General features: G+C 39.3%; 1 protein-coding gene across 4 annotated transcripts; it reads right to left on the reverse strand.

Moving 5' to 3' along the window:
- Positions 1-15,258: 15,258 nt before the first annotated feature.
- On the reverse strand, positions 15,259-66,695 carry ITGB8 (integrin subunit beta 8). 4 transcript variants are annotated; one of them, XM_050891887.1, is made up of 15 exons: positions 66,566-66,695; positions 52,006-52,091; positions 49,137-49,311; positions 46,125-46,371; positions 44,202-44,367; positions 41,301-41,459; positions 36,139-36,234; positions 35,955-36,044; positions 33,184-33,318; positions 29,800-30,205; positions 27,307-27,532; positions 24,967-25,070; positions 23,703-23,866; positions 15,574-15,699; positions 15,259-15,334 (listed from the first exon to the last, which is right to left on the reverse strand). In XM_050891887.1, exons 1-15 carry the CDS (start codon positions 66,693-66,695, stop codon positions 15,281-15,283), a joined length of 2,364 nt encoding a protein of 787 aa, XP_050747844.1. In that variant the 3' UTR covers positions 15,259-15,280. The 4 variants fall into 4 exon arrangements, with proteins under 4 accessions (XP_050747844.1, XP_050747846.1, XP_050747845.1 ...); XM_050891891.1 differs by lacking the exons at positions 15,259-15,334; positions 15,574-15,699 and adding an exon at positions 23,329-23,609 and having other exon boundaries at positions 66,566-66,686; XM_050891888.1 differs by lacking the exons at positions 15,259-15,334; positions 15,574-15,699; positions 66,566-66,695 and adding an exon at positions 18,103-18,992 and having other exon boundaries at positions 52,006-52,062.
- Between the last annotated feature and the right edge of the window lie 49,494 nt (positions 66,696-116,189).

A 116,189-nucleotide genomic window follows, 5' to 3' on the forward strand; every position in this document is an offset into this window, starting at 1 on the left:
ATTGGCTGCTGCACCTGGAGTGGGGTGCTTTGCGTGGGGTCACAACGTGTGTTTATGCAGCTCCTGGAAGGACTCCACAGCTGGACTGCGTGCAGAGCCCAAGAAGCTGAAAAGCTGCAATTAAACCCAAGTGAAAATAAACAGACAGTCTATCTGTTAGGAGAGAGCCAGCTGGGCATTCCCCTCCCCTTCACTGCCAGGGTCACGGGAGTGCAGGGCTCTTGTACGAGCACCAAGCTGTAACTGTATGCTGGGACTGTGAGATTTCCCTTCATGAGCCGAACCCACAGCATGAGGCCCCCACTCTATTTTAATGATGCACTTTTTCTCCACGTGACAGTCCCTGGGATGTGCAATTTTGTCTGCGCAAGGTTATTGTTTCAGGGCAATGGAAGGTCTCAAAACACAGGAGCAGGAAAAGGAGCCGGAATAGTCCATCAGAATCCATTTCCCTTCTTCAACACTGTAGCAACTATGTAGCATTATACATGTTTGAGCCTCTTCCCTTGCATTTCCCCTCCACTCAGCACCTTCTGCTTGTTTTTTTCTTTCCCACGTGTTGCTTTTGTCCAAACTGGAGGAGGCTTCACATGGATGCCAGAAAGTTAATGTGTGAGTCTTTCTCCCCAAACAGGCTTGCGGTTCACCAACAAAACACTGCAATCAGGAAGGTCCTTCTTCCTCAGAAGTGATCACAGTAGACTTTGGTTTGGAAAGGAGGAGACCTTTTCAAGTCATGACTCATGGCCACATTTCCCATTCTACTCAGTACAGATTCAGTCAACAAAGATCTCACCTTGTGCTCCAGAGAATTGCTTTAGAAATTATGGTGGTGAAATGAGTGAGACTGATCATACACGAATGTAATCATGCTGTAGGATTATTTTCTCATATTGTCTGCCCCCTCTGACTCTTTCTTTCAGAAAGTCACAGAGATGTTTCATGAACCAATTTATAAACTCAATTACGGTTGTTATTACAAAAAGTTATCTTGGGAACCTTCATCAAAGGTTCTGCCATGGTCCATGGGCACAGTAGACAAGCTGAGTCAAGAGCTATGTTTTCCTTGGCTCACTGTTGTCAATGGTCCATGGCATTTGATGATAGGATGTGGTGTAACCTGTAACTTATCTCTAATTGATACAGAAGGATATATGGCACATCTTTCTTCTCTTTTGGGCCTTCAGTTTGAGTAGGATATTAGAAAAAAAGTGTGAATAGAATTAACATTTTTATTACTTATATTAATGGGATGCAGCAATGGAACGAACATTGTACATTACAATAATTACATATTTTTTGAATAAGAAACAAGAAATACCAAATGATCATGTGGAAGGAGAAGAAATGAGTTAACCTAGCTAGCCACTGGATGGCACAATTGCTCTATTTAACTATTGCAAAACTGGGTTGTTTTTTTCTTCAGATGCAAGTGAATAAACAAATCAAACCAGATGCAAGGTAGTTATTTACAGTGCAATAAACCAAACTAGAAAACCAAAGTCATACACCAAGTAGGAAGTACAGTTTGTCATTGCGCAATGTATGATATCCCGCAAACACTACTACTTTAATGGATCAGTCAAGCAAAACAACTATTTGAGCAATTGTCACAACAGTGAACTTTGCTTTCCCTCCTGTTTATGCAGCTCCACTGTCTTCAAATTCATAAAAAAAAGAAAAAAAGAAGAATGGCTGAAAATGTAGAATTATAAAGGTCTAACAAAATGAAATTAGGCTTCCTGATCAAATACTTATTGTTTTAAAAATAAATTACAATAAATAGATCTAAACATTGAAATTACGGAAGTGTCCCTAATTTCCCAGTTGAGTTTTTTGGAACCTCATTGCCTATTTTGTTTCAAGGCCTCTGTTCCATGGTGTCGAGGGTACTGTAATTCCTTAATTTTTTTTCTTGCTGACATTCTTTGGATCCACACCTTTTTTCCTTCCTTGAGGAAAAGTGGGGAAGATTTCTATAAGTCATATTACGGAAGGCTATAACATATGATTTTTGCCTCCAGTGAGATACGTTACTAGTTACCCAAGTAGTATTTCAAGAAAAAAGCAGTCATATAAGGCTGATATTCAACCTTGGTGGTACAATAATAATACACAGCAACAGCAGCAGTGTCCTTTTGATAGGATTTACTGGCAGCCTATTTCTCATATAGGACCTCTCCTCCCCAACTCCATTTTCAGCTGTGATTTTGACTTTTTTTTCATGGGGAGATATAAACCCAGTGACAACTGCAGAGTGGGTGGGCACCATTGTTTGCCCAAATCAACCACAGAAAAAAGCTTAAGAACTGCTGATCTAACTTTCATTGTGGTTTTCTAAAAAATAACAATTAAAAAAAGGCAGGAGAAAGAGAGATTTGCACGATCACATAGTTTTTCAGTTGGCCACTTGCCTTTAATAACTTCTGAAAGATGACAGCAGCCTAGAGTTCTTAAATGTAGAAATTTCTCCCAGTTTGAGGTGGAATAAAATGGTACCTGAGGACACAAGACATGGCAACAGCAGTGTCCTCTTACCCTTTCCGAAAGCTGGCTGTTGCTGGCCTGTCAGCACACCAGCCTGCTGATCGGCGCATGCATTGCTTCAACCTCTGGTCTGCCAACCAAATAAACAGGGACATGAGAGAGGGTGCTGGGGTTATCAGGGAAAGATGAGGAGGCTTCTAGTGGATAGAGAGCAACCAGACTTCATTGGATCCACAACTCATGTTTTTTTTACCTGTTTTAAAGTCTGAAAGGCACAATCAGATGCCTAGTTTCAGACGCACATCAAAAAAAGAGGAAATAAATAAGTAACGATACCCGTGAAGGCTGTAGAAGCACAAAGCCACGATGGAAAAGCTGAGAGTAGCTCCAAGGGTTTGCATGGGGAAATGGTGGCACGTGGCCAGTTCCAAATCCCAGGGACGCCGCTCTTGCAGCAAAGCCAATTCTTCAATAGGCATAATTCAAAAACAGAAGAATAAACAGTATTTGTATGAATAGCTGACCAGTTCATGTGTGGAGGAGGGATCCCCTTGACGGGGAAAAGGAGTAGTACCCCTGAGACCTAAAACCACTGGATGAAACTGAAAAAAAGCTTGTACTTAGTATTACCAAATACTCCTACACAAATCCGAGGCATAAGCATAAGGAAGAGCTCGCTGTTCTGTAAGGAGAAGTCCTGGCACACCACCAGTCTCCAGCACACAAGTCAGCTCTCCTATAGAAGGCATATGAGTTAGGGATCCTAATTCTTTCTCCTCAGAGCATTTAAAATGCTGAAAAAAGAGGTGAAGAGGAGTACAATACACTAATAGAGAGGGCAGCGGCTGACTTGTGTGGGCGCCGCTGCTGCTGAGCAGAGGGGCCGTGATGATGGGGCGCTGGTCGCAGCGCTCAAATCCTGAGCTGGGGCTGGAATTCCCCTGCGGGGCTCCTCCTGAGCTGGCCCTCGCTGGCCCCGGCCCTCCGGCACTGCTATGCTGCTCTCATCCCCCTCCTGGTTTATAAATCAGCTGCTACAGAAAGTGGGGGGGAAAGCATGATAGGTCATAGAGGTCCAATGGGGGGGGGTTTGGCTGGGTTGGTCCTACCCAGCCCTCTACCCTCCTGCCCCCCTGCTGCTCTGCACACATCTGTGCCCATCTGCGTGGCCCTACCCAAATGATGGAGAGCAGGTTCCCACCCTGTCACTCTGGGGTGCCCACCCAATGCCCCCAAACCAATGCTCCTCCTGTCCACAGCAGCCCAAACGGATCATCCTGACTTCGATGGAAGCCCGGGGCGGGGAGCGTCTTTTTGTTTGGGGCTTGTGTTGCCCACGGCACAATGGGTGAGTAACCAGGATCTTGGCTGCTCCTGCAGTATAACTAATAACCCCACTTTGAATGGAGTTAAAGGTACATGCAGAGATATTTGGACCTACTGAATCCACAGGCAATATCAGCAGTTTTTTGGTGTCTCTGAAATTAAAGCTTTGTAGATAAAAGCCTTCCATTCTGTACATTCAGTGCTTATTTCTCATAAAGAATTTAAAGCAATTGTCAAGAGAATAGAGCCCATAGAATAAATACACTGTAGGCCCCTAATTTATTCTCAGAGCAACCCACAAACAGCAACAGATCCCTTCGTGTGAATTAAAGCTCATATTTGGTTACAACCATCTGTTTACAGTGCGCAGCTTTGAGGCCTGATTCATTATGGCATAACTCCAGTTTTATAAATGGCATTTAGAGTAACATTAGAATGATGCTTGGATGAATCGGGCTTTTTAATGTTTTAATAGTTTGTTTTTCCTTAGCTATCAAACAGAGTTATTACCTGTTGAAAAAGTAACAGTTGAATGTAACTTTCATGGCCATGAGTCCACTAGAAGAAATGCACCACAGATCTCCTACCACTGCCTAAGAAAAAGACTGTGACTATGGACTAAGAATTGGAATATGTTATAAAACAGAAGTGTTGGGCAATATATTTGGGATGGTTAATATTTTTCATGGTGTGCTAATCTGTCACGCGAAGACTTAAACGTGTGATGGCTTTGTGGGATGTAAATACGGCATCCATAGGAAGTTTATGAGTGCATCTGTACTGGCAAGCTGGTGTCTTTCATGTTTTGCTCTAAAGCCATCTTCTCCTGGTCACCCAAACGGCACGTGTCCACCTGAAACAAGCCAAGTGGCTCCCCAGGAGGAGAGACAGCCTTACTCACAGCACACCGCTGTCGCCTTTCCTGCAATGCCAAAATGACAGGTCTGTGCTACACAGTTTACGTGTGAACAACCCATATGTCCTGGCTGGAGGCTCTTCTGACACTGGTGACAAAGTAGGGCAAAGGAAGCCGGTATGAGCTGTCCTTAAGGTGGCTGCTTTCCTGGGTTGCAACATTGAGTTTCTTGTAAACCTGATGAGAGCACAGTGTTATTGACATAAGAGATCTGCTATCGATTTAAGTCCTGCCAGATTTCACCCTTCCCTTTTACTATCCTGATGCAAAGTGAACAATGCAAACACCAGAACCTGCACCTTGCCAGTATGGAGAACACTGGTCTCAGGAGTGGTTTGTGTCCATTGTTCCCAGGTTAGTACATAACCTATTGCAGGATTAAGCTATAAGAAAAAAAAAGTTAAAAGTGTTGTTTTTCTTTTTTCTTTTTTTTTTTTTTAAGAAATACCGTCCCACCTCCAGGTATCTTCTGGGATCTTAAACTCTCTCATATTCATTAAAAAAAGGAAATATCAAGGACTGCAGACATGTGGTTTGCCATCATCATGACCTGCTGATAAAGATGTGGGTCACTGGTCATCTCTCTAAGTCTCGCCCTTGCAGACCCTGCGTAAGGAAGTAAACATTGACCCATTAGCCAGGAGTACCTGCAAAGAGACCAAGTTTTGTCAGATGTAGCCGTTGCACTCATGCTTGAAAATGTGGGATAATATAAGACAGTAAATTGATGACATGTGTTTCTATAAATACAGAAACTTCCTAAAGTTTTTGTGAGTGGCATTACATTTTGCCTTGTTTATAGAATCTCCCTGTTATATTCCACTTTTTAATATTTAGAATAGCTTGGAGCCTGCAATTTGATTCTGAAATGCAATAAAATATTTGACAGTAGATTAAGCTTTCTCATAATCATACTTTTCCCTGCCAAACTCTATTTTTTTTATAAACTATCAGTCAGCAGTTAAGGGCTTAAGTCTCTCCCTCAGTTACAGCCATCCCTGCAGTTGTTTTCACCTCAAATATTTATGAGAAGAGTTTTCCCCTTAGGATCCCAGTTTAATAAGAAAAATGTTACTGCTGCATCCCAATAGTTCAGGCAATATTATAGATGTCCAGAGGGTGAAAACAAACAAACAAAAAAGAAAAAACATTTCTGTATGACCTTGAGCAACACACATACCCGTTTTATGGTTTCTATTGTATCGGTTTAAGGTTTTTACATGGAAAACTCAACCCTTTTTTCCTAGTCTGTTCAGTGTGTGTTAGTAATGACTTGTGGCCATACAACCCTGGGCTACAATCTCCTAATATCTTAATAGGGTCACACCCGCTTGGTGCCTCAGTGAGAAACCTCCAAGGAAAGTGAGGGTTTGGGAGGAGGTGGCCCTGGGCTCCCCGTCCCCAGCAGAGCCGTGGGGACAGTGCTGAGGAGACATGAACCAAACACTTGCCACCAGCACCGAGGTGCCTTGCTCTCTGCTCAGCTGCTGGACTGTTAAAGCCAGTGTGTCACCGAGATTTCATCTTGTGGCATTACAATCTCTTTAGTTAAATTCTTGGAGCAATTCAGCCAGGAGAGCCTTTCTTTATAGCAACCCCTCCTCAAGCGCAGCAGTGTTAGGCTGTGTTAGCTGGCTGTCGTGTTTCAAGATGAACATGGCTGAGCTCAGCCCATGGAGACAGTCATGTCTCGGGACAAGCATGACACAAGCTTCGCTGCCATTATTCCACTGAAGACAGAATATAGCTTAACAGTAAGTTAGTAAGAGTAAATTTTAACTTAGAGTTTGTAAATACATTTCAAGATCTTCTGGGCTGAAAATGTTGCAGTTGTAAACAAGATGTTGCTGTAGTGTAAAAGCAGTCCATGCTGCATTCCCTTCTGTGCTGCAAAGCAGAGGCACTTGCTTGTTGGGCATGAGGGAAGTGATGAGATGCTAGAAGATGGGATACAGCGTCCCTCCCCGTTCCCCAGCACTTCCCAGTGCATCTTGTGAGGGGCCACCTGAGTAAAGCACAGGCATGTGCGTGTGTAATCTCATCCCCTCCTCTCCCTGCCCTCTGCCCCTGCCTCCAAAGGCAAATCAGAGCTGATTTCACACCCACCACAAACACCGTGGCAGACGGACAAGGCCAGGACTGGCTGTAAGGTTCAATTTTCAAGTTTTTATAGTCATATGTGAATAATTCTGCATAATCACTTATGCATATCTAGAAAAAGGGCACAGATGTTAGCTGCGTTTATTTTATAATATTTTATCTTGCTAGCTCTATGGATGCAGTCTGTACCTGGCCTTGGACACTGCAGTCGGATCAGATCTCATGTACACACGAGGCTTTCCTTGGGAAAGTCACAGGAGCTATCCTGTCCGTGGAGCTGGCCCAGGTGAGATAAGGCCTAAGCGCATTTTGTCCTGTGTTGTTAATTTCTTATGCCTTGTGGCAGTCTCCACTTCTGGCCAATGTTGACACTGTACAGAAAATTTTCTAGGCTGGTACTCCGTGCTTTGCCAACATATGGTGGATGTCAGTCTGTTGTGAAGTTTCTCGTACACGTGCAGTATATCCCCTTTAAATTCCCTATAAATTAACAATACCCTTCACAGTATTTCTAAATTGCAGTGAACCAAGTTGCACTTTGCAGCTTCGTGGACGTGGATGATGTTACCCTGGTGTAACGGACAAACTTCAGCTTAATGTGGGAAGGGGAATATTGTGAGAAGGGACATTTTCCGTAGGAAATGTGAGAATGGACTACATGAGGAATATTTGGCACTTCTCTGACATGTCATATATATTCCACAAGCTTTTCAAATCCAACTCATGAGTGGGAAGAGAGCATGAATTACAGAACAATTGCATAATATTTGGTCTAATATTGCTGCGTGACACGTTTGGCCTGAAGAAATCTTGTGAATTTGTATTGCAGATTACCCATGGTCTTTCTCAAGAAATCTAATTAGACTTCAAAGATGTTCCCACTAAATTGAACTCTATAACTGCAGCAATAGGAATGACATCAGAACCTTTGGAAAGGAAAAAGATGAATACTGCAAGAAAAAAAATGTAGGAAAAAAGCTTTTAGGAGGCTATTGACCATGGGCCAAACCATGCCCTCAGCTATGTATATGCTATTCCCATTGAAGCTAAGGGGATTTGTATATGCCTCAGAGCAGAATATGGTCCCTTGCTTTAGATGGCAAAACTCTTCCATGGCCAGACGAGAAATACACATTCAAAAATCAACATATGCTATAAATTTCACTGTATTGAGTTTCCTTATATAGCTGTTTCTTCAATGAAGATCTGTCTGCTTTGTACAGGAGTTTGAAAATCGCAGCTTTTCCTTCCCAGCAGATTCATAGTAAACCGTTGCTAGCAGTACCGCTTACCACGTGCATACAGCAAGGCTCTTGAAGTAAATGCAGGTAATACGGAAGGGAACAACAATGACTTCTTGGGAGTTAACCAGGCCCCACATTTATCACAGACTCACAGACCTATTCAGGTTGGAAGGGACCTTGTGAGGTCTCTAGTCCAACCTCCTGCTCAAAGGAGAGTCGACACTGCATCAGACCAATTTGCTCAGGACTTTGTCCAGCTAGGTTTTGAAAACACTGAAGGACAGAGACCCCACAGCTTCTCTGAGCAACCTCTTCCAATACTTAATTACCCTCAGAATGAACATTTTTCCTTATATCCAGTCTCAATCTCCTGTTTCAACTTATGTCCATTATCGCACCATCGACCTTGGTGAAGAGGCTGGCTCCATCTTCTTGATAACCTCCCCACAGGCCCTGGCAGGCTGCTCTTTGGTCCCCTGAAGCCATCTCTTCTCCAGGCTGAACAAGGCTAGCTCCCTTGGCCTCTTCTCACTGGGAAAGTGCTGCAACCCCAACCATCTCAGTGGCCCTCCACTGAACTTGCTCAAGGTTCTCAACGTCTTTCTTGTACTGAGGCCCCAAAAAGTGGATGCAATATCTAGATGTGGTCTAACGAGTGCTAAGTAAAGGGAGACAATCGCTTCCATCATTTTACTTGCTACACTGCTGTTAATACAGCCCAGATGCTGTGCTTTGGTGCCAGGGCTCCCTGCTGTCTCACGTTCAGCTTGTGTCCACCAGGACTCCCAGATCCTTTCCAGCAGAGCTGCTCCCCAACCAGGCAGACCCTGGCCTGGATCGGGCAAGGGGTTAGTCTGCCCCAGGTGCAGGACTTGGCATTTGTCCTTGCTGAATTTCATGACGCTCCTGTCGGCCCATTCCTCCAGCCTGTCAAAATGTCTACCTTAATCTAAATACTTACCCCATGTGGAAAAGCCTTAGAGATTCATACTGTGGAAAATATCTTAATAGATTTCCGCTGAGCTGACTCTTACTTTCAGAGTTATCCCAGTAGTCTTTTCTTGTCTTTTAATTTTCCACTTCTTGGGATTCAACAAATGTAGGAGTGCACTTGGGCCTGTGCTGTGCCAAAAGTTGGAGGAATCTCTGCCAAAATTTTTAAGTTCAGAACTTTAGACTTTGAACAAAGCCTAGGAGTGAAATAATGATTTCCCAACCCCAAAAGACCATTTTTAAGGTGACAGTCACTATAGTAGAGGACAAGATAATCCTTGTTTTAACTGTTTTCAGATGCACCCTTGTTTCTGTCTCATTTTAATTTTTGTCTTAGAAACAATCCTTCCCATTGCCATAGTTGTGTCTAATTAAAAATTCAGTTTATAATTCAGGGAGCCTTACTTACCAAATGACCTGGTTATCACATGATATCATTTACAGCAGGACAGTTTAGGGCCCATATATAAAAACTTCATCTTCTATGTGACTCAGGCATAATCCCTTAACTCTGGCCCCCAAACCTTGAAACCTCCTCAGATTTCTAGACCCTTTCTCTAAGATCTACCGAGTTTGAATCCAAGTTACCCAACCACAGATTAAGGTTGGGTTTTTTGGCTCTCCCCCCCTCCAGAATACTTTTGCAGAAGTTCTGAAGATAGGAAGGGATAGATCCCAAAGGATGCAGAATCAATACAGAGGAAACCAGGCTTAGACACTGAAGGAGCTGTGCTACGAAGCATGGGGAATGGACAGAGAAATTTAGCCAGGAGGTAGCAGATTTGCTGAGTAATTGTTGTGATGTTATAGGTGCTTTCCCCATTGTGGGAAGTTGTGGACTGGCTAGTAGGTAGAAAAGCTAAAAAGAAGTAATAGGCTGAGCTAGGAGCTAAAGAACTTAGTTCTGCTACAGGAAAATTGCAAGTATTGCAATCCTTTCAGTTGTAAATCTTATCATCTCTTTAAATAAAATTTGTTTCCACATCCCTCTTACAACTCTGCAGGTTGTAGGACTAATTCAATATCACATTCAAGAAATTTTCCCTTTTCTTGAACCCTCTGTATAGAGCCAAGGTGCTAATTAGCCAATCAAGTAGCCAACCAAGGGTATTCAAGGACAGTAACCCAGTCTGGGAAGAGTTTGGAGGGGGTGAGTGGGAGGAGGCCAGCCAGCCACAGGTATAAAGCCCGAGGCAAGGCGAGGATGCCTTCCTCTTTTAAGGCCAGCTCTAGCACAGAGTGTGTAGGAGTCTAGAAGTGGCTGGACAAGATTTTTCACTCTTGTAGAGAGATAGGAGCAGAAGAGGTTGGTGGCTCTCTGGTTTTTGTGCTATGGGAGATTAATGGAAGAAGGAGCAGCTGGCAAAAGAGACTGCTTTAGGAATTGTTCTTGCACCTATTCAGAAAGGTGAAAGGAAGGAAGAACACTAGAAGTACTTTTCCTGCAGGGAGAGAGGGAGACTTATATGAGTGCTTCCCTTGTGGGGAAGCCAGCATACGTGTGTATGGATATCAGGGTAGGATAGCTGACCCAGAGGAAAGTGGGCTAATGGAGATGTTCATTGAGGACACATTGAGGTTGCTGAACAGTTTAGTCTTCAAAAAAGCAATTTACTTCTGCTGAGACCTAGGCTGACAGAGGAGATATCCAGGAATGTCATACTGGCAAGTGAAAGGAAACATGACTACAGTAACAGGTTCAGACATATAGACAAACATACAATTTGCCTACTTAGTGCAAAGCTGGTAAACCTCAGAGGCAGTGGGTTGCAGCTGGTAGTATTCAGGTGACCATCAACCACATAAAGAAGAGGGAAGGTAGGAAATTCTGGAGGCAAAAAATTTTGCTCTAAAAAAAAGCTGGAGACCAGGACTTTGGTGGGAACTTTCTCTGAAACATTCACTGTACCCTGTGCAGGACTGGAGAGAGAAGTAGAAAGGCAGAGCTGTAATTCTAGGAGGGTGATATCTGGAGGAGATTTCTACTTCACTAGGAATGGGGCTACTTGCAGACTAAGCAGAAGCTATGAAGAAGAGAGAGAGAGATTCTGCTTGAACCAAAGGGGAACCAAACTGCTAGCATTTGCATTCAAGATAGCTGTGAGCAACCAGCTTTCCTTCATTCAGTGGTTTCAGAGCTAAACATGGTAGGACGGTAATTCAGTATAAGACTTCTGTTAAGAAGAAAGACATGAAAATTCTGTATCAAATGAGTCATACTAATGTTAGGAAGTATTATAAAAGGAATAGGAAAAGACTCACATCAGTATGTCCCTATGTAAATAGGTGGTTCATCTACATTTTGAATCTTGAAAATAGCTCTACTCCCTCATCCTTAAGGAAGGAAAGGTGGATGCCAGTGATAGGACAGGATCAGAAAAGGTGATGATCAAAGATAAGGAAAGGCTTCCGTATAAAGAATGACCATGTATGCTTGGACTCTGCAGTCTGGGAAAGGTGACCTGGGGAGATGTGACAAGTTCTGCAGAAGAGAGCGGCTGGGGCTCAGTGTCCACTCTGTTTGAATGCAGAAGCTATGGGCCACCAAGCAAAGTGCTGGGTTCAAAACAAAAGGAAGCAGTTCTTCATGCAGCAGTTCCAAACTCGGTGGATTTTTTTTTTTTAAAGTAAGTTCAATGGCACACACCTGAAAGTGAGGGTTACTGATTAAACAAATTAATCAGATGTAGGAAATTCCCTAAGCTGAAAAATGATTGGAGGCTGGGGGAAACTCAGGGAAGTAATATACATTTGGAGTGTGCTTACGCTTCCCATGGCAGCTCGTCTCCATTGTTGGAGACAGCTACACTGGGCTAGATGGACTCTAGGTCTGAAAAAATCTGGCTATTCTCATGGGGGACTGGTATAAAAAGTAAGGACATGGATCTGGTGCTGTGAGAGCACTTGTCACTTCTGTATCCCTCAGATAAGGAAGGCACAGTGCCGCTCACCTTCCTTGTGAATACTGTAAATGAAATCCTATTTTAATGTCTTGTAGGGAGGCACTCTGGGGAAATGAAATATCTGAAAAATATCATTCCAAGGGACATCTCAAAAAGATTATAATTAAAAAAAAAAAAAAAAGATTCTTCAAGCAAGTCCCTCATACAATAATCCTTAGAATTAGCAAGATTTCAGATATGCTATACTGCTGACTTCAGGAGTAGCTGTGTACAAATCGACTATAAATTTTATATCCAATAAAACTTCAATAACCCAAGTGTTGTAATCATAGCAAAATTAGAATACTCTCTTCTTTGCCAAAGCTTGCTGAAGAATAACAGTTCCCCTATCTCGCTGATTCAAAGGACATTGCAGACTTCACTTTGTTGGCAAGCACCTGCATTGGCCTAGGGAAGCTGTAGTAACTGGGCACTGACCAAGTAGGGAGTAAAATTTGGCAAGGTAAAAGCACTTGAATTCCATAGGAAATAGGTCATCAAATGTATCAAATATAGCTTAAATGATAGCAATTAAACTCAGCAACACACTTCCCTTCAAGACATTTCAAGTGATGTTGACAGCCATTTGTTAAATTTTCCTCTCCCCCCCCCCCAAATGACCAAGTACATTAACACACTTGACAAAAAGCCAGCTAACTAGACAAGCAAAATTCCTGGGTAGTACAGGAATTTACAGTGAATTATACATTGCATTATCTTCAGGTAGTTCAAATCCAAACTATTTTTTAGTGAGTGAAAAGGGGATAAATAGAAAATGTAAGAATACTCCACAATAGTTGCTAGCATAAATTCTTTGTGATCCAAGAAGGAACATCAGCTAAGACAATAAATAAAGCTGCTTATGTTTTGGCTTGCCAAACAGGTTCTGTAAGATATAATTTTTTTTGAAGAAGGAATATAACACGTTACATTAATATTCCTAATCTGTTATATACCTGATCTCAAAGGGGACACTCTGGACTTGATATTCAAAGATGCTCAGCATGTTCACTCCTAACATAGTCTTCAGCTGAACTGCAAGGGCCCAGCAATTTCACAGAATTGAACCTTGGACAAAATTGTTGAAACCAAAGGTTTCTTTGGTTTTTTTGGTGTTTTTTTTTTTTTCCTTTTCCCCCCCCTGGAAATTAATCTACTTGGTTTTCATTTTACGCAGTACGAAACACTCTCAGTCTGTCATATGACAATAAATCTTCCTTCTGAGAATGCCACTTTTTTTGGTTTGCAAAATGATCTGTCTGACACATTATCTTTTCTTTCTGTTGACCTAACGATTCTTTCCTTTTTAAAAAGCAAGACCTCACTTTCAAAGGCATGAGGAATAAATTGGCTAAGGAAATATTCATTTATTATTTTTAACATCATGATTAGAACCTATTTGTGAACCAAGAATCCCTGTGTAAGGTGCTGTGTCTGTCTTCCATGCTTTAGGTTTAATGTGCAAGGCAGCAGCCAAAAAAGATAAAAGCGCAAAGACTCAAGGAGATGAACATTGGGGAACTCTTCAAGTCACAGTTTCAATGTGATAGCAACCTAGCCACTAACAGACACTGGGATACGTATAGGAATTTTTAAAGGAAGATCCTGCTATACATGAGAAATTAGGGGAGGAATCCCATTTTAAATATATACAAAAAAGGTATGTGAGACTATATCTGTATATATAGTACATGTATTTATATAATTTGGTCTGACAGGCTATTTAGCAATCAGAGATGGACTTCTTGATGCTGAGGAAAAGTTAATTTGGATGGAATATGCAGGCACACACACACATATATAAAGATATACATGAAGAAATATTTACGAATGATAAAAATTGCCATCAGAATGGTGGTACTGGAAGGGAAATGTGTCTCTGGGTTTTGTATGTTGCATACACCTTGCAGAAGCTGTGAGGGTATCAGATTTAAAGCTTACAGCAGGAGAATCCCTGTGGGTATCTGAGGACTGGCTAGTTCACCAAGAAATAGCCCTGACTTCTTAACATTGGAAAGGAGCAGAGGAATGTGACTGCATCTGACCAGGTTCAGAGATGCTCTGTTTAGCTTTGCACTACAGACTTTAACTTGTTCTTGTCTGCCCAAAAATAAAAAAGGGGGCAGACATTAATAAAATAAATAACAAGCTGTTCGTTGATGAAGTCCTCTGACTCAGTGTCTGCAATTTTCAAAGCAGGCACAGTGAGGAAAATTTTCTCTGATAGCCCAATTTAGATATGGAGAGATGCACAAGAAGGTGAGAAAGATGGGAATTATTTATTTTAGCTGGCTTTTTTTTTTTTTGCAGAGGAGCCTGGATGCAGCTGCAGAATGATTCAAGGACAGGAGCCAACCTTAAACACTTCTGAAGACAAGGATAATCTAGAGAGCGTCACGTTTAAGTTGTAGAAGTCTTTGAAATTCCTGCTTTGTCCAGAGCAGAGTAAAGCAAAGGTGTGCCTAAAAATTCTGTGGAAAACCCATCCACTGAATGTCCCCTGTCTCCTCAGCAGTTCAGCCACGTATCTTACAGCCTCGGCGATGCTTTCAGAATGGATGTGTTAAGGCTATGGTCAAAACTAAAGAGTCAGAAGGGGGTTTGTGGGAAAGGCTGGTCCTGTGAGCAGCTTTCAGAGCAGAGGAACCCCACTCAGGAACAGGTCCTAGGCTCTCCAGATTGCCAAGGCATAAACAAGAGGCTTAGGATGAGGCTTAGGGCCCCAAAAGGGGGACTTGGCAAGCTGCAAAGCTGAAAGAAATACATCACATGCACTGATTTCAATAAGCATATGTGACATAACTTGGCAATATTATGCTTTGTGGTTAATCATTTAGCTTTATCAGCTTGCATACACATCATCTTTATTAAACAGTAACTGTCCTTCATGAATCATGCAGCTCAAGGCCAAGAAAATAATCAGAGACCATATTATGCTCTGGGCTGAGTAGATGATAGAATGGTTTGCAAAAAGGAAGACACTGCTTTCTGCCACCCACCACAGTTCCCCTGGGATGAGGGGCCAGGAAATGATAATGTTGGGGCCTCTTTAGTGCTAATAAATCAGACTGGCAGCCTATGTCTAAGTAACATGAATTCTGTACAGTCCAACCCAACTTGGACCACCCCAAGACTCCCAAGAAGACGAGCAGCCAGAAGCCCCTGCACCACACTGACAGTACCTGTGCTCTAAACACAGCTTCAGACCATTTGGGTTTCTGTAAAACTAGATTTTTTATTTAATTCATACAATACGTTTAAAATGTTTGGTTTTAAACCCAGGGTAGCAGGAATGTATTTCCAAGGTTCTTGTCTTTGTTGTAGACCTGAAAGCAGAAGAAACCACCCACTTTTCAGATTAACTCCTTACTAGTTAAAATCAGTCTGTTAACAAAGTTTTTATTCTTAATTCTAATCATTGCCTTTTGGTTGTCATCATGCATATTCAGATCTTCACTCAAACCAACTGTCCCTAATGCCATCCTCTCTGTATATTGGATCAAATTCTGCACCTACCACAAAGGGAATCATGCAGGGGAGAAATTCTGTAACAGCGTGCACCTACATGACTGGTGTCAAAAAAGTGGCTGAAATCAGGATCTCTTTCCTCCTCCGGCTTTAGAGACTGTAACTTATGTTTCTTTCCTCTTTGGAGAGACTGAGCAGCAAGCCTTTTTCTTGTCAATGGTATCTGCAACAAAATAGCAGTTGCGTTACATTAGAGCCAAATTAGGGCACTGTTGTGCCCTCACTGACAACTTCGTGGATGTGAATAAAAATTAGTTAAATACAATGCCACTAGTGTCAAAAACCCTATCTGTCATTATCTGGACATTTTAAGGTATATAGGCATGATTTAATTGCTGGATTTCAGGACATAGGAAGAAAGAAAGACGTCGTACAGATCACTTACCATCATTCCACAACATACAGGGTATGCAACACAGCTTGGTGCCAGAATCACTGTCTATACGAGACTTAAGCGTTAACACTAACCTTAGTTTCAAGATTACTATCAAATGGCAAAATGAAACCCTACGTCTGTAGCTCAAGTTGTGTACTTAAATTACATGTCTGAAATTCAGATCTAGGTTTATGTTTACTCTGATTTGGTGACAACATTAATGTTCCCTCAATAAAAAGCTTTAAAGGAAAATGTGTAATTCTCAGTTTGTAGGACTGGTTGCACGTGCTGGCTCTGTGTGTCAGTGAAGGCTGATGACTCCTGCCTCTGTGAAAGGAAATTTCTCAGCCTCATTCTCATCAGGCATATATTGGGATTATGTTCCTTGCTTCGATAGAAGAAGCAACAAAGATGAACAGATTGTCCTTGTGATGATCCTTACTTATTTTTCTTTCTAGTATTGCTGTACACCTTTTCCCAGGCTTTTCTGTTGTATTGTTAAGTCCTGGACACTAAGTGACGTGATGACTGAGCATATATCAGTTGTCACTTGATTCTAGCTCGCTCTCTCATCCCCAGAGCAAAAACTGGATCATGTTAGAAGCATGAACTGCTAGTTTTACCAGTGATGTCTGTCAGGTGCCTTAGTGCCACAGCTGTTTCTTACTGAGGCATTATGGTCTTAGAGCACAAATTTTGAATGTCCTTTCACACAGCATGTCTGAAGTTCTTTTCATGAGAAATATTGTGGCATTGTGCAAAGCAAATGCTATTATTGATTCTGCTCAAGAGCAGAACGTGTGTCACCTTCCCAATCTAGTGATGCATTTTCACCAGTACTCATAAAGCAACCTAAGCCTGTAGTGAGTGGCATAGATGAGGCATCTGCAGATTTACCCATTCCCAGAAAACCAGCTCCTCTACCACCTAACAGCGCAAAGCAGAAGAAAGGCTATCGTAACCACCTATCAATCTATAGATTCTATTTCTACAAGAAGTATCTTCTTGTCCCCTACACAGTGCTAACACCTCCTGGTGCATTCATGTTTCAGTTGAGTCGGGCAAGGCAAATCAGCTGCACCTCCAAACTGCTATCGTGTTCCTTCCCGCCTTCTCAAAGTTCATCCTGAACATGCATTCATCTGTTTGCCTATATCTGATAAACACGGTATTCTTTGTATTTTATCTCTCCTGACACAGTATTATTCCATTTAAAAATGGCTGTAATCATATGCTTCCCTTTGCAGACATTTTTGCACCTTAATGAAAGTGCTTTATATTTTTAAAAGGAGGTGAGCATCCCTTCCTTAACTTATCATAGACAGATTAAACATTAAAAATATGAAAAATCCATATGGATTAAATATTGATTTTATTTTTTAGAGAGCAAGTACAATGATGTTGCATTAAAATAATGCTATGTCATATAGTTGTTACAGCTCTGATTGATAGAAAAATAAACATCTCAATATACTACAGTGTCAACTCATTAATAAATATCAAAACAGAAGTTAGTAGTCGACTGAAATTAATAAACAACTATAAAAGTATACTATTTTAAATAATAAAATATTCAGTATATTTCCAGACAAACAAAAGTAGTGATTTAAAAGTATCATTTAAAATGTAAAATGAACAGTAAAAGTTATAAATTTATTTAAAACCTCTTCCCTTACTAACATTTTCTATGCGTAAAATCTAGAGAAACATTATTTATCTGTATATACTTTTTTCCAAAAGGTAGTATATGTTAAATAGAAAGTTAAAAACTGTAGTATTATTAATAGCTGTCACACCATTGCTAAATAAGACACTTTAAAGTAGCTTTATTTTTTGAAGCAGTAGTAGGTAAAAGTGAAGAAGATGTTAGCACAGTGAATTCATCCAACACTAATGCCTTCCCAAAAGCATCTTTCATCTTTCAACATCTCCCTTCAAAATATAACTGAAACAGCCCAAACACAATATAGGTATCAGGATGAAATGTTAGGAAGCCATTATTTTAACAAATGCCAGACATTTTAATTTTTTTTTTTCTTAACAAGTACGTACCTTTTTTTTAAGAGTGTGTGCAGAAAAGGAAACAAAGAGAACATGCAATCCAGAGCAGCATTTCTAAAGCTTAAGAATCTACTAATTTTAGGTTTTTTCTTTTTCTTCCCCCCCCCCCCCCCCCCCAGAAAGGCCAACCACTCTGAGCTGGCTTGCACTCAGTGAAACCCCACTGATTTGGCTCGCTATAGAAATGCATTCACGCTGGCTAATTTTAACCTTTTTTCCCTCTCCATGAATTTCAATTCTCTTTAAGATCCATGAAATGTCTGTGCATCAGAGCAGTGTCAAGATCATCATTAAAAAGTAGTGTTCTTCTTAACTACTGCTCCATTTCTGCTTAGCAAATAAATCTTTCCCCCCTCTTGCAAATGGACAGCCAGAACACTGGCACTACACTCTTAGTCAGAGCAGAGTAAGTGTCACCCAGCACTGACTCAGCACGAATGCCTCTATGAGAAGTGCCCTTTCCCAGCTACAGCTTACATTCCTTAAGGCGGAGATCCCACGGCTGGTGGGAAGTCAATGGGCAGATGCCCAAAGACTTCCCAGAAGCTTTAACGGAGGTCTGCAGCATCCAGGTTTACAGTACGTACTGGCACAGGCGGTCCCTTGCTAGGTTACATGCAAGCATTTTTTGACGAGTAAAGATGCGAAAAGCCTGCAGCGCAGAGGGCTGCGGACTGCACGTAATGCAGTTCCAATGTGTGGCCAAGCGCCTAGGACACAAACCGTACCACCTCTGCCGAGCCAAACCTACTTTTGAAGAGGCTTCCTGCCCTGACAAATGGAGGCGTGTGGTCTCAGAGCACCATCTCTGTAGGGATGCTGTGGGGAATTGTAGGACGCATTGCACCTGCCGAGGATGCCGTCCTTCTTCAGGTCCCTGCATGGGCAGCAGCGCCCTTGCATCTCTCTGCCTTGGGCATCACTAGGCCTTATGGCTACTTTAGGAGTAAGGGTTGCTTGAAGCTGCTTCACATGTTCGCTCCCATGGTTTGCAACACATGTACATTTAGGTATGCACACTAAGCAGGAAACAAATATTATATATGATCAGACTGGGAAAATAATATTTTCCACTGCAGTCTGAAGAATATATAGCAGGTTTTCATGACACCATAGAGAGGAAAAAATAAATCCAGTTGAAAATAATGGATAAAATGTAAGCTATGCTTATACATATGTCCTTCCTTTTTAAGGTTCACTTTCAACGTTCCTTGTGAACATAAGGGAATTTCAGCTGGGCACAATGAAAATTCCTCACATACCATATGCACATTTTCTGGACGAAAAAGCTATTTTCCCACACACTTCTGTAGCAATGTTATTAACGTACTCATGATGCTTGGAAATAATCGATTCATAGTATTTCTTCATTTTAGAGTCTTTAAAAAAATTCTGAAGTAAAATGCATGCTTTTTAATTGCATGAACATGTAATTTCTGAAATGTTAGACAAATAACCAGTTAAAGGTAAAAAAAGTGGGATTAGAATTTGAAAATTATACATATGGACTTTAACATTAACAAATCTGCCGTGAAAAGTCATGCACAAGCTCTGTTTGTGGGAGCAAATCTAAAAACAACTCCCAAACCCAATGATGAGATGTCACAGTATCTGCCAGTATATTTTTGGGTACAGGCATGCAGTCAAATTATTTGACTTTTTTTTTTTCATTTTTTGAAGAAGCCCAGTATAAGAAGTTTTATTTAAGAAGTTTGGAACGCTCTATTCTGAGGCTAGATATTTTTTCCTCTATTTTTACGAGCATTTTTGACGCACAATACATTGAAAACCAGTATGAACTAATTCATCTTTAATATCTCCCATATTAAGCACTATAGGAAGCAGAGTCCTTCTGCAATCGCTGAGGAAATTCTTTGTGAATTACAGGCTGCTTTCTCATTTAAGGTCATGTGCTGAGGGAACACAGCTCCCTAAATAGTGAGGCTTTTGTTGGGCTATTCATCTCCTGCAGCAGCTCTTCTGAAAAACATGGTCAAAGGCAGAGGGAAACAAGTACCAAGCAAAGCCAGAGTTTCTCATGGACAGATTCCATCCCTAGAAACAAAGCCTCCTCCCAAGGATCCTGCTCTGTATAAGCTCCCCATGGGCCTTCTAAAAGCCTTGACCTGTCACATTAGCAGCAGCTTATTCTTTTTCACTAGCCTCCTCCACAATACAGCAAAACCATGAGGGAGATGCAAGAAAAGCTTTCTTCTCTTAGGGTTTTTTTTTTCCTCAAAAAACTTTTTTTTTAATATACTTTTTTTTAACCTCAGGACAGCAAGCAGCTTACAGTGTAATTTGTCCTGTGAGCGTGCTCTATTTGACCAGAGCATATTAAACATTCAGGCAGGTGTCTGATAAGGCAATACTGGCCGTGCCCCTTCAAAGGCAGCACTGCAATGCCAGCTAAGTGCTACAGAAGAAAAGTAGTAGCAGTGTGGTGTGTCTGGAGGATGGGTGTTACAGCTCAAATCTTTCTTCCACAAAGAACCCAGCTCTGTTGTCCCCTACGCACATAATTTAACTCCCTCTAACAGTGAAAAGTAATTTCTAAAGACAAAACATTAGCTACCACTTCAGTAAATGCTTTAAAGGCCATTATGGGAAACACATTCTGAGGAATCTTTTTTGTTAAAAAAAAAATTATCACACTGTTTAAAGAACATAATCACATCTTTTGTTATATACTCAGATATTCTCCACTGAGCTTTTAATTTTTTTTTGTTTGCTTTGTTAAGTGAAACAGATAACCAGAGACTTTGTTTCCTACTCACTTAAAAATACGAATGAATTGTGACAAGGGCAATAGCAGGTAAACCTTTATCAATCTTTTCTCTTTATCCCACTGAAACCAATTGTTTAGAATCTGTTAATTGACACAGGAGGAAAATGGTTCTACATGTTTTGAAAGAAAATAAAAGTTTAAGGTATACTTGTGTCCTGGTTTCGGCTAGGACAGAGTTAATTTTCTTCCTAGTAGCTGGTATAGTGCTGTGTTTTGGATTTAGTAGGAAAAGAATGTTGATAACACACTGATGTTTTTAGTTGTTGCTAAGTAGTGTTTATACTAAGTCAAGGATTTTTCAGCTTCTCGTGCCCAGCCAGCAAGAAGGCTGGAGGGGCACAAGAAGCTGGGAGGGGACACCATCAGGACAGCTGACCCAAACTGGCCAAAGAGCTATTCCATACCATATGACATCATGCCCAGTATATAAACTGGGGGGAGTTAACTGGGAGGGGGGATCGCGGCTCGGGAACTAACTGGGCATCGGTCAACGAGTGGTGAGCAATTGCATTGTGCACCACTTGCTTTGTATAGTTTAATTCTTTTAGTATTGCTATTGTCATATTATTATTATTATCATTATCATTGTTTTTCATTCCTTTCTGTCCTATTAAACTGTCTTTATCTCAACTCACGAGTTTTTTTTCCTGATTCTCTCCCCCATTCCAGGGGTGGGGCGGCAGTGGGTGAGCGGCTGCGTGGTGCTTAGCTGCCGGCTGGGGTTAAACCACGACAACTTGATAGATTACAGAATTAATCTATAATTATTACAATTAAGCTATCACTAAAATCAGGGTCAGTGTAAGGAAACCCCCTTTTGTTTAAATGAGACACTTCTACCTGTATGGTAGAAAGCTCAGGGACTACTTTGAAGACTGCTTTAGAGACATTTAATAGACCATTTTACATTTTTTTAAAAACAATCCCTAAAATCTAAAGCTTTTATGACAATTTAAGGGAAGGCCCATTGTCTCTATATTATTTTTCTTAATCCCACTTGATCCATGACCCCAGAAACTGTAAACACTCACATAACACCTATCATTTGTTCTGCATCCTGCCTTTCTTTCACATGTATATTCCTCAGATTTCAGTGGGAATTTACAGAAGAAATAGAGAATAGGAAATATGAATATATACTAATTTCTAAAAACTGCATCTAAAGACATCCTGCTTTGTTTCTGTAACTCTTATCTATGACAAGTACAGACCAATATTTAGTATCAGTAATTAATGTTGCTAAAATGATACACTGCATACTGTCTTCTGAGACGATTTTTCTTTTTGCTAGCAAAATTTTAGTGCATTAGAGGTTGATCAGATTTTCATAGGGTTTTGGCAGCATAAAGTTAGTAAATCAGACTGTTGGCTGACTCTCCCAACTAGCATATAACAATAACATGTCTTCTACCACTATAGCCAGTTTCAGGGGTAAGAAAATGCTTCTGCTTGACCTTGTAGCTCAAATTCTGCTCTCAGATAAGCTTATATTGGTCCCACTGTGTTTAGAAGAGTTTTGCCCATTTCTGAAGGCAGAATTTGATCCCACATTTATGAAGTCAGTTAATGTGTTCTCTTGAGAAAAAGACTCCTGTTTTCCTCACCTTCTTCCAAATTGCAGGTTCTTTTCCACATCACACTGGACACGTTTCTCAATGCACAGTCACAAAAATTGAAGTGGTTACGTAAGGATTCACAAAAACTAATCCTGTCAACTAATTTACATAGAAAAAAGAGCACATGTGTAAAATCGGACCTATGTCTGACATCATACAAAAAGAACAAAGCCCTTATATGGCAAAACACTGACATGTAGCTAGCAAACCAAACACAGCTCTGCTGTAATTTATCTACTTGCAATGGAGTTGATGCTGCTGACTCCACAGGTAAAGTCAGCCAGCAGTGATCATCATGTAGACTATGCTGTCAGACAGAGGAACTCTCATTTTCTGTAGCCACTCAGTTTCCAAATACCTTAAAATTTGTATAAAAGTTTTTATGTTGAAACAAGTAAAAAAGCTAAAAATTCTTCTTTATCAGATATAAATTATCTTTAAGTGACATCATACATATAAAAAACTATATATATAATTTACCTCTGTGTGTGTGCATGCATGCGTGTGTGTATACACACACAACTATACACCTACACCAGTAACTAAGCACTCATCTAATCCAGTCATTTTTATTAAGTAATGAGGAAAAGCTAAGAGGCTAAAGCAGACAAATCAGTGGAATTTGTCAACTGAGAGAACTATAAAAGTACCATTTACTCTATTTAAGAGTGTTTGAATAGTTTCATCTATTGCTATAATATACAGCAATGTTAATATTTCAGTCACAGCTTTTTTCTATTCCCACAGAGCACATCAGTACTAGCTACATGTAGAGTGAGATCAGTGCTTTGTCAGACCGGTTCATATCTACATTCTAGGCCATAACTAAATAAATTAGAATACGCTAAAGTGCTACATCGACACTAATGTTCCTGAACAGTAGTAACGCACATTTCTCTTTCAAAAAAAAAAAAAAAAAATACAGCAGCTATAGTTTCAAACATAGTCACATTACGTGAATATGCTTACATGTCACTTTGTTACAGTATTCAACAAAACGCATGACACAAAACCATACGGCAACAGTCAAGACTCCAACAGAGTACAAAAGGTAACTTTTAAAAAGTCGAGCATGATGGAAATAGACATTTGCAGAAAACACACTGTCTTCAGAATTCACACTTGAAAGTTTCATTTAATCGTAACTTGCTGATGTCGATATTTATTTCCTCTGGTTTGTCACGTCTGTATGTTACTGTTCTTGTACAAACAGTAGGCAAAAACATCTTATCCTTGAAGGAGAAGATACAATTTTTATCAACAATTAGCTAACTTTTATATGCAAGAAAAAGATTACTGAATATGATGGCTCTGAAATCGATTACCTTCTTTGTTGCAGATACTCTGTAATCAGCTGAAGATTTAACTTTATTGCTACTCCCCTGCAGAATTATCTGCCTGATGATCAGGACAACAAGCAACCCGATCAGAAAGGTAACTATAAAGATTATGGAAAAGACTCTAAAGTAGCTTCTTCCAGAGAAACATTCTGCAACGAAAGGAAAACACAAGTGTAAAGCCTAAGGTATGGAATAGGCACATCCCTCAAACACAGGTATACCTACCACTGCATAGTAATGTCGCATAAATGTAACACGAGCCTGATAAAAGTTAAGGGAAAATAACTTAAGGGAAGTTAAGGGGAAAAGTTGCCATATGCAAGCTTTTAAAGTGGGGCATATCAAGAAAGGCAATTCTGATTAAGATCCACTGTAGAAGAATGGTGAAACTATTATTCCTTTAATCTACAGAACTAAGACTCAGGCTTCATTGTGTTGGCCAGTGAGTTCATAGCTGAAATAGAGAGGATGAAGTGTTAGAGATATATGGGGCCAAGACAGCTTAATCTTCACAAAATTACAGTGCAGATCGTTGGCGAAATATGAAAGAAAATGTGGTTTATTGACTCCTTGTCCAGTGCTCTCCCCACTGGTAGACCTCTCTCACACAGTAAGCTTTCCTTAATTAATACTAAAGTTATGAGAAAAGTATTCACAGTTAGTTTCCTCATTTATGAACAACTGTAAGATACAAAGATGTACAAAAAAGTGAAGTGACAAAAGGTAACCATTTACTTGCATTTTTGTTGCAGCGTGGACTGATTAAGCTTTACAAGATTTGATTAAATTTTTTTATTCTTCCACAGCCCTCATAACTGTGTAGTTTTTTATGCTTGAATATTTAAACATTACTGAACGTGATGTAAGCATTCTACTTCATTCTTCCTCATTTCTGGTAATGTCAAATAATGTAAACATATCCAAAGTAATAAAACATACAGATGCTGTAACAGATTTTTATAAATATTTCTTTAAGCATTGCTCAGGCAGGATTCATTATTATTAAATGTGACTTCTCAAGGAGCTGGGAAATCTGATTTAGCAATGCTTGCCAATCACATTTCCTGTTATTATTTATCTTTTACTTTCCCTGAAGCTATGAGTGATTTTTCTCTTTTTTCTGCTTTCTTTCTTTGTTATTGTAATAATATGACACACTTTTGAAAGACATTGTAACAGTAGTGAATTCAATTATTAATCCCAACAGATTTTCATCTCTTGTTAAAATTACCTAGAAAATGTCACATACCTGAAGTTTGGTCCATATAATGCAGCAGGTAAGTGCATGAGGTTGTGCAATGGTCAAGTTTTGCTTGAGATGCATTGTTAGAATGATGGCACTGAACACAATTCCTGTGAAATAAAAATGTAATTAAAAACCTATGTCTTTCTCTGCACTTCCCTTAAAGAGATTGTATCAACAGGTTGACGGATCGCTTGCACATATTGCTTTCCTGTTGTTAGTAAAAAAATTGTGACTTTTTTTTTTTTTCCTGAAATGTGATGCCTCTCTCAGCATTTTATCCCTGTGATGCTTCTCAGAACCAACTAGTCAGAAGTCATAAAGTAAAACATGCCTTTGGCTTCGAGCCACCTTCATCCGGTCCCTGCTCTGCATTTTGTGATGTGAGTTTTTCAGGGGGTGTAGCTAAGGGTCCAGCACCCTTTCTTCAGCTATCAGCCTCCAGTTCAGTCCTAGTCTTTCCTTATCTATCAGTCTCATTGGGATGCACGCTGGAACTGAAGGGTAGAGATAGGTGTAGGAAACACAGCTTTGTTAATAATTTTTTGGATGCTATGTTAAGACAAAGCCATGTAAGTTCCCACTGCCGGGCAGTTCAGAGGGTCAGCAGCACAGTGGGAGGCAGCTCTGTCAGTCTTACCATCTTCACTGTATAGGCTTGCAGAAGATGGACTTCACAAGCGATCCTCAAAAAGCCGTGACTGAATTTTTAACGAAGCTATGCCATCTTCTGTATGGCATGCATTTCACAGCAACTTTGAACAAGTGTAAGCCAGCAAGACTAACTGCATTTTATCTAGTGAAGTCTTAGCAGTCACCTTTTCAGACATGGCCCAGCTTGGCTCTCCAGCATATTTACCAGATGAGCTATAATTCAAGTGAACACAAATAAACAACAATTCTGCTTTGATCACAATTCTCTTTCCAACGAAAGGCTGATCTCTCACCCTCTCAGCCACAGTGGGATGCAGAACATTACATGTACTGACAGGAGGGCATAGAAGAGCCATGCTCAAGGACAGGGCTTCATTGACTCTTTAAGCCAGCACAACTCTGTGCCAGTGAGAGCTTGGTCTAGCTTCTCTCCTCCTTGGGCTCCTCATTTTGACCTCCACACTGTCCCTTCCTTTACATGGTGTCCTGGTTTCAGCTGGGATAGAGTTAATTTTCTTCCTAGTAGCTGGTACAGTGTGTTTTGAATTTAATGTGAGAATAATGTTTATAACACGCTGATGATTTTAAGTTGTTGCTAAGTAGCGCTTATCCCAAGTTAAGGATTTTTCAGTTTCCCATGCTCTGCCAGCAAGCAGGTGTACAAGAAGCTGGAAGGGAGCATAGCCAGGACAGCTGATCTGAACTAGCCAAAGGGATATTCCATACCATAGAACATCAAGCTCAGTATATAAACTGGGGGGAGTTGGCTGGGAGGGGCAGATCGCTGCTCGGGCATCGGTCAGTGGGTGGTCAGCAATTGCATTGTGCATCGCTTCTCTTTTCTTGGGTCTGATTTCTCTCTTTTTGTTATATTCCTTTTCATTACATTTATTTTTTATTATTATACTTGTATTATTACTGTTATTATTATATTTTATTTTATTTTACTTTAGTTATTAAACTGTTCTTATCTCAACTCATGAGCTTTACTTTTTTTTCCCGATTCTCCTCCCCATCCCACTGGGAGGGGGAAGGAGTGAGTGAGTGGCTGCGTGGTGCTTAGTTGCTGGCTGGGGTTAAACCACGACACATGGGTAAGGAAAAATGACATGCTTTAAAACCAGCATGGCAAAGACTAAGTGGTTTAAAACTGAGTAATGGAGAATGTTGTTCTCTGCGTAAGACCAGTTCCGCTCTGCTGACCAATGGCAGTGATAAAGCGCAGGTAACACTCTTGTTCCACATCTCCTTCTTTCAGCTGAGAAGCACAAGGAGTGTACAAAAACAAATTTGGAGAATATTATTGAACTTGGTGGCATTCAAGAGTAGGATCTACTGTCCTTTTTTAAAGCTCCAAATTTATAGGCTTTATTTCCTACCCAGAAGATTTCATACGAAGAACCATCTTTTAATAAATGCATGAAAACCCAATACTCATAGGACACACCTCCTTTGACTTCAGAAAGCTGAAAGTTGGACACAGGCTGGTGAACAGAGATACGGACATGCAATTCTCTTAATTGCCAGTGTGAACCCCTCAGCTACAGAGAGAAAAGTCTCAAGTATGAATTGCTTCAATTTCCTGGAGTCTAAATATCTAAGAAATATAGCACACATCTAGCCAAGCAGAAATATTTCTCCTTGTTTCAACACTACAGAGTTAAAAAGTCAAGTCCAGCACAAGAAACATACCAGTTTTCTTCACAGGCTTTGTTACAAGTAGGGCAATATTCACACAAACGGCCAAAGCTTCTTGGATCTGTGCACTCGCACTTTCCACATACACATTTTCCTCTTCCACTGCAAATCTGGCCCTTTGAATTCAGGCAGTGCTTTGCTGATTGTAACGAGCACTGGCAACGGTCACCTTCCCAGCCAGCAAAGCATTTGCATTTACCAGCTTCACATTCACCATTACCTACAACATCAGATAGTCTTGAGTCATACGCTTTTAGGAAAACACAGAAAGTCAATTTTTAAATGCATACATTTGTATAGCTGGTGCTTTACGTTAAACAGAGCTAATTTAGACTCTGGCTTGCTAATTAGTTTTTAAGCTAACAATTTGGGCTGAAATTACCAGCATGATACATATTTATGGCTGCTGTTTGTTGTTAAGTTGAGCAAAAGCTGCTACCTTGATGTCATCCTAAAGCCTTTTACTAGAATTTTTCCCTGTTGCCTTGGATCAAAGCAGTGGGGATTAAAAATTACACAACGATCAGGAAACAGTCTTCAGGCAAACTAAACAAACTTCTCTTTAGCAAGAAAGCATTCAATTCAAATAAACAGCAAGATTCAGTGGAGGAAGGAGTATCAAGTTCATGTACACATGCCAGGTTGTTTTTTTTCTTTTCTTTTCAGAAGCACGCATGACAGCACTGCTTTTCTGCCTTTCTAAAGGACAGACGACTGAGCTGGACAGGTGGGTATGCTGTGCTTATGAACTGTAGGTTGTTTAATAAGAACATAAAATGCACAGCCTCAAGGATTCAAAAGCTATGAAGAACCTCTGGTGGCCTTTACAATTTTCCAGGCAAAGCAGTGGGAGCTGTAGGGCAAAATCCATATGTTTTCCATGTTGTAGCACATTTAGGCAGGTGTACAACTGACATGCTGATAATGTTTAGCCACATTTTTATAGCGTATGAGAGCACCTTTAGGAAATACAGAAATAGAGAGTGCATAAAGCACAGGCAGGTCTAGCAAATCTCATGAGGTCTCCTCAACTATGCCTCGGCAGTACCTAAGTTTCACACAAACTGCGATGGACCTTCTTGCGCTCCAGGGATCCACAAAGCAGCTGCAAGGAGACAGTCCCATCTAACAGACAGGATCCCCTAAATGGGAGTGAGGCCAAGGTATAGGCTGCCCCATTTTTTGCCTGGGCTGGTCAAAATGGAGGGGGGAAGGGGATCATAGGATGTATCAGAGCAAGGGTCTGCACTGGAAAACGTCCCACGAAGAGGCACGCTGCTCAGCCATGGCCCTGGGCAGCAGGTTCCCCTTGTGGTACTCTAGGGCAGGACTCCATCACAGGTGACAGTCTCTAACACCTCTTAGACAAAGATTTCCCTGTCTCCTCTGCCGACCAGGGCACCACATCTCAGGCTTTAGGAGCTTATAAGTTTGAAAGGTCTGCTTATGGTTAAGAAATAGTAAATTTGCAAAGTGGGTTGGGAAGAAGAGTGAGAAGATGAACAGTAATTCTTTGTGTTGGAATGAAATATTTAAAGGATTAGGTAACACTATTTCTCTTCATTTTACATAAAGTTCACAGTCACCAGCAGAGCAAAACCAAAATAACTTTACTAAAGTCCATAGTATTACTCTCAATTTATCTAACTGCGGTTGAAAAAATTGGTCCCTCAATTCACTCATTGGTCAGTATACAGTGAAATGAAAGGATGCAGGTCAGCAGTATGGATTTTAAAATATTTAATTACTTCTGAGGGGGAAAAAAAAATTCTGGTAGAGATACAGTAACGATACTGATTCAATCCCATTTTTCCTTAATAACACTAACTTAAAATACATGTTTTGTATTTTGTTCATATGTAATTTTGATTTGCATGCTTTCTTTAAAAAACATAAAGTAGGCCACACAAAGAGTAAGAATTTCTAACAACTCTCTCTGTGTTTCACTTACACTCTCCTTTTTGGAGCAGGTGTTCCAAACAGTGTTAGCATATATATCAGTATTTGAAATCAAGTGTCACTGTATCTCTCACAAGACTGATTTAGGGTGTTTGTTAGAAAATCAGAAGCTCATCTGGAACTTAAAATTCCTCCTAATCTCTTAGTATCTCATATTCCCATTAGACTGAAATGTAACAACTTACTTTCTGGAATAATGTTACTGTTTTATCTGAGATATCAGTATCATTACTTCTGAAGAAGTTTGAGATTTAAATCTTAAAGTAGCTAAACTTAGAAAAAACTCAACAAATCCCCTAAAAAGCAGTGCTGAAGTTTAGAAGACAGTGTGTACCTCTGTGGTGAAGAAAGCCCAGGAGCACGAATTCCTACCAGGCTGTTCAGGACATTTCACACACTAATTCTGCACACACAATTCTTGTACTTGACAGCCTTATATCATTGTTTTCAGCTGCATCATGTATATAAGCTTCAGAAAACAAAACAAAACCCAAACCCCAAAATACAGATATAAACTCTGCAGCTTACCAGAACATAAGTTTCCCTGGTGATATGGGCAGGAAAAATCATCCATTTCACAGTACTTGCCGTACACCTTGCCTAGCTTGTTTTTGTAGCAGAAACATTTTCCATCTATGCAATTTCCTTGACCACTGCAGATGGGCTGGTCCCGGTGTCGTCTGCACCTCTCAGAAGGAAGTGTATCTCTATTAGAGCTACAATTATTGTCACTGCAATGGGACTGCTTGCCATCAGAAAAATTTTCATCAGCCCATACTCTTTTGTGGCTTGCACTGTCTCCATACTGACAGCCACAGCTTTTCTGCACATTAACAACGGCGGTTTCATTGAAACCAATAGGCTTAAGTATTGCATATTTTCTTCCTCCAGTCGTATCACATCCTTTCATTGTAACGGATACGTTGAAAAGTACCTAAGAAGGCATAAAGACAGATTTTACATCATTACTATTTCCTAGAAATGGCTTAAAATTTTTAACACATAACTAAAGCAGGATCTTACATTGTATATGAATGTGTACTAGCTAATAATATCAAAATACACAGTGGCCATTTGTCAAATATGGTATATTAGTAACGGTAGGCATCACAAATACAGTTAAAATCCAAAAATAGAAGATTGATGCAGTCTATTTTTCATGTTAAGAAAGCATAGTTGCCAAAGACAAGTTTAATACAAGTTAATAGTAATAGAATTACCATCATCATCCTCCTGTTATTATTTAATGTGTATATTCTGTTGTATTATAGAAATACTCAGACGAGAATTGGGACCAGATTGAGCACGACAATACACAAACAGAAACAGAGATACTCTTCATAAAAAGAACCTATAATGAATGTTCTTGTTGCAGAAATGGTCTGTGCAAATGGAAACCACACAGGTTTTTTGGATGGCCCTATCTACTCCTACTAAAACACAGAAATGGCTCACACCTTAGTAGCAGCTTATTTTTCCCAATTCCTACAATGGGGATGCAGCAAGAGAGTCTTGCTGCTCTTGCTGTGGTCCTGGGCAGACCAAGTGCTGCTTCAGAGTGGACCCAGTGCCTAGCTCCTGGCCGTGTCATGGTCATCACCACCATGCCCCAGGTCCTCACCCTAGTAGTACCCACTGCAGGAGCAGCCCCCGCGGCTTTCCATAGTCCTGGCACAGGACCCTGGATCATTTTGGTGGTTAGGTGACTACCATAGTGTTTGCATCAATCACTACCAAAACTGTTTGACAGCTCTGATGTGTGATACTTTCACTGGATAGCAATCTTGTATTTTGTGATTGTTTTTTGGGTTTTTTTGACCAGTAGGCTTCTGACAGGGTATTCTCACTAACACTATTTAGCCTGCCGACGGAAAACAGCTCTTCCTCGCCTCCTCACAGAGAAAATATAACCAAGAGGAAAAGGCAAGAAAGGAGCCCAAGAGAAGCAAATACCTATACTCTTTAGCACCAAAGAACAAAGATTTCCAAATAAAAAAAAGAGAAAACCTAAGAAACTGATTACATACGAAGTTGAAACTACCCACAAAGACTAAGGCCATTCATTTCTCATCACTGTCTCCCCCTCCCGCTGCGCCCCCACACGATGACAGCCGAGCCCTTGGGGACAATGGTGGCTTTGTGGTGAGCGGGGCTGCGGCTGCCTACACGGACAACAGGAGAAGAATGCTGTGCAGAAGCATGCACTTAATGTCGTATCGAGGGGGCACACAGGCTCTGTCTCGCCCTTTGCTTTTCTTCTTCTTGTTTCTCAAATGCGCCACTACACACATAACCCCTCAGTTGCCTACACTCTCCATGCATGAGACTTCTTCCCTTTGGTTATGGGGCAAAGGTGTGGCTATGCAGTAATTAATTCATATGGCAGGTGTGTATCACGTGGGGAGGACAGGCTGCAGCTAGAGAATGTGCTTTTTATTCAACACAGAGCCCTGCTAGAGAACATCATCTTCACGTACAACACAGTACTGGAGGAATGGCAGGGAGATGGGAGGGAAGGGCAAATCATGTCTTGTGTATGAGTCATGAAATTTGATGGGTCCGAACACAGCAGCAGAAAGATGAAATATATTGTGACTAAATAATTACAACACCGTGAACACTGACACTCCCTAATAACCAAAGTTAGTTTTGCACCCTGAAGAGGCCATAGGATTCTTCCAGAATATAATACACTTTGTGTTTTGGTAAGAAAAGGAAGGAAGAAGGATTAGACAATGAAAGGAATGTGAGAATTAAGGAAAAGCATTTTGCCTGTAAACAAATACTGAAAGGATGATTTACGGTTAAAATAAATTAATCTCTTGAGGGTGGCTCATTTTCAACAGCAGTAGAGGTTTAGGACCACATGCAATCTTTTACAATCAACTGGCTTGGCTTTTTATTAAAAAGGAATAGATATAAATATTTTTCTTTTCATTAAACAGAACAAATTCCAGCCCTATTTCTTATGACATGCACAGGGAACAACACTGGAGAAGAGATGAGTTAAGAAGAAAAACATAGCAAATCTCCCTTAAACTGTAGAAGCTAATCAGCAGCAAATCATGCAGACAAAACTCAGAAGAGCATAAAATACATCTAAATGAACGTATTTAAAATTTACACATCTAATCTACTGATTTGTTTTGCTATTTCTACACACAGACACAAGTAAAATCATACCAGCTGAGACGTACGTACATGTCAAGAAGGAAAGAACTCCTTGACCCTGCTCTCCAGAAACACAGACCTCTTCCTGGCAAGCTAAATGAATTACTTTACTAGTCCAATTAAATAAATATATCAAGGCACAGAGAAGTTGTTCTGGGAAGAAAACCATGTTCTTTATATTAGCCAGACATCTTCCCCCGCATTTTCATGGTGCATGAAGCTCCAGTTTTACAATTAATTTCATCCATTAGGTGGCACTGATCCAAATGGGGATAAATAATTTTATTAATTTGATTTATAAAATAAAGTAATTATCCACAACCCTGATTGTGCATGAAGACTACTAGAGAAAGGAGAAGGAAAGGTGGCGTCTAGTACAGACCCAAGAAACACAAATTCCGGTGATTCTTTTCCACTGGGTGATTATCTTTCAACCTCTTTATGTACAGATTTCATCACAATGAACATGGCCATTGTGCCCAGTGGAGGACAAAGGGGGAGATTTTGAATGGATGTTAGCTTTCAGGAAAAGCTTTGAGCCTTAGTTCCACGAGATTAGTGAGATTTAAAATAAGAATCAGGAAAAATAAAACCAGAGAATAAGAGAGAGTCTGTGATCATTAATCACATAAATCCATTTTCAGATTAAGTAAATCCCTAGAAGATTTCACACCATTGAAATCCAACCAAACAGAAAAATAAGTATTCCAGTTCCTTGAAGAACGAGAACTATCAACATACTTCTTCATTATATCCCACATTTTTACATCCTTCCATGCCAGTTTTTTTACTTCCATCAGGACAGATTGCAGTGATATTGAAATGAAGACCTTGGATCTGGTTATCCACTTGAATTTTCACTTCAGAGATTAGTTTCTGTAACCAGAAAACAAGTTTTAGTCACATCGCATCTCAACATATAATGTGCATTAGTGACTAACACCAAGTACGGCTACTATGTCTGACTAAAAATGAAGAAGGCTTGTCTGTGTGAATAAAGGAATGAATTAAAGCATTGTTTCTCATATAAAGACCCGATTACATTCTAAATATACACAACCAGTGAACTGGTAATTCTGATAAAGAGGATTACGTTCTCCAGATAAAAATGTTTTCAGCTTTTCTAAAATGGTTTTGAGACTGTATTTTTCGCAATTTGAAAATCTATTCTAACACCCGTGTGCAACAAAAACTGCTTATTGTTTGAGAGACTACACTGTCTTTTAGCCACACATTTAAAATAAAACAGTATACTTACATACAACTATTGTTATCCAGCAGAAAAGGTTCCTAATTGACTTGACACTTCATAAATTTCTGATATTTTGCATCTGTCTTGGAAAAGTTCTCTCTGGACAAACCTTAGGGTGATCTAAAGGCTATTGGGATTATTCTTACTGATTTATTTGGGTCAGCTAGGACTATATAAGTCAACAACTGGTTGATTCCCATTAGGGCTTTTTGTAATATAAAATAATGAAAAAGCCAGCTACTTTGTAACTTGAATTTGCTGTATGCTCTAAAATCCTACTTCCTTCCAAGAAGGAATATTGCTTCTTGACCTTTTAAAAATATATTAAAGCTCTTTACAAACCTATGAGCTGAAAATTGCACAAAGAGATTATTAAAATTCCTGGCATATTACTATTTAAAAAAAATTAGTTTAGTAGGATATTTTTACTGCTACAAATGGAAATTTAATTACATGAATCTGAACACATGTTTATCTTAGTAACTTTTTGAAAATTAGTGACTCATCTTTGGCTTTTTAGCCAGGGATTTTCAGCCAGGGTTTTCCACAACTAAGCCTAAGGTTTCCCTGCCTAGAACAAGAGTGCAAGAGGCCCACTGTCATTGAACATCAACACTAAATTTATTTTCTTATCTAAGTACTTTTGCTTTCAAGAAAGCAAAACATTCAAGCCCTGTTCACCATGTGTTTGTATATTACAAGCCCCTAGAACTATGATAAAAATCTCAAAGTATCAAATCCAATAAAGTTTAGGATGGGAAGGATGATACTTTCTAAAAACTGAAAATAAGGCAAGAGCAAACTGGGGGTGGCTGGAGCAGGAAAGTCCCACAGAATCTTCCATTGAACTAAATCTTTGTTTTGTAAATTTTCGTTTCCTCTCCTTGAATGTTTGCCCTGCACTGTGCTCTAAAAACCAGGATACAATTTAGGATGGACAGTGTAAAAGTGGCATACAAAAGGACTATGATCTTCAAAATTTTTTGCCAGTAATTTCCCGCAAACCTCCATATTCAAAATGAGATTTCTCGATTTTATAAGAGAAAGTACAATATCAGTGAGAACTCTGCAGTTTGACTACACCTAACCTCCTCTGCTTTTGAATGTCTTTGCCTTCTGCACAATGTTTCCAACACAATAGTGAGAAAAGTGTGCACAAACCCACTCTATTGACGAGGGACAGACACGGGACTTGGCTCTTCATTATAGCCAATTTGCTGAAAGCAAATAGCCTGATTTAGATGGTTAACCCAGTACAATGGATAATTTCAGCTTCCCTTGTCCAACTAATTAAAAATATTGTGATACATGTTGATACCTTGCATATAGCTTTGTAACTGATTTTTCAACTTTTGAAACTTGCATGTTTGTGTAACTTATACACCTTAACAGCATTCAACCATCTAACCCATCATGCTCATTTTGATGCTGCTCTATGGGCTCCCTGTGCTCTAGTACATCAAATGTATACTACTTGGTTTCATTTTCGAAGCTGTTTATGCCCCCTCTTACCAGGCTATCTTTCATTCACTATCAAGATACCAATTTCCACTTTCAAGCTGCCATTCCCTGTCAAACATTTGTGTAAAACGACTTTATGCTCTTTCCCATACTATAACTTTCTCTTTCCCATACTATTACTTTCAGCTGAGAACTCCATGTGAGAGTTCACAAAGCCATTTCCATTGTTCTCTCCCAAATCCCTATCAAAACTCTTCTTCACTGCCATGCCTCAAAACCCCGAGTCATTACACTGCTTTGTGCAGTGTAAATCCTGCTTTCCACAATATCCACTGTTGTCAAACTACCTCCTTGTAAATGCCCATCTGTTGTCCATTTTCTAAGAATTATGCTGTAAAACCCTCTAGATACTGCACCATCTTTTTGCTCTGAATTTATATGGTGCCTAGACAGTGGTGTCTGGTCTGTAACTAAAGATCTGAGATGCCAAAATTCAAATAAGTCAGACATTTCATTTGAAGTTACATGGCAACAGGTGCAGACAATCAAACACCGTATTTAGGAGCATCCTTAGAAAAGAAAAAGTGCTAGCTCTTGGCTTTGAGACCCCGACAGCCTGGGAATTTGAGAGCTATCATGGCATAGTGTCACCCACCAACCTGGACATTCAGAAAAGAAGGGAACTTAGCCATGTGGACTTCAGAAAGGAGCCAAGATCTGGGAAATTCCAACTTTAGGCTACGAAAGGTGAAAAATCCCTGTACAAATATGGCATACAACATCATCACTCTGGTCATACCTGATAGGCTTCTACCACCAAATCATTGAGATTTGCTGCTTGTGATTCTATCTGTCTTGCAACAGTACCAGGCAACAGAGGTAACAGATCCTATAAAAAATACAATCATTTATGCACTGTTTTAATTTTTAATATAAATATTGTGCTTTAAAAATTGGAAAAAGAAATCAGGTTTCTAACCTACTTTATACCAATGGAACTGGCTTCCTTGAACTGCAAAAATAACATTGATGTTATTGTCGATCAATTTTTCAGAGAGCTGCCCAAGAGATGGATGCTCCTGCAAAATACAACAGAAAAGAGAAGACTGCAGATTAGTAGGGAAAAACCTTCTATTTCACATATGACACAATACAGGTTTCCAAAACCACCCCAATCCTTATTTCTAAATGTACAGAGAAATGCTAGGCCTACATCCAAAAGAAGGTGGGACCAACCAAATAAAGAGATCATGACAAAAAAAAAAATCATCAGGGCATTAGCCAGACTGTGACAGACTTCTGTTGCTAACTATGCAGCAGTGCTGCACAGTGGGAGGACTAACTCATACAGTACTATTTTGTTGGTTTGAGTCTGATGCTTAAGAAATATGGATATGATGTTGTCCATGGTCCATCTAGAATAATAACAAGATTCCTGAGAATGACAGGTGGGGTCTCATGCAAAAGTCAGGGAGAAAGTACAATATGAGGGCACTCAGATGAGCTGTGATTTTGGGAACAGCAAGGCGAGTAATTAAAAGTTTGTTTCTCAGAAACGTATTCTGGCACCAGGGATCAGACACATCAGCTAAATACAGCCACTGGGTCAGGTTCTAGTAATGTCAGTATTCTGTACATATCTTACTTACGGCTGACAGCTTTCTCCTTCTCTGTATGTCCAAGACCTGCCTTAGGAGTGATGCCTCCAGTCCTCACCATGATGACCTGCTACATTTTCTTAACCATGCTTGTACTTGAAGAAGGTAACATGAGTTTCACGTCTCTCCCCAGTAATGACATTGCTCTACTTGGCGAAGTACGTATGACGGCATGTCATGTGCCAGTGATCTGCCCTTCTACACTTCTCATTGAGAGATCTGACATGGATTCAAGAACAAGAGGTGCATTGCTATCCCTTCATCCAAGATCTGGGGAAGCATAAGGGTATCTGTGTGGTCCCAGTGGACTTTTTACACCTTAGCTATGTGAGATCCCTCCAGCTCCAGTACTCTAAAACAAACTGTATCTGAAAGTTACTGCTTATTTACCATACATCTGTGAATACTTCTCAAGAAGTAAATTCAACACTTAAAATTCATGACCAAACATAGAGACGTGACTGGGGCCTTGGCCTGTGTTTCCCCTTACAGAGATTTCATCTGGACACCTCCACTTATGTCAGGTCCTTCAAATTCTTTCCCCCATATACTTCTGCTGTCTTTCTCTTCCTGATATTTTTCACCATCTGCCCCATGTTGTCTCTCTCTTGCACAAACACACTCTGTTTCCCTGCATAATTCATTTCTCCTCATAGTGCCACTTGTTACTCAAGGCACCCTGCAAGTCAACTGCTCTCCTAACAGTAATATGAATGCCAAGACAGTTGAGACTAAGTTATGCAAGGGGACAAAATCCATTTTCCATCCTATTGCACCATTATAAAGAGCCTTGTATAGAAAGAACAAAAGAGTTTCTTGCTGCAGTTTGATCTTAGCCAGGGTCCACGCCTCTCTCAACTTTTCTACCCTTTGGTAAGAGATTCTGTTGCTTAAGATAAGCGATGAAAGGTAGGTAACACAGCAATAAATGGGCCTTCCTACAGCTCCGGCTGGGGAGTGTGCCATACACTAGGGTCCAGTGAGCATGCATTCCCACTACACAGCAGTTGTGGGTGAACTGCAGCAGCAGTGGCTTTGTTGCCATTTTCAGTAGCCTGCAACACAGTACTAAGCCCTCCTTCCTTCTCCGTGACCACAGAGCACAGTGGTGGGGCCTCCGTTGCACTGCACAACCCTGCAGGCCACATGTAACTGGCTGGCAGATCACAGACACACCAAGTGGTCCCGGGACACGGGTGAGTGAAGCCAGACATTCTGCAAATACCTCCTGCACTGTAAATACGTGAATGACAGGGGCAGTATTGAGGGATCATGAGATGGTGGTCAAACAAGTCAGTCTTCCTGCTTAACACGTGGCACAAGATATGTCTGAATTCCAGCAGAGTGGTCCCTCAACATCTCTGCAACTAATAGCAGAACTCTGGGATCAGTGGTATCAGAAATGGGTTTCCAAGCCCTCATGAAACAAAAACTTATTCAGATGGAGCTCACTGAAGTCAAGAGATGACACGCATAGATGTGCAAGGGTTGCAGGGACTGGATTCCCAAACTACCTAGTCTGCTTACAAGTAAAGCTGAACTTTCATCAACTTGTCAGCTCTAACTCATTAGAGTGTCCAGCTTGGTTAGTAGTATATTAAAGTCTCACCTCAGGTTAGAAAGAAAATTTTTATTTTTATTAGAAGGGAGTTTAAAAAAAAAAAGCATCAACAGACCCACACTATCTCTTTCATTTTAAGCATGTAAAGAGATGACATAAGGAACTGCCGGTTACTCGTGGAGCCTCACTTTCCTTGCTGTGAAAACCTTGCTGTACTTTATGTATTTTTATCTTCTCTCTTCCCACTACTGCTCAGGTGAATGTACTTTCATTTTAGATCATCTTTCTTGTTCCAATTACATCATTCATTTTATTATTTTAACCTACTATGTTAAGCTGAGAAGATAACTAAAACAGATGCTAAGTATTTCAGAAAGGGAGTTAACCAACCACAGATCTAATTAAAATGGACTAGATTTCTTTCCTGTCTTATGCTTTTTTGCTGACCTCTGTGTGACTCCTTAGCAAAAGTTAGAAAGGCAGAAAAGTGACTAACTGGAAACATTTCTGATGTAAAGGCTAAGCTTCTGCAAAAAAATAAAGCAAAGTCCTCTTAACTGGCACAAGGAGGAAATAAAAATATGCTAAAATGCAATCTTCTCAAGACTACCAGAAGCTAGGAATCAAAGTAGGAGAACAATATGATTACAGATGGCTCTTTAATTTAGCATAGCACAACAAAATTGCATTTATAAGGAACAAAAAAATAAAAAATATTTTTCATATGACGTATTTTTTAAAAAGCTGACAGCCTTTCATGACATTTCTTTTAAATATCAAATAGTCTTCCCCCCCCCCCCCGATTTTACTTGTTCATTTGAAGCTTCTTTATGGATCTTTATGACTAAAATAATCACATATACCACTGAGAAGAAAAAAAAGCAGGAAACCAGTACATCTACCCTTACAGACACTATTGTGTTATCCTGTCAAATCTACTCCAGAAGATGTCTAATACTGAGAAAGATTTCCATTCTACCCCTTTTCTATTACTAAGCGCATGCCCACTGTCACATGTAGGCATGCAAAAATTAGCCCCTGGTTGGAAAAAAAAAAGGGCTAGCAGCCAGAAAACACATGGGTCAAAATGTGCCACCACAGATCTAAGCATCTTTCAAGGTCATTTCATCTGGGTGGCTAAAAAGACTACCTCATTTCATAAAAGGCATCAATAGCAATAATCATGGAGATTTCTTATTCTGTATGGGACAGTAAAAACATGATCTTTCAGACCAGGATCCAGAATATCAGTTAAAACACTTTCTTCAGTCAGCCATCAATCTATCATAGTTGCTTAGAAAGAGATTAATTAATTTTGTCTGTATTTTATATTGGTGAGGTTTTCCAGCTGCAACAGAAGTTAATTTCTCAAGTTGGACAGAAAATAAATGTAGGGTTTTTTTTTTTTCTGAAACAGACAATATCTTTATTACTAAAGGAATCCTGAATACCAGAAAAAAGATTTGTACCTTCAGCAATTGTTTAATAAGCAGAGCAAAATTCCTCTCATTTATAGCACTGCAACTAGGGGGAAGAAAAAAAATGAAGAAAAATAGAGATAGGGACACCATAACCTGTAAGTATGCTCTGCTTTGGGAAAGGAAAGTTTCGGGATTATTTGCTTTAAGTAGAATAAAGGAAGGGGTTGTTTTTATCCCAAGGACACTGTAGAAATACTGAAACTGAACAGACTGGCTAGAAGAAAACAAATAATCCTGACATCTGTGAGGGAATATCCAAGAGGTGACAGAGGGAGTATATGAATGCAAGAACATCAGATAATCGGAAATCCAAACAACCTTCCTGTTAGCACACGCTCAGCTCCCTCCTCCGCTCAGCAAGGTCCCAAACACTCACCGATTCCCAGAAACCTCCCGTATTTCATGATCACACACCATACGGTGGCCGCTTCCTGCTGCCCCACTATCCTTGTAAACACCAGTTGCTGGGATTAAATTCAGGTCTAGCCTAACTTACACATAGCCCTCACTGACTTCACTAGCACATTGCTGGCTTGGGCTGAACACAGGCTATATACTTAAAGTGCAGCTAGCACTGCGAATAAAACTGTAATGTGCTCTAATGATACCACAGTTCATATTTCTGCTTTCTGGTGATTATATGGCAATTAAGTAGTGACTCACGTTTCTTAAACAAATGATTCATATTTATTTAAGGAAATAGCCAAAGCAATTAAAAACTCCAAATCTTAGAAAAAAAATCCCTTTCTTCAATCACTCATGACTACTTTATACATTCTTGAAGAAATTATTTTGAAAGCTAAAAATATCTGCTGAAGGCATGCTATTTTGCTATAGTGGATTTGATGCAACTTTTTAAACAGGTATGTATTACCACACATTAGCTTTATACTGTGAGATTCAAATGTATTTAATGCTACATTACCACACCAAATCTTTGTGGCACAAGAATATTTTCTAGTCCATCATGGTTGAATTAGCTCATTGCTGTTGTATGTCTTCTGTTTTATTCTTATCAAGCCTTTTCAATCAATGCAACTACGCATCTTCTGACCCTAAACCATGACCACTACCTTTGTCTTATTAGCAGGATTGTGCAATTCTTACATATTACCAGCTCCTTCTTGTGCAAAATATCACACCAGACACTTCCTACTTGTATTTTATACAAAATGTGTATGATTTTTATGAGATGGTAATAAAAAACCAGTAACATATCCTCCTCTGCTGTGTACTGTTGTCTCAGACTCCAAAATACTTTATCCCAGACAAAAAGAATGTCAGTAGTTCCAGGTGATTGATTCTTCATTTCACAACTTGCCTACCTGGAAAAATACTATTCTAGTAACTGAAATAAAAGCAGTGCTTTGACAGCAATCTAAAAACCTCATTTATGCAGTTTTACACCGCTTCTCTGAAGGCAGAATCTATGACATATACCTTACCATACTCGTAGCTTTGATGTACACATTATCTTTCAAATGACAGTTTCCATCATGGGGAATTACGATCCCCGCTAATTTACTATCAAGGGCCAGATGGGAAGTTTGGTCTGTCATCACAAGAAGTAGTCGCTTTGCTTCTTTACGCCATCCAATATGGCTCTAAAAAAAAAACAAAATTAAGCATAAGAAAGCAGTAACTACCTATTTTCTAAAATAATAAATTAAAAAATGAAAAATGAATGTGAAAGTCTACTTTCAGCTATTACACTGCTTAGCAGCACTGAGTTTAAACCAGGCTATTTAAAGCATTTTGTGTAAATATATATCATGTCCTATGTCTGAAAACTACCACTGTGAGTCAGAGATCCACTTACCACTTTCTTTGCTTTTTAAAGAAAGATGTCTCAAAATATATACAAGTTATATAGTGGGCTTGGGTAACAGCTGCCACATCACGTGTGTCACTATTACACACAAATGCAAATGCACAGCATTTGTAAAATTCTCTGGGATCCAAAAAGCATTACAAGCAATAAATATGCATTCATTCGTATTGGAACTTGGTGCCCTCTTCTATTTTTACTTTATAATTATTTACTTTATATTCTCATCATTCTATAATTTCCTTTTCCTACACAGCTTTCCAGAAAGGACATTGGCATATGATCAACAAATCAACAAACTAAAGTTTGAGTGTCTTCATGCACCTGCGAATTGAGAAATTCCTTATTATGCAGCAAAATACTAAATCTATCCACAATCTTAAGGGATTAATAGCAAAGTGGCATCCACAAGGCTGAATTTAATGTCTTTTAGGAATTCAGTGATGTGAAGGAGGTAGCACGGCAAGCTTATGTCTAAACTGGGTTAGGTGCCAATTTGTATTTCCATAACATTTATTTCCCTGCAAGGAACAAATGGCTGCTTTAAATCAAACTTTAGAGGAGCACATGAATCACCTCATATTCTTTTTCATTATTCCCCCTCCCAATTATTCCATCTTCTTCCTCGCTAATTCCACTTTTCCTCCTTTTTCCTCCTTCCTTGCTCCTCCTTCCTACAACACTGTCTCATCTCTACCATTTCCCTTAACACTGCCAGGTATCTTTCATCTCATGTGAAACATGTATCTGCGATACAGTCCATGTATTCAGCCAGGCTTCAGGACTTACTTATTCTCTACCTTCCTTTCTTGGCTTTGCAGAGAGAGATTTAGCTCCCGTCTCATTCTCATTCCCTGCTAGCTCTGAATGGGGATTAAGTATCTCATAACAGTAGGGATAATAAGTACAGAGGGGTATGGTGTCTTTTCCAGCTTACACGTTAGGCATCAGCCTCCCTCAGGTAATCCTAGACAGCATTCCCCTAAAGAAGGGGTATTTTAAGTTTTATTTATGAACAGGTTATATCTTAAATAATCCCAAATTCTCCTCCAGCACCACAGAAACTTCTTGCTCCTAAGACTCCATCATTTCACTTCGTCACCTCAAGACTCCTACTTATATACGTCACAGCAACCAAAACTTTACAGTAGCTTCATGTCCTAACCTGCTACCTCTTGCAACAGGGATGTATTGTTTAAAGCAAGATGGAGCAAGTTATGAAGTTCTATTGCAGGCAAAATGAGTGCACATTAATATAAATTATAGTTCATGATGGTTGTTATGAATTGCAAACTGTTCTCATCCATTTTGGTTCGCAATTCAGTTAGCAGGAAAGGCTCCCCATTCTCATGAATGTTTCCATTCTATTGTTTTTGGAAGCATATATTCTTCCAGAGCTCACATGTCATAAGTGTGGAATGTGTCCACTGAGAAACACTGAATTTTAAGGAATTCTTCCAAAGGTCCAGAATAATTTTTTATAACAGCTGTGATCACAGTGTCTATGAAGAGTGGCTCTTATTTACCTGTTTTACAGCTCACCAAAATTTGAAAATAAAATGGGGCCAAACTATTCTTTTTTAGTATAGTTCGGATTATTTTTTGTCCTTGACTCATTCTACTGCTCCAAAAAAAAGAATGTGAAGATGGACAAGAAAAAAGAATTGTCCTGACATCATCCCAAGAGATGAGAAACATACCAAGCCTGTGATTTGGACAGCAGTTGAATTACTTTCTTTAAGAGGACCAGAAAGAGTATCTTATAGAGCATTAGCAAACCCATGAATCGGCCAACTTTCAAAATTTCTATTGCAGTACTATGCATAGAAGAAAAATGATATGCAAAATAGCCCTTTAGAGCACACAAATTCTTATTAATTAATATGCTTATAGCTTGGGAACTACTGATGCAGATCTTTTCCATCCTCTTCTGCATGGGAGAGATGGCGATGAAATCTTTTTATCAATGTAAAAAAGTTAATTTTTACTTGATTTGTATTGTTTTTAAATATAAAATCTTTAAAAGCTGAGATAACATTGAAGTGCATTTGTTTTCCTTATCCACACAAGCAGATATGTAACTGATCCTTCAAGTTTTCAAATACATTCTTAAGTAGAAGAAATGTCAAATGGTATGTCTTCACTTAGGAACACAAGGAGGGCTTTAAGGATTTTTGAAACAAATTTTGTAATTGACTGAAATTAATACATGTGTCTGTTCAAGCAAGAAGCAGTTGCTTTCATTGTCCATCCTATGTTGGTTAGGCTCGTTAAAGCCAGAATTTGAAGAACATCATTAACCAATACTGAAAAATACTTCCTTATGCTCTCCTTTTTCAGTTTCAATGGGAAGCAGAAATGTATAGCTAAGGGGGAAATAATGGAAAAGGAGGCAGAAATATTACTATTATCAGGTCTAGAACTGACATTTTGAATTCAGGAACACTAAGCACCGTTGTACCAATATATATATCCATGTCTGAACTACCATTTAGTCTTTTGTTAATAAGCTCCTTACCTGGCACACAGCTGCTTGGAGCATCGCATCAAAACCCCCTTCAGGTGTATCAATATTCCCAGAAATTTTTTGTTTATTCACTGCATTTCTGAATTCTGCTATATTGTCAGTCAGGGATAGCACGTGAATATAACCGTGAGGAGGCATACAATCTAAATTATAATCACTGTACAAAAACAAAACAAAACAGAAGTCTAACACATTCCATGTTTTCCATTTGAAGGAGATGTAAATATTGCATCCCTATTAACCCGTAAAATCATGTTACTAATGAAGATGTATATATGCACAGTAAAAGAAATACTTAAAGAAAGAAGAATAACTCCACGTGAGATTAAGTTCAGTGGGAATTAGTTCTAATTTACTATGAAATTTTTTTTTTTTTGGTATTTTATGGAAATGTATGTAATATAACTTAGTTAATACAGTAACAGTACATATGTAGTGTTTCTGTATAGAACAAAGAGAAACACAGTGTCAGCAATGGTATGATCTCAGAGAGTCTATGATCCCTTTTGGAATGTCTATGGAGCAGTACAAGTTTGCTTTTCATTATCCTAGGAAAGGGCTATCACACCGCAACATTAAGATCCTTTAATAGCTCAATATACAGGCTACTGGATCAAAACTAAAATAAAATTTAAGTTCCTACATCCACTAGTAGTAAGTAAATGCACATAAAATTAATGTTGAGATTAGTGACAGTCATCTCATTAAAGGGATGGGAAACTCCATTTTCAGTAACATCTTAGTTGTAAATGACACTTTTTGGGAGTAAGAAGAAAGTGACCCATTTATGGCAGTGGAATTTATGGCACAAGCTGAAGTGCTCATCTGATTCAAAGATGCTGAGCAGGTTTCAACTGACTTAACTTCTGTTGCATACAGTGTAGGCATCCAGACTATAACCTGCCTGCCCCCAACTCAATTTATAGTCAATGAAGAGAAACTGGCACTGTAAGGATTAATACCTCTGCAGATGTCTACTTTTAGGCAAAATGAATCGTGTCCTAGAAGTGCTAACTGATCTCCACTCACTATATTGACAGACTAGATGACTGCTTTACACATAGGCATTTATATCTACCTAATGAATTCCACTACTAGTGCCCAATTCAAAAATCACTGAAATAAAAAAAAGACACTTATGGACTTCACAGAACTTTGGATCATGTCTTCCCAGGAAAGATAATAACGAGCAAGAAGGTATGAACAGTTAATATTCACTTTTCCAAGTATTATGGTTTATACAGATTTGAACTTGTTGTGAATAATCTTGTTCTCCAGAGGGTTTTGGAAGTGATCCCTCACTTTATATGTGTTGAATGCAAGGTATAAAAGACATGGCATGAAAAAAGAAATGCAAGCCAGAACACCTTCCTTATTTAAAATGGGAGTTCATTCATACTACAACAGTGGAATTAGATCAGAGGATCACTTTTGTTCATTAAATGAGCTGAAAGAAACTGCATCACATTGACAAAACTAGAGTTTTAAGAAAAGAGTTAATGAATACACGACCATACACCAGAAGAGAAGTCCTAGGTCAGAAAGTACAAAACTTTGTGACGAATCTAGGCAACATATATCCAAAATAACTAAGAACACAACAGTTGACCATAAAATTAAATGCAAAACATACTCAAATATACCAAAGTAGCATGTTGTTTGGCTTGTTTTGCTAAAGGAAACACAGCACATTTTTTCTGATACAGAAACAGTTTTTCTGAAATTGCTCACCAGATATTTCACAACTAATCATTGTATAATAATTTTCAGCATTTTCTTAGGAATTTGGCTGGATAACCAAGGTATAATGAAACAAAGACAGATTCTGAAGAGCTTTAAAAATAAATATGCATAATGAATATTTGTGTAATTAAATAATTTCAGTGGTACAGTAAATATACAAAGACTACATACCTGCATTGGTTATGAATTCTACCTGGATGAATGCTAATATAGGGTGACACAGTTTTATCCACATAGGATCCAAATCCAAGTCGAAAATCAAGAGAAATATTTGCCATCTTTTTAGATAAAGCAAATCCAACGGAATTTAGTTTTTCTATATTGTTGTGCATAGAGGCTGAGACGTCAACTAAATAATAAAGATCCACAGGGTATTTCTCTAGAGGACGAACTTTTAACATAAAGTTTGCTTCACTTCCTAATTCAAAGGAAACAAATAAGTTTATTTACTATTTTTGAATGGACACTCTTAAAAATACATTTATTTCAGCAGCAACTTCAGCACAAAGCTGTTTGTGTAAGCAAACGGAAAAACAAACAAGAAAACCTCCCAAGAGTAAATGAAACCTTGAAGCATCACTCAAAAATAAGCCATAAAGGGGCTCTTTGTAGAACATCTTGCTTTGTTTTTCTTGCAGGAGCACTGTGCAATTTATTGTAAAAATCTGACATCTCCCTGTTTTCTTTTAAATTCCTTATTATGCAATCCCTTTGGCATTATATCAAAAAGCAGTTATGACTCACAAAGGACACAGATCTGCACACAAATTATGGTCAGTCACTTCAAGGTTGACACTTCTAAGTATGTAAGTGTATCCTGCAAATAGTTTGTCACATGAGTCTAAAACTACATGCGTACCATAAAGACAGCACAGCCTGAAAAACTCATGTAAAATATACTTCAAGTTTATACCAACCTACTTCCAAAGATTCAATGAGAAAACTCAGTAGGATCAAAATATTTTTTAAAAAAGAGGTTTTAATATTAAAAAATTCCATCTTTTGGCGTATACAAAACAGAACTCTTCTTTTATTTCAGGAAGACAAATGTCTGTCTCTCCTGCAGAACCACATCACATTCTCGTATGTAATAAAAACGTTAATGCTTTGGAAAACACTAAAAATAGTCCCCACATTTTTGCTTGCCTAATATTCTGTAATGCCAGCAAAAAGAGTGAAGTGACTGGAGTATGGGCAGTGTAGGTACAGTAATGCATGACTTCAAATTGTTCATTATTTTATGTCACCCAAAGTGTGAGCTCACAGAAGAAATGAGGGACTAGGATCTTCGCGTGATGAGTGCAGAATCTAATTCAGTGTTATGCAATGAAGATACAGCAAAGGGCAGGAGGAAGGGAGACATTATAGAAGAATTATGCAAGTTTTCAATAAAAGCTATCTAAAGACATTCAGAAACAGACTCACTAAAAAAAACCCACCTGAAATGTGACTTCTTTATTCATGACATTTACTAGTGCATGTGACATTGCTAGATAGTGTAATTCAACTACATGTAACAAAGATCTGACCCAGAAAAGTTAAACATGCAAAGTGCTTTCTTCCAACGGTCTTTGAATATAATCCATCTGAAAATGTCAGGATTTGTCTGTATCAGGTCTTGGATGAAGAAAACAGAATTTTAGTGTGCTGTAACTTATGTATTTCCTCTTTGCCAATGTAAATTGAATTACTTTTTGTAAATGACCCTTGCAGGTCTCCAGTTTGCATATAGCAAGCTGCTGAGTGCAGCTTTTATTTTGTCCCACGTAAATCCTGACAATTGGGTATATGTAAACAATGACCAAAAAACCCAGTATCAAAACAAAAACATCTTTGTCTGCATGATTATACTGTATCAAATTTCTGTTTTGAGGCACAACTATAGCTGTATATCTGTGTATTTCCCTGGAGAATAAAATACAGGCAGTATGTCTACATATCAAAAGTTATTCTTCTGGAGCCCTCGGAATCTCAGTCTTCTGCCTCCCTGATGCAAGAACTTCCACAAAGCATGTGGAACCCCAAACTTAATTTCATTATTTACTGGCAAAAAGGTTCATTAAGCCAAAGTTTAGAAAGCTAAGTTTTTTCTATGAATCCAGTATGCCTTTGGAAGTAAATGTGATTACAGACACTTCTAGAGCCAGCTCAGTTCCGGAGACCATTTCTCAGTACAAAGCAGAGTATCAGTCATTTCTTTGGAAGGAGAGTGGGCAAAGGAGAGGAAGTGCTCATGTTACTTTCTCAGTTTTATTATTATAAATATGGAAAATCAGAGTTCCTTTGTGCTTTATACTCATGCAGATCCTTCCTTTTTCCCTTGTAATTGACAGAAAATTATCTTTTATACAGTGAAGATCAGCAAGATACTTTTCCTATTCACTTAATGTTTTTCTACCCAAGATTGATCCCTCTTAAATGACATATTTCTTTTTCCAACTATAGTTTGCAAAACAAAGAAATAAATTAAATTTTATGATATGAAACATACCCTGCATCCCTTTATATCACCTTCCACTTCTGCTGTTGGCTACAGCTATTTTAGAGACAGAGAAAATACATTGATTTAACTCGAGTTCAGTTGAGGGCAAATAGAGGTATACTAGAAAATCTCAGATCCATAAAAGGACTTGTAGATTTTATTAGGGCCAGGTGTCTCACATTTTATAAATGAAATGTTAGGCAGTGAATACCTAAGTCTCCTTTAGGAATTCAGTCCTTTCTTATATATTGGCTTTGGTGTCTTTATAGTTGCCTAGTCAATGCACTTAAAAGTAACCAAATAATCAAGAAGCTTATCAAATGATGAATTTAGGAATTCTAGCCCAATTTACTTTCAGTAAGGAATACAGTTTATATGCATCTAAGGGAAAACTATTTGTGTAAGTGGCTAAAGAAAAAGAATCAAGAAACCACAACAGAGAATAGAAAAGACTACCTAAAATCCCTTTTCCACTTTTTACTTGCATTATTCTGTCCTTCAGCTGTGTTTGACAGAAACACTTCTTGCTGAAGACCGTACTTGAATGTGGTAGCAACACCATCGTAGTCCTACAATATAATGTTACAGCATCATTCTTCAAAATAATTATTCCAGCCACTTCTTCACAAAATATCTGTACTTAGTAGTATTGTATTTAGCTTAAAATGACTAGAATATCAATGTGTTAGAGACAACCCAACCTGGACGCAGTTGGACTGAAACTTTTCCTGGTGTCACTTGCGTATTTGTTTCATGGTCACTGGGTATTGTGACATGAACTGTGGGATTTTCTACAAAATCTGACTGGCAGCCTCTTTTCATTAAGTTGAAAACAGTGTCACAGCGTCCCTTCTGTGTTGCGTCGGCCATGAAATCCTGTTTTATACGAGACAAAAAGTACAAAACAATCTGAGCGGAAAAAACCAACTGTAATATCTTCAAAGGAAAGAGAAAAACAAAATAATAGTCTTTGAAACAATAAAATATGCTACTATAATTGCATAAATTGTAGAATGAGTTCATGGAAGCCATATGTTTTTAATAAGGGCAATGACAAAATATTTAAATTAGAAGTTAGACATAATTGCCACAATGACTTTTTTCTACAAAGGACAAAACTTTTGTATGAGAAAGAGGATCTTGCACAATCAGAACAAGCTGACTTTGGAGAAAAAGGAAACTATGTACTGTCACTATGTCACTAAAAAAAGTTCTGTGCTATGCTACGAGTTAGTTATACCAAGAAAGTGTCATTCACATGACATCAAAATAGGTTAGTTTTCAGAGGAATCCACTGGTAATGTTACTCAGGCTAATATTTAAAAGTAGCAGCAGAAGTCAGCTTTAGATTTATCTAACCTGAATTTCTCTATCAATCACAGATGTTTAAGTTTTACCCCATACCCTACACCAAATCCAAAGACCAGCTGGACTGTATAATTTCAATCCCCAGAAACAGGAAGCTATGTACTACAGGACTGGACAGTTTAAGATGCCACCAACATAAAAAAGCCCCTGTAACAACAGAAAAGTGAGTAGTAGTAGGATGATCTCAGAAGCAGCACATCCTTTGTTGCAGTGAAAGGGCAAAGTTGCCAAAATTGTGCCAACATGATCCAATGCAAAATTCCTTCCTGACCACAAATCTGATGATTAATATGATCCTGATCATGCAAGAAAAAAAAAGACAACATCCTTTGTACTCTTTCAAAGCGTTGGTCCATCCCAGCCACAGCTGGAGACCAAACAATGGACAATCTCTGATATTTCAGAGGCAGATGGGGAAAATAAACAATCAAAAAGTGCATACAGCCAACTGTGTATTAGAGAATAAATAGTCATCCAGACCCTGAAAAGACCAGAGAAAGCCCCTGAAGAATGAGACTCAACAGTCATGTATCTTGTTTTCCAAGTTCCAACTCATTTTTGTAGTCTACCTCTGATCTATTTTTTCCGTAACCTCCACTAACATAGACAACAGAGACTACTTTTTTAGGTTACTGCTATTTATATACCCTTTTTGATGTATATACATTTCAAAAAGGTAGATTTTTAAATGTGTAAAGAACTTAGTGACTCTCATTGTTATCACTAACGACTGATAGGTAGCATTTTCTGAAGTTCACTGTGTGGGGGGTATAAAGTCAAAGCATCTCAAGTGTTCCTCAGGGCTGATTTTCTCATTAAAAACATTGTTTAGATGAAGCAGGCAAGCTAAGCTGAAAACTGCTCCTTTAACTTTGGAAAATTTCTATCATCTGCATTAATATGGGTTTTGCCATTCCACAACCATGGACGGTATGTAGGTGAACTGGCTATCACAGCATGGTCTAAGAGGGTTTGACAAACCCCTGGCTTCCATGCACAGCTCTCAGGATTGACAGGAGAAGTGAAGCAAGAGAAACAGAGCAGAAGTGAAACCTGCTCAAATCTGAGCATCTAGTTAGAGTGAGACCTACTGCAGCTCCACAGCACTGGAAAGTGAGCAAGTGCTGTTCCGTAGCAGGATAAAACTGTGCCCTTTGTAAGAAAGGACATCAGGCCACAATAATGGACCACTCCATATTGTAATCCATTGTGCCATCTACACATGCCCTAAGGCTCCTCTTGGACAACAAGCCCTCCATGCCTCTATTCATCCTTGCATTACTTATCCTTATACTTGTTGCAGACTAAGTTAATCGTTCCAAGACACAATATCTCAGATAAAGTTACACCAGTGCATTACACTCCTTATCTCCTCCAGGCACACGGTAGGAACTTATCTACCTTCTCCGCTAACCTGAAAGCTACTACAGATAATTTGCATGTGACCTTCAAGAGCATATAAGGTTGTAATTGTCAGTGATATTCTTCAAAACCTTGCTCCTCTGAAGTGCTAAGTGCTTAAAATGGTCCAGCCCTACTCGAAATCACGTAATCAACTGTTTTTTCTGTCAAATAAAACCAGAAATTCCCATATTCAGTTTGCAAGCTGTATATTCTAATATGCAGTTCGCAAACTAATAACAATTTCAGAATAATTCTTGCTACCTAAGATCTATCGTCTGTGATAAGTGTCAGAACTGATAGTTTCAAGTGTCAAAATAAGAAAAGTATCATTTTTTCCATTTGTGACAGGGTCATGATATATGGTGAAGTCAAAGTTAACTCCACTGTTAGTAAAACCTTTTGCTAAATGCAATAGGCATATATGTATAGACTTGCTCTGATATATAATGAGGACTTAATATAAATTACTGATAAGTAATTTTGCTTTTAAAGCCAAAACCTGTTGAACTCTCAAAGCTACTATAAGTCTGCCAAAGCTGTCTACAAAGCAGATGGAATGCATTAACAAGTTCTCACTTTATTTAAAATTACTGCAATTTTCCAAATAAAAGATTGTATTTTCTCCTTTGGAAACAAAATATATTTCACATGATTTCTCACGTTCTGTCTCCAGGGGTTGTTTAAAGATTTTCTTGCTATTTCTCACTAAAATTTTCACAGTTTAAAAGTCCTTTATCTTTATAAAGATCAGAAGCAGCTAAAATATAAAGTCAAATGTAAATAAGCAAAATGCCATACCTCTTGAGCACACCATCCACACTCTGGACCCAAAGCAAGACACTTTGTGCATGTTACTGCATTTGAAGTGGCACATCTGTTTTCCGCTGCAATGAAATACAAAACCAAACATTCATGATTTATGATGATATGTGGGAATTGTAAAATACCTAATTTTAAACCAAGATTTCAAAAATTACTTCACCAGATTAAGAGTGATGACAACGTATCCAAACAGAAGTAAAACAGAACAAAGGCAGCCCGGTGAGGGAATACTTGCAGTAATTTTTTTTTATCTACAGTCTGGAACTGTATGTACAGATGGAATAAACTCCATTCTTAAGGCCAAATTTTTAACATCCTGATTTAGAATAATTTTGAAGTGAAAGTTTATCTTTGGCATGTACCTTGCTGATTTACTGCCTAACAGAAAAAATTTACCAGGTAGCTTATCTCTTCATAGACATTTTCCTTTTAAGTGATTTACACTTGACTGAGTTATTCATTATTCACTCCGCATGGAACCCAAAATATTTTCTCACCTTCTATAAATATTCCCCCTCAGCATTTTCTGGAAAGAACAGTTTCCCAGAAGAGGCAGATTTTTTTTTTTTTTTTTCAGAAGCGAATACAAATTTATCCAACATTACGTGTGTCACAGATTGAAGACACATCATTCTGTACTAACAACTGCAAAAATTGTGCCTACTAACAGGTCTATCAGCAAAGTCCTTTATATCCTTTTCACATCTTTGTTTTATAGGTCATTGCTTAAGTTACCACTCTTTGCTATGAAACTTTGGCAGTCGGAATTGAGAAGAAGAGATAGCCTTTTCAAGGGACTCGGTCAGCTCAACTTGAATGTCAGCATTAGCGTATCCTTTCAGCACGTTCAGCACAAGTCTCTTGTAGACCAGTGTGCCTCTACATGAGACAGAATTCGCCTGCCAAGAGTTATGAGGAAGGCACATAATATGACTCTTCAGTGCACAGCACAGTAGTAGTGCTGTTTAACAACACTGCTCTGTGGCATATTCAGCATGGCATATTATAAAATATACTGGAAACAAAATAAAATTAATTACTGCATACTGAAAAGGCTACATCTGTTAGTTGGTCCATTGTGATAATGTGCGTATCATCATATGAAAACAGTTTGAAGAAAGGTTTGTTTTTCACCCAAAGTTTTGGCTACATGTACTGTCTCTCAGATTATTTCTTTTAAACCTGCAATAATGCAAACCATCTCTCTTTTTAGAGTAATGAGAGCAACTTCTCACAGTGAAAAGCTGTATTAGGAAAACACGTACTAAAATATCTTTTTTATCTTTATTTAACTGATTTCAGCTATGGATTCAAAGATGAGATCCCATATCACATGAACAGCTAGTCCTCAATAGGTCACTTTGAATAACTGATGATCCAAGGAACTAATCACAGCTTGCAAGTTATTAGTATCAACAACATATATATCATTATCAGTATTAACAAGATAGAAAAGCCTTGTACAGCACAATTGCAGCGTTATACTGATAACTTATAGGTTAGTGGCAGTGTCATTAATTTCAAAGGTCAGACCTATATTTCTATTTCATATAAACTGCTGTTGACAATTTTTGCCATGCAGGCAATGTGAGAAAAGAAATGTATATGAAAGGAAGAGAAACTCTTACAGATATGATAGAAACAATAAGCTGAACAGCAGCCCAGGAAGGTGCTGGAACAGAGGGAAAATTGATTAAAGGGTGGGAGAGGTGGGCAGGGATAAATAAAGGAGGAGTCTCTAAGGAGAGAGAAAAGAACAAGACAAAATCCAGAAGGTTTTTGTTTGTTTGTTATAAAAACAAACACAGCAAGTTTGACTTGGATGTGAAATGAGACCAAGCTCATTTAGCACTGACACAATAAAACTTCTTTGCATTTATAAGATGGCAACAGCACTTTATGTTCTGCAGTCTGAAAGAGCAGACCTGGAGGCCATAGAAAAAGTTACCACAAACCACAGGAGAGGAGAACGAGGATGAGGATTCCAGGTAGGTACCGACATGCACAGGGTTGTAGAGCTTGCCACAGATCCCTTTCTAGACAGTATTGGTAAAGCGCAAAGACACAGGACGAAAAGTTGTTGAAGGAGTAAAAATAAAAGGAATGTAATTGTTCTTGGCACAAAAACATCACTCCCATCTTCAACTGGATACCAAAGACAGCAGAGATGAAAAGCATTACAAGAAAAAGAGAGTAAAGTGATGGATTCAGCAAAAGTGTCAAAGGACAAGGAAAGACATGAATTGCTGATCTGCAGCATAACAGTGGCTAAAGACCACCATGGGGCAAAATAGGGAGGAGATGACATGAACTTTGAAGGCACCAATCCAGTTAACATCCACCGTAAGAGACAGAGTTGTTCTGATAAGAATAAATAGTTGACAGGAAGAAGTGAGAGACCTGTGTTTCTAGCTATGCCATAAGGGATAAGTGAAATTAACTCCTGGTCATCATCATCAGTAAACCAAATAATGAGTTTGGCCTAATTAACTTTGTGCAGTAATGTCTGAGACTCCTTTCTTAAAACGTATAATCCCATCTGCATAACACACACTTCCCAAAATTAAATGCTATTGACCATGTAGCAAAACATTAACGTCTTATTGTAATGTGCACTTCCTAAAAAAAAATAGTATGTGTCTATGGCTGGAACAACTGTACCATATTTCCAGATGCATCGGAAAACTGACTGAAAAACAATTGTCCCAATTTTTTTTTTCTGTATGGTTAGTTTACTGAATCTATTGAAGCTTGACTTAGTTTATTAATACAGCCTGACTGGTAAAATATAGGGGGAGGGTGTCTTTCTAAACTGGTAAGGCAGAAGAAAAGATCTTAAAATCCAGTTTGAGTTTTCAGCATGATCACGGCAGATGAAATGCTTTAACAAATGAGATATACCGTATTGCTGGATGCAAATCTCTTTGCTGATAACTCTCCAGTCTCAAGAGCTCCATTTTCGCAACATGAAGTCACAGATTGGCGATTGACAAGCTTGGTACCATTGACTCAAAAAGTCGATTTTTTTGGAATAAAGAGAAACTTGAAAAAGGTTTATTAATGCCCGAGACACATTCTGGCTACATCACTCCTGTAGTTCCCAAGTACATAGTCCCTTATGGCAGTAACATTTATGGACATGCTTTCATTCACCAAATATTTATTATTTAGTTATAAGCCTACTCTAAAACCATAACCGATTTAGTATAAAATTCTCAGTTTCTTTTAAAAATCATATGCTAAAGCAAGAAACATTTTTTTTATGAGTTGGCTCAAAAAAGAACTGAGATTTTTCCTGCCACTTCACCAAAAACAGAGTCCAGACAAGACTGAGTTACTGTTCAGCCAAAGCTAAGGGCAAGTTTCTACTGGCTTAGTTATAACTGATGTATGCCAAAAGGTATTTTCAACAAGGGCCAAATTTTGTGCTGGGAACTGCACAGGCATATGCATATAATAAAAAGTGAGTGCAGCAGGTTAAACTGCACTTTTCCAGCCTTCTCCACAAAATACAACCATGCTCCAACAACTGCAACTATTTACAGTGATCACAGGTGTGGCAAGCCTAAACTCTCAGCAACAAGAGGGATCAAGGCAAGACAAGTATCATATATGCTATAATCATATCCTGCCTCCCTATTATGAAAATAACTTCATCATGATCAGGAAATTTATCTCAGAGATGGAATAACAATAACGCACGTTGGTGTCTGAGAGGGGATGTTAAACAGGTTTTCAAACAGACAGCACTTTGTTCAAGTACAGCCAAAAATTCGCATTTATATCAACTTCACTGTTGGTACACGTTTGTGCTGTTTTTGGAGGGTGTACCATTTGCTTTCTTAGAAGAGAAAGCCAAAATATAACTAGCAGCTTACACTCCCTGATGATGGTCCTCAGACTGTTGAACACTAGTTAAGGCAAGAAGATACAAAATTATCTAGTCTCTACAGAGCTCTTTTCCTTAAATTCTGTATCCAATCTTGTTCTAGGGCAGCAATCAGCCAGGCTGTCCCTCTCCAGAGATAAGGTGGCCTTCAATAACTTGCGCGTAGCATCACTTCTGACGGAAGTTGCAGCTTTTATGCAGTATACTGCAGTTATCTTCACCTTTCTGTCCGTCTTCAGGAGCTAAACGTGACTCCTGCAGAGGGGAGAGGCAGTAACTGTCCCAGCTAACACACAGCTTCTCAATTCACTTTGGCTGAATGTGCAGATACAATGAAAAGCATTGTAAAAATGTTAGAGAGGGGGAATTTTTTCCATGATTATTGTGTCTGACACTTACTTGCTCAGATTACAAGGAAAAAATGAGTGCCTGTGCTTTAACTGCCAATCGTAAAACCTAATCCTGGAATTAGGGTTTTTTCCCCCCCTTTTTCTAAACAAGCAATAATTCTCTCTATCCTTTATGCACAATGCCATGCTACAAAAACATGTTTTGTCACCACCAGTTTTTCCAAGAGGGTTACAAGGTATGCCTCAGAATCAGCTTTAAGAGGTCCTCACCTCTTTCCTTGCCCAGAAAAGGAGTTTTCACCTTGAAAACTGTCCATCTATTATGCTTTATAATAAATTCCTAAGATCACTTGAGCAAAAATACCAGACAACTTTTCTTCCCTCTCCCTTTTTTTTATTACATACTGTATTTGTTAATTGGTTTCACTTCTCTATTAATGGTTGTCCACTTTAGTTTCACTATTCAGACAGGAGCTAAGCTGTACACTGATTTGAAAATATCCTTTACCAGCAAGAGAAGCAGTAGTAAACTAAAACTCGGCATGTAAGAGACACATGTGTTTGCTAAGAAAAAGATGTGTAAAAGAAAGGTGCAAAACATGACTGGCACTGTTAAATCCTGAGCCCTGGAAAAATACTTCTGTAAACCCGGCAAGTGAGTAAAAGGAAAAATACTTCAGTAAACATGGCAAGTGAGTAAAAACATCTTTCCATTAAAACAAACAAGCAAACAAAAAAAACCCCAAATCAAAAAACACCCTAAACCTTCTTTTTCTACTAGTCACTCAAAAAAAAAAAAAAAATCAAATGTTACAGTGTTCCTAAGAAGAAAAATGGAGTATACTGGAAAAGATAAACCACAATGTGGTTGTAGAGAAGATAAGAGATATAAATGAGACACAAATAAGAAGTATACATGCACATCTGGATAAATGCAGTGAAAAGCATCACTAGCGAACAAGTCCTGATGACTGATATGGGCTCCCATTCCTAATTCTGCCAATATCCTCCTGATGCTTTTGGGGTTCCCCAATTAATCTGCGTTACCATATGAACACAGTATGAGGGGCATTACTGAGAGCAACACGAATGATATAAAAAGCCACCAAAATGCAAAGTAATGCAGCAGTCTGCCTCATTGTATGAGAGTTCATGCCTTTGCAAACTCTGCAGCAAAATAACCAAGATCTTCCTTTTTTGCACATTGTGCAAGCTCTGAGTGACGCCACTTGAGAGGACTGATGCTGGATGTCAGCTGAACAAGGCAAAGGCAAAGGGGGAGGAGGAAAAGGGGGAGACCTTTGTCAACGCAGCATTAGGAAAGCTCTGGCAGAAAAGGACAGTCATAGCTGATGCTGGAGGACAGCAAACGTATCAGAAGTCTGCTGCGTAATGGCACGTGGAGATGGAGTTCCCAAGCAGTGTATGGACACTTCCATAATTAGGGAATGATATAGACACCAGGCTTCAAGGAGGTACTCCTAGACACCTCTCTGAGCCTACATGTGTCTTTCTTAGCCTCAACTCTCTGAAAAGTTCCATCACTTATACGAATGTTGCACATCACTCAAGACGAAAACTTGGAGAACAGAAGCTTCACACAGATGCATATAAACTCAAGTTTTTCATACATTTATATATCAATATAGAGGATTTTTTTTATTTTGTCAGAAGGATGCATATAGCAGTATTTTGGAAAAGGTGCTACCCAAAATAGCTACTGGTATAGCAGTTAGGACTCACAAACACAACATTCAAACCACAGCCTCAAATATGACCTTGACTGTGGGAGACAGAGCTATTGACTACTCCAGACTGACTTTGTTCCCAAGCCGCAATACAGAATAAAAACAAGCAATGTAACCTTGAAATTTTTCACAACACAATTTTTGTTTCTTGGCCAACTTTGCTTGTAGCCTCTCCTTTCTATGAAACTTCCTGCTTTTAAGGGAGATGATTAAATTTTGTTGATGCAATCCATGCCTGCAAACAATGAGTCAAAGACTATTTGGCTTCTGAAACCAACCTATTCTGTCTCTTGCAAATAAAAACATACAGGACAATTTACTCTGATTATATCATTAGAAGAGACTCATTTCCCACAGCCATTAGCTTTTATGGCACAGGTTTGATGGTTCTGTTTGCACAGCTTTGCACCAATAAAGATGCAAAGCATATGGAACCAGAGAGCTTAAATCTTTTTTTTATTAAATCCCTTAATTTAAAGGGAACTTCAGGATGTGCGGAGCTGTGTTAAATCCCCTGTTTCCTAGGACGGAACATGGGCATAGGAATCATTATACTCTAGTCATTTCCAGCTGCTAGAATCTCCCTTGGAGTTGGCCAGCTTGGATACAGTCATGCTGCTTGAGTGAAGCCTGGAACGGCTATCATCTTATTTCATCGCTAATTTAATTTCTTGAGTATTAGTAAGCACTGCTAGCAAGTAGCACATCAGCAACCTAGAATGGTCAGTATATTCCTGTGTATACTATAAAGTCTTTACGTAAATATGAGGTCATGGTGAATATAGTGGTAGACACAAATGACTATTTTTTCCCTGCTTAAGAAGTTCAACCCTGAATAAAAGACAAGCTCAAGCTGTATCTCCCACCATCTTCTATAGCTCCACCTCCTCAAACCAGGTCCTCAATCGCCTCCCTAATCTACCTTTCTATTGCATATCTAGTCTTCTCCAAATTCTTGCCTTCTGCCCCATAAGAGCACTACCTCTTCCTGCTGCTGTGCTTTCATTCACAAACCCAGCAGCAGTGCAGAGGATGTGCAACAGCTCAGAGCTATTTCTTCCCGAAGAGTGTCACCATAGACCACCCGATCCACAGGTTCTTAGTCCATAGCAATGCAAACAGCTCAATTCACTTACTTTTATCTGCATACATTGTGAGTTGGAACAAACCTACTCTGTATTTCAGACTGTAATTCTCAAAGCTGAAAACCTAATGGAACCAGTCCCTCAACTCTGAACACAAAATGATAACCGAATTGTGCTTTTACAGGTTTTCCTGAAACAAATCAAAAGCCCCAAACCAAAAACTGTGCATATGTGTATATTAGAAAGACATGTCAGGGTTAAAACAAAGCATTGAACACATAATACATAGTTTACATTCACAATGACAAAACCTCAAGAATAAATAAAAGCTAAGACTGGTATCAGAGGGGATAACCACCACTCTTTAAGGACTTGTAGTATGTAGTGCTCAAGTATGGGAGGAGCATTTATTCAGCAGGGCTATTTTAAAAATGTTATTGCCTTCTGGAATACAAAGTGTTTGGTATTTGTTATTTCATTTGCTTTTTAAAAGGGTTTTCAATCTTCAAACATGGTTATTGGCCCTCAGACAAATGGAATGTGGTAAAAACTTTCTGGGATTTTCTTCTAAACTATTTTTGTTACTTCTATGCTCTTTGAATGCAGAAACAGCTAGACATTATATTTTAATTAACTGTGTGATAACAGCACAAGTCTCTTAAGATCCCATTTGATGATGAACAGCTGAATTACAAGTCCTTCAAAGGTGAGTTAAACTACAGTGCTTTTCTGAATATATAGATCAAAAATGGATGAACACAAAGATCTTCTAAGAGAATACTGAGAAATTAGTTTCTCAAATAGGAGATACATGCATTGTTCACAAACATTGGAAAAAAAACCACCCCAAAACCCAACTATACCTGTCTAGGAAGAGACACTGGCCAACCTCCATTTTACGTTTATATAAGCCTGTTTGCTAGGTTTTTATAATTTGGGGGCGAAGATTATACAAAACATGACCACAGGCTATAAAATATGCAGACTCGGATACTAACTACTGGTGCACATATACTGTTTGAATGCAAGCTTCTGCGTGTGCTTCTGAAAGTAAGTATTCACATATGTGTATGGCCTGCAGGTGCAGTTTAAATGCTCTGTAAGGGACAGCCTTCAAACACGCAAATTCTAGATTTTAAACAGGTAGTGGTTTATTTAATGTTCTGAAGTAATGCCACAACATTTTTGACAGCAAAATGCAATCCAACAGTTCTGCTTAGATTGGAAGAGTGTGCTTGCTGATGTCATTAGTTTTATTTAGGTAATTTTGCATCATCTGTGCCAGAGTGTAAGTTGTCTCAAGTTTTCTTATTTCCTGGGAGTCCTGTTTGTACAGGAAGATGGGATCTCGGTTCAGCTTTCCAGCAAGAAGCTCCCATCTGAGAGAAGCAAGTTGTCCTCAGCACAGTACTAACCCCTGTCACCCTGCAGAGGTGAAATGAAAATAAATCATACCCTTAAGTACAGTAGAACAAGTGGAATTCACTTAGCCTAATTCCCTTGAACAACGAGAAGGAACAGAATTTATTTTGGAAAGGGCAGTTACCAGTTTAATCAGACTTGGACTACTTTTGTGATGCCACCATACATCATGCAGCTGTATTCATAACACAGCTACAACAACAGCAAAATACCAAAAATACTTAAGTTTTCAAGATTTGAACCCAATGAAATATTGCTGCTAACAACTTAACTCCCAATTCAGCAGGCAGAGAAGGGGCCTGAAGAAAAACAAAAACCCAGCAATCCAGGAACATGATTCCACCTGCCTGAAGCTACAGAATTTTCCTCCTCCAATAATTACAGTTAAAATCTCTGTCTTAATATCTTTTGATAATTATAAATACTTCAGACTCATTATGGTCACCATGGGTAATAGCAGGCAGAAATCACCGCAGGCATATGACAATGAAGTCATGGGAAGCATAGAAACATATGAAGAAAAAAGTCAATTATGAGCTTTGCAAACTTTTGAATTTAGGCAAATATAGTCTCCGCTAGAAGTTGCCTTTTTGGCAGCTTTCTAACGCTGTAAATTCTGATCATCCTGAAACACTTACATTTTGCTCAAGGGGTTATTCTTGTTCTGCCACCAGAACAAGGGGGAATCCTGAATGGCTGGCAAGCAGCTTACTTTTCTTCTTGAAGAAAGGTTCCATTACAGTGGACAGTGAACTAATTCATTAAAGCCCTACTTCCTTCCCAAAACCTAAACTAAATAGCCCAAGTCCATTTATGTAAACTGCCAAAAGAAAAAAAAAAATCTTTTAATAAAGTTCAAGTGCTTAGAGAAGAATAACAGACCATATCCTACTTTGTCCATCATAAATTATGCCTATTTAAGCAGATCAGAAAGAAGTATTACATCTTTCCACTGGTTAGACAGAAGTCAGCAATTAGTAATGGACACATACAGGAGCTTCGAAGACAGATTTTGCTGGAAAGGAAGACGTAAGTAGAAAGAGAAACACCGAGGCCTTAAGAATTTCATTTAAAAAACCACAAAAAGTTTATTAACACAAAGGAATTGATATTCTTCTCCAGAATTTTGTTTTCAGTACATTCAACTTGAGAAGCCAGATTTATACCAAGATGTCTGCACTACCAGTTACAGTAAAAGCACAGGATAGTTCACATACATGATTCTTGAAAATATAACACATGATTTTAGTGTCATTAATGTATTTTAAGAACACTGAGCAAACTTTAAAGCTCAGGACACAAAGCCATTCCACTTGTCCTTCTTACCCTGACAGAACTCATTAAAACCCAATCACTGCCTAAGATACACCTATCCTGGTACTAATAAAGTATGTTTTTGCTATATGCAGTTTTTAAAATGTACATTGGTGATAAATAAAATAATTCACGTATGTAGTGTAGATTTTATTTGTACAATAAGGCTAATGTTTCTTATGTCAGGCCTATTCTAAAGAAGTGAGATCCTTAGCTTCTAACTAAGGACTTACTCCCAAAAATAATGACGACGAATCTGACTTTCTGAAAAATTCTTGATAAATATCAGCAGCCCATGTACAACTTACACAATTTGTAAATATAGCATCTTATGTTTCTCTTTTCATACCTCCTACTGTAGATTAGTAACTAATACAAATTGTCCCAAATTCAAGACACAATTAACATGGACATGTCATTATGAGTTCTAGGGATTTGAAAAATATTACTAGCATTTATGTACTTTGTGAAGTATAAAGGAGATTATAATCTGACGTTTTAATGTCCTCTTGTTGAACATACAACCAGATGAGGGCTTATTTCATGAAGATTTTCTTAAGCTTCCATAAAGCTCACATTCTGACATCTTTCTGATGCTCTGGGGAGGTAAATTAAACTTAGATTGTACTTTAATGGAAAATCAAATTTATTCATTCAGGCCTCTTGACTAATGGGGTATAATTCCTGCTTACTTAGTTGTTGCAGTTCCAGCCCTTGAAAGTTCAAGGACCAGAAAAGAAGCTACTGCCTCTTCAAACTGCTATACAGAGTATTCCTGCTGTATGCAATCTTCAGGCTGCCTTCACCACTTCCTTCAGCAACATCATGTGCTAAATGACATAGAGACAACCTTCCCAGAGCACCAAGAGTATGGTTATTGCTCTTCTAGTTGGTAAACTGCCCATCTCCTCTCTTTTCCCAGTCTCACCCCATCTCAAACATCTGTAGCATGGAAACATTGTAAATACTATAAATGCAACCACCAGTATCATTCAACTTGCAAAAACCATAAAATAAAAAAACCCTACCACATAAAACCCCTGAAGAGACATGAAATTGCAACAGATTATGAGAAGTGTACAATCTGCAAAGCAAATTTATGCATACCATTGGCATAATATGCTCCTTGGGCAATGTGCAGATAAACAAACCTCCCCCTTGCTATTCCTCAGAACTGCAATGTAAAGCCCTCTCAAACACCCAGGTTGGCTTTTCCGAAGAAGGTCCAATACCCCTGGGGAGCAGATCACCCATGCAGACTCAGGAAATTAAAAATGGGTTTTCTCTTCTTCTTGGATTGTTTTAAGCCTTAGGAAGAGCAGAACTGTCTCAGTGCCGAGTATCCCACACAGCACAGCTTCTTCCACTGAGCCCCAAAAGGAAATGGGCCAGCACAGAAGAGAAATCAACAGACAAACATGGGTTAAAGCTATCATGATGTATCATTTATTTCAGACTTTTTTTGTGTGTGCAGGGACACTTCCTGACCACCTCTCTTCAAAAACAGTTCTTCCATGGCTGGTTTGAATTACTTTTCCTATTCCTTTGAGAAGTAACACAGTAATGATTTATGAAACTTTCTAACTAGAGGGAATACACATGAGAATCTGATGTGACAAGACTGGCAAAACACCAAAGACTCAGATGAGGGAACATTAATGAATCTGTTTGGCATCAGAAGTCATGCTATTGGGATAAATCAATTAACAGTTGTCCCTGCCATGATCACAGATCCTCTGCTTTCCCCCAAACCCTAACCAGTCTTTCCAAAGGACACTCTAAAGAAGACTGAAAACACCAACTTCTAAAGGGTCAAGAGATTTGTCAACCATGACTACTTAACAGGATTGTTGTGTGACTGTTCTCCAACTCTTAAATTAGGGATAAAGATTTTCACGCCATCCCATCCCTGTGTGCACATTACACGTAAACTCTGCTTACTTGAGCTTCAAACAGGAATGACTACCTAGATATTTCTGAAAGCACCAAATACCTTAGTTTTCAAATTTTAATATACATAAAAACTGTTTTTGAGACACTGCTGAGATTTGAATCAATGTCCTCTGTTAACCTTGACCAATCAGTCATTCCTCAGTATTTAAGTCCTACATATTCCATGTGCTTATACAGCAGATAAAAACTAAAGAGTTTCAACAGTTCAGTTTCTGAACAAGGCAAGGGAACTGACTGTCTCCACTGAAGTGAGCACTTAGAAAAACTGGTTAACACAATGCATACACATGCTCTTGCTGTAGAATCCAGCTTTTATTCAGTTCACTGGTTTACATCTTTAGGAGTTTGTCAGGTTTTAGTGTTCAAATATAAATTTGGGATCTGTAGAAATCACTATGGAACTAGCTCCATTCTTATGTCAGGTATTTGTTTTAGTTGGCTTAGTGAACTGCAAATTTCCTTTAGTGAGACTTACTGAACAAGGGACCCTTTGTAGAAGGCGGCAACACTAACCTTTTTATCTGAGCTTACAGAACCTTTAATTTGGGACTCGCAACTTTACAGCGTTGTGAGATTTCCTTTTGCGCTCCTCGTAACTCCAAACCCGGGGCCAAATTCTACCTTCACTTATTCCCAAGCGGTAACTCACATCTCAAACTGCAGTTTGCAGAACAAATACCTCAGGTAGCATCAAACCGTCCATTTTTCAATTAGAAATGCCACAAATGCTCCAAGAGTGAATAAACTTGAGTTCCATGTACATTTCATATTAATTCCAGTCTCTTTTAGAACCGAGATTCAATGCAACAGATATGCAGGTTCTGCCAACTCTGCACATAAATAAACTGCACTTGCTGATGGCACGGGAACAGCACAATGCTCTCCTCCATGCCCAGCACTGTCAACGCAGAAGCAAAGAGGAGTGGCTGCTTCAACAAGGCTGTGCTGCCAAATAGCTGTGCATGGAGCTGCTGCCCAGAGTCTCTCTCGGAGCAGCCTGCAGAAGTTCAAAGAATCCAGGTGGTGCTGCACTGGCTGATACAGCTATCACAACCAAAAGTAAAAAGCCGACAACAACAACAACAACAACAATAATAATACTGAAAAATTTCATGTGTTCATTCACAGAAAAACAAAACACTCTTCTTGCTTCAACTGTGGCTCTAGCCTGTAACGTGATTATGTAGGAAGAAAAGAATTCAGTGTGACTTTCAGCTTTCATGAATTAGCAGAGGTTTCAAATGAAGAGGAAAAAACAAGGTCTATCTGAGTTACGGTCTGCCCAATCTGGGAGCTGTTGTCACAATAAACACGTAACCCATGATGTATCACCCATGTATATTTCCACAGCCAAGCACAACAAAAAGAGCAAGCATCCTTTGGCGCAAGAGCCCCATGCACAATCTTCCCCTATGGCATTCTGTTCTCACGCATTATTTGCACTACTGTGTACCCAGGAGCTATGCTCAGGAGCAAGCACAGCGCTGCACTCAGGCACAGAACTATCCTCTCCATAAAGTTTCAATTAGCCTTTCAACTCAATTACACTGCATAAAAAAGAATGTGGGATACTAAATACAAGATGTCATGCTTCATAAGAAATTTAATAATATTATATTTTATTTTTCCTATTGACATTTAGTTTGGTTTTGAATTCAAAATATGAAGCCAAAAAAGCAAAATAAATTATCCTATGAAAGTTAACAAATTATTCCATTGTTTTTAATAGCACTGGGCAAATCCCACTGAATTAGGCATGAATTTGTCACATATGCAATAAAGAACTTAAGACTAATACATTGTTCCCATTGTAAATCTTATTTTTAGAGGTTACATGTTAACATTTTAAATTAACTCCAGGCTTAAACTTGGAATATGCAATTATTCCAAAAGGGGAAAAAAAAATATGGAAAGGTGATTGACAACTTGATCTGCTTTCTGACCACTACTAGTTAAATAAGATCCTTTATGAAATACTTGACTAACCTTATAGCTCTGTCTGATCAACTGCTGTACAATCTAAGGTACATTTGCACAGACTCCCCTCAGCCAGCATGCATCAAAACTGATGCCCGGGGATTTGGGAAGCCCTTCCACAATTTGAGGGGTTACCCACATTTACCAGAGCCTTTGCCACCACCAGTACCACAGCTCCCGGGGAACTGTCAGCATACAGGTTAGCCCAAGGTAAAGAGAAGACAACCTTCCCGTAACTCTATCCATTTTAAACCCCTCCACTAAATGCCGTATAAACCATGTAAAAACGAGTGTTTTCGTTCCTAAGAACTGTCCGTCCGCAGCCTGTGACCCCCCCGGGGGGTCTGCGTGCCGCTTCTCGGAGGCTTGCAGAGGGTGACCGGGCACTTCAGGACCCGCAGCACCCTGGAGCGCGGCACTCCCCGCGGGCTCCCCACGCTCCCGGGGAGCTGCCACGGCTCCGCAAAGGCTGGGCGCCCCCGGGATGGACACTTAAATCACAGGCTCGCACCAGCGGCACTCAAGCAGTGCCAAGTTTGGACAGGGGCCAGCCGCTCCAGGCCGGCTCTCCCCGCAGGTACCCTCCGCCCGCCGCCCGACAGCTCCGCCTGGCCGGCCGGGGCGGCGTGTGCCCGCGGCGCCGGGCGGCCCCAGCTGTCAGGGCTGTGCCCCGGGGGCAGCCGCCGAACCTGGGCATGCCCTCCGCCCACGCACGGCCCCCGCGCGAAAAGCAAACCCAGCCAGGAACCCCAACCGGCCAAGGGCACGGCGAGCAGCCCGAGGGGCTCGGCAACTTACGGCGCTGGCAGAGTCCCGGCACGGCCGCCAGCAGCCGGGCCGCCCCCAGGAGGGGTCCGGGGCCGCGCTGGCACTTGGGCACGGAGACGATCCCCGCGGTGAGGCACGCCAGCAGCGGCACCCACATCATGCGCCGCGGGCGGCACCGCTCCCGCTCCCGCTCCCTCGCCCTCTCCTCGGGGCCGCGTCTCGGCGGCGCGGCGCGCTCAGTCCCGGCCCCCGTGGGGGCGGCGGCGGCGGCGGCGGCGGGGCCGGGGGAGGGGCGGCGGCGGGCCCGGCACAGGTAGGGCGCGCGGCGGCGGCGGCGGGGCGGGCGCGGGCCGCCGCATCTCAGGGGCAGCGCCCGCCGCGCCCCCGCGCCCCGCGAGGGGCGGCCCCCCGGCGGCAGCGGCGGCGGCGGCGGCGGCGGGGCCCCGGCCGAGCGCGGAGAGCGGCTCCCTCCATCCGCCTCCAGCCCGGCGCGCAAGGGGCGCGCCGCCGCCCGCCCTGCTCGGCCGCGGGGAGGCACTTGGCACCGCGCGGGGAGCGGCGGCCGCGCCGCACCTCCCTCAGGGGAACAACCGCCCGGCGGCTGTCCCCGCCCCCCCCGGCTGCCGCCCCCCGCCCGCCCCCGCCGCGCACCCCCGCCGGGGCGCCGCGCCGCCAGGTGGGGGCTGCCCGCCGCCGTCCCGAGCCGCCGCCGGGGCCGCTTCTCCGCGCCGCGGGGCCGGGGTTGGGGGTGGTGGTGGGGGGGCACGGGAGCGCGGCCGGCGGCGCTGCGCCGCCGCTGCCGCCCAGGCCGCCCGCAGAGCCGTCGGGCCCCGCCGCGGGCGGTGCGCGCCGGGCCCGCGGGTCTCCCGGTTGCTAGGAGACGGCAGCGGGGCAGGTTCCGCGAGCGGGGGCGGGCGGGGGCGGGGCCGGGCCCGGCGGTGAAGTCACTGCGCACGCCCGCCCCTCTTTGTTCGGCGGCGGCTGGCGATGCCCGATGTTCGCACCGCCGCTGCCCCCCCCCCCCCCCCCCCCCCCCCCCCCCCCCGCCCCCGGCCGCGCCAACGGCCGCCGCGGGGAGGCGGGCGAAGGCGGCGGGCGCTGCGCTGCGCCGCGCCGCCGCCCCTCGCTCGCCGCCTCGGCCATGGGCGGCGGAGGGCGGCCCTGTTAGCAGTGTGAAGCCGGCCGCCGCAACCGGGCACTCGTGCGACCCTCACCCCCGCCTCCTCCTCCTCCTCGCTCCCCCCCGCCCCGCCGCCGCCGCTGCCCCCGACTTCAGAAATACCTCCGTTCCCCCCCGGGGCGTCCCTCCGCCCCGCTGCCGGCAGGACGCCCGGCCCCTCGTGCGGGCCGGCAAACCGCCCCCCCACAGCGCGCCCCATCGCCCCCCGCCGCCTCCGATGACTTCGCGTTACCTAAAAATACCTCCCCTCCTTTCATCGCTCCTATTGCCCTCCCCGAGTAATTTGTGCTCGGAGTTTCCACCCCTTCGGGCGAAGTGGGAGTAACGCAAAGGTTAACCGTGCCCTGGGCCGGGCGGAAAGTACCTCCAAGTGCGGGCCAGGAAAGCCCCGCCGGGCCTAGGTGCGTTCTCCTGCCTGCCCGCACCGCCCAGCCCAGCTCCGCTTCCCGGCCTCTCCTGTCGTTAATTTTATTGTTGTCCCCTCGAGGGCTCGGCTCCCAGCGGAGGCGGTGGGTGGCGTTTTCCTGGCAGGTGAAACGCACCTGGGCACCTCGTCCTGTCACACGGCGGTGGCCAGGCCTCCCGCCCGGCTGGGTTACGTACGTGTGCTGGCCTCCGGTCTCGGGCTAAGCACGGAGCCAGCGATAGCCATCACTGTGTCATCACTTCGTTTCTGTTACTACCGAACAGATGTCAGCGCGCGCGCGATCCCAAAATAGTATCTCGACGCGGCATCCAAGTCTGCCTGTGCAGGGTACAACGTTAATAAATCATGCAAATGCAACCCGTGTAAATCCTGTGCTGTTTCACAGTCTTTACCGATGAAAGGCTGCTGAAGCATTTTCAGCCCCTGTGCTAAGCCTCACGGAGCTGAGATAAGGATGGTTTCTCATCTGCACGTCAAAGGTCAGAAACTGAACACACACTGGGCTTGTTCAAGGTTGCTGAGGAAGAGATGGCAATGGAGCAGTCCTATACTCCCACTCTTGGGAGTTTTTAAACGCTGTATCATCTTTCTGCTTCATCTTGGAAAAATCCCCCGTTTCAGAGCGTCATTCCTCAAGTGGCCATGGCCCAAATGGGGATATGGGATGTGAGAAAGCCATATGCAGTGATGGTAACGTAAAAGGGTAGCATCTACATGACTTCAAATATTGTGGCATTCTTGACTGAAAAGCTCTATGATTTCAGAGGTCACAATTTCAAGCCATGTAAGTGGTGAGCTACATGTCCCATTAGAGCTCACTTAAGTGCTATTCTTTGAAATGAGATGCACTTGTGACAGGTGAACTAAACTGAGTTTACTCCTATTTGACACTACAATGTCTAACGCCTGGGTCATGGTGTTGCAAATTCATGGTGATTCAAATGTATCTGGAAAAAAGGGTCCAGGATGAGACATAAAGAAATTCAAGCAGATATCTTTAAACAAAATCCCAGCAGAAGCAAGAGTCACTGAAACTGAGATCTCTCTACCTTGGAGTTTTCACCTGCATAGTCGAAGTAGTGCTGGTGGGAGGAAGAATACAGCTAATACTCCATATGGATATATTCTGTATGAATCTCTTTATCAGATCAGAACTTAAATTATCATAAGCATCATACAGAAAATGGCTCTGTCCTCAACAGCATGAATTATCTTGTGAATTTCTAAGCATAGGCTGTTCACCATGCAAATAGGAAACAGAATCCTTACATGCACTACTCCTGATGAGAATGAGATCCAAGGATTTGGCATTCTGGGCAGAAAGACAATACCTGCAGTCTAATGTGGAAGAAAAAAAATGCATAATTTTGAACATAAAATCTGAGAATAAGCTAACCAAAATGAACACACTCTATTCATTAATTTAAACACTGAGGAAAAGGATGCCAGTATTGGGTGAGAACTATGCACCCTGAATAGTAAAAGTCACCCGTATCAGCAGTAACAAAGGAGCCAAGAGCTGAAGGTGCCAGTAGTTGAGGACTCTATCAGTTGAGGCCACTGTAACTGTTCAAAATATTCTGGTGGTTTATGTAAAATGCAGCATCTCCCTATTTCTTTAGCTTCATTCCTCCCATGGTGGAAGCCAAAGACTTCAAAATATTTACTTTGCAGCGATAGCATCTTTGAATGTATTGTTGTTTAGACAGTGTTTAGAATGCAATAATATAAGCCGCACCTCAAAGAACATTATGCAGGAGATTTGAATAATAATTCTAGCTTTACAAATGGAGAAACTGAATCATCTAAGGTCACATAAGAGACTTTTAACAAGGAGTTTAAGACCACTGGAACTGAATTTAAGTGTCAATCCGTTGTCCTATCTACAGGGCCATGAATGCTTGAAGTAATGTGGTTGTGGGATCTCCGTCCTTGGAGATATTTGCAACTCAGCTGAACAAGTCCCCAAGCAGCCTGATCTAATTGGACCTGTTTTGAGCAGAGGGCTGGTTGGGCCTCTGGGGGCTTTTTCCAACCTAAGTTATTCTACGAATTTTTATGGTGGAAAGCGTGTAATTCTCTGTTCTTATATTACATGTATACCCAATTTCTTGAAATGTTATAACTGTGCTTTCTTTCCAGCATTTACATTTGCTTTATTGAAAACAAAATATAATTGTCTATCACAGTGCTGGCGAATAGCCTCTCTTTTCAGGAAACAGTTTTGAAAATGTTGCATCTGCAATGAATATTCACTAGAGCTGGTCAAAAAACCCAAAGCATTTCTTACAAAAACCATGTTCCTTTTTTGGTTGAATATTTCCAACCATCTTTGATGTGCCATTTCATGGGGGAGAGTCCAAACCGAGATTGCAAAGGGAAGAGTGATGGTGTTTTACAACTTCTAATATCAAAACTTTTTTAAAATGAAAAATGCATTATGTGTTCCTTAGCCTGTCACGTGATTTCTTACATTGTCATGGCATCTTAGACACGATTAAAATCCCCATAGAAAGCATTTTGGTATACTTAAATTAATTGCACTTTCCTCCAACTTCTCTATTTTAAGAATTTAAAATCTTGCTGGAGTACAGTAATTCTTTTGGATTTAGTAGCTTCACTTGATCCCACTGACATGCAAATTGTATTTCTTTGCTATATAACTAAATAAAAGGATCACATGCTTGTCTGTCAGATACAATCGCATTTGCTATAGCTTGGGTTCTTTTTTCTACACAACATTTGAATCTAAACTGCATCTGTTTCGTATAAAGAAGTCAGTGTATTTTGCAAATCTTTCATAACCTATCAATTTAAAATGATGGAACAATTCAAATTCAATAGTTGTTCCCAAGGAACGGATTGCCAAGGAGTCATAGGCCTCTCCCCCAGCAGTGCGGACTATGAACAATCCACATATACTGTTTTTTATATCCAGTAAAATTCTATATAAAATTCCAGCTGCCCGATGCAATACACAAAATTTTTAACAAAATGTAATTTTGTAATTTTGACAGAGTTGTGATGCATTTCAATATAAGATATTAAAACTATGCACATTGTTTCTCATTTCTAGGCTCAGTTCTCACTGTGAAAACTGGTAATGTCAACTTTCAAAATAGAATATTTACTCCCCAAAATAGTATTTTTCATGATTTTTTTTCATTAATGCCTACCTTAGTTACCAGTCCACGCTACTGAACTTCCTGATGCACATGGCACAAAGAGAAAATGGTGCCTTTTAAGGAAAAACAATAATCCAAAATGACCAATACTCTATTTAGAGTTTTTCATGAAGGCTTCCATTCATTTCACATGGGCATTTCATGTGGGCTTACAAATCTTGCTGGGGTTTGCAACTTCAGTGGCTTCAGTAGGCCTGCATGAAACAATCTGGCAACATTTGAAGCATTATCTTTTTGCATTTACCTTCTTGACGCTAACAGTTTGGTCAATGTTCTGCAGAGACAGGTGGAATAACACCTTCTATTTTCCATACACTCAGCCTGATGACTTGTGTATGCTGTGTCTGACTGTTGTTCTTATTCATCATTTATTTGTATGGGTTTAACCATAAGATGATTTTTTTTCTGGTCTAAGTGCCAGCAATATTTCCTCCCTTCTGCTTTTCTGTAGAGAATTACTTGCAAAACCCCAGCGGTACACTTCTCTTCCTTTCTTACATAACCAACTGAATTCTAAAATTTGTATATTAAAAATAGAGTATGTAGTCCTCTAGAAATCCCAGATCTTGATCTTGTGTGCTTCAGTGCTTGCCAGAGGCCCACTGAAGAAGTGTGTGTTATAAGACAATAAACCTGAGATATTTCATACCATTGTGAGAAAAAAAATTGCAATGCAGATGGATTCTCAACTGACATGGTCAGCATGCAGTTGAGACAGAGACAGCAGTGGCTTCTCAGGTGAGAAGGTATCAGTCTGTTTAGGGTTTACTAGGTCAAAACCAATGTTTTAAGCTCTATACAGACATTAATTTCCTAGGGCATCTGTAGTACAGACAGCTGATCTGTAAATTAGCATTGAGGGGGGCCTCAGCGAAGGTGTCCTTGTCTTCTGTTTAAGACAGAGTAGGGTGATTTTTCTAGAGACAAGCAAGCATAAGAAATTATCTATATAATCCAACTAAGATGCTCAAAAGCATAAAAACATGTATTGTAACAAGTGGTCAAAGCTTAGGGTTGTTTATTGAAATGCTCTAGTAATCTCTTTCTGGAATTATTTACTGAAAAAACCCCAGCAGTATATTAAGTTGAACAGATGTATTCTGAAAGAAGAACATTTTAATTGTTGTCACATGCAGAGTTTTAAAGAACACTGTTACACTAAGATTTTTCGGTACTTCCACTATGCTTTTTTATGTGACGGAACTGGTATTTCAGATAGAAGTGTTTTCTTCCTTTTGACAAATAAACTTGTGGTGTGCTTTGAGAGCCTTTCTGACTTCAGACAGAAGAGCTCCCCTGTGGCCTGTCTTTAAAGTATAAAATTTACCTGGGGTTCTTCTAAATACTGTCATTAATATTTTCCAGATATTGCATCACAGATTTACAGGCACTGCAGCTTGATTTCTGGAAGGAATAGGATAGAAGAGCAGTAAGCCAGACAAGTTATTTCATTAACCTTACTTCAGTGGGACTTTTGCCTGAAGGACTGAAGACCAGACCCCGTGTTACTAATCTTTGTGTCATTTTCCTGCTTTCCTTCAACGACTAACAGAGAACGAAGAGCATGTCGTTTTACTTAGTTTTATATTCACAAAGGACTGTAGCCCACCCCAAAACAGTTATTACAGTTTTGATGCTAACGGTATGGTTTTCCAGCTCCATGGAGGATGGGTGAAGGCCAGGTTTCCTCTTGATAGATGTAGGTGTAGGTCCACAGACACTAAGGCTGCTGAACTCCTCTGAAAATACACATTTCAAAGGACAGTTTGTGACACAAACAAATAGCATTTTCATTTCTACAGTGGAGCAACAGCCACTGTGAAGTTCAGCAACAGTCACACACTTTTATCAGATTTTTTTTGTACTATTGCATGCTGAAACTATCCACAGTACACTGGCACTCCATGTGTTTTTCTTTCTTTTACCTCCACCCGTTTTCTTCTGTTCTTGTTGCCTGTCTCCTACCTTTCGCTCTGGTACTTGACAAGGCGTGTAATCTCCACTTACTGCTGAGAGCCAGCTTAGGTGCCAAACAAGTGACTGTGTTACACCTCAGGTTTTTTCATTTTCTTCTTCCTCAAAATTCAGTTTTTCCTTTTTTTTGCATTGAAGACTATTACTCCCATTCTGCCTCCCTCCTCACCTGCATTAAAATTATTTTTGTACTCTTTCTTCTCATGTTTTTTTTTTTCTCAGTCACTTTGGATGGATCCTCAGATACTTTACAGGCCTCTTGCTTTCCCCATCTACCCCCTCTCTGCTTCTCTCACTTCCCTAATGGAGTCCCAAGGTCACGATTGCTGCCGCTGCAGCTATCTTAAGCAGCACTACGACTTCTCCCTCATCTTCTTTCCATGATGATTTCACCCCTTCTCTGTCCCCAGGATCTAAGATATTGGGTTACCAAAGGGGGAGATGAAATATTCCATAATAATACAGCAGGCCTGACAACATTTTGGAAAGTTTTCAGAGAAAATTCCCAGGTAAGCCCCTGTCACCATTAGCTCACTCGTATTTCCCAGAGGTTTCCTGTGTAATGTTTTACAAGGAACTGGTAGAAAGAAAAAGGTAGAATATAGTGGAGAAATAGTAGGAAATATTTCTTGGGACTTCTGAAAGATTAAAGTTCCTCCTGAGAAACTATTGAGGAAATTAAGTGTTAGAGGTTGAAAGGGAAAGTTAAGTTGTGGTTTATAAACAGCACTAGTATTGTTTAACAGAAATTAAAGTTCATTTTTAGCACAGTATAGCCTCTATAGATCAGGCTCAAAAGTATCCTACAGTTACAACGCAGAAGTTTGTAACTGGGTGATTGATGAGTACAAATCATTTCTCCTGTCCGTAGCTAAGCTGCTCAATCTGGTGCATTGAGCAGTGGCTGATGAGTGGAAAAATCCCACAGGCAAACTCTGTGTGTGTGTGGCAGAGGGGGGAAGTGGGAGGGATGGGGAACAGGGACAGGGAGGGTATATTTTTCCAGAACTATCTAAGGTTTTGAGTCTCTCTGATAGGATTTAATCTGCTCTTGTCCTCAGTCTTGAAACATGGTGTGCACATTACAGCCAGGATGCTCTCTGTGGGGTATTCATCTGCATACCCCCTCCCCTCTCTCACCAGATTGCTGCTCAAGACTCACTGCTAATGTGACAACTAAAATAAATCAAGAAATGTTTAATGGGGAAATCGAGAAAGAATGGAGGCAGATGGGGATATTTAGAAATAATAAGAAACCCTGTTACTTACTGATTTTTGTAATTGTTTCAAATACGTATCTGTATGTATGTCTCCTCACCTCTCACATCCTGCTTATCCTTAGATTGTTATCATTTTGGCATAGGAGCATGTATGTTTGGGCAGCACCTCACACAAGTTCATCCCTACTTCTGAAAGATATCCCTACCTCTGAAGTTTTTTTATTCATATCAATAAATCTTCTCTTGTCTAATTCCAGGATCCAGTAGAGCTGTAGTTATTGGTTTTACTGTTTTTCCTTTATGCTATAATAAAGCTAAGATTCTTTTTAAAATAATGTGTAATTAACTTGTGGAATTCATTGGCTCCAGATAAGAACTTCGTAGGGTTTAAAAATAGATGAGATATTTATATGAATTTTATGTGCCTTTACACTAGCCAGGATAAAAGTGCATAAGGAAGGTAAGCTTTCATGCTTCAGAACAAGAACCAACCACTGTCTGGAGAGAAATTTCCCCTGCAGCCATATAGTGATGCAGTCCTTTAAAGATGATTTCTACCTTTGCTGAAGCATCTGGTACCGACCGTTACTGAAGTCAGGATAAGGCATGAGAGGGACTGTGGGATTCATGTATTGCTAAGGAACAGACACCACTTTGTTTGGGACAGACACATCTAGCCTGAGTTGAGGCAGTCTAGGAGTAATTGAATTGTTCAACAATATTTAGAGAGTCAGTATAAACTGAGGACCAAAATTAAGGTCACACTGTTAGCATGTACTTGATAGGAGTACGCAGCTACCTTAGGATTTGCCAGACCTTATCTTTTTATCTCAAATGGAAAATATTTTACATAACTAAGTTACAGCCAAACTAGTAATTTGTTCCTTTAGAATTTAGTTAATGTGATGCTGTACGGGCAAATAATCCTTGTGTGACATGACACACTAATGAACACTGGAAGGTGAGGGGAAATGGAGGTTGCAAAATAATTTAGTAAGCCTAACTGAAGAAAAATGTTTCTGATTAGGCTTCTTCTTTGGCACTATTTTCCATCACGAGTGGTCTTTAGTTCAAGACCCAATGGTTGTATAAGAGACAGACTATAGATCAAACAGAGTGTTAAGGTTAATGCAGAAATTGCTAAGTGAAGTTTTATAGCCTATATAACATGGGAGGTCAGAAAACATGATCATTATAATTCTTTCTTGGTTTAAATTCTATCAGTCTTCTAAGTGTCCACACTTCTACAGGTTATTAACAAAACTGTATGACTTGGACTTGGAAGAAAATGGAACACAAAATGTTAATTTGCAGGAGATGTGTCCTGGCTGACTCTGAAACAAGTAGGGATTACATTACATCAAATTAAAGTAAAACTTCACCACGCTCAACGGAAAAATGGAGGTGCAAAACTGAAGTAAAAAAGCCGGCACGATAAGCAGTACAAATACCAGTGACATGCACCTTATCTATGCACAAACCATCGCAATAATAACTGCCATGGAAGGTTATGATCTCAAGAGATGTGATCAAGGTCATAAACTCAAATATAAGACATAGACACATGGACCACTCAAAAGTACAGAAGAGAATGACTAGATCTTTTGCTCTTAGCCATTAACTGTCTCCCAGGGAATACTACAAATACACTGTGATCACAGCTCGAAAATGCACATTTATGAATTTACTGATTACTTGTGGGTTTCCATTTTTACAATGGGGGCCAAAATGATGCTGTCACTAAGCTTCTTCCCATGTGTGGGTGGAAACCACTAGTTCTCTGTAGACTCTTGGTTTATTTTTTAGTGCATCATTGTCAGTTGGTCAGTCCACTTCCCTATAAGAACATGAGAGGTGTCATTCCTGTAGGAGGAGAGGGTAAACTGAAAATAAAACAGATCAGATCCTGTGGGGAGTCAAAAAGGAGTTGGACGTGTAAATCAGGATTAAACTTCCAAACTAAAACCAGCAGAAATACAGTTCTTTGTTGTCCAGAAATTCTTTGAGCCTATGATACTATAGTTTTTTTCTCTTGAAATATCTGCTACTTATTTTGTTCTTATTTTGTTTGCTCTTTCTGCTCCAGGATGTAAGACATATAGGATGAACATATCACAGAAAATATAAAAAGAATGTGTATTAATATTACTCTAACACTAAAACGATGAGTACAACTTTATTTCAAACTGCAGATTGATTCTCTGGTAGTTTTACATTTATACTGTGTGACCACATCTCTTCAGAGCCCTCTTTCTCCTTATTCAGATCCTCACTCTATATTCTACAGCCTACCAAAAAGTTTTGATGAGCTTCCACTTATATAAGGAGCAAAACATAACATTCACTGTATAATATTATGAATTCTAGATACATAGATACATTAGAAAATTATTCCCCAGCATATGATTTCATTATGTAAAATTGATACTTCATTGAAATTGAAATTTTTATAATAGATTCAAAATATCTGTGCAAGAAGTCAGTATTGCCCACCTAGTACAGACACCATGAATAAGAAACAATGGTTTTAAGTTAACTGATGGAAATTTCCAGATAGTTGTAGCTAAATAGAGAGTTGAGGCAGAATTCTGCCTGTTGGTGCAAAAAGGAGTCTGTGGCCAGGGTTTTCTTTTCCATCTGAGCTCCTGCTATTTTCAAGTAGCTTGAATTTTTAAGAGTTTCTAGAAAGAGCAATCTCTCTTCTGTGGAGAGCATAAGACCTACCCAACCTACCTGCTGCCCCCATTGCGTTACCCAAATGGTGGCTGGGCACACCACCCCCTTTTGCTCCTGAGCCATCCGTTGCTCGGTAGTTTATGCTTTCTTTTATATTGTTTCTTTGTTCTGGCTTTCTTCTTTTACCCAAAACAAGTAATGTATGCTGGGTTTTTTCCTAATTTTTAGATTGGCTTTCAGATCCAAAGTATATGCAGAGAGAAGAAATCATTCTTTCTGGAGCGCTGTTGGACTAACGAGGTTTTTTCCTTGCTTTGTTTTGTGTTTTTTTTTTTCTTCCAGAGCAATTTTTTTTTTCCCCCTTTAATCTCTTTCAGCAATAGCAACTGTAGAGGCTGCCTGTAGCAACAGTAGGGAAGCATTTTTCCATTCCAAACACAGGAATGGAGTCTGATGGTATCCCTCTAAAGGAGTGTATGAAACCTTTAGGTGGCAGCCAAGGGCTACAGTTTGAATCCCTAGATTTATTAGTTGTGTGGTTTATGGTCTGTGCTTCAGGTGGCAAAGAGGATATGATGAAGAATGAATTTCTAATCCATCCAAAAGTAAAGCAGAAAAAAATTCACACAGGTGAAATTTTTTTAAAAGCTGGATATGCCTGGATATACAGGAATGCACCTGGGAGCTCTCTCTGTGGTCTGTTGCCCTTCCGCCACCCTCTGTCTCCTTCCAAGTACTCTTAAAAGCACACCCTAAAGCCTAACATCTTACTCCTGTTGATAAATTTGTTATTAAAATGGCATTCAATATAGTGCTTTCGTGTTGTGTTCAGAACGTGAATGACAATGTGTGCCTGGACCTGGGAGGAGGTTGGAAACACTTGGCGGTCCCCTGGCATGCACCTCCTCTGCCCCATGGCCCATCACAGCAGGGCGGTGGGGGCTGCTGGTCCCCTTGCCTCTCTGGCACAGTAATGCCTCTACAAGTCTCCTGAGCAATTTGAGGCATGCCATGGGAGACTGCATCTCCAAAGGTGGTCATTCAAATGATATCTTCAGGAATTATAATTCAGGCTTATTATCCCCATGCCACTCTAAAACAGAGCTTTATGAAACTGTTGTGTTTTTTTTTTTCCATAAAACAGACGTCAAAATCCTGAGGTTAGTTTGCTGCAATTATACAGTAGATGTGTTGAAATTCTGCTGAAATATATTCTTACAATATGTTATTAAGTCATCTACAGATGTCAAAATGTTTGTTAATGACGATAAAACTATTTGAAAGAAACTGTAGACTCCGGAGACTTTCTCTTAGGGAAGAAAATGCATCTTTGTTTTTACAAATAGCTGCACAACGATATCTTTTGATACAGAACTTACTTTTTCCTAACTTACTGTCATTTTCATGCAAGAAAACATGGCCACATTTGTATTATGCATTTGGGGAGTTAAAACCAGAAAATGAGAGATTTACAAATAACCTCATCTGTTTATTGTACTGTTCCCAAAGTTCTTCTTTGCGTAATTAACAATCACATGCAGCTACAAATCACATTGTTTACCTCTGCAGTCTAATGCAGCATACTTCGTCTCACCATCCCGCAGATAGGCTGAAGTATTCAACATTGCGGTGCCAGAAACCTATGTAAGTGCAGAACAAATATCCAAATTCAGCAGTGAGACAAGTAATTGTACCCTGATTACAAACCAGATGTTAAAAATCAAGTAACTTAAATGACTAGTGATTCAATGACTAACAAGATTGGTTTACATCAAGATTTGCATTAGAATATATAACTTCCTTTTAAACAGTTTGTGAATGTGTAAGGTCTGTCTGAGCGTGCGGGTATTTATTAGGTAAGAAGGTTTGGGTTTTCTCCCCTTTCCCTTCTCTTTTTTTTTTTCACATTCTCTATTTTGTGTGAACCCATGCGAGTGACTGGGGAGTGACTGGGGACGTATGTAAGCCCCATTTCCAGTGTTTCTGAATCCTCAGGTACAAGCAAGGGTCTCTCCAGAAGACTTACAGCTGTTTTAACACGCACTTGGACTGGGGCTAATACATCTGCCTCCCTGCAGAGCCTGTTCGCTGGTTTGTGTCTAGTTAGCTCTGAGTGGCAGCAGAGTGGAAGGAAAGAGGTAAGTGAGCCTGGCTTTTCCCACCTGTGGAGAGGTGCCATGCTTTTCTTATTAAGGCTGTTATCCCCTTACTCCCCTGTGTTGCTGCATACTAGGTCACCTCCCGTTGCATAAAAAGGGCAGGCATCAAGCTTTACAAATTCTTTGCATTTTAATTGTTCACTCCCATTATCTGGCCAAAACTTCCTCTCATTCAAGTCCCTGCTTGACTGGCTACAAGATGTCTGCATTCACCTCCATGAAGCAAAGAATAAGCCATCTAATTCACATGGTCAAAATTGCTTAGTAAACAATGCTCTGAGCTGATGTGGTATAGAGTCAAGATACTATAAAAGATGCTCTTGTTATTCAAGAGGCACCAATAGATGTTTACATGATAAAAAAAGGTAAAGACAAAGGTTTTCCACCCAAAAGACACCCACTTCTCTTGCATGTATATTCCTATTACTGGCACTTTGTTCATATAACAAAACATTGGAGGCTGACTTACTAGAAGCAGAATTACTAAATGGTCCACTTACTTTTTAGTTAAATAATTTATTACTGCATAAACTTTTTCTTCAAATAAAAAATACCCATTCACCTCCTATTCAGCCGTGCAGTCTCTCTTGGGGTAAAATTTCTTTGAAGGCTCTGCCTCATAATAATGGTTTTCTAAGTGACCGTGACCAGCTGGGCATTTATGCTCTGTTTCGTGCTGAGCTACACTAAGATGTTTTGTGACACATTTCCCTGCCTGGGGAATATTCGGGATATGGGGGTGGTTTAAAATTTTTGTTTGGATGAGATGAGAAATGATCTCACAAGTTGCCGGAAAGAAGCGGCTTAGTGCAATGGGAGGTAAGAGAGGACGTGTCCAGTATGGTGAAGAAGGAATTACACGTTAGCTCATATAAATAATAATAGCAGGTGTGGGTAATTGCACTTTAGTAAAACTGTATTTGAAAGCCATTAAATTGTAGTTTCTTAGCAACTGCTGCTGACAGCCACGTTTTAAGTGGCCAAGGCTTTCAAATTAGGCAACACCCATAGCCTGCTATACAACAGAATTAAATGGAGAGAAACACTAAAGCAGAAGTGTTTCTATTCTCTAAACAGAAACACAACAGAGGACCTGAGCCACAGAGGAGATGATGAAATAGAAAAAGCAGAAATTACATCTACATTTCTAGGTAAGCCTTTTCAGGAAGAACTGCTTAGGAAGAACTGTTACGGAGAAAGGCATGATCCATAGCCTACTCAATGCAATGGGTAGATTTTAGGGAAGGTTGGCAGGGGCATAATTTGTATTTAGGTAACTTTGTTATTTTGTTAACACATTTTGTTATGTCTTTTTATGTATTTGTCATGTAAAATCTATGTGTGTGTATATGAGGGTGTATGCAAAGGATTTTATTTTATGTGAGTGAGTGTATCTATGTTTAGTGTGAAATGTAAATGTTGTAAGTAATGTTCATCACTTAAGACCACACTGCCAACAAGATGATTTTGGATGTTGGATAAGAACATTTCATGGAAGAAGACTGTGCTAAAGCCAACCAAGAAGAGATGAAGGAGCATTAAAGAGAAGGAGTCTGAAGGGTTCATCTTTTTGGCTAGTTGATGCAAATTTACATTTGTCTAAATCATCCTGTAGTGTCTGAGTTGTTTTCAATTCTTTATGGATGCTCCACAGAAAGCACTATTTCTGATTGATAACATTATCGTGAGTTAGCTAGGTCCTATCCTAGCAGTCGATAACATGCTTTTAATTCATAATCTGTAGAGCCAGCAAAAAGTTCTTAACTGTAATTTTTTTCCTCTTTTGAAACCAGGATATTTTCTGGCAATACATAGGCTTGGATACATTGTCCTGTGGAAAAGTTCTCCAACCCAAGATGGGAAACCTAATGTATTAGTTAAGGCACTCCCTGTATTAAAAAGCTTCAAATTCTGGGCAAGTGCCTTAACTTCTGGCTTACTATTTTGGTGAGTGGGAATATCAATCTGTCTCTTACATGAATGGTATGGTATATTGTGCCCTTATTCCAGCTCTGTAAAACTCTTCTTACTTTTTAAAAGTAAAACTTACGTATGCAAAAGAACAGTGGAATTGCCTTCTACAGGCTTTAAAACACCTTAGATATTTCCATTTTTTCTTCCAAGTGCAAAGCATATTTCTCTGGCCTGGCTTGCTTTAACATAGATATATAGAAAAGATGTTTGTGAAAAGAACCTATTCTAACATGACATGCCACTGTGTCCTTCATGAGGACAGTGTAGTGTTTGTTTAGAATGAGATGAGGCTATACAAAATATACACAGTACCAAAGACTGATAAATAGTAATATGGTTCATTTTGTTCAGTTCACTAGCTGTTTAACTTTTATCCTATGTATCCTCATACAACCTCTAGTATGACATAGCTTCCAGTATAACCACAGTTAAACGTCATTTAGTTGTTATGTGATCCAAGATACATACAGTATCCCCAGGGGCTTCCTATGATGTCTCTACACATTTAGAGACAGTCCTTGGATTTGAAGAGAAGAACTTATTTATCCATGACTGTTTGCTATTAGATGGCGAGTCTCCAAATATTCCTTTGACACGAAAAGGCTTTTAGCCCTTTAATAACATATCATTGAAGTATCTATCCACCAGCTTTTAAAAAACTGCCTGTGAAACTTGCTGATCGCTTTGATTTATTGAAATGAGTCCGATGTTGTTTTTTCTTCTCACTTTTCAGTGTTTTATTCCTGACTTACTTGTTAATTCTCCTATTTCTTCATGTGACATAAAAACCATCTTTCAGTACTTCACTGTCTTGTTTTTTTCAATTTATATTCCACAGAGTTGATGAATGCCCATGATTTTCACTGTGGGATGGTACACAGATGTTAGACTGCAGGATATATTTATCAGCTTGAATTTTAGGACAGAAAACACTAAAACTGCGTGAACCTGAGTAATAATTTAAGTTGTCTTCAGTACCTTTAATTCTGATGAACATACTCCTCTTTCTTTCTGCAGGTGTTCATAGATTTTTCAAGCAGAAGTACTGAATTACAAATATGAGTGGACTCTGCAAGTGAATATAGTCTGCTATACACTGAACCCAAATTTTCAAAAATGGCCTGGGATTCAAAGTACCTCAGAACTGAGCAACACAATTTTGGATATCTGATTTAGGCAGGAGCTGATTTTCCCTCTAGTTCCCACTGAAATCAAGTGGATTGCAATCTGAAATCTGAAGATGGTTGACTAGTTCAGTGCACACATTGCAATAATAAAAGCCAGACAAGCCACATGGGATTTTTTCTTACAGAAATCCAATCTTGGTTCCAAACAAAGCTGCCACCCTTTTCTGTGGGCACCTTTTTTTTTCTGCCACCCTTTTTTTTCCTAGCTGAACTAGGAAAGGTTGGTTTAAATGATTAACAAGTCATCACAGATACTGCTTAATTTCTTTTTTTTTTTTTAGTGTGTGGAATAGGAATGTATTTCTTTTGATACTTTTATTCAAAATGAATGATACCACCTTTGTTTACTCAGTAGCTATTTCTCAGTTATTTTTGTATCATTCAAGTACATTGTTCTGAGTGATATTCAGAAACCACTTCCATAATTGTATGTCCTGTTTACTTATGCCATGTAGATTTTTAAAGCTGTCTTCATTGGCTGATGGCAGGGCACCTATCCTGGAAATGAACATGTTTTTGTAGTTTAAAAGAGATAATGCTGTCTCTATACAGCCTTTGTCTATTACTGCCAATTAAATCGTTGACACTTCATTTCTTTTTTATTGTCTGTAGTCTATGATTGAAATGCAGCAGTGACTCACTGTTATATAAAACAGGTCCATATTTTGCTTCTTAACTTCATGCTTCTTTTCAAAGTATGGGCATGCCAGCTCTAATGTGCATGTGGCATCATTGGGAAAGAATTTGGAGGCAGAATAAAAGTATTCATTCCTTTCACCAGAATATTCCACCTATTTAAAGATCTTAAAGCAGGCAGATGGGAAATGCCTAAAAAAATACAAACCCAGGGGAAGCAGAAAAAGAACAGATTGGAATGGACCATCTGTGAAAACTTTCTGAGTATCAGATATAAGACTTGAATAGCTGGCATAGAGAATGAAAGCCTCATTACCTCCAGATGATGCAGATGCTGGGTCTGCCTTAAAATATTGCAGAATTGTTCAAACTTCACAGCAGTAATTCTGGTAAATTGGATGAATGGCATTATCTGAGCTGGATTCAATAGGCTGACACCACCTGAGCAATTAAACAAAACAAGGGTCCTTCCTTTTATGCCAGCTTATACACAGGATTTTCAGTCTTGCTATATTGTGTAATGCAGGAAAGCTGACTTTGGTCAGACAAATTTGGCAATTCCATGAGAATTCCTGAAATATTTGAGTGAAAAACTAGCTGGATCATTTTACTACTAGACTTAGAAGACCTACCGGTCTATGAAAACTCATGATAAAACCCCCGTACTATATAATTAGGGATAATTTTTTCTTGGGTTTTTTTTTTCCCCCCTCTGTTTTTTTTAATATTTATTTTATTTTCCAGTAGGTTCTGATGGAAATATCCTCCCTTTTTTTTTTTAGACTTCTCTGGGTGCATACATTTGAAGAAATGAAGAAACAGTTGTTTCATTAGCATTAATGCTAAAGAGCAGTAATCTTTTTTTAAAACTTTTTTTTTAACACTGTTATCTTGTAGCAATAAATAGTTCTCAGCCATAGAATCTTTCCCTGAGATAAAGGAGAGAACAGCTACAAATATGAGCAGTAAGTGATACTGGCTATAACTTAATGACCACCTCTAAAATGACCTATATTATTTTGAAAGTAATTTTAAAGTCATCTTGCCCTGTTCTCTTCCCCCTGCTCCTCATGAGATTTTTGTTTGTTGGGTGTTTTTTAAGTGAAGATCCCAGTTTCTGAGTAAAAACTTGGAATATGTGTATATAACAACATAATTAATGAATACAGTAAGTGAGCCATTCAAATTGGAATGAAAAATTCCCCACCAGATTTTATAACAGCTGCTGAAGTCATGTGAATAAGCCTGCTCCCAGTCTGAACATCACGGGAAAGAAAGATCAAAGGACTGTTCAGAGCTAACCATGTCTGGAGTAGGGTAAAAGAAACAAGGGCAAAATTATGTTCATTTTTTGAGGTTTTTTGAAATTGCTTTTCTCCATAATTATTTTATAGAGAACAAAAACCTTGTTTTAAAAATTTCAGGCTCAATTTGAAATTATTCACCCAGATTCTCCACAGGAACAAGTGTTGCTATGGAGATGGACCAGAGCAAAGACAAAATATAGATACAGATAGTTTCCCCAGAGGAATGTAATTTGAGGCATAAGTACACTGCTTAAACAGTATAAACACTGTCCGGGTATGCCTTGTTTTCTCCATCAAAAGTACAATAAAATATCCCTAATCCTAAATGATCTGTTGTTGTTTTAGGAATAGCTTTTAAAAGATTAGTCATTCTTCTAATATTTCTTTTTTTTTTTTCATAAAGGACAATACAGAACCTTTTTTATTATTGCCTAAGTGCTATTAAAAGAAAAGGGGAAATCAGCAATAAAATGGATAAAATTTTGCAGAAAAAGCAGTGGTGAGGACTTTGCTGATGTAAAGAGACCTTGCTTGCTGTGAGTTCAGTATTCATAACAAACTTATAAAAATGTATTCCTTTTTCTTCATTGCTATGAAATATGCTGAGCCCATGTGGAACTTCTGAGAGAGAAAGGATGAGTGCTTCTGCTCTGAAACCCATGCATCTGCCACTTGGCATAAGCAAAAAATCTTCATTAAACTTTTGGATAAGAGGACCTCTAAACAGTAATTCACCAAAGGACCTCTAACCAGTAATTCACCAAAGGGAAAACTCATGCCAAGGTCAGCGCTGCATTTATTGAAGTGCACTCTTTTACCTGCATGTGCTGTCTAAAATCATAGCTTCTATTTCAGATTAAATATCTCATTGTATTATCACTTTCTTCTAGCTCTCTGTGAAAATAGTAAGAACCCTAGCACATCGTATCAAAAAGGATAGGTTAAAACCTCTCCTGTATTTTTTTCTCATAAGCATTATTTTCATAGGTCTCATTTTCTGCAAGTAGCTTGTGGAATTCAATATACATGGCCTTTTATAGCATTGCATCACTGTGTAGTACCACAACATGAAGAAGAAAATATTCAAGCTATAAATTAGGTAGACCTCCTTCATGGATACCCCATTCTTAACATTACATCTGGAAGCTATTAAAGCAAGTGGACTTCTCTTCAGGGATGTTTTAGAGACAATAAGCCACAGATTTTTAAATATTTCTCTACAGCTGTGACCACCAGCCAGGTTGAACTTGACTGTGTTTTATTATAAGTCCTCTATATCATATGTATTACCTAATATAGATGTGTATCTATGCTCAGAATTAATCTCATTAGAGAACTAAAACATTTGGAAACCCTTCCAAATAACTGCTAGATCAAATGGGAAGTAGGCACCAAATTCCTTCCTCCAGAGTGCTTCTGTATATGCTCAAATACCTCTTTTTTAGTGAGTTCTAGTTCCTTGGAAACTTAATGGCTGAAAGTGAGTTTTCTGGATCTCCTGCATTTTCATTTCTACAAATACATTTTTGTAACACACTGACATTTGTTTCAAAAATGGTCACTAGTGTTTGATTAAGATGGACTGTCATCTCCTCATTCAGTTCTGGAGGTAGGTTGTTAAAATAGTGCCCTTAGAAGTTCAGAAATATTATTTGAGCCTATTCTTTACCTAATCACTAGCTGGGCTATTAGGGGCTCACTCTTAGTAACTCTCTCACTAGTAAGGTCAGGTTTAAAAGAAATATATGTATGCTTGTGAAGGTTAATAATAGGGAAAGCTTAATTTCCAAGAACTACAAATGTTCCCAGTGCTGTCTGAAACAGGCTAATTTATGTGTGTGACATAATGGTTTGGTCCTTGGAAACAGAGGAGGAATTGACTGAAGTTTTGGTGAAGTTTAATGGGTAACCAAGTTTCTGTAACCAGGGTATAACTAAGAGCTTAAACAGAAAGGGAAAACGTTAATGCTGTGTAAAAGATAATCAGTTTGAAAGTTTTGCTTTTATTGAAAAAGGTATATACATGCCACAGACAGACAGGAAAAACAGGGATCAAAAAGAAACATGGCCAATCTAACCTCTGGCTACTAGTAAGAGTCACAGCTATATTAGAATCCCATCAAGCAAAGAATGCACTCTCCACGCTACACAGATAACAAATCAGTGGACAGTGGCAAGGTTCTTCAGGCAGAAGCAATGCATTAGAATGATTACACTCACGCAAGCTAAGCTACTATATTCAGAACAAATGCACTTTCAGTGTTAGCAAGAGAGACATTAAACCCAGATGCTTATTTCTAAATAAGCTGTGGCACCACCATGTATTCTGGATCATGTCAAATTTTTTGGTGGTGGTAAAACATGGCACTAAAGTGAGATATTTGGGTATTGACAACATAGAATAAGATAACTGGAAGCCCAGGAGCCAGGAACGGGGAGGTAAGAGGCGATACTGGAACCTCTCTTGCATTGCACAGAGTGAGCTCACCTTTTGGTTACCCTGCTGTTACTGATGGCACTGGTCTCCCAGTCAGAGGTGAGGTCTCCAGGGCTGATCCTGGGTGCTGCCAGGGTGCATGAAGAGCCTGCCAGGTGCTTGCACAGTGGCACAGCTGGAATTCTTGGGCTGTTTTGGCTGGGCCAGGATAGTTCCTTACCTTCCCCGGGTAGTCTCAAGGTAGAGGCTTTTTGGCATATATAGGCCTCTGTCCCTCTTAGGCAGACGTGTAGAGACAACTGTAAGCTGGCGAACCCCCTTCAAAGCAGACATTAGGGGCCAGTCTGGCTTTTGTTGAAAACTAGAACATGAGAAGCGTAGGGATGGCTGCCCTTCTGCTCTTGCATATTCATTTTCTGCTGCCTCTAAAAAGTTTCAGCAAAATACGTAGTTTGGTACATATGAAACCTAAAGTAAGTTTCCCGGAAAGCCAGGTATGAATAGTCTCTCTACATGTTCTCAACGGAGAGAGAGTTTTTAGTATTTTAGTTTTAAAAAGCACATTAAGCTACCACAAATGGAGGTTCTTATGTTACTTGGAGTATGTGAAAACAGAACACTTTATAAAAACAAACCCACAAGAAGGCTTTACGTGCCCCCACACAGTTATACGCAATGATCAAAAAAGCTCCCCCGCACTGAAGCATACAGCACAATGGTTTGCACACAACGCAGGTGATAAGCAAACCAATCATAGAAAACCAAGTCATATCTGGAGATGAAATCTAAACTAATGAAATATAAATGTCTTACCAAATGGAAAACAATTAAGTAGAATCTTTGAAAAGGAAATGACGGTTTAGTGACATCTAGTGATATTAATGCTTGTCTAGATTTTTCCGTCAAAATATGATATCAAATATTGGTTTGGGGGAATCCATATTATACTTTAAAGGAAAATTCAGTTTGTGCAGGTGTTCAGATTTCTACTGGGAAAATCCAAATGATATATATAATTTTGGCGTTTGACAGTTTAAAATGTACTTAAAAGTGAACTACAAGCAAATTTTGGTTCAGCTTGGAATAATGGAAGTGAATACAACTGAGCAAAGCAAGATGTAGGCAAATATAAAAAATGAAAAATGTAACTGGAGCACGATTTTACCATGAAATAAATCCCAAGGGGAACCTTCTACTCTTAAACTTCTTGAAATTTGATTACTTTAGATGTTCAAATATTTTATAAAGGCAAGTACACATGCTCTCTATTTTCTAGATGTAAATACTGAAGCCCTGAACTGACTATGGCACATTTTTATGTTGGCGACAGTGTCATGAAACGAACGTAAGTATTTTTATTCTCTGTCTCCAGAATCCCAAGGACTAGAGGCTATAATGAAAACTCTGAAGAAATTAAGTGTTATCACTTTTCTTTAAGACTGAGCTTTTGTTGGAGTGATGAAAACAATACAAGATCATTTAATAAAATTAAAAAAAAATCAGAATTTAAAATATTGCTAAATAATTAGAATAATTAGAAGGCATTGTTTTCTTACAACTGCACTTTCACTTGCATAGTTTTCCTACAACTGCTCTTTCTCTTGCATGGGAGCATTAGTCAAAAAAACCCACTGTAAAATATCTGAAGCCATATAATGAAGTATTATCTCAAGGCAGGGATCCAGTGTCAGAACAGATTTGACTCAAATCAAGCAGTGTAAATTCCTATGTCATAAAAGGGGCGTGAGACTGAAGCCACTGAGAATATTGTTCTAGCCATATCACTGCTAATCAAACAGAAGACAATAAATGTATCAACAGGTATTTCATAATTAGATATCCTATATGCAAATGTCAGATTGGAGTGTAAAAATATGGGAATTGGGAGCAACAAAGTAGACTCTTTTCATATTATGCATATTTCTGACAGCAGATGAACACTCATAAACAACCAGCCGGTCTCCCCAGAACTTTCGCATCTCTCCTCCATTTTTGTATTCAGCTTTTCGGTTCCCTATCTACCTCAGTTATAACCTTTCCTTCTTGTCTCTTTTAGGTTTGAACGATTTGATATGTTATGTTTTCTTTATCAACCAGGTTCAGTACCATCTTGAAACTTTGACATCAGTAAAAATCTTTTGTTTTTTGCTAAACCAAGGGGAAAAACACGGTTCTTTAATACGAGGCCATAACTTCTCTATTCCAAGAGAAAACTCATTATTCTACTGCTGAGGAACAAACATATGGTAACTACACAAGAAAACTGAACAGCTCTTTTCTAGTTCTTAAACTGCACTATTTTTTTTGGCAGGGGGTAGGTGTTGTTTTTTTTGTCTTTCATTTTATCTAATGCAAAGCTGTCACCAAGCACCACCGGGCATGACACCCTTTGCTGTGATATATAACATGAGCTAATGATGTCCTGCCCAAAGAATTTATTGGGAAGAGCAAGCTGTCAATGTGATTACTGAATGCCTGACAGGGAAAAGCTCGTATTTCCTTATATTAGCACAAAACCCAAAGGATCTAGATCAAAGACTATTGCAGAAATCGGAAGAGTTCATGTATGCTACAATAAAATAGGCTTCCAAACTGTCTAGAAAGGTAAATGCAGATTTGGCGTTGGGAAGAGGTCAATGTATGATCCGTGAAGCTGGAAGCTGGAGCTATGATGAGATGCTGTATTTTGTACATACAGGCCCATTGTGCAGAAATGCAAATAAGGTGAGAATGACAGCTGGACATTTTCTGATGTGAAGTATTTCTGTTGGAGAAAACTAGTTTGCTGAAAATGGAAATATTCTGAGGGATGCTGATCTCTGTAGACACTTGTCTGGCTTTTTTACAAAGTGGGTTTTATACCTTGGCAGCTGACCTAGCCACCAGGATCCCAGAGTTTTCATCAACTGGGTCTTCAGAAACTTGCTGGTTCCTGAGTCCCAAGAGCTCAGTCCTTCCAGGCCACTGCAATGCAGTGGGTGAAAGGACTGGGAAGCTCAGAGCCCCTGGGAACTTGCTGCCCAAACACTCATCCACTAAGTAGCTCAGGCAACATAGCTGGCTTCAGAAACATGGACTCAGCCCTTGGAATGTTTTGCTTTTTTAAAAATCATAGCTTCTAGACTTCCATTTAAAAAAAAATATCAGCTTTCAGAATTTAATCTTGATTTGTGATTCTTAAAAAGTAATAATATTTTTTTGTGGAAGCAGAACCATATTTCCTGACCAAAGAGAAACGTTGCCTTAAAAATGACCAGAGATAAATGATAGGAAGACAAAATGAAAAAAAAAAAAAGCCCAAATATATGAAAAAATATCTAAGACAAAAGATGGGAAAGCTAAATGGAGATGGACAAGCTGGAAATTGTCACTATTACAATTGATCAGCTGGGTATTAAATGCAAGAAAATGTATTAGTACTAGCATGACAATGCAACCCTTTTAAAATATGCATAATAGCAGGTAAAATGGAGCAATTTCATATCTGTGTTTTCTTTTTGTCTTTTCCCTTTGCATCATCATCTGTTGTATTCAGCCTAGAGCTGCATGTTCACATAGCATTTATTAGTATAACACCAAGGGCAGGACTACTCACAAAAAGATCATCCTCCTAGGGTGCATCTCAAGATTATCAGCTTTTTGGAACAAAACACAGGGGTGAAACTCTGGCTTGATTTATATCAGTGACTATTATTTTTAATGAGACTATTATTGCATTCTATTTTCTTTTTTCAAGTGTTATGCAGATCTATTAAATTAAGTACTCTTATTATCCTGTTTTTGGAGTCAGCAGATCTCATTCGTTACCTTCAAGCTGACCACAGTTTCTTTCAGTTCTTTGTGTTCTTTCCTGTGATTTCTTTAAACTTTTATAAATTGGTTTTTTTGGCCATGATGCAATTTTTCATTCCACACAGCTTTTCTGTGAGAGGGGTTCCCTAGACTGTGATTATGATTTCTCTGCATATCTGCCCTTTTATGCAGAACTTACCTGAGAAATCCCATTTTCATTCTATGCAGTAGTCATTCTTCTGCCCTCCTTGCTGACCACCAATTTGACATGTACTTTGTGACTTGCTTAATCATCATCTAGTTCACTTGACTTTGCAGTTTATTTAGCGTATTTGTGTTGCGGGGATTTTCCAACTTCTCATTCTATTCATCCTGACCACTAACATTTAAACTAACATTGTTATTCACACTCATTACCCATCAGCAGAGGTATTTCAATTCTTGTGTGATCTTTATATAATTGAATTTTACTGGGCTCTTTTTGTTTTTCTCTTCATAACACATAATTCTTCTTCTGCCAATCAATTTTTAAACCATTTTCTTCTTGTGTAGATTTCTATCAGTCTAAATAATTTTTCAGTTATTTACTTTCACATTATAATATAATCATAGACTCACAGAAAATTCTGCTGGAAAGAAACCTCAGGAGGCATCTAGTCCAACTTATTGCTCACAGCAGCTATGAGGGCAGACCAGGTTGCTCTGGGCTTTATCATGGTCTTGAAAACAAAGAATGGAGACAGCACGCCCTCCTCATAACCAGGCAACCTGTTTCAACTGCCTGTCTGTCCTCATGGTGAAATTTTTTCCTTATATCTAGTCTGAACTTTTCTTGTTTCAGTTCATGCTCATTGTCTCTCATCTTCCCCCCACGCATTGCTATGAACAGCCTGGCTCCACCTTCTCAATTCCACTCCATCTTCTTGTAGGTAGTCCCTTCAAAATCCTCTCAGCAGGGTATTCTCCTTTTATTTGGCCACAGAGGGCAACTGAACCGAAACCTTTGTGTTGTTTGGTCATTGACCATCATCTTAAAAACCTAAACTAATGCCAGTATGTGTGATTTTTCTACTGCTTTACCCTTTGCTGCAGTCACATTGTGTCCTTTGCTAGCCTTTCCCACAGAAGTCGATTAATTTACTCCAGTCAGCCCTCACAGGATTGTTTTGCCATGTTTTAGACCATTTTCTCTTATCAGGAGGTAGTCAGATTGGGAAACGATGGCACTGTTGTTGCATTTAATTAAGCAATTACCTCCACCTTTCCAACGCGTATTTTGGCAATAGTCAGGTGCTGGGACCCTGACTGACTTTCTCTGGGCAGCCTCCTTTCTGGTTCTGAAGCCAAGACATTCACTACAGACCTTGCTGTGTTTTCCTGGGAGATAGATCTCCCATTGAGATCTATCATCAAGCACTGAACATCTGGGATTTTATCACTCTTTTAGTTCAGCTCTGTCTTCAATTCTTCCTCTTTCTTTTCAATATTACATATTTTTGGCATTTTGTTTTGATTTTTTTCCCCCAAATAACTGCAGATAAAGATTGAGATATCATGTGTAATGTGAACTTCATCAACTAACCAAGCATGATATTTTTGTTTGGAAATCATAGTTGTTCTTCTCTTAGGCAGATGATGTGCTGTACCTGATGTGTCACAGCTGCCCGAATCTGGTTATAGAGCGCCACACTTTTATACCTTCACCTTAGTTTAGAACACCTCCTATAACAGGGAAAGTAATAGAAACGCAGTTTCTATATGCAGTTTGCAACGTTTTCTAGACATAAAATTATTCCTTAAACTTTCTTAGGCCAGCTCTCTGAGGCATATCTAAGAGACTAAATAGCTAAGAAAACCTAAAGAGATTTATAAAGTTAATCTTCTGTAATGTCCCTCGCCAAGACAAAAGTCTACCTTTCTTGGCCTGTGCTGTGAGTCTCCCTACTTTAGGAATCCTGGAGTCAGGATTAGCAGAGTGATACGTGTGCATGTTTAAAACACACTGCTCAGAAAATTTTGATCCATCTCATCCGTTGGCTATTCACAGTTATACTGAGTGAACCATAGAAAATTCCTTCAGAATCTCCAGGAGGACGCAGAATATTTTGTTAACGACTTTGATATGTGTAAGTGTAAGACCTTGTCAAGAGCTGACGGACAGTTCTTTCTTTTCCTTTGTATATTTGTATCTTTTCCTTTCTTTCCTGTGTATAAAGACAATGGTATCGCACCTTAGAATCAAACCCTAAGATCTGTGAGAGATTTAGCAGGCAGGTAGGTTCTGCATGCCGGCTGTTGAAAAGCTTCCTTACACATAAAGAGGGCAAGTTATGATCAGCTTTACAGATTTTTGACCAGCATGCCAGAAAAGGATTACTAAAAGTGGCAGCAAGCTGGTCATGAAACTGTAGGGGAGCTACTTTAGGTGCAATTTGTCCTTCTCACCAAGTCTGATTAGTCGATTCATTAATTTTAGGCCCTTGCTGTGTTTTTGCTCTGTATAAATTCCTGTTACAATTATCTTAAATCATAAGCTAATGACTGACTTACTTTCAGAAGGTCACCCAGTAGGTGGCACTCCCCATCTGACTTAAAACTGAACCAGGAGCCAAGAAAGGAGAACCCATGGCAGATACAGGACAGGGCAGACCTGTCAAGCCTCACTTCCTGGGTGGTAGACCCGTGTCTTCATCTCCGTCTGTACTTTCCCCCACAGTACAACATGGGGGCATCTTTTGTGCCTTTTCTGTTGCCCCACTTGCAGAGGAACCTTTCCAGATTTCACATCCCTCTCTAGCAGCTTTATGCTGTGGTTTCTTCCCTATTGCATGGCCTGCTGCATAGTCTAGAAAAAGGCTGAAAAGTCAGACTGGCACAAAAGAAGCTGGAAGTGGCAATGATCAGAAGAGAGCTGGAGAACTTAACTGAAGGGTGACGTGGAAGTCTGTAAAGTGCACGCTTGAAGAAGGCTAAGATAAGCTTGGCATTTGAGTGAATACAGATAGATTGACATGCATACACATCTGTCCCAAGATGTACAATTTACATCTCACTCTTCTGTAGGTTTTTGTGACCTTTTCAATACTTCAAGTTTTGCATGATTAACATATTTCTTCTGGTTAGAGAGGTTGAAAGGTTAGAAAGGTTGAAATCAGAGATAAACAGATCTCTCCATTGAGTCAACTGATTAAAAAGGCACAGTGTGACACAAATTAAAATTATAATTAATGGAAAATATGAGACAAAAAAGCATCAAATATGAAACAAAATGTCAAGTACATAGAAAAGTTGACTCTGAGGTGGCTTCTGCTTAGCCCCAGAGTTTCTCTGTATTTTGGTGACTTTCATCCTTCCACCTCTCATTTTTCCCATTGGGAAACACCTCAAATGTCTTTTACATTCTTCCTCTCACTACAAGTTCTGTTCTCTCTGCATCTCCAATAGCTTTACTGTTCCTAGGTTCCCAAAGAAATTGTCATGATGGAAGAATATGATGTGTGACCAAGGTGACAAAAAGTTGTCTGCCATGTGGGAAAGTGAAGTTCTAGGTTTTGGGAGACAGACTGGATGACAGTAGCATGCAGTATATGATTAATATAATAATATATAATATAATTTCTTTGTCAAGGCATGTTTGAAGAAAAAAAAAGTGATGCTGCAGTACAAGCTCTCATTTCTTCATAGCAAAACCCACCACAATAAGCTTGTCTTCAGCTTCCATGCACATGTTGTCAGAGGCCTTCTCTGCTCTTTTCTTGCTTAATCTTACCGCCCTTCTTCCTTCTACGATGTACCTTTCGATAGTCATTTGCAGATGAAATTACCCCTGGACAAATCATACAGGAGTTTTAAATTTAAGCTAGACTTTTAGATATTTATCTTCTACAGCAGAACACATTAGAGGAAATTCTCTTTGATATACTGGAGTGAATATTCCCTACAGCCTAAATAGAGATACCATTTTGTTTTCCTAATTGAAGATATACTTCAGAATAAAAGGATATTATTCTTCATTCCTAAGTAAGTATTTTATACTCTAATGACTAATGCAGCTGAATGTTCTTATCATGATAGGTCATTCTACTACTGTTTTTATTCTGTTGATTGTTCTAGATATTCTTCTTCCTCACCTGTGTCTGTTCAATAAGTTGAACTGCCATTATATTTTGCAGTTTATTTCATGCACGGAAAACCAGGCTTAAGAAATACAGAAACCCTGTGTTTGATAAAGACACATCAGAGATTGCCATATTAGAGACTTAAAACCACTGTCTAGAGTTAAAGGTTGACAATTTGAGAGGTACAACAGGATTTTATTTTCTCGTATGATGCTGGTGAAGTGCTGAAGTGGTGTGTGTATATGTAAGAGTATGCGTGTTGTGTTACTAGAATCAGAAATCCTTATTTTTACCCTTTCACCATTCAGGGATGGGCTTTTAGGGCAAGACCAGGTGTGTCCTTTATCACAGCCACCAAGAAAAATGAATAAACAATCTGCGTTACGGCTCACATCTATGAAGTGGGGGATCAATTGCAGCACATTTTCCACTTGCTGAGTTAAGTATTACATACATACATATGTCATATGTTTGTGCATGTGTATATGGCCCTGTTCTTTCAGTATGTAAACTCTAAATGAATTCTAAATTTACACTAAATAAAAATGAGAAAATGCTGCCACAAACTGTGGATTCCAGAATTATTCTGTCCTAGGCAATATTCCAAGAAACAGAGAACTACTGGTGTTATTTCTGTTACAGAGTCATTACTGTCAAACTCAAGCCCTCAAAATAATAAGCCATAGCTCATTTTCCCAGAATTGTGAAATTATAACTTTTTAATTTGCCTGTCATTTTTTAATCTTTACAGTTGTTTTTTTGTTGGGTTTTTTTTTTAGCTTTTCTCAATCTATATAAACTGGATACACATACCTATATGTACTTTTCTATATTCACATCTGAGTATGTGAAAGTCTGTGCATAGTTCTTACTTTTCCATATATATATTAATTCCAGAGGAAAATCACTCCTATTTGCACACATCCGAAATGTCTGTTTTCCATAGCTTGTCTGGCAGAAAATACTTTGTTCTGTTGGGACCATGATAACAGGGAGCAATATGAACTCTTTCATGTCTGCATGTATATTCTCAATCTTCCATTTACAATGACCTATATTGTATTTTAGATCTTTCAGAATGATCTGATTAAACAGGTTTGTCGTGACAATTAGAAGTAGCCTAATTTTTTAGTGGTTATCATATATTAAATTCTAAGTTAGTATCTTAACTCAATTTACGGGCAGTGTCTTGCTTTCAAAGACAGAGACTGACAAGTCTGTAATTATAGTTTGCATAATTTCATCATTTTTTCCCAGCAAGAACAAATATGCAGACTACATGTATAATGCTTCATTAACAGTCTTGTTAAAAAAACTCTTCAGTATCTGACTGCATTAAATTTTTTAATTTATTTTTTCTTATGCTCTGTAAGATAGAAAAGTCTTATCTCCACTTTACATGCCAAAAAATGGTAGAGAAGACAGAGAAGAGAGATTAAGGCCTGACCTTCAAATGGTTTTCGTTTCTTAAAAAAAAAAAAAAAAATCTGACTTGTTCAAGGTCATATAGGAAATCTGTAGCAAAGTAAGGTCTCAGATTCGAGGCTAGTGCCCTCCACACATTGTATAATACTCTAGGTAATATACTGCTAGAAGAGGTTACTGAAATCCCCATAGGGAAAAGAAAAAAAAGAAAAAGGAATAATATCCTTTAGAAAAAAGTTGTTAGTTGTATAAATGTTTGAACCTCCATTCAGTTCCCACTAATTTTTTTGAGAATTGAAAGCACACAGTATTTTGCAGGACCGTTCACCTACAAGTGTACTTCAATGTTTCACTCCTTGTGCTGGTCCTCAGAAAGGTATGAGTGCTTTTTATTCTGCCAAATAAATGCATGCTACAGGGTGCAATCACTCTTCCAGCATTCTTTATTGTAGGTTGTCACTCAAGTATTTGAATTGCACCTTTTTCTCTGAATAAACTGAGTTCTCTGCCCAGATTTTTCCTAACCCCTTTCTGAGAATTTGACAAGTCACTTGATGAAAGATCAATTTTTCAAAGAAAGAGTTCCCATCCCAAAGCTTCCTCAGGTCTTAGACCCACCGTTTTTCATATGTATGGGTTTGAGTCTGTTCCCAACAAACAAAAACACACTTTGCATTTTTTATTTCTTAAATTCAAATCAAACATGGGAAACAACAAACAGAAATGCTGAATTCAAGGTTTTGCAAATGCAAAAGCTTAGACATAAAACTACACTAGAAGAATTTTTACAATAATCTTATGAACTGTTCAGAAGGTTGTATTATTCCAGGGAATACAGATCATCAAAACAAAAGTTAAGTGTGTAAATCTTGTGCATTCTTACTAGGAGGCTGGCTAAATGAGAAATATACAGAACTACCACCAGACTTTTATTTGACAAAGTTTCCTTCTCAGGACCAGGATGACACCATTATTTGCTACCTTTGTTTTTCTTTACCTGTTAGAGAAATCAAAGCTTTCCATAACCCAAAATGGAAAAAAATAAAAAGGAGTCTATCGGTCCATTTCTTGTATGAGATGCTGATATACTGATTATGAGCCAAAGTACAAAACTTAATGTGCAGAGAGCCTGTAGTCTCTTGGTTGTTACTATTTCTAGGGCTAAAAATTACACAACAGAGTCTTTGATATTCTGCACATTGCCTATATGGCAAACATTAATTCACCAGGTGAATAGCACATTCACTTTCTATTCTGCTCTAACCTAATAAAATTCCCAATATACAAGATTATGTTTCTAAGTGTATAACTGTGATTTCATTATAGAACATGGTCCTTTAAATCCTGTGAGAGATTATTATCATTTTTGAACCTGCTGAGCTAAAGGAGTAGTAGTGGTTGTACAATGTGCGATGCAGTGTACAAATGACTGTGGCATCTTTCACTTTCATTTTCTATCTAGGCTGCGCTTTGGAGGGGCAGCCTGTGAATTATACATTGTATTGACAGACATACATTAGGTAGGCATGACTGTAAACTATTACTCATATGTATTCTCATGATTATAATGCACTTTCCTCCTTGCTCCATGTTGCAGGCTGAGTAGCCAGCCAGGCAGCTGGGAATGGCTGCTCCTCTGTACGCCAGGGAGCTTGAGCAGCAAAAGCTTCTCTCCAAGGTAAAGCAGCTCTGCATTGTTTTTCACCCCAATGACAAAAGTAAGCTGGAATTTAATTTATTTTTGAAAACTCCTTTTGTATATTACTTCCTTTGATGTAGTCTTGAAAAGGAAAGTAAGAACCTTATTCAAAGTGGTTTTATAGCAAGTTTACTTTATTCATGGTCTGATCCTTAAACAGTAAGGGGTATAACACAGAGTCCCCCTCGTACAACGTAGTATTATTATACTTCAATGAGAGATCTGCCTTCAAAACCTGTAGCAACTCTGACTGACAACTGTGACTTTTTTTGGCACTGAGACCTCTGGAAAAAATGTGAGATAGCAGGATGAAAGACTGCAAAAGAAGGCTAGGAGTGGAATCATTTTCCTGTAAATGGAGAAGTTTCCAAGTGCTAATCATGCTGAAAAAGGGACATTTTAATGGAACACCTAACTTGTTACAATCAGCTCTCAAGACCAATACTTCCTATTTCTAAGTGACAAACTGTCCCTACAAAGCACACAGTAAACCTTTTTTTTAAAAACAAACCCAGTTTTTTTATCGCCAATAATGATGAGAGACATTCCAAAGCTTTACAGTTCTGTTTAATTCAGCCGGTATTTTAAAGCGTAGATTCCAGAACGGTGGTCTGCAGACCACTGGTGGCCAATAGTCGGTCATACTGAACATTGATATATATACATAAGTCAAATTTTGGTGCTGAGTGCTGGTTTTCCGTGAGAAACTTGGAAGATTGATAACAGTCACTTGTTCTGAACAGCACTAGAAAACTTTAGTCACCCAGAGTTACTGGATAACCAGGAACCAAACATGCATTAAGGCCACCTTAACTATTTGCCTGAACATTTAGTTGTAGCCTGAAAGTGATAATTTCCTCCCAACAGTCATTAGCACAAGGAAAAGGTGCTGCAATTAACATCTCACAGAGGCCTGGTAAATATCCCATTAAACATGAGAAAATTGTGTTCTCTCTACCTAATTAAGACCGTAGAGAGGTGGTCTGTGTGCCCACTCCTCTACTATTCCCTGCTCCATTGAAAATGTATGCTGCAAAATCAAGGGCTCAGAAGTTAGGTAATATTGCAGCTAAGATTCTTTTTGTGCACAGTTACAAGATTTCAAAGTATTTTTACCTCTGTTCCAGGAGGCAATTTCTTTCCAGATCCTGATGACCCAGGATTAACAGGTCTCAAATTCCTTTAAGATCCTGTTACGACTCCTCCAGTGAGGGGCATTTCAGGCAACCCCAAAAGTGTCCTCATTCTCCCCCTCTTTTTGTGGGTTTCTTCTGGAGTATAATTATTATCAGACAACAGAGCAGATGCAGATCTGAAACAGGTATCCCCCAAGTATTTGTAGGCTTTCTGGAAGAACACTAGCACCTTTTTGCAGTGTATCTGGCAATGATCAAGTATGAACCCTTGAGTTTTGTCTTCAGTCAGTATTACGAAAAGAAAACACAGAAAAGCTGCTCTGGAACAAGAAGAAAGTTTTTCTTTGTCCCTTAAGACAACATGTGCAGTCTGAACATCAAAGATGATGACTGGAAAAGAAGCAAAAGGATGCATAAACTCTGCTAACTTAAAAGATGTTTAGCAATGTTTCAGTTGGATAATTGGGCGACGTCATTTATGAAACCCACGGATCATTTCCATTTAATGGGAAGGAGGTACCATGGCAACAGAGACTCTGCTCTTGTCATCCTTGGCTCCTGAAGCTGGTGAGTTTACTTCAGCCAGCCAGAGCTGCTGCAAGCCCCTGGAGCACGCCGCTTTGCCCACAGCAATGTCACGACTTGTGCAGAAACCTTCTTGTGTGCCTTCTGTGTTCACCCTGTTTGGTAAAGAATGATACTATAGGGGACCTAGTGATAAATTATGCTCAACACAATACTGATGCAAAAAAATCAGCCTTCAAGTATTTGTAAGAGCTGTGTATTGTTCTGTTCAGCCTGATGGGATTTAAAGTGGGTCCTCAGGTCTTTTTAAAAAGGAAGAAATAATTTTAAATCTGCCTTACTGTTAATCATTGTATGAAAAGTGTGTTGTCAAGAGAAGGCTCCATAACAAGCATTTTCTTGATGCATCTCACTCAGTTAAAGTTATCACATGGCCCTACCAAGCCTTTCTACATCTTTCATCCCATTAAAAATTCCAGAGTTGATTTATTTCAGCCCTTTCTCCCAAACGGTTCAGCTGTTGTAGCAGTGTTCTCTGTACAAACCATCCCTGGCCTGCTGTTTGTTGCTGTAGTGTATTAGGCCAGTTTTGCCTCCATAAATTCTCTGTTTCACAGGCTTGGCCATATCTTTGTCTCAAATACTCTTCTGGAGTTTATGGGATCCTTCATTTTTCATCGATCATAAAGGTAGAAGGGACTGTTGTGATCATCTGTTTTGCCCTCCCAGATAAAACACTCCACATAATTTCTCTGAAAAAGATTGCCCTTCAATGGATCTGCCCCAGGCCTCTCTCATAGCTCTCGGTAGGCTTCCCATCCAGGAATGCCAGGCAAATATTTTGATATAATACTTTCCTCACTTTCTGGACTCTTGTCTGTTGGCACTATTTCTGGTAGAACCTCAGTAGTAAAGATCTGCATAGCAAATTGTATGTTTTATCAAAGGTGGCAGAGTGCCAGGCCAGTTGAGTACTCTGAAGGTCATCACCTGCAAGCAATTGTAGTGTGCAGCATCTCTCTGCTGCTCTCTTAAAAAGCTCTGTTCTTGGAACAAATGCTGCAAGGCACAAACATGCCTGATTTACATCTGCTTGCTTAATTTTGTGTCTAGTTGGAATGTGTAAGCCAGTGATAGATTGACTCCATTTTTTTAGTATATTAATTAGTGATCCAGAATCTAAGTTTTTAAAGAATTTTATGTAAACTAAAACAAAGCTTCAAAAGGTTTTGAAAATTCTAAGTTTTTAAAAAATGCTTTATAAACTTCTTTATCACTTCTGTTTTCCTCATCAGTAATATTTAATTCTACATCTAATGATAACCATAAATTCTTCATTTAAAATGTGAGTTCATTGACTGAGATATAAATAAAAGCAAAATATGCTTTTATTTCTAATTGTATTATCCTGTTACAAGGAGGCTCTATGAAAATCCACATGCTTTTCTGGTGATTGAGTACACTGTGTTTCCAGCCTTGTATTTCATGGGGAAAGATCTGCTGTTTCCATAGGAAAATAAAAAGCTGGCAAAAGAACATGTTCTGGAATAGAATTATTCCACTATCAAACTAATGTGAGTTTCCAACCGTTTTTGTGTGTGCGTGTGGAATAGAGCCCTGTTATAGCAGCTTTTTTATTGCAAAGCTTTTAAAATGTGACTCATGGGTGTTTCGTCAGTGGAAACGTTTGTAAAAGATGTTAGAGTATTTTTTGTTTTCAAGATGTCTGTTAACCCTGATTTCAAATGTTTATATACAGATCACATTCAATAATCTCTTGATTCAAATCATCTGAAAGTAAGTTGGTGTGGATAAAAATCACTTCATCACATTTTGTGTTCAACTTTCCATATGACATCTGTTACAGAATAGAGTCCATTTTTTAAAATAATGTGTGTTACTGTAGAAATTGAATTTTAAACACTTTTTTGTTTAAATATCTGACATCAGAAAAGCATGTAAATGCACACTTCAATTAAATACAAACATTTCAAGTTAAATATATAACTAAAAACTTTTATGCCCCAGAGGTTAAATTAATAATAAAAATTATCAGTACCACTGTGAATTCAGTGACCAATGACTAATTGGGTTAAGGTCTTTATAGAAAAAGTAACAACAACAACAAAAGATCATAATATTAAGAAAGTTGTTAAGGTATACATAAAGTCATTATGCATACTGAAGTGACCATTTATTTTATTAAGAAACATGGCAGTAACATCCAAATACTCAAAATCAAAACCTAAACCTCTATTAACTCCTGAACTTATAGAACAATGTAAAGTTTTCTGATCTTTTATAAGTGATCTACTGCTGGTCTTCATGGTAAACATTGACTAAGTAAAGGATAGTTTAAAAAGAAATCAGAAGGGGAAGGAAAGGAGCAGGGAGAAAAATATACCTTTCATACTTCATGGATGTAGCCAGTTTTCTATTTAGACCAAAAACCCCTGAGATGTGGCTCCTGGCTTTTTACTTTTTAGAGCCACTGTGTTCCTGGTGATGGAATGAAGAAAGGACAGTTCATTTCTGTTTGTTTAATGGAAATCTTTTTCTTAGTCCTCTGATTTGGTAAAATATTGTTTTATCTCTAACAAAGTATTCAGTTAAAGAAACAAAAAAATAGTCTGTTAAAATTATGATTTGGCAGTGTACTTCTGTCTCTCTGATTCATCAGTATTTTGCTGATGTTTAGAGCCACAAAGACATATTTCACTTCTGGTAATATTGCTCTTTCTCACGAAAATGAACCTGAAGCATTTGGCAGGACATCTCCAAAAGTAAATAAATAGTAAGGTTTTTTCTTTTACCAGACATAGCTCTTTTCCTGGTTTCCTGCTTTTCAAAAAAACAGTAAAAAGTGAGGGCAAATAGCAATTACAGCAAGGCTGATACTTAGTGAAAGTTTGGCCTATGTCATTTGGGAACTTCATATGAGGCGCTGAGGTAAAGGTGGATCTTGTGGTGAGGTTAGACTATGATTAAAAAATCTGCATCACTCTTGCAAAATCTATGTGTGACTTTGGGATGATTCTTAAATAGAAGAAGAGATCAAAAGTTTTTAGTCAAAACCTCTGCTTAATTACTTTTTGCTATTGCAAATATTTTTAAATACAAGTATTTTTTCTGAAGTTCCCAGACCTTTTTAGGAAAAAAAAAATGTTTGTAAGAAATGTTTTTAACCTTTTTTTTTCTTTTTTTTTTTTTCCTTTCTCTAAAATTCTAACAAACTGGTTACAACTAGTTATCTCAGAACCGGGAAAAGGTACTTCTTTTGTGGACAAGTACGAACCTAACTTTCTAACTTTCCCTTCATCATTCTGCTGTATTTCAGATTACTTTATAAAGAAGAGTTAACAAGTAAACCCAAATTCAACTAAACAGTTTCATTTGTCAGGAGTCCTATATATTTTAAGAAATGTACTAAGTAGTGATTAAACAAAATAATGAGAAAGTGTAATGTTTTTCTGAAGAAAAAATGAAATATATTTTAAAAACTTTAATTAAAAAATGGAATTCTATTTCTAAGAAAAAGTGAACCTTTTTTCTTGATGTAGTAATGGCCTATAATTATCAGCACCTGAAACAAGAACAAACAGTGCTTGATCCCAGGAAAACAGTTGAAACATTTCATCAGAGGCCACTGAAGCCTTTCCTTCTGTGCAGCTCTGGGAAATGAAACCCTTCCTCTGCTCACTGTAATATGAAGATTTTCAGGGTTTCTATTTTGACGTCTGTGACAATGCACTCCATTTCTGCGGTCATGCAGCTTTTAATTGTGAATAACTTCTGATTAACTACTCAGAAGAAGCATTTACTTAGCCTTGGTCCCCTAATCAGAAAAGAAGTCTGAGGCATCAAAGCTCTTACCCTTCAAGCAACCACAAATAATGCCTGTGACTTGGTAAGTTTTCAGTATTTACAAGAGAAAGAAGGAAAAAAGCAAATGATAACAAAATTCTAAGTTGCATTCATCATCTTGCAAGACAAAGATCTGCACTGGAAGATCACTGTTCTGAATAAGCTGAAGACATGCCTTCCTCTCAGAAGCCGAGTGCAACTTGATTCAACTGCTTTTTGCAAGCAGATGCGATCCTGGTACTTTACAATAACTGGAAAAGGGTCAAAACAAATGCACAATTCCAGTTACTCAAAATGAGATAATAGAAATCATGGATCTTAAGTCTGAGGGTTATTTTCACAATGGTTTCTTGTAAATGGTATCCAATTATGGTTGATGAAACAGCAAACTTCCCGAAGAAAAAGCAACGGACTTTATTCAAGCATACATGGATAATGACAGAAGGTTCATATAGAGTCCACAAGATGATTACTCAATGTAGAGAAGTAGTTGTAATGGTAAAGTTACAGTATTTTATTCAGACCTGAGGCTCAACAACTGTCATGGAAACTTCTGCAAGGATTCCAATACTATGGAAAGCTTAGTACCGTATGTAGCAAAATGGAGTTGGCAAGGGCTCCATTTGCTCACTACAATGCCCATGCTTGGAATTTGGCATGGCTTCAGACTGTAAAAATACTACTATTGTATGTGATATCCCTGTAGTTGTTTACCAAACTATCAAATTTAATTTAAATGACACACATGAGATGTTATTTTTCAGGCCAAATAAAGAAGAGTCACGATGACATCATAAGGAATTTGACCAAAAGGATAGCATATGTGTGGAGGAGCACTGGTTTTAATTTGTGGACTAAACCATGTTGCAATAGGAAAACTGTGAGACTTGCAAAGAAAGAATTTAAAATGATTGTTTGAACTGATTGCAAAGTATTGTGAGTTTTAAAACCCACCCTCTTTCACACTAGTTATATGGAAAAATTCCAAAGAGGGTAGACCTTCTTTCCAATGCAAGTTGCAGCAAAAGAAGGCAAATCTTATTTCTGTCCACTCACATTGCTGAAATCTAGAAATAAGATATCAAGCAAAGTTTAGCACCTTGTGATTCAAATGGCAGAATGGGGCTGCAGTAGGAGGTACAGTTTTCACGGTACAGTTTCAGATTGTATATGCAATGAGGAGCACTCACCTGATATGTTATGCTAGAAGAGCTCTAGCTACAGAATCCTTGGCAGAGAAGCAAGAATAAAAATCTGTGCAGGGTGTAATTTCTGAACTGCCACAGACATTTTGGCAGGAATGATTTGCCAAGGGTTATATTCTAGGACAAATCCACCAAAAAGATGTGAAGTTAGAAATTCTTGGAGGTGCCTGAGATTCCAAGGAAGAGGAAAGTTCCAAAGAAAGCGTGGCTGACAAATAAAACTACGCACTCAAATTCATCACAGTATTTTATGACTTTTTCATTGGCTCATAAATACGTTTCCCAATGTCCAGCACTCAATCAAACTTTGAACAGAAGAGGCACCAATTATATAAGATCTGGAAATTCATAATGATGTCAACCTTAATAGAAACATGCATGCAGACATGCTTTGGATGAACGGCTCTAGTAGCAACTATGATTAGACTGATTTTCCAGCTTTATTAGTATGTTTCCTTTCAAGATTTGTCTGCTTCAATGTACGAGGGAGATTCTGGATGATGGAAAGGGGGATGTGAGGTTGAGACCTGAGTTGAAGGGGCTGGCATGGAAGTAGCACTGTTTCAACCAGAGAAATGAGTCCTGGAAGAAGTCCTTCTACACGGGGCAACTATTAGCTACCACTTGTCTTCTCATCATCTTTAGCACTCACCCAGCAAGCTCCCCTACTCTGTAACCGAATGCTCCAGGTGCAACTGGTCAGCAAATAGACAGCAGTAAAGGAACCAGAGTGAAGACACTGCACGGCCAGTGCATGAGATGTGGCCCAAGCTACAGAGGAGCGGGAGACAGCAGCCACTCGCATGAGCCTCCCTCTCAGTGTGTGAGACCTGACGGGTCATATCTGTTGCGAGACAGTGTCAGCTCACAACAAGATTGTTAAAGTCAGATCAGAAATACGTATATTTGTTCAACCAAACACCAATACTGTCTGTTTTCAAAAGCAGTGAAGGCAGTAACAACGGGCCTGGTGGCACTGATAATGAATGCTGTTTGTGGGCGTATTTAAGTACTCTCTTCATTATAACGAACTGTGGCTTTGATCCACAATTTAACAATCATGACTGAACTTGTATATGATTTTACATGTTTATGAGGGGAAAAAAAGGATGACTTACAGCTTGCAGATGTTGCTGAAGAATTCATTTCAAGACGCTTGTCAGGAAGATCACTCTCTGGACTTTTTTCAGATTCATAAATTGTTCTTTTCCCTCATATTTAAAAGATTAATGTTTTAATGAATAATATTTTACTATGACTAAATTTGTCCACTATTAATAAAATGAGATAATGAGCCCCTATTCCAAAATGTATTTCTTTATATAGAAATGAAGTCCAAAATGCCAGTAAACTAAGCCAGTGAAAAGAGTAGCTAATAATATGAAAGCAAAAATGTAGGGTTTTTTACAGGCAAGTATTTATGGCACTTCTTACGTGTTTTTGTATTTGCATTGCTGTAGTCTAGAAGTTTTACTGAAGCGTGCCAGCATCACTGTTCAATTTGTGTATGTTTTTGAACTTGGCCTTCAGCAAGAAATGCGTGCAAAGGGAATCCTCATGAATCCTCTGCGATCCAAACTGTTACTTGAAACCATCTTACTTCATAGACCGATTAACTTTTTTGTGTGTGTTTACTGAAATGCAGCTGGGTTGTTTTGTTACATTTTGAGATGGCTTTACAGCCCTTTTTATTTGCAGTTCCTACTTGAACTTCCACCCATAGGGCAGTGTCACTGCTGGTCTAAACTCAAAGTTGTCTGAAGTCAGCGAAGTCGCAGCTGTTAACACCACAATCAGCTTTGGTGCAGAACTGCAATTTCATCACCCCTGAATAATCACAGCTTCCTCACTGAATTTGTTTTAAAAGCCAAAGAGAATTGTGTACAACGCTGGAAGATGCCAGGTTAAGTGCCGGTTGTATTATTTTGCTGGAAAATATTTCCTGAAACCACCCATGTCATTTAAAGACGTTTAAAGCAGTTCATTATTTGATCTTATCCTGCCTCTGTAGGTGTCAACAAAGATAAATCATTACATTCAAAATGAAGACAACAGAAACGAACCTTGCAAGATTTCTGAGTGAGCACTCCCTTGAGCCAGTCAGCACTGAAAATATTCAGTGCATTGCTGGAACCTGCCTTCCAGAACAGGTCCTATAAAGGCCTCGAAACCAAATATGCTCCTATTTCCACAGCTTTCAGTTAACAGAGACCAAGTGTGCTGAAGCGATGTTCCATGTTTAACAGCTTTAGAGGTAAATGTAGGAATCAGATCCTGAGAAGATGTAAACTGGAATTACTCCCTTCACTTCAGCAGAGTTGTTCTGATTAATAGCAGCTGAAGATCTGGCATTATTTCTTTTTTATAACTGCATTCTCAGCATACGCTGTACTTAAATCATACTATTTATTACACCTTGCAGATTTTCTCTAAGCTGGCAAATAATTTTTAGTCGGAAGCTTTGAAAGCCTTAGAAGAGAAAACTTAAAACAAAGAGAAACATGATATTAACAGAAGATGAAGTCAGAATATTGTCTTCTTGCATTACTATTATTCCCATATTAACAGCCACAATGCAAAAAATGTCGGTACATGCAGAGAGTGCTCAGCTGCCACTGCCTCTTATGCTGTGGGGAATGGCTGGGGGTGCCAGCAGTGGGTGGAGGGCTGCTGTACAAGCACACACTGCTCTGGTAATGTAGGCATTAATTACAGTCATTATGGTAATCAGAGGCAATTGGCGGTATTACTGAATAAGAGGATCTCTTTTAAGTAAGTACCGTGGGCCCAGAGCTGACAGCAGCTATTCCCGGAGCTGGCCAGGTCTGGGAGTGGCTTTTCAGCTGAAATCCTCTTGGGTTCCAGCCCTATTGCTCCTAAGGTAGCCAGAAATGATCTTCCCTTTCGGTAGGCAACGTTAAAGACCGTCTAGGAAGGTCTCAGGGCCATTATGTGTGCTTCAGATTAGCCATGTGAGGTCATTTGGGAATTAAAGCCAGGTCCCGTGTTTCCGTTGCAAGGATGATAATGCCAGGCCTTTTCTGAAGGGAGTGGGGGTCTGTCTGCATTAGGAGGAAGTGTGATGCGCTCATAGTGTGCCAGAAATTTCATGTTATAGGAAAAAGATTTCAGTTCCAGAAATAGCGTTTTGCAGATCATATGGGTGTTTGTAGAGCTTTTGGAAAATTACATTTCAGTTATTAAAAGGTGAGACAGTATTATCAGGATGGTGAGAGTGTCTGGTTAGTATCAGTTGCTTGTGGAGCTGAGATACATACTCCAGAGCTTAGATTCCAGCTCAGAAAAAAACATATGCATATGCAATGTAAGTATGATAGTGTTCCTAAAGAGCAAACCACCAAAATACACAGTTAAATATGCACCTGAATTACATCAACAACAAGATTAACTGATGTTTTGCTGACTCAGAAACCTAATTGAACACCTGAGCAATTACATAGTTGAATAGTTTTTTTATCAGTGGTGTGGGTTTTTTTCTTTGCATTAGTATAAGATTTTTCCCTTGCTTGATGTACCTGATGGTGAGAAACAGAGTGCCTTTTTCTAGGTAACAAGTACGCAGAAAGTGAGAGCTCAGATCCACAGTTCTGTATCTCAAATCTGTGACAAAGGCATAGTAGAACTTAACTGATTAGAGTCACTATAAAAATAAATGTGATCAAATTATCTAAGGAAAATAGATGAAAAATGCAACCAAAACCTGTACATTTTTAATCTGCAAAAATGATGTGTAAGTAATTGATGAATAAAACCTGATCAATGCAGGTCTCATACAATTCTAAGGTAGTTTTATAGATAAATTGTTTTTCATGCTACAGACATTATCCAAACCCTGACTCCTGTTTCTAATTGTACGCAACATTTGAAAGGAAATCTTTACACTTTTTTATCTGATATACCACACAGTAAATATGACTAATGAATACTTAAGGTATTAAGACACGAAGTACTGGGTATGATAGATCAAAAATATAGTAGACCTAGACTATTGCTTCAGTTATTGCAGAAATATGCAGTCATCTGGCTTATTGTAATAGACCACATTTCAAGGAAGCATCCCAGGGAGCAACAACATGCTGTGATTAAGGATGCCAGGTGATTGCGAGAAGGGACTAAAAGTCAGCCTTTAGCTCCATTCACAGCTTCGCTGCTGACTTGCTATTTAGCTACTTTTTAGACCACAGTTCAGCAAATCAGTTACATTTGGGTTTACCACTAAATACAGGCTAAAGCATTATTAAACTTAAAATAGGAGAAATGTTTTCTACTAAACTGAGGAAATGTTCTCAACTGGAGGAAAAAAAACCCCAACCCTCACTTTACAATGAAGAAAACACTGAATTTGTGGCCCTAGGTTTTCAGGGCTTATTAGCTCCTATATTAGTGGAGATACAATCTGTGTTAAAGGGATGAATACTTGGTTTATAGGTAAAAAATTATAATTATGCTGTAATTGATAGATATTTAGCAAGTAATTATTTGAGTTGGTAAGAAGGTATAACACAAAAATTTTAGTGTGTTTGAGCCTTTCCAAAATTGCATTTTCATTAACCATCTGAAGTAAAAGGAAGGAACCACAGCTAGTAAATACTTAGTTTCAGCTTTAAATGGCATAAAGAACATGAAATTCCTTTTATTTATGCCAGTGTTCAACCCCTATCTAACATGGAGACATGTTTAAGTTTGTAATGGTGCTAGAATCCATTTTTCAGGTCTTACCCTGGTAGCTCAAATCTGATTTTCAGAAGCACCTGCTTTCCATATAGGCACCTAAACAAAGGCTTGACTTTCAAAAGCATCTGGTATCTCCTGACTCCCAGTGAGGCACGCGTGGCCAGATTTTCAAGTTCTTAACATACTCATTGCTGAAAAACTGGTCCATGTTGACAACCTATATGGTCAAAGCTAGCCACCTACGACTTAATTCAGTAGAGCTGCTTGGGATCTACAATGAAATCAGATTCTGATTCTTTATGTCTATGTTGTATAAATGCACATAAGTATCTTCTTTTTTTCCTGTATGGACATTGAGTAACCAAAAGAAAAATAAAAATGTATTCCTATGAGCAAGAGGAGCTTCTGGAGCTGAATTTCTCATGAATTTGTGTTTTGAACTGGATTTTTAACTGTTGAAAAAGGAAATCTTCTCTGGATTTTGTGCTTTGATAGCAGTCCCTCTTTCATTTGTTGTTTCCTGTGTGATTCTCTGAGGTCTAATAATATAGTAACCTTTCCTCCACAGAGATCCTCACCTTTCTCTTTTACTTGGATGAGCCTTTTAATGAAATTTACAGCATTCTACCAAATCTGAGATTTCTGTCCCTGCATTAAGCTGAACTGTCTAATGGATTCACAAATTAGTGGTGCGGAGGATCAGTCGGAGTCTTAGACAGACACAGCATGATTGTATAGATCTTGTTTCCTGAGGAAATCAGGCTAAAAAAACCAACAAAAAAATCTTATTAACTTCATCTCTAGTAATCAGTTATTTTCTACCCAAATGTGGCTGAGTACAGTGTGCTAATCATTTCTAGAAACACAATATAAGAAAATCTTCTGAGATGGAACAGTATTTTTCTTGCCTCGCTGCTCATTACTCTTTAAGACATGAACTTTTTGGCCTGGACCCTGTTCTTTTGCCTTGTTGATCCTGCCTGCAGAATTTTTTTTACTGTCACACGGAACATTTTCCTTGGTGACATGCAATGTAAGTGAAGCGATCCATCTTAATGAGTCCACGGGATTTAATGAGGAACTAGGACAAAAATAGAGTTTTTCTAACCTGAAAGATGTTATTCTTTTGCCCAGTATAATGCTACAGGAGTAAGTCCTATGTGGCCCTGTCATCTACTGCTGCTTCTGCCTCGGATCTGGAGGCATCACTGCAAGCACTTCTCCAGGACGGGTCTCTGCAAAACACTGCTTGGGCCACGGGGATCTTTGCCTGTGTCTTATTGACCGAGGTGGTAGGCTTGCATGCTCAAGCCAAAGTTGTTTTCCTTCTTTCGAGGTCACCTGGTGCCTTTTCTCTGTGGGAATGGAGTAAGTGAACCTTCCCTGCAGAGCGCAGCAGATTCGGCTGTGGGAGAGAGAGGTTTGCTAGCAACGGAATGAAAACAGTGTAAACAGAAAAAGAAATTGTTTGTTTAATGAACACACTTTGCATAAAGTAATCTAGCAACTAACCAAGCTAAACAGCTTTAGTTACAGAGAGGAAACAAATGTTTTCATGGTACAAAAGACCTTGTGAGTCCTTCCCTAAGGCACAAGTTCCAACCCACTTGCTATTTCACGAGAGAAAGAGATCTTTCTCTACGACTTTCAGAGCCCTTCCTGCAAGTCCCTTTTGGCAACCATATGTTCACCATTCAGGAAAGTTCCTGCCCTGATATTCTTCAGTCCAGTTTCTCCGCTACCTATTCATATTAATGTTTTGATTGAATGGTCCTCTTTAAAGTTTTCTCTTCATTAGAAAAAAAAAAATCTCTCTTTTTAATATAATTTAATGTTCAATCAGCATAAGGGCATGGTATACTCATTCCTTCACTAAGAGAAATACTAGAGGAAACCAATGATTTTCCCTGAGTTGTTGATATATGCAGATCAGAATAACTGTGTTTGCACTAGGACTTCCTGGGTGGTATTTCCACCCCACCCCCCCCCCACCCCCCCACCCCCTTTTTTTTTTAAACAAATTTCAGTTCTTGGTCCAGCTCACCATGGAGAACTGATTCCAATTTTTTTTTTTTTCAGAGCTCAAGCAGATGTAGTAAATACAGATATAGCTTCTGCTGCTCAATATAACATCTTCCTGACTAACTTCCATGCTGCACAGTGTTGTTTCAGTTTGGTCTATTGCCTTCAGCAGTTTCAGTACATATTTTTGCTGCAGACTTTGGCTGTAGTTTCCCATACTGTGGTACTGCTGCCACAAGTTCTACGTGTTCATTAAAATGCAATGCCACAGATTTTTTTTTAAACCAAGTCTTCACCTTGACTAAAGTCTAAGAGATAGCCTGCTGAGGATACAACATGCTTTGAGAGTTGTTTTTCTGATGTTTAACATTGCCCAGAACCGTATCCTGCCCTTCAGAAACCGGGTAAAAGCTTTCTGATTGCTTTGGTTCACTATTTATCAGGAAAGGTGGTTTTGCCTGCCTGGGTGGAGTATTCATTAGTGTTTGTAAAGCCTGCTTTGTATTAGAAACTTTTGTTAGTATAAGTAATATGTCCCTTAGGAATGTGATTTTTGGCGATGTTTGATACTGGCAACAGCCCTAATGTGGACACAGAACTGGCAGAAGAAGTGCTTTTGCTGGTATAGATTATACTCAGCGTTCTGGAATCAGTAAAAACAGCCCAAACCGCTTTTGCCAGCATAACTATACTATTAAACATTTTCTAGCATAGACCTGGCAGAAAACCAGTTTTCACCCCCACACCTCTATTGGTTATTAAATGTTATTTCATTGGGAGGTATACTCAAGCTGCTACCCCATGTGCAAACATCTTTGGCCAGAATATTCTCTGCCATGGAACTTTTTCATCAACTGGTGGGGAGTGAGGGGGAGAAAAAAAAATATATTTGACCATGCCTGAGTGGCTTCTTTATATCCAGAATGGCCTGACATTGTACCTTTTTTTCCTCTCACACATGGATGCATAAATTATGGTGTAGTGGCCAGCTAATTTTCATTGGAAATAATTGTACAGGTAACTGTCACATAGCCTAGGGTTTATGGTGCCCCTCTTCTAATGGTTTGATGGGCAGGGAGGTCATATTTGTTTTCTCATGAGCTTAAGGAATAACTGAAACAAACAGGATGAGAACAATATTGAATGTACACTGAAGCCTTGGGGTTTATCACTCTTCTGATGAGAACTGCAGCAAAACTGAGATCAAGTCCAAAAAGATATGCTACTTTCTGCCCCAGCTATTCAATCTGTTGCAGGCAAATAAAATATGTTTACAGACAGAACCTAAGTGAGCCCTTTGACCCTGCAATCGTTGCTGGGTTTAGCCATCAAAATATGTAGTTATTTAAACAAAAAAACAAAAAGGAAAAAATCAGTGAAGTGGAAAGCACATACTGTAATCAAATGAAAAGTGAAGACATGGCTGCCACTTCCCATATACGTTATGTTACGTCAAGCCAGAATGTCAAGCTCCCAAGCTTTCCAGGATCCTGCCACCACTGCCAGTAAGGTTGCAAAAGCCAAAGGATGTGGCTTGGCGGCATTCATCCACTTCCAAAGTGACGTAAGTATCCCGTGATGTTGCTTGTGCCCTGGAGTTGGCAGCCCTAGTTGCTGCAGACCAGCTCTTCTGCTCTCGCTACACTAGTTGCTGCCTTCACGTGGACTGACCCATCATGTCCAGCTTTCATCCAGGGCTTCCTACATACATATGTTCCCAGCTTCCAAACTTTCCATCTCAAAATTAACCTCATAGGTCCTGCTTCTGTCCCAAAATATTCCTCCCCAAATTCCATTGATTTCAATGACAGAAATATATCTGAGAAGTGGATTGAGTTTAGCAAACAAAAAATGTGAAAAATATATTGCCAAATGAGCCTGAGAGCATCTGCTATTGCTTTTGTCTGCATGTACAGCATGTGGGTTTCTCCTGTACGCAAACAGTGCTGTTAATTAAACACACGAAATTGCTTATTAACTGTCCACATGCTACTTAGCATTCCTAAGGCCTAACAGTCTAAATTTGCTTTCTGGAAGACTTTGCTTTGAAAATGAGTCAAACTTCAGAAAACCATCATCAAATGTTGTTCAAAGAAGAGTTGTTGCAGAGTATGACTTTCAGCGGAGTCTGGAAATGGAAGCTGATTGGTCAGATCTGCTTTTGGAGAGGTAGCAGAGTATGCAGTGCTGTCTTTTAAACACCTATTTTAGATGTCTTCAAGGTAAACTCCGTTATGCAACAAGACAGAAGTGGCAGACTTTAATAAAAATGTGGGAACTAATAATTGGTCACCCTTGTACAGAAAACCCAGATAGACTATGTTAATACTCAAGCCCTTTTCTGAGGCCCAGAGGTGAACTGAAATCCTGTAGATGCTTTATGTGGGTCAGCAGGGTCCCACCTGCCAGGTCCCACAAAGCTATGAGTACAAATATCCTCTATAGTGATTTTCTAGCTGAGGAACAGTTGAGAAGCATATTAGATTGATTCAGTTTTGATTCATCGCTACAAAAAGGGATGTTAAAAATCATCAGCCTAAGCTTAAAATCTTTCTGTTTAAGGTAAAATACCACTAATATTTTTTAAATTATTCTTTGAATCAAAAGAATGGATTGTCAAAAACATCTGGCTCTGAAAATACTTCTATGGGGAACCAACATTTCTGCTATGAGCTAATGGTCCATTCAGAGAAATGAAGTCTCGGGAAAAGTATCTTATTTAAATGGAAATTTTAAGGAGTAGTCTGAGATCACCGAAAAGGGGTTGAAATTTAGAGTTTAAGATACCAAGATCTTCATTTATTATTAAATTATATTAGTATAACAGCGAGTTTCAACTGGTGTGGGGTGTCATTGTCAGTAGTATTAGAGACACATGACAGACAGTACCTACCTCAAAAAAAACAGAAAATGAAATACATAACAAAAATTAAATACTTGCTTTCTTGTCATGGTTTAACGCCAGCCAGCAACTAAGCACCACGCAGCTGCTTCCCCTTCCCCCCTCCCAGTGCGACAGGGAGGAGGATTGGAAAAAAAAGTAAAACTCGTGGGTTGAGATAGGAACAGTTTAATAACTAAAGTAAAATAAAATATACTACTAAGAACAATAATATAATAATAATAATAATTGTAATGAAAGGGAATATGACAAAAAAAAAGAGAAATAAAACCCAAGAAAAGACAAGCGATTGCACAATGCAATTGCTCACCACCCGCTGACCGATGCCCGAGCAGCGATCTGCCCCTCCCGGCCAACTCCCCCCAGTTTATATACTGGGCATGACGTTCCATGGTATGGAATACCCCTTTGGCTAGTTCGGGTCAGCTGCCCTGGCTGTGCTCCCTCCCAGCTTCTTGCACACCTGCTTGCTGGCAGAGCATGGGAAACTGAAAAATCCTTAACTTAGGATAAGCGCTACTTAGCAACAACTAAAACATCGGTGTGTTATCAACATTATTCTCACACTAAATCCAAAACACAGCACTGTACCAGCTACTAAGAAGAAAATTAACTCTATCCCAGCCAAACCCAGGACATTTCTTAATAGCTCTGAGTAAGCCACTAAGTGTCTCCGGAAATGTTTCCCTTCTCCTCCTGGTGTCTGACAGGGCTTTATCTGTCCTACATTTTCTATTTCCAGATCTTGAATTTCTAAACTACACCTTTAGAGAGGCAGTGGAAGTAGAAAATACTTAATTTTTCTGTAACAGGTAGTTTTAGTACAACGTGAATAACCCTGCTGTGTTACTCTAACCTCCTGCTTCTGACAGCAGGACCGAGCTCTCTCAACAATATATCTAGCTGGTTAAAGCATTTGGAAATGGGGCATCTCTTTTTTCATCTTTGTCACAGTCAATGCCTTACTGTATTGTACAAAATAGAAGAGATTCCCACCCCAAAATCCCATATGGTCATGTGGGAAAGGCTGTTTTCTGGATTACTGGGGGGGGGGAAGTGTTCAGTTCTCTGAAGAAACTGAATGGTGCTGCAATGGATTGACCATTTAGTTGAAATGGCGTTGGCACCATTTCAACTTCATTTTTTTCCAGATGAAACTGCTGAGTTTCACCCCACTTTGCTACCAGCCCTGGTCAAACAAAACCACTTATTTTGGCAGGTAGCTTATTTGGTGGAAATTGCCCACCAATATTGACACTATCTCCTCCATCAACAACCTGGATTCTGCCTTTCTCCATTTTTTTTATCCTGTTTGATTTATACTTCAGCTTTTTGGAGGCAGGCTTAGAAAGCCTGTGAAGCCTCTTTTCATCAAAGGGGAGTTTCAGCTGTGAGTCCTAAGTGCCACAAAAACACAGGTAGCAAATAAAAACAGGACAGGCAAATAATCTCTGCTCCAACTCCCCGTGACATTCCTGGTGCAAAGACCATTTATCTTATCTCTCTGTAGCTATATTCTTTGTCCCTCTAATCTTTATCAACTTTATCCTACAAAATGCTGAAATCACTGAGAAAAACACCTGCGATATAACGTCTGGGAAAACTTGCTATTTCCTCAAGCTCATGGGGCCAAAAAGGAACTCCTTCCCCGCCACCCTCCCAAATGTCTCTGCTTTCCCTCCTCTGTAGATGTCTTCTCAGGCCGTTGCCACCCCTCCTTCACTTGCTTCCTCATACCCAGTTGTCTGATTCTCTAACATGCACAGAGATGCCCAAACCGGTTGTACAGGTTCACGCGATTTTGGTCACTGTATTCATTGCCTGTAAATCTAATTATTTCTAACCCTGACCTTTATCAGAAGACCATCCTTTGTCCCCCTCCCAGCAATTCAATATATCTGCAACATGG

Source organism: Gymnogyps californianus, chromosome 2 (assembly GCF_018139145.2).
Source record: "Gymnogyps californianus isolate 813 chromosome 2, ASM1813914v2, whole genome shotgun sequence".
NCBI classification, from domain to species: Eukaryota; Metazoa; Chordata; class Aves; order Accipitriformes; family Cathartidae; genus Gymnogyps; species Gymnogyps californianus.

Coding starts and splice junctions, on each gene's coding strand:
- ITGB8 (XM_050891887.1), bottom strand. CDS start 66,695: ATGATGTGGGTGCCGCTGCTGGCGTGCCTCACCGCGGGGATCGTCTCC. Junction 52,092..66,565: donor GCCGGGACTCTGCCAGCGCC/GTAAGTTGCCGA, acceptor ATTTCATTGCAG/CGGAAAACAGATGTGCCACT. Junction 33,319..35,954: donor TGGTGGTAGAAGCCTATCAG/GTATGACCAGAG, acceptor TTCTGGTTACAG/AAACTAATCTCTGAAGTGAA.